Below are 141,756 nucleotides of genomic sequence, written 5' to 3'. Positions count from 1 at the left end.
CAGAAGTAGGAAAGGGTTAGGTCAGGAAGAAAAGCAGACTTTGTCTAATTTTTACACTGAGGCTTATAAGGCTGACCAGTGCCCTGATTAGTAGGCAACCCAAACGGCTTGAATTCATTGACTACAACATGGTGCTCTCAGCACCACAAATCTTTTATAATTCCACGATCATCCAAGAAGATGGAGTAATATGGAAAGTGTTCTAGTCTGCTTCCACCAACTGGCTTCAATATGGAACCCCAGCAATGTCCCCTCTTTTCTGTGGGCCCCCTTTCCCCCATCTGATCAAAGGAGTTGGTTACTGTAGATGACCTTTACTGTAATCCTTTTAGCCAAGTCCTGAGCTCTCCAAGGGGAAGCCTCTGGTGAAATCTTACCTCCAGAGCCTGGGCAGCTTGTGCACTACCTGGTTGCAGCTTAGACCCCCGGTGTTGGACAGTGCGCCATCTTCCCTAGACAGAGCCACTTCCTGGGCCCACATTCATGCCCATCTCCCCATCTGCTGACCACTGGATCCTCTTTGGCTCAGATGATGGCAACATTGGTTTTGGTGGGGGGTTTTTGTTTTTGTTTTTTGGTCTTTGGAAACAAAGTTTCTCTTTGTAGCCTTGGCTGTCCTGCACTCAATTGGTACACCAGGCTGGCCTGGAACTCACAACGATCCGCCTGCCTCAGCCTCCTGAATGCTGGGATTAAAGGAATGTGCAACCACGTTGTATCCACAGGCTTCTCTGCTCTCCAGAGCTTTCAAACTCAAGCCCATTTGGCAAATTTAATCCATTGGTGCTGAGGATGGCAGTCTGCCCTCAGCTCCACTGTGTGCCAGGCTTGACCTGCAGGCTGGAGCTCGCTTCCTGTCTACCCAGGGCTTAAGTGAGACCAGGCAGGAATCTTGGAGCCTACTGGATGTCCAGTGGCCTGGAGAGTGCCTGATGAGGCCAGCTGAGCATCTGCAGGATGTCCTTCTAAAGCCCCAAGTGAAACATGGGGGGAAGGCATGGGAAATCTTCTCCTCAGCACCCCAAGGGGAAATCTCTGTGCTTTATGGGTTGAGATACATTGCCTCTTAAAACCTTACCTAAGGCAAAGCTGGACCTTTTGGCTCTGATGGACCGTGATGGAGGAAATCTTTTTACAGGGCTGGTGAGATGGACAGGTGCTGCACTCAGACCTGGGGCTCAGGCAGGCAAGGCTGGTCCACGTGCTTAGTGAATGTGGCACCCTTCTCTTTCGAGTTTTTCCTTTACATGTTTAGCATGGTGTCTAGTATACTGTAGGTGCTTAATAAATATTAGCTGGCTCTTCTTCATGCTGTTGCCTTCCCATGCTCTATGTACACACATACACCACACACACAAACACACACCACACAAACATACACACCACTCACGCACACCCACACTCCTACACGCCTTTTCTAGCCAGGACCCAGGAAGCTTAGACCAAATGGGAATAGCAGAGCAGATTCAGAGTCTCCCTCATCCTCCTTTTCTTTCTACCTGTGATTCTTCCTTACTCCCCACCACCCCTCCAAACACCCCCAGAAGCCTTCTCATCCCCACCCCAAACACAGCAACTATATCAAACAACCACCAAGCACTTCCTTGGAGCCGAGCGCTAAGTGCCTCTCACAGACCAGCCCCTAACCTGGTAGCCAGGTCAGGCCATACTCAGCAGTTCCAACCAGCCTGAGCCAAGAAGATGGAGCCTTCTGGGAGCTCGTGTGCCCCCAAAGTCCACCCCCTTAGGAAGCCCCCGTTCCAAAGAACCTCAAGAATTGTTTCCTCTAAGCATGTATTCATGCCCAGTACTCTCGTACAAAGCACTTTTTCAAATTTTCACATTATTATCTTAACCCCACACTGATAGAGCAGTGGTTTTTTTGTTTTTGTTTTGCTTTGTTTTTTCCATTTTCTGAGACAGGGTTTCTCTTTGTAGCCTTGGTTGGTCTGTACTATCTTTGTAGACCAAGCTGGCCTCGAACTCACAGAGATCTGCCTATCTCTGCTTTCCGCATGCTGGGATTAAATCATGCACCTCCACGCCCAGCAAGAGCAGTATTGGGCTTGTAGCTCATTTGGTAGAGCATGTGCCAAGGGATGGCAGTACACACTCGGAAGCCAAGCACTTGAGATGTGGAAGCAGAAGGGTTAGGAGACCAAGGTCACCCTGAACATCACAGCAATTACAATGCCATCCTGGGCTACACAAGACCATGTCTCAATAAGCAAATAAGTAAGAATTAAGTCACACCAGAGCAGCTCTTTTGTTCCCTACTGCTTGTTAACTTTTCCAGTTATGTCATAGCAATTTGAGCAAACTGGAGTCGGAACCACAGTTTGCAGTCCTTTCCTCAATATACAGAGCTGCAGTTTGGAGACTTGACAGGAAATTATCCATCTTGGCAGATTTCAGTTGTTTTACCCAGCAGGACACTCCCTTTGCTCCAAGTATTAACATAATTTCACACAACATCCCCAACCAATGTTTCCATTGTAACCAATCATTCTTCCCTCAAAGTGACCCAGGGAAAATATAGACTCATACAAAGAAAGATATATTTAAAAACTGAGCTCAAAGGCCGGGCGTGGTGGCGCACGCCTTTAATCCCAGCACTCGGGAGGCAGAGGCCAGCCTGGTCTACAAAGTGAGTCCAGGACAGCCAAGGCTACACAGAGAAACCCTGTCTCGAAAAACCAAAAAAAAAAAAAAAAAAAAAAAAAAAAAAAAAAAAAGAACTGAGCTCAAGCCCCCATCTCTCCCTGCAATCCCAGAGACGGCAGCTATCAGGGACCAACAGACATGAGCCAAGCTGACTGTCCTTTGAGAGGCTCCACCCAGCAGTGGATCCAAACAGATGCTGAGACCCACAGCCAAACATTAAATGGAGATCTGGGAATCTTGTGGAAGAGTCAAGGGATGGATAGAGAGACCCGAGGTAGACAGGAACTGCACAAGAAGAACAGAGTCAACTAACCTAGGCCCATGGGGGCTCAGAGAGACTGAACCATCAACCTAAGTGCATGTGTGGACTGGACCTAGGCCCCCTACCCTTATATGCGGGTATATAAGTCTTCATTTGGTCCTTGTGAATAGCAATGTCATAATCATCCCCCCAAATTAAAAACTAGAAATAGGATATAACTGAGCAGTGCCTCTTCTAAGCATATTTCCCAAAGAACTGAGGGCAGAGTCTCAAGAGATGTCCTCACACGCATCCAAGGCTCTGCTACACAGAGAAACCCTGTCTTGAGAGCAAAAACAAAACAAACAAGAATGGTTTAAATTTCTACAACTGTAAAAGAGGAAGGCTGGAGAGTGTAGCTCAGTGTTAGAGCGCTTGCCTAGTGTGCAAGAGGCCCTGGTTTCAGCCTGGGTCTCTCTAATCCCCACCCACAAAACGTTCAGGTTGAATGGTCAGCCACTGTACACTTTTCCCATGGACTTGAACTACATACAGTTCTATAATGGCTTAAGAGCACAGACTCCACCTTCCGTGGGTCACTCTTACATCATGTCACACCCATGGCGAGACTGGGCTAGTCCATGGGACAAAGAGGCCCGACAGTCAAAGTGACCTGCTGTGGTGACTCTCAAACTCCTGGCTGACAGCCCCAGTAGACAATGGTAGCTTTGCCTCTCTAAGCTTTATGCAGAGGAAGATGAAGGCAGTCCATGCTGGAGAGAGGCGGGTGAAGAGGACAGGAGACTGGGTGTACTCACACAAGCTCGTAATCCCCTCACTTGGGCAGTGGAGTAAGGAGGGCCGGAAACTCAAAGTCATACTTGAAACATAGCAAGTTCAAGGCCAGCCTTAACTAATGAGACTCCTTCTCAAAAATTATATGTATAAGATATGTATATATATTATATATAATTACACATGTAATATACACATATATGGTGTCTACCTAGTGCCTTTGAGTTGTTGTTCCCAGTCTAGAAGGGGGAAGAAACTTAAGAGCAAGATCAGCTAAACGTTAGCCAAGAGAGGAAAATAAAATACTGTGGGGAAAGAGGACAGAGAGTGAAAAGAAGGGGTTCATGGGGGAAAAACAAGAAAAAACATCATCACAAAAATGTGGTCTGACACCAGATCTCAGTGGGTAAGATCCAAGAGGCTGGGACACGCTTTCTGCAGGGAGTGCTGAAGTTGGTGGAGCCCTTGGGAGTTAAGAGGCACCCAGCTCCTAGGTTAGAGTTGTGGAGAAAATTTATGACAACAATGATGACAGTCTGATTTGAATTTCAAATAAACACCATGTACATTTCTAGCATTATTATTTCCCAGATGCACTAAAGAGCAACTGCATACAAGAAACTAAACATAAGTGACTCCTGCATGTTCACTTGCTGGGTCCGGCCACCCTCCTCCTCTGGGGTGGGGGCAAACCGTTCCCACCCAGACACCAGCCTGAGCTCTGTGTCCCCTCTGACCTAGTTTTCTGGGTTGTCACCTTCAAGAGTCATTTGGCATTCTTGGCTCTGGGTGTAGAGGGACCTTGAGGAATGCCAGCAGGTTGTCAAGTGCCACTGTGCTGTTAATAGTCGGTCTCCACCCCATCCCCTAGACAGAGATGAAAGAGAAAACTCCACCTTTGTTCATTTTGTGCAAGGTTGACAGTGTCTTCCTTTTTTTTTTTTTTTTTCTTTCACATGGGCTTCTTTATCTTTTTGAGGTCAAATCTCCCCATACACACAAACCCTGGTGTTGATTAGCACCAGGAATCCATTCTTTTCATGGCTTCAGTAGAGACAGGGCTGGGGGGGGGGGGCGGGGACACCAGCTTAATCAGGTATTGAAAACTAGGATGCTTGTGGTGGCATTCCCTGAGGGGACCTTATCCTCAGGGTGGACCCAGAGCTGCCACAAGCTGGAGGTGTTTCATGTTTGTTTTGGCTGTTGTGTGTTTTTAAGGTGTTGGGGATTAAAGCCAGGGTCTCGTGTATGCTAGGCAGGTGCCCTACTACTGAGCTACACCCCCAATACCTGGCCCTCCCGCCCCCACCTCCACAAGCCAACTCTCTGGACCTCTGTAGCTTCCCCCCAGGCTGGACTGGACCGGGAAACTCTCAGGATAGCCACAGTAAGCACAGTTGTTGAAACTTTACCTGTAGCAGAACCTGGCAACCTACAAGCAAGTCGGAAGCTAGGGAGAGAGAAGGCAGTATTGAAGACCCTCCCTTCATCCATAAAACATGTCATGCAAAGTCATTTCATGCCCCGGTGTCTGTGCGCTGTTCCAGAAAGGTACACCTATTCATCTTTCTCAAAAATGTTTATGGGAAAAAGTGTTTATGGAGAGGAATTATCACCAGGAGAAAACTAAATCTCAGGTGAGATGCTGCCCTTTGTGGGATATCTGTTTCTGTGGAAACGTTGACAATGGGACTGGTGTTTGGGACATGTGGAATGCCTGAAAGTACCAGAGAAAGGTGGCTTTGGAAAAAAATAAAAATAAAACCCAGAGGTGGAGGAATTCTGTCACCTCAGTACCTATGTGCGTGACTACTCCTAAAATCGATTTTCTGAGATTAAAGGAAAGTGGGAGGGGGGGTTCTCGTTGATGCCTTCAAAGCTTCCAGGCTCAGGCCAGACAACACCGGACAGTCACAATAGCTAAAGCACATAACATCCCTCACACCAAAACCCACTTCAGCTGCCCTTAAGGGCTGAGCCTGTACGAGACTCTCAAAAACATCCTTCGAACCTTTTGCATTTTTTGTTGACTCTGTAAAACAGAACAGAAGTTCCCAAAGGAAACGTAACTAAAGTTCAGGAAATCCCACCTATGTCAGCTCTAGAAATTGTGCAATTAGGCAAGCATAATTTTTTTTGTAGTTGTTATATTTGAAAACAATTAGCGTACTCATTCACGTCAAGGAATTCCTGACTATGCACAGTGACTTCTAAGAAATCATAACCACGGAAGATTAAATTAGCAAAATCATCTTGAAAATGAACTACAAAAAAAATGAACTATAGAAATGCCCTCAAACCTATGCAAGAGAAAAATTAATTGAATTTGCAGCAGGTTGTGGGGCATTTCTGGGGTATAGCGTGTCTAAAACTTGGATGCCTTGGCTGCTACAAAGGTTTTTGAACAACACTGGACCAATGGGTCAGGACCCATCGGAAGTTGTAAGGAGAGCAGGTGCACACGGAAGGGGGTAATGAAGAAATGCTCTTGTGAGCAACTGAATTGATTTATTCATGCCACCCCAGAGACCGTTTAAGCTGGAAGGACCCTGATTATCACGGAGTCCCACTCAAAGGTAGGGTTGGCCTCTGGGTCTCCAGACACCAATCCTTTTTGTGTAAGTAGGATGAGACACCTGAGGCTCAGAAAAGATGAGGTCATTGCTTAGGTCATACTGCAAAGACAGTGTGTGGGGGTGGGGTGGGGGTGGGGGACAGATACAGGGTGCAGAACCTACAAGCTTAGGAATGAGACTCCAAGGTTCCTATGCCCCAGACTTCACCCTTCGCACTATATACACAAATATCTTCCTTTTTGCTTTCTCTGCTAAGGCACGGAGGCACCATCCCTTTGTTTTTAAGGATTATCTGAATTTCTCAAAGGTCACTTATTGCTTTTCAGAAACTATTTTGGGCTAGGTGAGCTATTTACACATGTGTGTTGCTAGCAAGTGTGCCCAGGTGTCCAATCCAGAGACCAGAGGAGAACACTGAGCATCTTCTTCTATTAATTTCATTTTACTTTTTTTTTTATTAAGGGTGTGTGTGTGTGTCTCACCAAGCCTGAAGCTCACTGCTTTTGCAAAGCTAGCTGGTTAGCTCCCAGAACCCTTGCTGTCTCCATCCTGTAGGACTAGGGTTTCAGGCAAGTGTGGTCATGTGTTGTATTTTACTTGGGCACTGGGGATTTGAACTCATGTCTTCTTGCTTGCATAGGTGACACTCTTGCCCACCAAGCTGTTTCCTCAGCCCTCTACTGCTTTGTTGTTATTAGAATCCAGCTTATATTCTTAGATGCCTATTGACCTTCAGGTGCTCTTGGTCCAGCAGACTGGATGTTTAACCTATTTCCTATGTAAATCACCCAAACCAAGAACTCTGCCTGTCAGGAGACAGATAACCCTCTGGATGACCCCACAGCAGCCCTAAGTGGCTTAGCACCCGGATGTGCCCTCTGCCGCCCCCTTGTGTCCACAAAGAAAGCATCATGGCCTGGGATTTGGGTGGGCCCACACACATGCCAGACACATAAGGGGGTTCTCTTGACTAGTTTTGCTGGGAAGCCTTCCTTATTTCTGGTGATGGTACGTGGGTGATAACCCTCTCCTCACTCCTACTCCTCCAATAATTGTCCCCAACAACTTTAGTGCCCGCTCCCAACTGATCAATTCAATTAGGAATCTATCAATTCCTAAGCAGTGAGCATCAGTTGAGGGTGATAGGGGATGGCGACACAATGGGATGTAAGTTGTAGTTCATGAAAAGACGTCAAAACGTCAAAAGACGTACAAATCCTGGAGTTGGAACACCAGCACTGCGTGAGCATACCGCAAAGACCCTTGCCTGCCTGTGATTCCAGCACTGGAGAGGTGGAGCCTGGAGGGTCAGAAGTTCAAGGTCCACCCTCAGCTCCACAGTAAATCTGAAGGCAGTCTGGACCACACAAGACCTTGTCTCAAAAACAACTGAGCTAATAGATTAATGGATACAGTTAAGCTTTGACTGTTCTGTACCAGGAACTTGAAGAATTCAGAGCTGGTGGGGAAGGTCGGTAGGCCCCTAGAGAGAATGAAGTTGGCTCCGTCTTTGGAAAGCAAGAAGTATTCTAAAAACAAGTGGCAATAAATAAATAAATAAATTATTCTAAAAGGAAACAAAATCCACAGATGTTAAAACTGAGATGAAGAAAATGGTTTACAGGATGCCGCTCAGTGGTAGAGCACTTGCCTAGCATGTGTAGGGCTCTGAGTTTATTCCCCAGGATGACAAAACCAAAACCAGCTTCAGCTAAAGTAACATCCCCAAGACAGAAGATAAAAAGAAGATGGCTTCCTTTCTTATTTTCCCTCTGCCTATTTGGACCCTTGTGTCAGTCCCCATTGTAGGGCTGTGCCCTACAGTTTGACTCTAATCCTCATACGCTCTTCCTCCTCCTCCTCCCCCTCCCCTTCCCCCCTCTCCCCCCTCTCTCTCCTCCTCCTCCTCCTGCCAACCATTAGGCTTTTTTTGTTGTTGTTGCAAGGGACAGAAATCCAACTTCAATTAGTGCAAAAGAAATGTATAGATTGAAATGACAGCAATAGACATGAGTAACACTGGCAGGTAAATGGCAGGGGAGAGGCAGAGGCCACAGAGGTATCCAGGAAGGGGATGTGAGAAAGGTGAATCTGAGAGAAGTGGGAAGTACAAGACATATTGGTATATTTCTCTTGCCTCAATAATGGCTGCCAAACTATGCTGGTTATAATCAGGTGATCTGGGAGCTTCTTAGCTTACGTTACTCAAGACTGTACAAGGCCAACAGCATCTATACTAACAAAGGGGAAGACTCCGCCCTAGGAGCAGTAACTGATAACGTGCTCAAGGGATTAGAGATGGGAGTCGGGGCTTGAACTTACTTACACTCTTGCTTCACAGCCTACATTTATCCCAGCCCAATGCCTCTTCTTCTACAACAGGTTCTTTTTAATAGTGTGAAGGGCTGGACTCAGTCCCCTGAGAGACAGTGCTGGGACATCAGAAAAGCAAAGCCATTAACCCTCTTCCATGAAACTCAAGAACCCATGAAAAACTGGGCGTGTGGGAGGGTGGGAGGAAACTGGCATCTATAATCCCAGAACTCCTGTGGGAAAATGAGCGGTGGAGACAGGAGAAAAGCCAGAAGTTCACCCACTACCTAGCCTGACGGTCCATGCCCAGTGAGAAACCCTGCCTCAACCAAGGAAGTAGAAAGCAGGAACCAACACCCACACCCTCGTGATGTGGATCCGTTGAGTGTGAGGAAGATTTTCCTGGCACTTCATGAGCCTACCAAAGCCTCTAGTGGGGTTTAAATGAGAATGGCTCCCACGGGTGCGTCCTTGTTAAGGGAGGTGTGTCACTAGAAGTGGGCTTGGAGTTTCAAAAGCCCAAGCCAGGCCCAGGTGTTCTCTCTCTCTCTCTGTGTCTCTCTATGTCTCTCTCCTTTTCTCTGAATCTCTCTCCCTCCCTCCCTCCCTCTCCCTCTCTCTTCCTCCTCCTTCTCTCCCTCCCTCCCTCCCTCTCCCTCTTCCTCTCCTCCTCCTCTTTCTTCTTTTTTCTCTCTCTCTGTCTCTCTCTCTCCCTCCCTTCCTCCCTCCCTCCCTCTCCCTCCTCCTCCTCCTTCTTCTTTCTCCTCTCTCTCTCTCTCTCTCTCTCTCTCTCTCTCCCTCCCTCCCTCCCTCCCTCCCTCCTCCTGGATCAGATGTGAGCTCTCACCTACTTCCCTACCATCATGCTTGCCTGCCTGCCACCACACTCCCCATTATGATGATAATAGACTAAGCACCTGAAACTATAAGCAAGCCCCCAGTTAAATACTTTTTGTAAGAGCTGCCTTAGCTGGTGGGGGTGGTGTGTGCCTTTAATCCCAGCTCTTGGGAGTCAGAACTCTGAGGCCAGTCTGGTCAACAGAGTGAGTTCCAGAATAGCTGGGACTACACAGAGAAATCTTGTCTCAGAAAAAAAACAAAAACAAACAAACAAACAAAAAAACCCAACCAACCAAATAAATAAATGAATTACCTTGGTCACGGTGTCTCTTTATTTTTTTTTAAAGATTTATTTATTATATATGTATACAGTATTCTGCCTACATGTGTGCCCGCAGGCCATAAGAGATCTCATTACAGATGGTTGTGAGCCACCATGTGGTTGCTGAGAATTGAACTCAGGACCTCTGGAAGTGTAGCCAGCACTCTTAACGGCTGAGCCATCTCTCCAGCCTCATGGTGTCTTTTTAAAGCAATAGAACCCTGACTGAGACACCATCCCAAAGCCACTTTGTTGTAGCACACCCAAGAAGAGTAAGATGGACAGGGAGTGGGCAGAGCAGAGGGAGCATGGTTTTGTTAAAAGGTGACAAGGAACCCGGCAGCAGTGGTGGTGCATGCCTTTAATCCTAGCACTCAGGAAGCAGAAGCAGGTGGATCTCTGTGGGTTCGAGGCCAGCCTGGTCTACAAAGCAAGTCCAGGACAGCCAGGGCTACACAGAGAAACCCTGTCTCACCAAAAAAAAAAAAAAAAAAAGTGACAAGGAACGCCCCAGAGTGGCTGCAAGGGAGGAATAAATCTGGAGCCCTGCCCAATGGGCTTTTATGGATCTTATGTTGGGAACTGGGTAGCGGCCAAGGCCAGCTCTATTAGGATTGGTTGTTTTGCACACCTCTTGTGTGATTCACTAAGGAGTCCACACATCCATACGTGCTCTCTCGGCCCAACCAGAGAGCTACGTGTCCATGAATGGGAGGGGCCACATGAGTTATGTGGCTAGTTTCAAATAGTCCATCATGGCATCTGTCTTTACTGACTGCGGGAAGCAAGCACCTGTCTCCAAAGAACTTGGGGCAGGATCTGCCATTGTTCATGCGAAAATGTAGGTCAAAATGTCAAGCTACATTGGGCCAACTTCCTTAGAGCGTTTTAGGCACCTCTGACCTACACTATGGGCTGAGGTAGATATATTTTATATAACAGCAAAAGCTGTCTGTGAGAAAACAAATTCCTGTGGTCAGTGCCTAATAATAACATAAAAAGGCTATATTCACCACAAAAATGTCTGCAAATGGGAGCACGTAGAAATAGGTGGAGTTTTACATATTAATAAAAGCCTGGGGCTTGAGAAGAAAGCGGTGCTTCAAGCTGTGCTTTGAGAACTCAGACTCAAAAGCACATGAGAGACATTCTGCCCAGGCCTCCAAAGAAGGCACTTAGGCCAGTGTTGGGTGACAGTTTCCTCTGAGACTGAAACATTCCATCCTGCAGTTGTTGGTTTGTATTTTGAGACAGGCTTTGGCTGTGTAGCCCTGGCTGTTCTAGACTCACTTTGTAGACCAGGCTGGTGATGAACTCATAGTTATCGCCTGCCTCTGCCACAGGGAAGCTTCTTCTCCTTTTCTTTTTTTTTAAAGATTTATTTATTAAGTATACAGTGTTGGCCGGGCACGCCTTTAATCCCAGCACTCGGGAGGCAGAGGCAGGCGGATCACTGTGAGTTCGAGGCCAGCCTGGTCTACAAAGTGAGTCCAGGACAGCCAAGGCTACACAGAGAAACCCTGTCTCGGAAAAAAAAAAAGTATACAGTGTTGTCTGCAAAGAGGGTATCAGGTTACATTATAGATGGTTGTGACCCACCATGTGGTTGTTAGGAATTGAACTCAGGAACTTTGGAAGAGCAGTCGGTGCTCTTAACGACTGAGCCATCTCTCCAGCTCCGCAAGGAAGTTTCTTAAGCAGGAAGGTAAACAGTTCAAAACAGCTTCAGGAAGTCCCTGAAACTGACCAGATTCACTGGGCCCCTCCCTGCCAGAGTAAGCAATAAAAGCTAAGAGTCCCCACTCAGTGAAGCTGAACTAGAAAGAAGACCCTCAGAGAAAAGCTGCCTGGGAGAAACAGACCAGCTAACTGAGCTGCCTGGGAGCGATGTAGACCAGAGCTACTTGGAAAGCACTGTCTCCAGTCTTCTGAGCTGCTGCAGGTTGTGCAGTGTGCTCCAGGTTGCCAGCTTTTGTGAGCTGTCAGGCCTGCTGGGGTGGGCCTTGGTGGTGCAGCTGTCTGTGAGTCATTTCTGCTCCTATAAGTAACAGCTCAGCCATATTCCTGTAAGTAACCCAGCAACACCCATGGGTTCACCACACCGGACTTGGATGGTATCCATACTTCGGTCTGTCATAGGTTCCCTGCCAGGGGTGAGTAGGCCTGTGTGCTGTGTCTCCCCTGGGAAAGTTTTGTTGCACAACATCTGAAGACCTCAGTCTGGTGGTGCACGCCTTTAATCCCAGCACTGGGGAGGCAGAGGCAGGCGGATCGCTGTGAATGCAAGGCCAGCCTGGTCTACCAAGCAAGTCCAGGACAGCCAAGGCTACACAGAGAGACCCTGTCTTGAAAAAACAACCAACCAAACAAAAAGACCTCAGATTGGCTACTGTCTGCAGCTTAGGACACTAGAGAATCCAAGTGGCTCTCTTGCAGAGGACCCCAGGTCAGTTCTCAGCACCCACATGGCATCTCAGAACTATCAGTTACTCCAGTTCCAGGGGCTCTGTCACCTTCTTCTGGACTCCTTGAGCACTGCACACACACACACACACACACACACACACACACACACACACACACGCAGACAAGATACAGACAAACAAACCTTTAAAACACATAATAAATAAGTAAGCAGATAAATAAATAAAAATAATAAAGCCTGTAAGGCTGATGATCTCAGCGTCATTCTTGGAGCCCCTGGGAAGGTGAAACGATGTAACAGATGCTACAAAGATGTACGCTCACCTCTACATACACATCATGGCAGGGACGCATGGCAGGCACGACATCTAAAGACCTCAATGTGGTGGTGCAGGCCTTTAATCTCAGCACTTAGGAGACAGAGGCAGGTGGACCAATGTGAGTTTGAGGCCAGCCTGGTCAACAAAATGAGTCCAGGCTAGCCAAGGCAACACAGAGAGACCCCTCTGTCTCGAAAAACAAAAAACAAAACAAACAAACAAAAACAAAATTAAAGCCTGAATCAGAGTCCCTCTACCCACCATGGTTGGAATGCTATATCAAAACAAGTAAACTAACAAAACCAGCAACTGCCTTCTCTAGATAGAAACAAGCGTCCACTCTGCAGCGTCTTGTACATTCCAGAAATTCTGGTCACCAAAGATAGCTCCTGTTCCCCACGCAGCCTCTCTGCAGTGCCCAGCCGCCCCACAGGACTCTTGGATGGAGATGCTGAGGGAGGGCACCCAGCTTCTCAGTGCACATTTGTTTAGAAGGCTGATGAACTCCACACCCTTCCAGCCCTCGGCATCAGACCATGTGGCTCAGGGCGTTCCCTTGGAATCCTAAAAAGTGGATTTCGGACCAGCCTCTGCTTACTCACAGCAGGCATCTTTCTCCAGGGCCTGAGCTGTTCTGCCTGGCTTGGCATTCAGCACCAAGCCCTAGGAAGAAGAAGGGAGGGTAAATTGGGCTGTCTCCACCCACCTCAACCCACCTCCAGCTGAGGGCCAGCAGACAGCCTTGTGAAATTTTCATTTGATCCGAGTGGGGTTTTTTCCCCATTCCATTTAGCAAAACCTTGGATGGTAGCATGGTTAAATATGCACACACACACACACACACACACACACACACACACACACACACAAATATATAAATAGCAAAAAGTGGTGGGATAAAATCATGCATGAAAAGTGACTTTTAGGGACTGGAGCGATGGCTCAGTGGTTAAGAGCACTGACTGCTCTTCCAGAGGTCATGAGTTCAATTCCCAACAACCACATGGTGGCTCATAACCATCTATAATATGATCTGATGTGCACTGTATACATAATAAATAAATAAAGAAATCTAAAAAAAAAGAAATCCTTTTAAAAAAAAGAAGTGACTTTTAAACACTGTCTTTAAATAATTATGGACAAAGAAAGAATATAGAAATTCTATCAGAAGAACTTTCGCAAGTGTGTGTGTGTGTGTGTGCATGTGTGTGTTGGTGTGCATGCATGTCTGTGTGGAAGTCAACATCTGGTATCCTTCCTCAATAGCTTTCAATCTGGATTTTATTTGTATTTTGCACATGCAAGTATATATGTGTGGGCATGGGCATGCCACAACATGAGTGTGGGGGTCAAGAGGGCAGTCTGTTAAGGTTAATTTGGTCCTTCCAATCATGTAGGTCTTGGGAATCGAACATGGGTCATTAGGTTAGTGGCAAACTTTCACTTCCCAAGTCACCTGCTCTAGTTAGGTTTCTGTTGTGGTGATAAGAATCACTAACCAGCCAGGGGTTCCAAAAAAAAAAAAAAAAAAAAAAAAAAAAAGAATCACTGGGCTGGAGAGATGGCTCACAGGTTAAGAACACTGGCTGCCCTTCCAAACGTCCTGAGTTCAATTCCCAGCAACCACATGGTGGCTCACAACTACCTATAACAAGATCTTCTGGCGTGCATGTGTACATGCAGGCAGAACATTGTATACGTAATAAATAAATACATCTTTTTAAAAAATCACTAACCAAAAACAACTTGGGGAGGAAAGGTTTATTTCATTTTACAAGTCTTGGGTTATAGTCCATCTACTGAGGAAGTCAGGGCAGGAACTCAGGACAGGAACTGACAGGCAGGCACCGAGGCAGAGGCCATGGAGGAGGCATGCTGTTCACTGGCTCACTCTCATGTTTGCTCAGCTTGTTTGCTTACACAATCCAGGACCCGCTGCCCCAGGCTGGGCCCTTGAACATCAATCGTTAATCAAGAAAATACTCCACAGACTTGTCTAAAGCTAACCTGGTGGAGGCATCTACTTAAATTAAGGCTCCATCTTCCCAGCTCTCCCTAGCTTGTGCCAAGTTGGCCAACGCTAACCTGCATGCCACATCTCAGCCCTTTGGTTTTGGAGGCTGGGTCTTTCACCATCTAAAATTCTTCGATACAGCTATAGTGGGAAGCCAGTGCTTCTAGAGACCCACCCCTCCCCCAGCACAGGGTCACAGGAGCCACCAACCGCTGCTCCCCAGGCTTCTACAGACATTTTTACCAGCTGAGCCATCTTTCTAGCCCCCCACAGGCAAGACTTTTGTTTTTATTTAGTGTTTTAAAATTTGTTTTAAAAAATTTTTTATTTATGTACATGAGTGCTTTGCCCGCATTGTATGTGTGGATACTGTGTACACTCGTGGTGCCTTCAGAGGCCAGAACAGGGTGTTGCATCCCCTGGGACTAAAATCACAGTTGGTTGTGAGACACTGCGTCGGTGGTGCTGGGAGTCAAACCCAAATCCTCTGCAGGAGCAACAGGCGCTCTTAACTGCCAACTAACTCTCCAGCCCCCACTCCCAGGCAGGTCTTAATGTTTTACCTTCCCAGGAACCCACACGTTTATAAGTGTGAGGAGAATCAGAGTAAACCCTTTAACTTAGAGTGCTTTCCTTGTACCCTAGCACGTGATGCCATTCGCAAGTAAATGCAGGTAAGTTTCATTGTGCTGTTTTCTATGTGCAATATCTTTATGACTCTTTTGTTTGTATGTTTTTATTTTGAGTTTCCCTTCCTTCTTTCCCCCACCCCCCCTTTTTTTTTTTTGAAACAGGGTTTCTCTGTGTAGCCTTGGCTACTGTCCTGGACTCACTTTGTAGACCAGGCTGGCCTTGAACTCACAGAGATCCACCTGCCTCTGCCTCCCAGAGTGCTGGGATTAAAGGCGTGTGCCATCACGCCTGGCCTTTTCTTGTGTGTGTGTGTGTGTGTGTGTGTGTGTGTGTGTGTGTGTGTGTGTGTTGTTTGTTTGTTTGAGACAGGGTTTCTCTGTGTAGACCAGGCTCACAGCAATCTACCTGCCTTTGCCTCCTGAGTGCTGAGATAAAGGCATGTGCCACTACACCTGGCATTAATTTATTTATTTATTTATTTATTTATTTATTTATTTATTTATTTATTTCTGACAGAGCTCAAGTTGCCCAGACTGTCCTCACCTTGCTGTATAGCTCAGACTAGCTTTGAACTCCTTGATCCTCCTAACCCTGTCTCTCTCAGGTGCTGAGATTACAGCTGTGTGCTACCATGCCTGGAGTCCTTTTTCAGTTGTTTCTGACAGGTGTGCTCAAGGAACCTTCCTTGGGTGGGCAGTGGGGAGGGTCTAGGATTGAGGCTATTCTTTCTGATGCTCAGCAGGAGGATGTGGGAGGGAGGGAGGAAGGGAAGAGGCTGCAGGGTTCTACAGGGCTAAAAGTTCTCTCCCACATGCAGAACATCTGGACTCTTGGTGGCATGGTTTATTGAGGCCCAAGGTGAGAGCTCATCTTTTTTTGTTTGTTTGTTTTTGTTTTTGTTTTTCGAGACAGGGTCTCTCTGTGTTAGCCTTGGCTGTCCTGGACTCGCTTTGTAGACCAGGCTGGTCTCGAACTCACGGCGAGGATTAAAGGCATGCGCCACCGCGCCCGGCTGAGAGCTCATCTTTAGAAGCCGGGATTTGCTGGCTCTCGGTGGGATTCAGTCCCACACACCATCACTCAGGGCCTAGCATTTGGCAGGCCCCGAGACAAGCCCTGAGGTGGATGGAAATGAATCCTGCGAAGCTCCTACTGCCTGTCCTCGGAACAGCTCTAGAGGACAGGAGGCCCACTGTCTGGGCCCCTGGTATCCCCGGCTAATCTATCTATGGCTGAGACCCCAACCAAAGCGGGGGTGGGGGGGTGGGGGGAAGAAAGAAAGAAAGAAAACTAATAGCCCCAGTCTCTATAGTTGGGGATGTTTGTCTCAGCTGCAGAACAAAACTGTTCTGTTCCTGATTGCCACTTACTTCTTAAGACACATTTACCAATGACAGCCTTCACTCCCTACTTGGAACGGCTGCCTGCTGTCAACCTCCATGCGTTGAAAGAGGACAGAAGCAATGTGTGCCTCTGCCTCCTCAGCCCCAGGGCTTCCTTGGACCGTTTTCTCTCTGCTTCCCTTGGGCCTGGACCCTTTATGGACACTTTCACTTTTTGGCCTATGGGTTCCACAGCTTCTTGGGCCTGGCCTCCATGCTGCCTGACCCACACCCATGAACCTACCCCCTCTGGCCAACTCCTGTTCCTTCCTGGCCTAACTTAACTTATACGTTTTCCTCCCTCCCTCCCTCCCTTTCTTCCTTCCTTCCTTCCTTTCTTTTTGTTTTTTGTTTTTTTGTTTTGTTTCAAGACAGGGTTTCCCTGTGTAGACCTGGCTGTCCTGGAGCTCGTTCTATAGACCAGGCTGGTCTCAACCACACACAGATCCATCTGCCTCTGCCTTCTGGGTGCATTTATAAGCCTTGGATGCCTGTGGTAGCCCTCAAGATTGCTGTCAGATTGATGTTTGGGCCTGAAAGCCCAAACTTGTTCTCAGTGGACTTAAAACCTCAGAGATGCCCCTGGCCCCTTTACCTTGAGGTAGGGTCTCAGGTCGGAAACTGGTCGGAAACTCACTACACAGACCAGGCTTGTCTCAAACTCACAGAGATCTGTCTACCTCTGCAGATTAAAGGCGTGCACCATGCCAGACCAATTGGCAACCTCGTGGTTTCTGCCACAGTCCTCAGGTGGCAGGCAGTTTGCTTATAAAGATGCCTCCCAGTCATTTGCTTCCCCAACTCTTCGGGGGAGTTAAGAACCTCGTTTTTGCACAAGAAACCTTCAACATATTTTGGACCACTGACTCTCAGGCTTTGGCCTACATCAAAATGACCTACAGGACATTAAGACTCCAGATTCTAATTCTGAGGGTCTGGAAACCTCTTCAGGAATGTGCTTTTCTAATCTGTCTCGGGTTGGGAAATGTACTGGTCCAAGGTCCTCAGTTTGGAAGCCATCATGTATTCCTATTCATTTGTTTTCAAACTTGGTTATATTCTGTACTCACTTAGGAAGTATAAAACGAAGACAGGCACACAGGCACACACAGGCACACACACACACAGAGACACAGGCACAGAGACAGACAGAGACAGAGACAGAGACAGAGACAGAGACAGAGAGAGACCCTATCCGAAGCTAGACGTGGTGATACAAACTTGCAATCTCAACATTCAGGAGCAGATAAAAGAAGAGGAAGCATTTAAGACGGTCCTTAGCTACATAGTAACTTTGAGGGTAGCCTTGGATACCTTATCTGAGGCAAACAAACCACACCTAAAATACCTGAAATAGCCGGTACAAATTCTGATCCAACGGATCAGATCTGGATGCTATAGGTAGTCGTTACCCAGTGCCAAAAAGCTCTGCTTTTGTCTGTATCCTCACTAGAGTCTGGCAAGGAGGACAGAGTCTTCCCTGTCCTTCAAAGTGGACCTGGAGTTGAAGTCAGAAGAAAAAAAAAAACACCCAGTAAAACCTGAATTTCAGACAAACAGCAAATCTTGGTGACCCTAAGAATACCCCAAATAGTCCACGGCAGTCCTTTGTTGCTGTTGTGTTTGTGTGTTTGTTTCTAAATTCCCTCCCCTCACTCTCTGACATCTCCCAAACACTGAATGAAAACCCTAGACTCGAGCGATGGCTCAGATGTTAAACGGCACACACTAATCTTGCAGGGGACCCAAGTTTGGTTCATAGCACCCATACTAGATGGCTCACAACTGCTCCAGGGGATCCGATGTCCTCTTTTGAGCAGTGAACATCTGCACACACATAAGTAAAAATAACTTGAAAGAAAGAAAGACAGGGGGCTGGAGAGATGGCTCAGTGGATAAGAGCACCTTCTGCTCGTCCAGAGGTCTTGAGTTCAATTCCCAGCAACCACATGGTGGCTCACAACCATCTATACTGAGATCTGATGCCTTCTTCTGGTGTGCGGGCACACACGCAGACAGAACACTGTATATGTAATAAATAAATCTTTAAAAAAGAAAGAAAGGAAGAAAGAAAGCCAATGGCCTGCCAGCTTCCGTTTTACAGACAGGAAAACTGAGGTCTAGTTGTCCCAGAGGGAATCAGAATAAGGATCAAGGTAAGGGCTCAGGAGCGTGGATCCCAGCTGGGAGCCTGGATCCCGGCTGGAACGCTGTCCTTCCATTGCACTTAGTGCCGGGCTGCCTAGTCTTCTATAGAGGGCTGCTGTCATTTAGTGGCCAGGAGGTGACTTCAAAGGGGTCAATGTGATTTATGTACTTTGTGCTGCACCTCAGTCTTCACTTCCACTGCGCCTCTCTTATGCTGTCCTGAGGCATGGTCCTTTACAGGGCTGTGCCATTAATGGTCATCTCAGGGAGAGAGTGGGCTGGAAGTGGCCGTGGCCAGAGACAGCTGCAAGCGGGAACCATAATTAGGTAACACGAGGACAAGCGGGATTTGGCACAGGCAAGCAACAGGCAAAGCATGTTGGGAGAGGCCCACTTAATTCACAGAGACACTTGGAATTAGTTTCAAATTCTCTGGGAAGAGATCAAGGCAGTGGCATAAACAGCTCAATTAAGCTGTCGGCTCAATGCTCAATGCACAGTAATGGTCAAAACACTGCCTTTAATCTAGATATAGGGGATTATCTTTAGCCTCATAATGAGATTCCTAAGATTAGCTGTACCTGATGTGGAAGAAGTGGCTGGCTCAATGATACCGCTAGGGAGAGGCTTGCACATCAGCAGGATCTGGGCTCCCGTGGGAGGGGCCACTTGGAAGCCACACCCTTCCTCGAGCCCCTCCCCATGCTGGGAAGGTAGGACTGAGCCACACTCTGCTGTCTCCATTTAAGAGACAGGGTCTGGGAGCAGAACTCCAGACACATCTGCTTCATGATCACAGCAAGTGAAAACAGTATGGCACTGGCATAAAAACAGACACAATTGGCCAGGGAACAGAACGGAGAGGCCAGAAATAAACCCACGCAATCTACAGTAGCTTTCAACAAGGGCATCAGGAATACAGTGTGGAGAAAGGACAGCTTCTTCTATAAATGGTGTTAGGAATACTGGCGATCTATGTGCGAAAGAATGAAATTAGACTCATCACACACACACACACACACACACACACACACACACACACTTCAAAATAGATTATTAAAGGTCTATAAAAGCTTAAGAGAAAAGGTCATTGATTTTGACCTTGGGAATGATGTCTTTGGATATCCCTCTAAAAAAGTGTTCCTCAACCTGTTTGTTGTGACCCCTTTGGTAAACCTCTGTCTCCAAAAATAGTTACATTAAGACTCATAACAGTAACAAAATTACAGTTATGAAGTAACAACAAAAGCACTTTATAGTTAGGGGTCACCACAACATGCGGAACTGTGTTAAAGGGTTGCAGCATTAGGAAGGTTGAGATGCACTACTCTAAAAGTTCAGATCATCAAAGCAAAAATAAGCCAAAGAGATGGCATCAAACTGAGCATCCAGCTGCTGCGCAGTAAAGGACATGACATGTAAAGGCGGTGCTGGAGAGATGTTCAGTCAGGAATGCCCACTGTGTGAGGAAGAGGACCCGAGTGCAGATCCCGGAACCCAAGTAGAAGCCAGGTGCCTGTTTAGGTTGCATGTGTAACTCCAGCTGGGGAAGTGGGGAGGGAAGGGACAGGTGGCTCACTAGCCAGCCACCCAGCCAGTCACCTGAGGTCCAGGTTTGGTGAGAGACCTTGTTTTACAAAATAAGGTATAAGGCTGAGCACGGTGGCAAAGGCCCTTAACCTAGCAGGTCTCTGAGGTCAAGGCCAGCTTAGTCTACACAGTGAGACTGTATTTAAAAAAAAAAAAGCCAGGTGTGGTGATACATGCCTTTAATCCCAGCACTTGGGAGGCAGAGGCAGGCGGATCGCTGTGAGTTCGAGGCCAGCCTGGTCTACAAAGTGAGTCCAGGACAGCCAAGGCTAACACAGAGAGACCCTGACTCAAAAAACCAAAAAAAGAGCCCTGTTGCCCTTGTAAAGAATTTGGGTTTGGTTTCCAGAACCTACGTGACAACTCCTAACAATTTCAATGCCAGTATCAGAGGATTTGATGGCCTCTTCTGCCTTCTGAGGGCACCAGGCATGCACATGGTGCACAGACTTGCATACAGGGTAACACCCATACGCATAAAAATTACCTTATTAGTAAATAAATAGATAAATAAAGTAGAAGTCATTTGCAAAAGATAACGATTGCTAGCCTCTGCTTCCACATGTACATACATACATGTATAACTGCACACATAGTACATATACACCAAATGCATGCATACACACACACACATACACACACATACATACACGAGCACATACACAAAGTGAAATGTTTGCAATCTATATGCCTGTTAAGAGAATAGTATCCAAAATAGACTCAGAGCTGACTCCGCTCAGTGGCAAAAACAAGTAACCCAATTAAAAAGGAACAAAAGGCTCAAATTGGTATGTCTTCAAAGACAGGCAAAAAAAATGGCCACTGTAAGTTTAAAAAAAAAAGTGCCTTAAGCTACTAATCAAGAAGGAAATGCAAATTAGAACCAAAGTGAGATGTCACTTCATACTGTTTGGATGGCTATAGTCAGAAAGAAAGATGTCGTAAGTATAGGTGAGGTTGTGAGGAAAGGGACTCTGAACTGCTGATAGAAATGAAATTGCAGGGGCTGGAGAGATGGCTCAGCGGTTGAGAGCACTGACTGCTCTTCCAGACGTCCTGAGTTCAATTCCCAGCAACTACATGGTGGCTCACAACCATCTATAATGTCATCTAGTGCTCACTGTATACATAATAAATAAATAAATCTTAAAAAAAAAAAAGAAATGAAATTGCTACAGTCATCACGGGAAAACACAGGGGTTCTTCCAAATATATTAAAAATAGAACAATCCTTTTCTGGTATGTACACACATAAAATGAAATCATCACTCTGCAAAGATACCTGTGTAGCTGGTCTACTTTTCTACTTTGTGGGTTCTTCTTCTTCCTACCCTTTATCCCCCTGGTTTCACCTCCCTGTCACTAGATTGGAGAGGAAGAAGGATAGAAGAAAGAGATCCTTGAATCTAATTTCTTTCTTTCTTTCTTTCTTTCTTTTTTTTGAGACAGGGTTTCTCTGTGTAGCCTTGGCTGTCTTGGACTCGCTTTGTAGACCAGGCTGGCCTCAAACTCACAGCGATCTGCCTGCCTCTGCCTCCCGAGTGCTGGGATTAAAGGCGTGCACCACCACGCCCGGCTTTTTTTTTTTTTTTTTTGGTTTCTTCTTTGAGAACGATTACTAAACCCCATGAACAACCACCAACCACCATCTATGCCTCTCAGGGCCCTTACGTTTATATACCCTCTGAAAAGTTCCCAGAAGTCCAAATGTCACACAATCAAAGAAACTATCCGCAGCTGGCAAAAACACGCCTCTGCTGGAGCACGAGGCAAACCATAGTTAGCTGCTGAGGACAGTCGAAGCAGCCCCGTATCCCCAGAGCTGGGATTAAAATGAAAACGTATTCTTATAATATTTACATGCGCGCGCGCGCACCCGTGGGTTTTTAAAGAAGCCAACATTCCAGAATTGTCACTACATCTCTGCACTCCGGTTCCAATTGCAGCAGTGTTCACAACAAGCCACGGTGTGGAAGTAGCCTGAGTGTAGGATGATAAGGAACAAACTGTGACACAGGGTGAGATATTCCACCTCAGGAGGTATCAGGAGTTCAAGGCCAACTTTGGCTCCATAGTAAGGTTAGAGTCTCGCTTGGACTACATGAGATGGTGTCTCAAAAAAAAAAAAAAAAAAAAAGAAACAAAGCAAAAGTTGTAACATGTGCCTATAACCTGAGCACCCAGGAGGCAGAGGCAGGAGGATTATCTAGGAGTTGGAGGCCTGCCTGGTCTACGTAGTAAGTTCTAGACCAGCCGCGGGTACTTATGGTCCATATGAGGGTACATATGCGGGGACACATGAAAACTTGTCTCAGAGAGGTGGGGGCAGGGAGCTCAGTCGGTAAAGTGCTTTCTGTGGAAACATTGAGGACTTGAGCAGTGGATTCTCATAATCTCACAAAGCCAGGCATGGCGGGGCATCCCTGAACCCTTAGTGCTGAGGAGGCAGAGACAGGGTGATCCCTGGGACATGCTGGCTAGACACTCCAGTTGGATTGGCTCCACTCTCAATGGGATGGCCTGGGTCAAAAAATAAAATAGAGAGCGATTGAAAAAGATACCCAGAGCCGGGAATGGTGGTGCACGCCTTTAATCCCCGCACTCGGAAGGCAGAGGCAGGTGGATCACTGTGAGTTCGAGGCCAGCCTGGTCTACAAAGTGAGTTCAGGACAGCCAAGGCTACACAGAGAACCCCTGTCTTGAAAAACCTAAAAAAAAAAAAATCTGTTTTTAAAAAAAGAAAAAAGAAAAAGATACCCATATGGACCTCCTGCCTCCACATACACCGCACATACAAGCACATGCATAGCCAACACGCATGTGCACATATAGGAACATGCACACAGCGGAGTACACAAAGAGATCTTGCCAGCTGTTATAACATAAAGTATGTGAGTCTGGAGAACATTATATAAATATAAATGTTACAAGATCTCACATTCATGTGAAAAAAATTTTAAGTAAAATACATGAAAACCGCAAGCAGGATGGAGGCAGTGGCGGGAGAATGAAGTCTGAGGGTACCTATAATTGCATATGATGAGTAAGTGCAGGAGATCTGATGTCTAGTATGAGCACTACAGTTAATCCTGGATGACAGCTAATAGAAGAGACAGTAGACGCTGTAGGGTGCAGGCCCATACTTGGGGGGCTGCTGTGTGACAAAACTTTCCCCAGGGAAGTGCAACACACGTCTACTCACTCCAGATAAGGGAACACATGCCAGACCAAAGTTTGGATACCACCAAAGCCCAGTTTGGTAAACCAGTAAGTTTTATTGCAGTTAGTTGCAGGACAGTGGCTGAGCGGTTACTTAAAAGAGCAGAAATGACTCAAAGACATGCTGTATCACCGAAGCCCACACCAGCATGAGTGACAGCTCGTAGCAGCCGGGAACCCAGAACACACTGCAGCACGTGTGCAGGCACCTCTGTACCACAGCACGTGTGCAGGCACCTCTGTAAGTTGGAGAGCATCCTTTCCAAGAGGCTCTGGTCTAAACCTCTTCCAGGCAGCCTGGCTGGCTTCTCGTTCTCCCAGACAGCTGATCTGGTGTCAGGGTCTTCTTTGCAGCTCAGCTTGCTTCCTTCTGAGAGAGACTCTCAGCTATTATTGCTTACTATGGGGAGGGAGATGCCTCGTAAGTCTAGTCATTTTCAGGGACTTCCTGAAGCTATTTTGAGTTGTATTGTATACCTTCCTGCTTTAGGAACTTCCTTGAAGGATGGACTGTTTCAAACTCGGAGGAAACTGTTAACATAGGAGGCAGGAGGATTACAAGTCCAAGGCCTGCCTGGGCAATTTAGTAAGCCTTGTAAAAACAAACAAACAAACAAACAAACAAAAAACCTTGTCTTAAATTTTAAATTGAAAATAGGACTAGGAATATAGCTCGGTGGGAGAGGGAAAATGAAGACATCATGTCATGTATCTTAAATATGTCTTCCTTATCCCCGCCCCAAGTTGCTGTGTTTCTACCTCTAGGCAAAGAACAGCCACTAGAAGACACAGAGAGACAAACAGAATCAAACTATAGCCCTTCTGCCTCTGCCTTTCACGGTCGAACTGCACACATTCACTCGTTCAGCCAATAGGAATTGTTTGCCTACCTGCCACATGTCAGACACTACTCTGGACACTGGCAATAGCGGTGAACATGAGGGCAAAGATCCTCTAACCATAGTCGGGTGAGATAAAAAGTAAACAAGAAAATTAAGTAAATAGGCACTGGGTGAAATGGGGTGAGCCACACTCAGACACAGAACAAATAAAACAAGGAGATCGTGCTCTCAGGGGAGGCCTCGCTGAGCAAGTGACATTTAAATAAAAACCCAAAGGACACTAGGGGTGAGCGTGTGGGGTCGGGGTGTGGGGTGCTGGGAAAACGGTCTAAGCAGAGGAAGGGTCCAGGAAGCAGAACAGCACCTGGCTGCTGTGGGGAGGAGCATCTGTGGTGAGGGCGGGACTTCCGGCAAGTGAGAGCTCTCAGGCCATGGTGAAGATTTTTGGCAGTTACTATTAGGAGAATGGGATTTGAGGGAATGAGGCCTTGCTGGAGGAAACATGTCACTGGCGGCAGGCTTGACAGTAAAAAAGAAAGAAAGAAAAACAACAACAACAACAACAACAACAAACTGGCCTCACGCCTGGTGGCTCACGCCTTTAATCCCAGCACTTTGGAGGCAGAGGCAGGCAGATTGCTGTGAGTTCAAGACCAGCCTGGTCTACACTGCGAGTCCAGGATAGTCAAGGCTATACAGAGAGACCCTGTCTCGAAAAACCAAACCAAACCAAAACCCACCCCCTCCTCCAAACAAAACAACCTGGCCTCTTTGTAGTTCGCTCTCTGCTTTGTGCTTGTGGCTGGAGCTGTAAGCTCTCACCTCCTCAGGGACTCTGATCCCTCTGGAATCCTAAGACAAAATAAGCAATTCTTTCTGTAAGTTTCCTTGGTCATGGTGTTCTACCCAGCAAAAAAGAAGTAACTAATCCATTGGAGTCATAGGCATCTTTTCCCTTGAAATAACTCTGTTCTCTTTTGTCCAATACTGCCCATCACCAGGCAAGGGCTGGCCAGCTTTTAACAAGTGGTTGGGGAGTCATGCAGAGCCCATTACCCAGCATTCTTCCGTTACACCGCGTTACACCACCATTACCCCAGCGTTACTTATTCATTCAGAAGAGATGGAGCACATTCTGTGTACTAGATATCATCCTGGCACCATTTTTTTTTCATATTTAAAAGAACGCATAGGCATATACAATGACGGAGTAAGAAGAGACACTGCTCTGCCTTCCTTACGGCTCACCCCATGAAGAGCCTCCTGTATGCAGCTCCTGAAATGATCTTTGTAAAATACAGGGAACAATTAAGTCATTTCTTTATTTAGCGAAGATCACGAGTGACCCCACCTCCCACTACCTAAGGATGAAACTCCATTTTTCTTAGTGTGGAGGCAGAGCTCTTTCTCCTGGACAGCCTGTGTTTGTACTTTTACCCATTTCTCGGCCCTCTCGACTGCTTGGATACTCACACTGCACCACCCACCATTGCTCCAGTGGCCCCGCCCCCCACCCAGTGCCCCGCCCCCACCCAGTGCCCCCACCCCCCACCCTCTCAGTGCCCCGCCCCCCCCCTCACCTATGCGCAGCTTCTCTGCTTTTGTAATGCCGAGCCCTCTGCATAAGTTCCCTTACCTCTTTTTGGTCTTGTTTTGTTTTGTTTGAGTAGTTCAGCTAGGTCTTGAATTCACTTTGTAGCCAAGGATGACCTTGAACTTTCCATCCTCCTGCCCTCACTTCCCAAGAGCCATTCCAGAAGGGCCCAGTGAGCTAAGACAGAGAGAAAGATGCTGGGTTCCCCATTGGCCAAGTGAAGTGTGAGGTTCTGGAGAGCCATTCACGGACACAATGATCACCTGTAGTGACACCTTTGTAACACTCATGCTCGAGCTAGGGAGAACAGTGCAAAATTATCTCAGGTCAGTGAGTTTGAAGCCAGCCTGAGCTACATGATGCCCTGTCTTAAAATAAAAATGCCACTTGTTATTCAAAGGTAACCTCAGGTATCTTTTCAGAGAACTCTCTCTCCCCCATAGTCTTCCCCAGAATCACAGCTCGCTTTTTTTCTTTCCTTTTTTTTCTTTTTTTGTATGCTGCTTTATTATGTGCTACAGCCAGTGTATATAAAATAGTTAAACCTTGTGAAACAGAAATCCATGAAAATTCTGAGAGGTAGATGTTAAGGACTGACAAGTAGAAGATTTATGTCATGGCACGTGTTACCGAGATGCTTTTGCATCGACTTCAAATTTAGTTATTTGGATTGTTCACTAAGAACACCTTGAGTCGGTGCCTTGAGTCGGTGCCATCATTTGGAAGCCGTCTACAAATGGCATTTTCTTTGTCCTGATACTAGAAGGAGGCACACATACACACACACACACACACACACACACACACACACACACACACAAAAGCAGCTGTTGTGTTTGGCCCTTTTGCCCTGGGTCTAATGGAAGAAGCTGAGACAGGGCAGAAAAATGAAACATTGCTATCTGTACTCCTCCCATGAGAAAACTGGGAGCTGGGTGTGATGGTGCAGGCCTTTAAACCCAGCACTGGGAAGGCAGAGGCGGGCAGATTGCTGTGAGTTGGAGGCCAGTCTGGTCTACAACGTAAGTCCAGGACAGCCAGGACTAAAAGAGAAACCGTCTCAAAAAACAAGCATACAAACAAACAAAATTGGGGCAGGGAGGGGGCACAAACACATCGTAAACACCAAACCAGCAGTTAGGTACTACGTAGAGTCCTCACCTAGCAAGTGTAAAGTCCTATGTTAGTTGGATCTGTGATACCTGAGGGGTGCGTGGTGGGGGGAGAGGGGGGTAAAGGGGGGAGGGACAGCATGCTTTATTACAGCGTTAGGCCTTACATAGGGTTAAGCTTGTGATATCGAAAGCATGGTAATCAATTGTGGCTATTGCTCTTAACTCAGTTTCTCCTCTGTAAAACCAGGTAGCTGTGACTGAAGAAAGAGTGTCCATCTTCTTGGTGTTCTGACGATTTCCTACAAGCATCTGATTTCTTGAAACACTGGGCATGAGGCTTCTCCACTGTCTTAAGATTTTCTGTTTCTTTTCAGAATTACTGTTTCTGACTCCATCTCTGAAGGTGTGTCTCTATATGTTCCCAAAGGAAAACACCCATAGATTTCTTGCTTGTATCAAGTAAATACCACTTTAGGCCAGCCACATCATCTGTAAACCAGGAATAACAGCAGATTGTAGGGATACTGGCTGGGGTTAATTATATACAGTGTTTAGGGGCCGGGCACTTACACAGGGACTCTGGAAGTTCCTGACATAATACTATAGCATTACAATAATTCTGGCTTGCAAATTATAGCCCAGAAGAAGCATTACAGGGGAAACATCTCTGACTCCGTGGCCAGCTGAAAGCAGAATGTAGAAAGTTAAGTTGTGAAATACAAAGTCTCTTCCTAAACCTTCAGAAAAGCAAAAATAATGTTTCCACGTGCAGCCCACATGCAGGGAACAGGGAACAGGCGGCCAGATCCTGGGGAGGGCTTTCTTGGCCCAGGTGGCCTGGCCTACTGCCAGGATCTGGCCTGCTTTCCTTCCTGAGCCTAGAAGCTGAAGGGAGGGGGCTGGAAGGAGGCGGGGCTAAAAATGAGGATGTCCTGGCCTTTCAGGTTTTGTTCTTCCTTAATTGGGGGCCTCTCTCCATGCAGGATGATTAAGTGCTTATGCAGCAGAGTGAAGATTTACAGGGTAATTTGAGACATTTAAGTCTAGGGATACCCAAAATAAACATCTTAGCTTCAACTTCTGGGGCCTCCTCCCTATGCTCCAGACACCAAATGTGCAGCTTTGTTGCATGTGCACAGTTTAGGACTATTTCCTAGGGACGCTAAATGAATAGGTCTCAGGTAAAAAGTAAGTGGTAATGCTGCCTCAGATTGTTAGGGTTTGGAAAATTCAAGTGGCCACGGGGAACGAGAGCAGCAGGTAGCTTGATCATGTGTGGCTGAGTAGGCAGAGCACAGCCTTCAGAGTCCTTGGGCCTGTCTTTCTCCTCTGTCTTTCTCACTAGGGCCTGAGTATGGTCACAGGGAGAGCTTGAAAGAGGCGACATGGTGGCCCACCAGATCCCAGTCTCAGGATGAGAGCCTGGCCTCCAACAGGTGACTACTCCTACAGAACACAGGACAAACCGTGTGCCAAACTCACGTGTAATGTACAGAAGGCAAGCAGGAATTACAGACACAGTGTTGCTATTTTTGCAAATCAGCATTTTAAAGGAATGTCTCAGCTCCCAGCACATCAGCGGGGTAGGGGGCTTGCTTAGTTAAATTCCAAATAGAACTAAGTTCTAGAAAGCAGGTACCTTATTTTCAGGCAAGATTTTGCTCATGAAAAGGATCATGTACCCCCTCTGAGAGCAGACTACTCCAAAAGCTCCCCACTTTGGCCTCAGTTTCCCAACGTTTGCATAACAACCTCATTGTTTTAAGACATAACATTGCGGTGTCACCAGACCCCAAGACTTGTATCCAAGTCCATCAATGTGATCTACCTCGAGGCCTCAGTTTCTCCATCTGTAAAACCATCTCCAGATTAAACCAAGCCTCGCCAAGCTCCGACTACCTTAAGCGTTAAATGTTTACATAGGTGGTTCCACTAGGTTGGCAGTGAACAGGGTTAAAGCCCCACTTCCTGCAAGGTGAAAAGGTAAGCAAACATTCCAACCTCCCCTTAGCCTTGCACCCGGATTGGTGCCCCGCTAGGTCCCAGCCGCCTATCGCGTCCTCATCCGTCATCTGGATTGCTAATACACTCATTAGCATAAAGAGCCTTTCGAAGACCCGGCGCCGGAAAAACTGAACCGGAGTCTCTGTCCCTTTAAAGAGAAGAGGGACTGGCACTCTCGTTCAGGGCATCTTCTCCGCACGGTACTGTCGGTCAACTAGAGGTCGTGCGTTAGTTCACCCCTCCGCAGGGGGTATCCATTCCTGGGGTGCACGGCGCGCGGGCCCCCGGGGGACTGCGCTGACAGTCTAAGCGCCGCAGTCTCGGCTGGAGAGAGGAAGGGCCAGCTGATCAGGACGCGGACGCCCTCGGGCACGACCCGGGGGTTGGCGCCCAGGCGGCCGCGGGAGGTGGCTCCTGCAGCAGGGGGGAGGTGCCCGCACGCGGGGGGCGGGGTCTGTGGAGGGGGCGGGGCCTGGGGGACGGGGCAGGGCCGCAGCGCAGGGCGGGCTCTGGCGGCCGGGTGTCACACACGCGGCGGCTCGGGAGGCGGCGGCAGAGGAGGTAGCGGCGGAGGCAGGCGCCGCCGGGACGGGCAGGAGCGCGCGGGCTCTGCCGGGCGCCGGCCGCCTCCCTCCTTGCTCGCTTGCTCTCCGACCCGTGGCCGGGCCGGGTTCGCCCTGGTGCACTCGAGAAACCTGCAGCTGGCCGCGGTTCGCACGGGGCAGGGGCGCGCTTCGCGGGAGGGCGCTCGGTGCGGGCGAGCGCGGCGGGGGGCGCCCGGCCTTGCGCTCTTGGCGACCGGGGTCCCTATGAGACGGGTCCGAGAGGGGCGCGAGATCCGAAGCTCGGGCGGCGCGCAGCGCGGGCAGAGGGCTGTGCAGCAGCAGCAGCAGCGGCCGGAGCCGGGCGGTGGCCGGCAGGAGGCGGCGGCTGCGAGAACTTGAACTTGGTGACGGGTGCCCCGCACGCCCCCCACCGGGGCCCGGGCGTTGCGGGACTGGGCGGCAGCGTTGCCCCCCGAATGGCCGCGGCGGCGGACCGGGCTCGCGCGCCGCGGCCCTAGGCGGCCTCTCGCCATGGCCAAGTGGCTGAACAAGTACTTCAGCTTGGGCAACAGCAAGACGAAGAGTCCGCCGCAGCCACCGAGGCCCGACTATCGCGAGCAGAGGCGCCGGGGCGAACGGCGCGAGCAGCCCCCGCAGGCCGTGCCGCAGGCCTGCTCCGCGTCCTCGGCGTCCTGCGGGTCCGCTGCCGCCTGCTTCTCGGCCTCGTCGGGCTCTCTGCCGGACGACAGCGGCAGCACGAGTGACCTCATCCGCGCCTACCGCGCGCAGAAGGAGCGCGACTTCGAGGACCCTTACAACGGGCCGGGCTCGTCGCTGCGCAAACTGCGCGCCATGTGCCGCCTGGATTACTGCGGTGGCGGCGGGGAGCCTGGCGGGGGCCAGCGAGCCTTCACGGCGGCGGCCGGAGCTGCGGGCTGCTGTTGCGCGGCGTCCGGGGCGGGCGCCGCCGCGTCCTCGTCCTCATCCTCGGGGTCCCCGCACCTCTACCGAAGCAGCAGCGAGCGGCGGCCCGCCACGCCGGCAGAGGTGCGCTACATCTCCCCTAAGCACCGGCTCATCAAAGTGGAGAGTGCGGGCGCTGCGGGGGACCCCCCTGGAGGCGTGTGTTCTGGCGGCCGCACCTGGAGCCCGACGACCTGCGGAGGCAAAAAACTGCTCAACAAGTGCGCCGCCGAGGAAAGCGGAGCCAGTCAGAAAGACAAGGTAAGACTTGTGTGCAAAGCTACTGGTGTGCATGGGAAACTGAGGCACCGCCGGGTTTCCCAGCTCTTCCATCAACTTTGCTCTGGCACGCTGGGGTCAAGGCTACCGTGCGCATTCTGCCAGATGGTTGGTTAGACTCCATCTCTTTGGCTTCTGCTCCCCTAACGCCCACTTACCGAGCCCAGAGCCTGAGCGAGTGCACCCCGCCTAACTTTACCCATAAGACAGACCCGGTCAGCCCTTCCGGCTCCCCTAGTAAAGTCAGCTGCGGTGGGCCTAAAAGAGCATTTACTCTTGTTTAACCAGGGGCCGTGTGGTGTTCTTCCCACCCCCCACCCCCCCCATGCAAACGGGAACTGAGGTCAAGGGTGGAAAGGGACTCTCTGGGTCATAGTTTTCCTGACTGGCCTTCTCTCAATATGTATATGTAAGTGCTTCTAAACGTCGCGGTCTGCGTGCCAGGTTTCCGAAGCCAAGCGGCCTTTTGTATTGGAGCGGTATTGGGAACCCCCACGCAGGCTTTTCCGGTCTAAATGTCCGTCCTCCCAGAGAACTCAGCGATCTGGCAGTTCCTTACCTTGTCTATCCAGCTCCGTAGGCTCTGCCCACTCCATCCTCTTTTTCTGATTCCATCCCTACAGTACTTTCTCGGGGATGGGAAGCCTTTGTGGCCCAATCTATCAGGCCATCTTGTTGTTCCTGCTTCCCAGCAAGGGAGTTAATTACAGCCAGGCCCCTCTGCTCCTTCCCTTCACACTCCGGAGGGAACCTCCCTTCCCCCATAAAATACTTGTTCTGTGTACTTCTAAGTGGGGGCAGTGTTTTGGTTAAATCTGAGGCCCAGTGAGCGATCTCGATCCTTAGTAAGGCAGGGTTGTCTGCCTGTCAGGCTCTCCCACATTTTTCTTGTAAGCTCGAACTTTTGCCCGGACTGATAGAGACTGGATATCCTAAAAGGGAGACATTTTCTACCTGTCAGCCAGTGCTTGGCAAAGCCTTTTTGTTTATGGGAGAGACGGGTACGGGATGCCTTCCTTGAGTTTTCCTGCCTTGTCGTCTTCCTGGGCTCATCCTCTCCCCTGCTGTGTCTGCTTAGGATGGTGTGTGCAGTCTAAAGAAACCTAGTTGCCACCCCCCACCCCCAAACGTGTGGGCACACACCTCGGGAGCTTGCACACCAGGCTTCCCAGGTACCCCAGATGCCACGTGAGCCGGAAGCCCTCGTGGTCCACACAGCCACCTAGGAGGCAGGCGAGAGGGGCGGTGTCCCTGAAGAGAGCTGAGCTTTTGGGCTTGTGGTTGTTGATGTTTTCAGAAAGACGCGAGGCTCCTGCAGCTTCCTTTGTGGCTCAAGCTCAGATTGGTGAGCAGCCTAGGAGGACCTGGAACTTTTGCATATGAAAGTTAGGAGAAAGCTTCCCGGAGAGGTTTGCTGCTCACAGCACTGGACTCAGCATCCCACTGTTGCCCAAGACCACCGCCCCCCCCAGGGGACAGACTTTCTTTGTCCTGCTAGAGGTTCATCTTGTTCTCTAAAGTCTCGTGTGTGTGTGTGTGTGTGTGTGTGTGTGTGTGTGTGTGTGTGTGTGTGTAAACTCTAGTAAACAATTTTCCCCCAATTAGAGTTAAGACTTTCAAATGCTCAGTGATCATATTTTGTAGCTGGAAGGTTTAAGTGTATAAGACTTGGCGCACACCTTTAGTCCCAACAACACCCGGGAGGCAGAGGCAGGAGGATCTCTGTAAGTTCGAGGCCAGCCTGGTCTACAAAGCGAGTTCCAGGACAGCCAGCACTACTCAGAGACCCTCCCTGACCCCCCCCCCCCCCCCCGAGACAGACAGACAGACACACACACACACACAGACACACGGGTCTCTAATTTTTCCCATGGGTCTTTGCTCTCCTCTCCCAGGTAGGTGCTGGAAGGTGAACCCTGCACAGTGCACGTCTGTGTCGAGTGCTGTGACAGAGGCCATCCTGTGATGGGGGCCTGATGTTGAATGGGGGCTCCATTGTTGAGCTGGAGCCAGTGCCCCGGTCATGCGGTGGTTGGAGAAATGTGTGGTGTTTTAGAGACCCGCAGGTCAGGTCTGTGTGGCTGGAATGGAGGGGTTAGAGTCGGGCAGGACCCTAGAGGGTGGCCCTTCAGGGCCTGGGCTCAAGGCCTAGTTGTGTGGTGGTTTGGGGTACTGGGTTTCCTCTCTCAGGTTGCCTCTTTGATCTATTAAGAGTAGTCTCTCTTGGGAGACAGGAAGCTACAGACTTTCCTTCTTTCAGGAGGGAAGGAGGCAGCAAGGGAAGGAGGTTGCAAGACAGCACACACAGGGCTGAGTGTCTTGGAAGGCTGGCTAAAACCCTGCCCCGACAAGGCTGAAAACAGGCTGACCTTAAAGCTCACTAGGTAGCCAAGAATGGGCTTGGCTTCCTTCTTCCTTGCTCCTCCCCTTCCTTTTTTCTTCTTTTTTTGGTTTTTAGAGGCAGGGGTTTTCTGTGTAGCCTTGGGTGTCCTAGAGCTCATTCTGTAGACCAGGCTGGCCTGTGCCTCCTGAGGGCTGGGAGTAAAGGAAAGGCCTGAGCTGGGTGTTGGGACTACAGGTGTGGACCACATCTAGTTTCATGCACTCGTGGAGACTGAGTGAAGTACTTTGCACATCCTCGGCCCTCTTCTGCAACTTCTTTAAAAAGCAAAAAAATTGCCTGCTGCAGTGTCGCACAGCCTGTAATCCCAGCACTGTGGGAGGCAGAGGCAGGTGGATCTCTGTGAGTTTGAGGCCAGCCTGGTCTACAAAGTGAGTCCAGGACAGCCAAGGCTACACAGGGAAACCCTGTCTCAAAAAAACCAAACCAGGGGTTGAAGAGATGGCTCAGTGGTTAAAAGCACTGACTGCTCTTCCAAAGGACCCGGGTTCAATTCCCAGCACCCACATGGCAGCTCTCAATTGTCTGTAACTCTGAGATCTGACACCCTCACCCAGACATACATGCAGGTAAAACACCAATGCTACATACAATAAAAATAAATAATAATAATAATAAAAAACCAAACCCCACACATTTGTTTTTGGCTCTCTTGACAGTTTCATACATATACACAAATGTGCACACACAGCACTCCATTCTTCGCTCCCCATCCCCCCCAACACTTGCTGCTTCTACCTTACCCTCCAATGTTTAGAAACCACCTACTGAGTCCAGTTAGTGCTCCTGTGTGGGTATCGGTAAACAACCAGGGGCCGCCACCACCTTCAACAGCTATTGATTATCAGTAGCTCCTCAAGTAGGGAGCCTTATGAGTCCCTCTCCTAGAATTACTGTCTGGCTTGACCTTGTACAGGTCTTGTGTAGGTAACTATAGTTAACTGTGAGGTCATGAGTACAGTGGCCATGCTTTGGCTAGAGGACAGTACTTCGTAGCACTCTTCCTCGCCCTCTTTCTCTTATAGTCCTCCAGTCCCTGAAACTTGTGATGCCCAACAGCTCTGGTGAGAGCCTGGAGAATTTGCGTTTTGACAGGTGTCTCAAGGGATTGCTCCTACTGGTCCTGGGTCCCACTTTAGATACAGGCAACATGCAGGTGCCCATCTCCAGTCCAGTATGTGACCAGTGCCTCCCTGGCTGGCAGTCAGGAGGCAGTCTGGTTTTCACATTGTTTCTAGGAGAAAGCATTTGGAAGGCCAGACCTACTGTGATCCGGCCCTGAACAGCCCTGGAGCTGTCTTCAGCCCCCACTAATGGTGTGGGGCAGCCTCCTCTTGTGGTCCTTAGAGAGTTGGCCTGTGCCAGTGTCCAGCTGTAACTCCAGAGTGGAGCTGGTGTCCATGCAGCCATCTTCCTGTGCAGCTCACACCGCCATTCAGCTTTGGGGTCCCATCCTTGCCCCTGAACTCTCCCGTCCTTTCCTCTTTTGCACACCTTGCCATCCACTTGTTCTCCCTGGGTGAGTGAGTGAGTGAGTGAGTCCTGGGGCACATCGCCTGGCAGCCTCCCACTCCCCCATGGCAACATCCGGTCTTCCCTTACGTTGTAGACTCTGGGAAAAGACACTTTTCACTGTTCTGGATTCTCCCCTAACTAGCGTAACTTCACTAACCAGCATTTTGTGCTCAGAGATGGGGTCTGAGAGGAGCTGAGTCTGGGAACAGGCAGAGGCTAAGGGTGTGATAACTTTTTGTCTGAGCTTCTGAAGGAAGTGGGTGTGAGTTTTCATCATATTCCCCCACAGTGTTGTTGTCGTAAGGACTCCGGGAGGTCTTTATCCAGGAAGTAGGCGTTCAAGGTGAACCTAGGGGCAGAAGTGGGATTGAAGCAGATTGGGATGACTGCAGCCCGTAAGGGAGGGGCCTGTACAGCGTCAGGCTGAGTGTGTGTACAATGTGCTCATGACCGGGAAATCTCATTGTAGGATGTGTTCTTGGAAGCCGGAGCTTATGCGCAGTGGGTCTTGCTTGGGAAACGAGAGGTGCCGATATAGGGGAGGCAGGGTGGGGTGATGCTATGGGGGGGTGGTAGCTTCAGTTTGGGTCTCCCAGGTCAGTTTTTGCATAGGGGAGTCCATGCAGGCTGGTGAGCCCCAGGGAAGGGAGATGCTTAGAACCTTAGTTAAGAGCATCTGGGGGGTGGACAGCCCAGATTTAGGGGGCCGTAGTGATATACTGTAGGTGAGAGGTGTTGAGTGCCTGAGCTCCTGGGAGGGAAGAAAAAATTGTGGTGGGTTGAAGTAGGCAGAGCTAATCTTCCTTCAGTCATGCTGTTGGAAGAAAAGATGACCCCTCCCCCCAAAAGCCAGCTACTTTGTGGGTCTCCTTGGATCTCTTTGGATGCAGCAAAACCGGTCTCATCCAATTATGTTTTCTGCTGGTCTTGTTTCCTTTGTCATAATTAAGTGGTGGTGTTACCAGTACACCTGAGAAAGTCAAGATGCGTCATGACATCAGTTTTCCCAGGTTTTAAATACATGCTAATGTGTACCAGCACTTGGTATATTGTTAGCATCTACAGAGTTGAGTAAGAACACGTTTTCCATAGCTACCAAATAAATATTAATAATAAAGTTTAACTTAACGAAACAACAAAACAAAAGGCATCTATGGGTTTCTGAGCTCTCTGCTAGGCAGGGAATGGAGAGGACAGTAAGTGTGGCCACAGAGGCTTGCACCAGGATACAGCAGGCTCTAGATCTGTGCTCTGCCGCTGTGGCCTTAACCAGAGCCACCAGCCACTTAGCTGGGGCCAGGGAAAGCCAGGCCTGTATTCCCAGCTGCTCTGGAAATTGAGGCAGAGAAGGATTATAAATTCAAAGCCTTACCCAGGTTACAGTGTGTTCAGGGCTAGCCTGGGCAAAGTCAGATGTAAAGACCGAGAGAGATGAGTCTGGAGAGATGGCTCTGTGGTTTAGAGTACTCGTTGCTCTCCAGAAATGTGGGTTCAATTCTCAGCACCCGAGCCGGGTGGTGGTGGCACACGCCTTTAATCCCAGCCAAGGCTACACAGAGAGACCCTGTCCCGAAAAACTAAAAACAAAACAAAAAAACAAAAATCAATTCTCAGCACCCACAGGAGCTCACACATACAGCTCACAACCATCTGTTACTCAGGGGTCCGATACCTTCTTTTGGCCTCTGGGCACCAAGCACATACATGGTGCCCAGATAGCATGCAGGCAAAACGTAGAAAATAAAAAGTATGAAAGAAAAGAAAAGTGAAGAGAGGGCTGAGGTGTTGCTTAGTGGCGTTTGCTTGTCTAGCACCAGTGTTGGGTGAAAAAACTTTTCCTGGGGAGAAGTAAAACTGCTTTTCTTCTGAGTCCTTGCAGCTCAGCTTCCTTCTGAGGGGAACTCTGGGCTTTTATTGTTTACTTGGGGGAGGGGGCGGCGGCTAGTGATTCTGAGTTTCAGGGACTTCCTGAAGCTGTTTTGAATGTTTACCTTTCTGTTCAAGGAGCTTTCTTGAAGAATGGAATGTTTTACACAACAGCCAGGCCCTGGATACAATCCCCAGTACTTTGGCCCTGAAATGGAAACAAAATTACTGACCATACCCAGACTAGTCTTTTCTTAATCATAAGCAATTGTGTAACTTTGTATGTAGTCATCTTTGTATTAGGTCTTATACATTAGCTAGACTCTATGTAAGGTACACTTTCCCTTTTTATTTCATTTATTAGGAGATAGGGTCTTACTATGTAGACCATGAACTCACACAGACCATCCTGTCTTTGGCTGGGTTCTAGATGTATGCCCACCATGCCTGGTCTACTATGTTATTTTATATAGGAGACTTAGGCATCCTTGTTTGGTGGTGTCCAAGGAAAGTTCTGGAAACAACATCCCATGGTTATCAAGAAATGAGCAAGGCCACTAGGTTCTCAAGCCTGAGACGGTATCAGAACCTAAGGAAAGGCTGAGGTGTGTACGAAGGGCTGGGCGGGCCTGGATGCTGGCAGGTGAAGAGGGTTGCTGGAAGGGCCGCTGGAGCAGACTCTTGAGGGCTGAGTGGGAATGCCTAACAGGAAGTGTGGGAATGCCTAACAGGAAGTGTGGGAATGCCTAGCAGGAAGTGTGGGAATGCCTAACAGGAAGTGTGGGAATGCCTAGCAGGAAGTGGGGAACAAGGTTGCCATGAAGAGTGTGGTGGGCCCCACTCTCAGGTGCAGGGGCCCCCACGGATGGCAGAACGCGTCTTAGGGACCTTGCTGCAGGGGAGTTGACCTGTCAATTGGTCTTCTTCACGTGAAATCACTAGTCAGGATCAGGAGGCCAGGGTCAAAGTGTCAGCCATTCCTATTTGATTAGCAGTCATCTTCTCCAGTCCTTAAAACGCCATTCTGGAAAAGGTTAGGACCAAAGTTGATGGCTGAGGACAGGTTCTCCATTCATGTCCTAACCCTTGAAAGTAGAGTGAGAGAAATGATGCATATCAAAGCTGTTCTCAGCATTAGTTCCCCAGAAGGCTTCATTGTAACCATTTCCGGGGTCACAAAGTCCTCACAGTCATGTTAGGTACTGGGTCCAGATATGTATCAGCTATTGCTCCATCACAGGTCACTCCAGCCTGTGGGTTTTATTTATTATTATTATTATTATTATTATTATTATTATTATTATTATTATTATTATTATTATTATTATTATGGTTTTTGCTTTGTTTTTTTGCTTTTTGGTTTTTTGAGATAGGGTTTCTCTGTGTAGCCTTGGCTGTCCTGGACTCACTTTGTAGACCAGGGTGGCCTCAAACTCAGAGCGATCAGCCTACCTCTGCCTCCCGAGTGCTGGGATTAAAGGCGAGCCTCTGGGTTTTAAACTAGAGGTCAGCCAACACCCCTTCCCCCCATCCCCCTTAGGGACAGAGCCAGGTAGTAAATGTTTTCAGGTTTGAAAGCTGGCTGGTCTCCATCACAGGGGGTCGATTCTGCCACTGTAGCTAAAAGCACCCTTAGAGAATATATTTTAGTGGGAATACTTGTGTTCTGATAAAACTTTTATTTTGAAAGCCAGGCAGCCTGGCCTGTGGGGTTATAGCTTTCTACCAACCACTGAGTATCATTTCCGGTCTTGATGGGGCTCACTGATGCCCCTGCTGGGTAGGGTGGTCCTGAGCTGTGCCTATCAGCTCTGTTTCATTGTGGCTTGGCCTGGCATTCTTCAGCACATGCTCACGTGGCAGGGCAGGGTTCCAAGAGAAGACGGAAGCCCTTGAGATTTGAATCCGGGACATCATTCCTTCTTCTGAATGCAGTTGACTGAAGCAAGACACGACAGAAGGCCAAGATTCAGGAAGAGAGGTGGAACTGTTGTGGGCGAGAGGGAGGGCAGGGATGCAGGCAAGATGCTCTCCAGGCTTTCAGTGCTGTTCATCTGCCGTAGGTACCGTCAGCCCATCGTATGGATGAAGACATAAGGTTCAGAGGAGTTAGTGACGAACCTCAGGCCATAGCTTCCAAGTATCAGGACAAGGCGCACAGGTGTGCGTTCTGGGTCCACCACCGTGTGCCTCCCGCTGATGGCCTCACCTTCCCAGCTTCACCGGCCAGAAGGTGGCCTTGCTGTAGGCTGTGGTGGCCGCCATGTTTCTCCTCCCTGCTTTTGGACGGTCCCCTCCGTACCTCCCTTTTTACCCACAGCTGGATTCTCTCTTCCCTGTCTGCTGCCGAGTTCCATAAAGGAGATGTTAATGCTGCACTTGAGTTATTTTTACATAGAAATTCTGTACACAGAGTAGGCGCATCCCAGAGGACAGCTGCACAAAACGTGTGTCTTGTAACTGTCATGTCTTCTCATTCGAATGCCAGACCTTTCCCTCCCCCAAAGGATTGGCTAGGCTGTGTGTGCTCTGCTTTAATTCTTTGATTAATTAATTTTTTCGAGACAGGGTTTCTCTGTGTAGCCTTTACAGTCCTGGACTCACTTTTGTAGCCTAGGCTGGCCTCGAACTCACAGCAATCTGCCTGCCTCTTCCTCCCAAATGCTGAGGTTAAAGGCGTGTGCCGCCACCACCACCACCCGGCATGTGCTCTGCTTTAAGATGAAAGCTGGTGCTGGTACCTCTGCCCATCTCTAGAAAGGAGATTGGGCAACTGCCTTCTCTAATTAGGCATTTTTGGGAACAAGACTGGATAGGACTTAACCTCAGGACTTGATGCCCGTTCTCTCCCTACTCCCAAAGCATTGCTGGGCCGTACCTTGGCTTTAAAAAGCAACTCTGAAGCAGAGCAGGTGTGGTTTCCTCTGGTCTTGCAGCCCAGCCCCGCCCTGCCCTGGTGAGTTTAACTTGTGTTGCAGAACCACTGAAGCAGAGATCAGCTTTGCTCCTTAAAACAAAACAAATCAACAACAACAAAACAAACCTCTGGACTTGGGGCTCAGGAGACCGCTCAGCAACCTGAGTTTGATCCCTGGAACCCACATGGTGAAAAGAGAGAATGAGCCTTTTTAGGTTGTTCTGTGACCTCCACGTGGGGGCCTACACGCGCGTGCGCGCACAGACACACACACACACACACACACACACACACAACTGAAGCCGGAGACTTGGGGCTTGTTACAGCTGAAAGCTGGGCTGCTGGCTGGTTGGTGGCATCCCATTGGTTTTGGGTGCATTGATAGCTACTGTAAAGCCAGTGGTAGTGGTGCATTCCTTTAATCCCAGCACTCTGGAGGCAGAGGCAGGCGGATCTCCTGTGAATTCAAAGCCACCCTGGTCTACAGAGTGATTTCAGGACAACCAAGGCTACACAGAGAAACTTTGTCTCGAAACAACAACAACAACAACAACAACAACAACAGACAAACAGAAAGGAAGAGAGAAAGAAAATAAGAAAGTTACTGTAGTTAACCAGAGTTTGCAGGTCACGCTAGCTAGTCCTATCAGTGCATGTATCCTGAGCCGGATGCTGTTCTGTGTACTTTATATGCAGTTCTTACTCCTCACTGCCCTCCCTTGATGGATATACTACTCTGAGTCCCATTTTATGTATTTATTTTGCTAGCACGAGGCAGAGATGAGATCTGAACCTGGCATTGAGGTATATGGCCTCAAGTTGCATAATCTCACCCTGGAGTTTTCCGGCCGTGTGGTTTGTTTCACTCTTCGCAGTCTCCCTGTAAGAGCGACTGGTACTACGTTTTTGTAATCATTCACCTTTTATACCTGGAACTCATCTGCCCCCAGCTCCGCTTTGGGGAAGGCACTGCGGTCTGCGTGTGGGAGCACTGGGAGGAAAGGGGCCAGCGCCCTCTGAGTCAGGCTGGCGAGGCGGCTGGGCAGGAAGGGTGACAGCCCGACTGAGTTCCACTTCTTCCTATGTTTTGATTCTGAAACGCTTTTGCTGAGACCATTGAGGCACATGGACAGAGGGCCTTCCGCAATGGAATTTTCCTTTGCTTCCTGTTTGGTATTTTCCAGTAATATTTCTATTAATGTTTCACTTTCAGATGTGCTGACTGACTTCCTGAGAAGTGTGAGCTTTCTCAGTGCTAAGCCAGGAAGGACTGACTTTTCCCTCTGGTCATTCGGTTCCTTTCTGTTCTCTCCAAGGGGAGCTCTGGGTTTCTCATCACACTGGGAGGCACAGAGCTTGGGGTGGGCCCAGGGGATGGACAAGGGCTTAGCCATGGCCCTGGGGACTAACTGATGGTCAGAAAGTGGTTTCCCGAGGCCCAGAAGGAAGGAGTGGCTTGATGTGTGTGTGTGTGTGTGTGTGTGTGTGTGTGGTGGGTGTGTGGGTGTGTGTGTGTGTGTGGTGGAGAGTGGAGGTCCTCTGAGTAGGATTTGCAGGCTAAACCCAAAGTCTCCAGCTGGAATAGAAGGGTCTCGTTTATGTCTTCTCGTTTTTTAAAAAATATATTTTATTAATTTACTCATATTACATCTCAATTATTATCCCATCCCTTGTATCCTCCTATTCCTCCCTCCCTCCCATTTTCCCCTTACTCTCCTCCCCTATGAGTGTGACTGAGGGGGATCTCCTCCCCCTGTATATGCTCATAGGGTATCAAGTCTCTTCTTGGTAGCCTGCTATCCTTCCTCTGAGTACCACCAGGCCTCCCCATCCAGGCGATGTGGTCAAATATGGCGCACCAGAGTTCGTGTGAAAGTCAGTCCCCACTCTCCACTCAACTGTGGAGAATGTCCTGTCCGTTGGCTAGATCTGGGTAGGGGTTATGTCTTCTCTTTTATTTGGTCAGCATCTCTTGCTTAGAGGTACTTCATGCTGGGTACTGTTCTGTGCAGGTGGTAGGAATGCATACCTCGCTCCCCCTGGGGGTGTGCAGGACAGAGAGCTATGTTTAGGTTGGCTGCCCTCTTTTTTAAAAGACAAGCTTTCTCTGTGTAGCCCTGGTTGTCCTGGACTCACTTTGTAGACCAGGCTGGCCTCGAATGCAGCAGAGATCCACCTGCCTCTGCCTCCTAGAGTGCTGGGATTACAGGTGTGCCCCACCACCATCCGACCTAAATATTTTATGCAGATGTGCAGAAGGGCCTTCCTGCAGGGCCAGATTCGCGGAGTGTGTGGCCTTGCAAGGTGGTGCAGCCGCTACCTGCCCCTTTGGTTGTGAGCTAGCTGTGCCTGTAGCCAGTTCTCAGAAGCAGGAATTGGGAAGAGTATTATGTATCCGTCTCTGTGGTAACTTCACCTATTACAACAGGGTTAAAGTTTGAAACAGAAAATATAAAGGAAACTAACACAGATGCCAACTCTAACTACATAGTTCAGAGAAAAACATGCTGTTATTAACCTATTACTCTCCTCTTCTTTTTCTTTCTTTCTCTCTCTCTCTCTCTCTCTCTCTCTCTCTCTCTCTCTCTCTCTCTCTCTCTCTCTCTCTCTCTCTCCAAGACAGGGTTTCTCTGTGTGGCTTTGGCTGTCCTGGAACTCACTCTAGACCAGGCTGGCTTTGAGCTCACCGAGACTCGCCTGCCTTTGCCTCCCAAGTGTTGGGATTAAAAAGGCGTGTGCCACCACGCCTGGCCCTGTTAATGTTCTTATGTCTCACCATCTTCAGTATATGTATCTATTTTTCCTGCCATAAAAATTATTTTTTAGCTGGGTGCAATGGCACACACCTGTAATCCCAGCACCCTAGGAGGCAGAGGCAGGTGGATCTCTGAGTTGGAGGCCAGCCTGGTCCACAGAGCAAGTTCACGACAGCCAGGGTTACACAGAGAAACCCTGACCTGACCTAAAAACCAAAAAACGAAAAAAATTCTTTCTTTCTGCCCAAAGACATGGGCTGTTGCCTATACTGTCTGAAACATGCGACAGCAGTGATTAATGTTTGTATTGTGTTGTTTGTGTCTTTTTGACTAGTGTTCACCAGCGTAGCAGTATTCTGAGGAACAGCTTTGTACCTAAAGTTCTTAGCCAAAGTTCCTGTGATGATTTCCCTGGCTTAATCGAAAGAGTTGCTGGATACGATGTGAATGTTTGGTACTTGGTTTCAGAGTGTGTTCTAGAAGGACATTTTCACTTGTAGGCCTGTTTACTCTTCTCGAGAGCTGAGGGATTTGGAAGCAGTTTGGTTTAGTTTGCGGTCTCTTGGATTTACTGGTGCGTGAGTTTTAGCTGTTACCTTTCTTAAAATGTTCACGTCCGTCTTCTGCCCATTCCCTCCTACTGCAGAACGATCTTCCTGTTGGCTTGTAAGAACTGGGCAGTAAGGACATCAGCCTACTGTTTGGGTTGTAAGTGTTTTTAAAATGTTGCAGTTAGGGTCTATGTCCTGCGACTGAGGTTGCTCACAGTGAGTTGTTTCTGTGGTCAAATGAGGCTCAATGCTCTCAGGGTATCTTTTCCTTACTCCAGAATTCACCAGTAGCCATCCATTGGTATGATGTTATCTTTTTTGGGTTTTGTTTTGTTTTTTCCAAGACAGGGTTTCTCTGTGTAACCTTGGCTGTCCTGGACTCCTTTTGTAGACCAGGCTGGCCTTGAACTCACAGGGGTCTGCCTGCCTCTGCCTCCCTGAGTGCTGTTTTGTTTTGCTTTTCAATGAATAGGTAGTGTGATTCTGTGTATCCTCTCTTCCTTGCTCCAGATCTGCCTCTGTTCCTTCAGGTGCCTTTTTAAACTAAAGTATCTTGGCTTTTCTTGCCCTGATTGTGTTTAATTCACAGGTGATTATAATGACAATGAAGCCTTTTTATAAAATGCCTTTTATCTGCAGAAACCCTTGCACTTATTACAGTTATGACTCTTGACACCAAAAAAAGAAACCAGGTATTAATTCTTAATCCTAGGATGCTAGACCTGGTGTGTGTGTGTGTGTGTGTGTGTGTGTGTGTGTGTGTAACTGTACCTTGGCTTCTAGAGCCTCGGAGCTAGACTGGCTGGGTGACTGGGACAGTCATGCACAGTGGTCCACTCTGCCTCTGAAACGTTACTTGAAGAAAATCTGCTTCGCTTTTGTAAAGAGAGACGAGGCATTCAGGTGTCTGCCTGGCTCAGGTTTTAGGTGCTGTCATTGTTCCAGCCTGGGCTGAGCCTCGGATAGTCACGCGATGAAGCCCAGAACCTGAGAGGGGGTGATGCTAGAAAGGCCCAGGGATGTCTGCAGTGCAGGACAGTTTGATGTTAGCGTGATGGTGCAGGTGAGTGACTTGCAAAGCAGCAAAGAGGCATTTGAGTACAAGATGGGTTGAGGCGGCAGGGAAGGAGATAGAAGACCTGTGGGTCGGTCCATTTGGATATGAAGGATGGGTGAGACTTTGGGAGGTGTGATAACTGCAGGCCTAGTGTCACTTGCACTTTTTTTTTTAACACTTTAACAGAATTTAACTCAAGTAGTATTCACAAATTGCTCCATTTTTTTTTCTGTCCCCTTCAACCCATCTTCACTCAGAGGCCCATTCTAGATGGCCTGGCCGGTTGTCTCATTCCTGGCTCTGCTAGGTCCTTGTACATCCTGCCGTGTCTGCCGTGGGGCCATGACTTTAATGAATTGATGCTGGAGGGCCAGATCAAGACCAGATGTGTTTGGAGGTGGGGGGATAAACCCAGGAAAGGACAGATGTTTGAACACTGACAGTTTCTATGGTTTGAAGAGGCCAAGGGATATTTATATAGTTCAGTGCACTCACATTAGGCCAGCCTGGTAGCCATTAGGGCCAGCTGGAGCACAGGTTTTTAAAATTGACTTGCTCAGCTCATACCTCAGGGAACTAAGCAATAATTCTTCTTGTGTGTTCGTATGTGCGTGCACGTGTACTCGTGTGTGAATATGCACACATGAGTGTACCTTTGCTCACATGTGTGCGCACACCCATTTTTGAGAGTGTGTGTATATGCTTGCATGTGTGTGTGGGTGTCATATGTTGTGTTTTGTTGATTATTTTCTTTCTCCTTTCTACCACTTTCTCCTTTTCTTCTTCTTTCTTCTTTTTCCTCTTCTTTTGAAACAAGGTCTTGTTATGTTGCCTTAGCCGACCTTGAACAGACTATGTTGATCAGGTTGGCCTTAAATATGCTCCGACTTAGCTGGGGTGGTACGCCTTTAATCCCAGCACTTGGAAGGCAGAGGCCAGCGGATCTCTGTGAGTTTGAGGCCAGCCTGGTCTACAAAGTGAGTACAGGACAGCCAAGACTACACAAAGAAAGCCTGTCTCCAAAAAAACAAAACAAAAACATGCTCTGACTTACAGGTGTGTACTCTGCCTGCTTTCTTCTTTTGTCATTGTTGGTTTTTTGTTCATTTTTGTTTTTCGAGACAGGTTTCCTCTGTTACACAGAGCTCTCGCTGTCCTGGACTCATTTTGTAGACTAGGCTGGCCTCAAACTCACAGAGACCAGTCTTCTTTTGCTTCCTGAGTGCTGGGGATTAAAGGCATGCGCCATCACACCCGGCTTCCCTGTCTGGTTTCTAAGCAGTGATTTCTGATGGCAAAGCCTGCCTGTATATCAGTAATTTAAAGTATTCCATGGTGATTGATTGTGTGGCATGCAACCAAGGCAGAAGACCGAACACCGGGGATCTCTTAGTTTAATTATGTCCCCATCCACCCCTGGAAACTTCATTGACAAGTTCATTTGTCACTCACCACCCAGACCAGCTAGCCACCTTGAGACAGTTTGGATTGAATTTTTTCTTCGTAATTTATTTTTATTTTATGCATGTGGGTGTTTCGCCTGCATGAATGTATATGCCCCATATGTGTGCCTGGTGCCTTTGGAGGCCAGAAAAGGGTGTGGGATCCCCTGGAACTGGAGTCACAGATGGTTATGAGTCTCGTGTACCGAGAACTGTCCTGTGAAGAGCAGCAAGTACTCTTAACACTGAGTTGTTTCTCCTGTCTCTGGAATTCTGGAACCCCCTCACCCCCCCACCCCTGGACTTGTGATTGTATCTCCTGGAGCTCCGTCAGTGGTTTCCTTTTCCTACTGTGGCACACAGCACATCTTGGTAAAACTGAGGTCACATGCACAGAACCAGTCTGACCTTGCTTCTTCCATTCCATATCCCATGGCTGTGTGATGGTATCTCCTCAGAGCAAGCTACAACACTGTCTTACAAGGCCAGATTCCCACCCGGGGCACCAAGAGCCAAGGACAGGACCCTTTGGGATGTCAGTGGCGGCCTTTGATGAAGCCTAAACTCAGGAGCTTGCTATAAAGAAGAAGAGACAGGTCAGAGCAGTAGGTGGGCCAAGGTAAGTGCTAAGAAGTTCTCTGAAAAGACAGTGATTGGATGAGGAGCAGAGTCTTACTCAGGAGTGAATCCAGGAAGATTCAAAGAAAGAAGGGAGCAGGCGGGAATAGATTTCACAGGAATGACAAGACTTCAGCACTTAGCTGTCAGCAAGTGGTGTTAGGGGCTGGACATTCTTGCTTCTTGTCTTGAGGGCTAGCCAGCAAGGCCGTACCATGGGGGTTCAAAACTGTTGATCTAAACACTGCAGGACTCCAGTGGCAGTCCACTGATTGTGGCATGAAGCCAGCATTGGCATCGAGAACAGAAGGCCTGCTCTTGGAAGCTTTGTAACTTGGAATAAGTAATTAGCTTTTCCAGGCCTGCAGTGTCCTGTCTGTCACACGGAGTTAATGAGAATGGTGTTTCCTGACCACTCAAACTGTGTATTATTACTCTTGCCATGTTTGATTGGTCTTTGAGGGGTTATATAGGGATCCCCACTTTATAGATGGCAAAATGGGATAATATTCAGGGGAAGTGTGCCAGTCACTATAAGGGAGGAAGAAAGCTGTTGCTTTCTGTGGTAGAGCTCAGGGTCTGGTCTGTGGGAAGAGCCTTATGTCTTCTGTCATGTCACTTTGATAATGCCTGTCCTGGCCCTTAGCCCAGCTTTTGACAGGCACTCAGGCCTCTGGCTGTCCTCAGAAAGGACCCTGTCCGTTTCCTTCTCTGCCTGTGGTTGCAGAAGGAGACCATTTCCCGGGGACCAGCCCGAGTATAGAGCTCTGTGTGTGTGCCCTCTCCTTCCCCCTTTCTGAGGAGGAAACTGAAGCATTCAAGGGATGCAGCTTGTAATAGGCAGAGCTGGACCTGGGGTTTGAGACCTCGTGTCTGCCCTCAAGCCCCCCTTTGTCTGCACAGATGTGGAGGTGAGGGGTGTTTGTGTTGAGGGAGGACAGCTCTGTATCACCTGGTGGCCTCAGAACTGAGGCCAGCCACAGCCATTTTAGTCCTTACGTGGTGGGTCGTGTAAGACACTGGAACAAGGAAGCAACTGGGTCAGGTCTGGGCTCTCAGAAAGCCTGTGTGACTGCAGCCTGGGGGAATGGGCAGCCCTGGGGGACTGGGCCTCAGCTGAGCCGGGAGCTGGGGACCTCAGTTAAGCAAATGTCAGGTGTGTTAGGCAGGGGCAGCAAGGATCTGACCAAAGTCTGCATCCTTAAGCCTGGCCATTCAGGCAGCTCTCGGAACACACACTGGTCAGTGGAAGGGAATTGACCAAGCACTTGTCAAGGTATAGGCTTTTCCGCATCACTGTTGTCAATAGTTCAAATGGCCTCTGTGGGCGTCTGTAAGTTACTTCAGCTTCCAGAACAGCTGTCCACATTCTGTCAGGGTTCCAAGGTCTAGGTAGGGGTGAAGTGTGTGTATCATACCTTGATGCGAGCCTGTGACCGAAGCCCAACAGACCTGACTGCTCACCTCTGAGGGAACTCAAAGCGAGGAAGGGCATAGTAACTGACTGGCTCGTCCACGTGGGGCTCAGGGGCTGACGGACAGCCATGTGTGTTGGAGGATGGACAGAGCTGGTTGGTGAGATTCAGCTGTCTCATTGGACATCACATGGAGTTGGAGGCATTCCCAATGGTGACTGCTAGAAGGCGGTCACAGGGAAGCCACCTTGTGGTCCTTGATATACTCTGAAGAGGAGAACAAAGGGAACAGGGAGCATAGGGTTCTGAGCTCACGGTGACGTGTGGCCTGTGGACAGTGTCCTTCCAGGGGACAAGACCTTTGAGAAACAGTATATACTCAGACCCCCTTGGGTCACCAAAGGGACACAGAAGCCTCTAGAGATGCTGTCTGGTCTCAGGCGGAACCCTGAGGAGTCCCAAGCCAGTTCTTTTCCACTTTTGCAGTTTTGTCACTGTCCACTCGGCTCAGCGAGGAAGACTTGAAAGATTAAGAACTGCACGGCTTCCCCGTCGGCTTCCACAGGGCCTGGAGGCGTTTGAAACCCATCTGTGGTGCGATTGTGAAGTGACAGGGTGGTGGGAGTCAGTGTCAGCACTTGCCAGTCACCCACAGGACAGCTGAGAGTGCTGTGACAGCTTGGATCACATCACCAGAACTTGGGCCTGAAGTGCAGACACGGGTGTGTGGCTGGCTCTTGTCACCTTGCCCTTGCCCCCATGCCAGGGTCTGACTTCTGGCCCCTGCAGGGTAAGGCGGCTGTGGGGCTGATTCTGAAACAGGAAACTCCATCTAGGCAGGCCTTTTGTTTGGAGGCATCTCCAAAGGTTTTAGTCACGAAGCCTCTGGTGGCAGCAGAAACTGCTGATGGCGACAGCTCCGGTGGCTGCTGATGAAGTAGTTGGGTCAGTTTGTAACCCGCAGATGTAGCCTTCCCAGCTTTTCATTCTTTACTTATCCTCCCTCATCTCCTCAGTAGGATTGCTTCAAAGCTCAGCAGCCTTTGGTCCCACTGGTACTCCAGCCTTCTGGTACCACAAAGGTAAGGACACTGCGGTTTAAGGACACTGAAACAGAATATCAGGCTCACACGTTCTTGTGCCTTTCCCCAGCAGACTTTTCTTTGAAAAAAAAAAAAAGACTCACAACAGGAACCAGAGCTTCTTTGGTAGAGAGACCTGCCTTCTTATGAAGATCTATACATTTGAATTTCAAAGGCTCATGTGACTAGGACGTGGAAGGCAACCTCAGATTCAGTCGAGAGGCTGGAGACCCCGAGTAAGCTTGCCACTCACCAGGGTCTGTCCAGTGATGTCCAAACACCGACTGGCATATGTGAGTGGACTCAAAATCACGAGTTTGCCTTAGAGATTACGATGCAGCAGCTGTGTGCCTTGCAGATTGTCATGTGTCATGCCCGTGATTTAAAAAACACCCCTGCAGGACCGTATGGAGCTTGATCCCCCAGACCCTGTGCCGTGTAGTGGCATGTGCTTGGAATCCCAGCACCAGGGAGGCAGAGGTGTGCAGATCCATGGGGCTCCTTGGCCAGTCAGCCTAGTTTGTTTGACAAGCTCCTGGCAGTATGAGATCCTGTCTCATAAAGCAAGGTGGACGGCAAGGGAGGAAGGATACCAGGGATTGACCTTTGGCCTTCACCCACACTCCTGCACACATATATGGACAACATACACACATAGTATTAAAAAAAAAAGCTCCGGGTTCATTCTGTAGCAAGGCATAAACTGGGGTGTGGTGGTGCACAAAGGTTTTAAATTCTAGGCCAGCCCGGCATACACAAGACCTTGTCTGAAACAAACAAAAAGGTGGTTGGTTTGTTTTTGATCAAAAAGAACGACCAGAAACAACAAGGGAGCATGGTGGCACAGCTGAGCAGAACTGTGCCAGGCTGAGGAATTTAAGACTAAAAGGAAGAGAGTTACAGTGACTTAGTTACAGGTCACTAAACAGCACTTGGAAAAGAACAAAACATTGGGGACTCCCGAAGCATCCCACCATGGGAAACTGCTAATGCGAGGCACATGCCTGTCGTGAACAGGAGCGGTCCACAGATGCTAAATTGAGTGACTCCTGGGGGACTGTGGAGAGATGAGCTCCAGATAAAATGCTTAAGTAAGATATAAAAAAGCCCCGTTTGTATTCCCCTCCCCCTCCCCCTGCACTGGTAGAAAAAGAGCTGGAAGGAACTAGACCCAAAAAGTTTTTTTTTGTTTAGTTTTTTGAGACAGGGTTTCTCTGTGTAGCCTTGACCTGGACTCACTTTGTACACCATGCTGACCTCAAACTCACAGAGATCTGCCTACCTCTGCCTCCGCCTCCCGAGTGCTGGGATTAAAGGCGTGCGCCTCCATGCCGGGCTCTAGACCAAAATGTTAACAGAGGTTGGTTGTAACAGGAAGGTTCAAAGGAAGGTTCAAAAACCAATGCAGATTACCTAATCACAAAAGCAAAGCAAAACAAAACAAAAAAAACTTAACGAGAGATAAACTAGAAAAGAAAACTGTGTTGTCTCAAGCTCCCCGCTAAGGGAGTGAGGAGGTAAGGAAGTGTAGGCAGCCCCCAGCTGAAGTGTGTGCTGGGGCCATCTGAATGAGTTGATAAACTTCAAAGCAGGTCTGTGTCATTGTGTTGGAATGCTGGCGATCACAGGAAGTGGTGACAAACCCCTTTGTTATATAAGCTCACCAGGCTTGCTCATCCGTGCTAGTGCTAGCTCTCCGTGCTGGAGGCAGACGGACATCTGTCTGTATCAGTGGCCTCAGCCTGTGCTTAGCACTGCAAAGGGAACTGCACTGTCAGGCCGGGAAGCTCACACCCTCTCTTGCTGAACTCCCTCAGGCGCAGTGGGCCAGGAGGGGAGGGCTCGGCTGGCTGTGTTCCTGACCCAGGAAGGGGTGGAGATTATCTTGGCTACCTGCCAAAAAAAAAGAGCCTGCTTTTTGATCTCTTCTGTTTCTCAAGTCCTGTCTGTTTGTCCTGCTGTGACATCTGTGATAGTGCTGTGGAATGTTGCTGGTCCAGAGACAGGGGACAGTTTTCCTCTGAGCAGGAGGCGGGCAGAAGCTATGGCAGGTGCCTCTGTTTCCCTGTGCTCCAGATGTGTCAGGTAGATAAGGAACCAGAGCCTCACAGAGAGAAGCCGGTTCAGCTTGGGTTCCCAGGGCGAGCTGTGCTCCGTCCATCACATGAGTTTCCTGCATTGCGCCATCGTGGTCCATATGGATGTGAAAGGCAGGTACCATCCATTTTTCTTCTAAGGGAGGTGTCTTGAAGGTCACGGGCCAAGCCCAAGGCCTGCCAAGCTTCTCTATCTTTATTGTCATTCCTATATTAGCTGGACCCTAGGGATTAGTCCCCTTGAGAACACTTTTTCACAGCTGCCACACAACCTGGAACACCGAAGCCACTTTGAATGAGTTGAACTTTGAACTTCCCCGGGCCAGGTGACTTGGCAGGTCCCATCCTGTCTGGACCGCTGTGCCTGCATTTGTAAAATGGCCTGGTGTTATCCTTGTGCACAGGTCCCAAAGCCTTCGGCCATCTCCCAACCACAGGCTCCCGTGGAACACAGTTGGTTTTGTAGGAATCACAAACTACAAGTCAGCAAGGGTTTTTTACTATCACACTGAGAAGCATCAGATGACCATTGCCCTCAGTTAGTGAGACACAAAAAGTAAAGTTGCGCAACTTTGTAAGGAAACCACATTTCTCACTGTGATTTCCAGTCCTCCTGTGTGGAAGGCTCATGCCTTGCTCTTTGAAGGCCTCAGTGTTGTTTGCCTGTGTTGGTTTCTCATTTGTATAACACAGGGCTCAGCAAACTTTCTGTACAAGGCTAAAGATGAAGGGTTTTAGGGTTTTTTTGGCAACCCTGTTTCTACTATAGCTACTCAACTCAGCTCTGCCCTAGCCGTGCAAAAAAGGTCGTGGACGGTATGCAGATGTAGGTGTGGCTGGGCTCCAGTGACACTGTTGACATAAACAGAGACTTGCTCATCACAGGTTGCAGTATTAGTTACCTCTTCGTAATCAAAGCCCATATTGACTGTTTCTTGCTGGGTTTTATCCAAGCCCATTTTGACCTTCTGAGTGCATGGAGAACTCCACCTACCACACCCCCTTAGTTCCTTGCAAGTCATCTCTGGCCCAGGCATGCAGAAGGTCTTTGATCTCTCCTGAGTTGCACCTAAGTTACCCACATTCTCATGTCAAAAATATGTTTTTGTTTTGTTTTTTAAACTACCGTCTTTTGGTCTTTTAGCAGCTCTGGTGTCCTGGGTAAGATCTCTCATCAAATAGTCTTGGTTCATTGTAAAGGGTTAAGAGGTGGACATAGCACCATGCACAGTAGCACACGCCTGTAATCCCAGCACTCAGGGAGGCAGAGGCAGGTAGATCTCTGAGTTTGAAGACAGACTGGTTAATAAAGCCAGCCAGCATGGAGGCCAGCCTGGTCTGCAGAGTGAGTCCAGGGCAGCCAAGGATACACAACAGACTGTATCTCGGAAAACCAAAAAACCAAAAACCAAAACCAAAACCAAAGCAAGTCCAGGACACCTAAGGCTACACAGAGAAACCCTGTCTCAAAAAACAAAAACCCTACAAAAAGAAGAATCGGATATATCGACAGGTTTCTTATTGTTACGGCTTTGTTCAATGGTGTCACAAGAAAAGCCCTACACCTGACTGATAGCTCTTGTTGCTTTTGTTAAAAAAAATAATAATAATTCACTATCAGTATCTACAAGTGTGGCTGGGTGTGCTCATGCATGGCAGGCACCTTACCTATTGAGCCATCTTGCTGATCACCTGATGGTTTTTCCAGTCAGAACTTCTGTCTTCTGAAAGTGACGCTAGATAATTCATTGCTTAATATTCTCCGTGACTTCTGTTGCGTCCAGCTGCCTAGTTTGACGTCTAGCTCCCCTTTGCCGCTTAGAGAGGCTTCTGTTGCCTCATTGCTTCTGGGCCCGCCAGCTGGAAACCTCTGGCCTAGAGTTGCGGTGTTATCTACATGCCTGTAGGTCACACTCATCCCCATAAGCCTGCCCTGTCCACTCAGCTGCCATGCCACCAGGCAGCTTCCCAACTCCTTTTCTTTCCCTGCGCACATGTATGCATCCCTGTAGGAGGGAGGAGTCATCCCTCCTGTGCCCTTTGTCACTCACTGTTGGGTTTCTGGAAAGAGACAGTGAGAGCGCCACATGTCATACAAGCTGAGCCCACAGCGGGCCTAGGGTTGCTTGTCAGTTAAGTCCCTTCCGACTCAGTGTGCTCTATAATAATGACAGTCTCCAGACTTCCTGTAACTCCAACATGGGAAAACACCTAAAAACCCAGGGTCCTGTGGAGGAGCCAAGACACGCCCCATTGTAGGCATCTGTGGTTCAACAGGCTGAGTAGCTGCCTTGAGCTGCCTGCTTTTCTGGTATGGCACAGAGACTTTTGGGTGAGTGTGTCAGGTAGGCATTTGGGGGGGGGGGGACAGCAGTACCACAAATGGGGCAGAAGTGTTGAGCTAAGGGCTTGGCTGGAATCTGATCAGGGTACCAGGTGGGTGGGGCGGAGAGGCCCTTCAGCTGGTTTAGCGTAGTGCCCAGCGTATCAGAGGGCCTCAACAAATATTTTATGAATGAACTAGGCCAAGTAGAGCTTTGTGTGTGTGTTGGGGGAGGGGAGGAGTGCTTTGTTGTGGTCAGATTGAAGGGCTGCAAATGTCACAGTAAGGAGTTAATTGAGCCTTTGCCACATAGGCAGTGGGGACTCCAGGACGGGGTTGTGCAGGGAGGGACCTCACAGTGCAACGTGTGTCACTCTCTTAGCCCATTATTTGTCCTTTCCGGTGTGACTGGGATGCCAGATAATGAGGTGTTGGGCTACATAAAGTGCTTCCTTGTGCTGGAGAGAGGCTGGGCCAGTCTTGAAGCCAGCTGGCCACCAGCCTCCTCCCTGTAATTGATGTGCAGTGGCGGGTTGGAGTGGGCCGCCAGGCAGGGCCAGGGCTTGCCCGCCTCTGCTGATTACCCCTCAGCCTGCTGGCTCCAGCCCAGGGGATGTGGCCCTGACTCGAGGCCTGCTTCTGAGTTTTCCTTGCTGTCCCTGTGCTGTGGAGGGTTGAAGTGCTGGCTGTTCCCAGGACTGGCCGACACAGTTGGTTGTTCCTGCAGCACGGCGGCGAGGGCAGGCACCACTGACCCTCGGTTTCTTTTCCTCCAGAACCCATTCTCCAGCTTGGGCCCAGGCTTAGTAACCTTAGGCTTTTCCCAACTAAACATATTGTTTTGCTGTTTTCAAGCCCCAGCATCTTAAGTATGAGGGGCAGTCACCGGGGAGGAAGTTAGCTGCTCATCTGCTGCGGTGCTGATGTAGAGGGCAGGGTCAGGCCCTGTGGACCAGGCAGAGAGAAGATAGCAGCAGGGTAGCTGGGTGGTGGCAAGGGAGACGGAGTGTTAGATGGACATCAGATTCTGGGAGGGAAGTCCAGGGAAGGAATCAGGGTGGCCACTCCTTGGGGAAGAAGTGGGGTGGGTTTTAGTCTGATCCTGGGAAGTGGCTGGAGGTGGAATAAAGCATGCTGGGTACAAGGCACAGCTTGCCACAATCCTGAAAGCTGCCAAAGGAAGGTTGTGTCAGGGGCCTGCTTGAGGGGAGCATATGAACGGCCTCTGGAGCTGGTCAGCCATGTGGTAATAAATGGGTGTGAGTGGCCTCTGTCCCTGCAGAGACTCAAGGAAAACCCAGGGTGTATGTGTGGAGGGAGGGGAGGGGAGGGGAGGGGAGAGGGGGGCGGCAATTTGAGAAGCGCTAACAGGAATTCAACTACTAGGCTAGGTCCAGCAGGCCAGTGCTGGGCCAGCCTAGCATTGGGCCCCTGTTGTTCTTCCTGCTGCCCTGCTGTTTTCCTGGCTAAGCCTTCCAAGAGGCTTCACAAGTGAATTCTGAGGGATGCTGACAGAATGGCAGGACGGAGTGGCTCTCCTGTGGAGGCAGGGAGCACTGGCCCCAGGTGGGCACTTTACACTTTGCCCTCAGCCACCAGTTCCGCTCTGTCTCAGCTCTGTCTCAGCGGCCTCAGAAGGCAAAGAGAAGGGTCTCCTCCCCTTCCCTTTTATTTCATGGATAAAGAACTGATGGTTCCAGTCACCCCAAAGTCAGGGAAAACTCCAGGTGAGGCTGTGAGTGTTGCGCTGCTGCTGGCCCAGTAGGTTACTCACACAGCCCTGCCCTCAATAATTAAAGGGCACGTGCACCCTTTGGAGGTAAGGCTTGTAATTAAAGGACAACTGAAGACTGGATGATGGCTGGATTCTGCCCCCTCCCCTTTTAATGCAAGGTCTCCTGTAACACCAGCCTGCCTGCAACTTGATAGGTAGCTAAGGATGACCTTGAACACCCGATCCTTCTGCCTCCACCCCTCGATTACAGTCTTGCATCTGTAGGCCTGGTTTATGCGGAACCTAGGGCTAGCTATAAACCGTGCCAGGCATACACTCCACCACCGAGCCACAGCCACAGCCCCATGACTGGATTTCCTCAAACTTACTAAGCCTGCCTGGCACTGTGCTAAGAACGCTCCTTCAGTCTTGTGACAACCTTTGTGGGCAGGTAACTTCCTTTTCCTCAGGAGACCCAAGGACGACGCTTTAAGGAACTTGCTGGGCAACTTTGCCCAGACAGACCTGTGTCTGGTTCTTCCGCAGGGCCTGAGCCCTTGGCCCTGCTGCTCCAGTGTCTTTGAGAGCCAGGCGCCTGCACACTGCCCCTCGTCAGCCCTGCTGCTCCGAGTATGCTTCATAATTAGAGCAGACGGCAGCTCTGCTCGTGACATCCCTGTGAGATTAATATTCAGAAACTCAGGGAGGGAGGAAGCTGAAGAAGAAAAGGCAGAGACTGAGATGGTCTGAACCAGAAGAGCTCAAGACCCGTTTAAAAGCAGCACATGGAAGCTGACTTTTTGTCTGCCTTTGGCCATTTAAAGGCTCACACTGTAGGCATCGCTGTGCTTTGTGAGCTTGGTCCCGCCCAGCCATGAAGCCTTAATCGAGGACAGCACATACCACGTCCCTCCCATAAAAGCACGGCACTGCATCTGCCACTTGGCTTTGCGGGAGCTTCCCCTGCCTTGGGCTGTCAGGCAGTTGCTTTAGTCTGCCTTTCAGGGCCCATGCCTCCCATTATGGTGGCCTTTTCCTCTCTGTTGCTTCACCAAAGAACAGCCCTGCCCCGAATTATTGAATTTTGGCCTCTCCACCTGTGCCCATTGCAGACCTGTCCTCCTGGCTGCCTAGTGTCTCCTGTTTTCACTTCTGTCCCTCAGTAGCCCTGGCTCCCCTCACACTCCCACAGCCGGGTGTGGATCAGGCCTGGGAACCTTGCTGGCGACTGCAGACCTGTGCTGTGCCTTGGCAGTTGTATTGCTCTTTCCTAGCCACTGGACTCACAGCATGGGCCGCTTCTGGCCACAGTAGCTCGAGAGAACCAACTGGCAAGAAGTCAAAGAAAAGTTCTCTACAAAGAAAGAGGGCTGCACGAGTCTCCGGCCAGAGGACTTATTTCAGGTCTGCAAAAAGCAAACAAAGGGCGGTTGGAGACTGTACTTTCGCACCTATGTTTTTTAGGATGCTCAGGCAAAAGCAGATGCTCTCCCCCTTGGTACCAAGCCTCCCTGAAGCCGCCTCCCTGCTAAGAACAGGACAATATTTTCTACTTGCCTGTTCTCTCTTCTAAGGTTGGCTGTGGACCTGACCCACGTAATGCCTTTGCTTTGGCTCTTTGCCACCGTTATCTGTCTAAAACCTTTAAAAAAAGAAGCAGACACGGTGGTACGCACTTTGGTGATCTGGGAGGTGGAGAGCCAGAGTGTACTTAGAGCTCGCTGCCTACCCACCCGTGAGCCCCAGGCCAGTGAGAGAGGGCTTTAAAAAAAGTCCCATGTTTTTTAGGAGCAGTACTTGAGATGACCTCTGGTCTGCACTCACACACACACACACACACACACACACACACACACACACACACACGCCAACATATACATGTACCCACATAAATATGTACACACACATACACAAAATAAGGTAAAAATGAGCCCTAAAAGGCCTGGTATGCAGGGTCTTAGAACTTATAATAAACCCTCAGGCATCACAAACTGGTCTCTCTATTTCTATCCACACACCCATCCCCATATATTTGCCTTCATTCTGCTAGAGGGAGCAGCCCGAGCCATCTCCTCCAGGAAGGCCTGGACCACTCCAGCACAGCCCAGCATTGACGTTCAGCATCAGGTCCAGCAGTGGCTCTTGACCTCCATTAGCGTAGCACAGCCTGCAGGTTGGTCCCATGTCCCCTCTGCATCCCATCTTGCACCTCTATGTGCAGGTGACGAGCCTGGCTCTAGAGGTTACATCTAATTCTTGTGAGGTTACTTGGCACACGTGGTCTCATTTCCTCCTCTCAGTGGGCTGTCACCTGAGACTTGCCTAGATTAGCCACATTCCAGCTGATGGCTCATGCAGGGCCTGAAGTGGCCTTACCTCATCTGGCCCTGTATCTTTGTGCCTCTTTCAGCCTGATTGCCCATTCCCCTCTTAGAGCTAGTCACAGTCACAGCCTCTGAGGAAGTGGCTTTCCCTGCAGCTAGGGTCTGTGTACACCGCAGCGGAGTGGCCTGTGCATTTTTGAGAAGTATAGCAAGGCTTGCTAATGGTCACACTGTGCGCACTCCAGACCTGAAGTGTGGCCTGAGTCCAATGCCGTGATCCGATCCCCAATACAGCTGGCTGAGGGGTTTGTGGAGCACAGAGCCTGCGCGGCCAGACTCGCATCAAGAACTGCCCAGAGGCTGCCTTATCCTTGGGATGGTGCGCAGCCACTCCCCAGAGAAGAGAAGGACACGGTGGCCAGGACTTGGGAGGGAGCTAAAGCCTCTAGGAGGTGGCATTGCTTAAGTCGATATAAGCTGCGTCTGGGTGACCCATTTGCTCCACTTTTAAACTGGTGTGTGGTTAAAAAGGTTGAAAGCTAGCCTGGCATCAACAGGAAATATGATTGCAGGGGGCCTTGCAGTGACTCCATGAGATCTGCCCAATAGTCAGTGGGCAGAGCCAGTCGGGAAAGGAGAGGGCAATAAAACCCAGGAATCATGCATGGGTCCATTCCCATGCAAGGTAAAAGTGTGCAGCCGGGAGCCATGACCTCCTTTCTTTCCATTTTTTTATTCCTTGCAGTTGGAGGCAGCACAGACCAGCTAAGGACAGCAGTGCCCACCCTGTATAAAGTTATACAAGTGACTTGCTCTTGGCCTTAGCGTTTCCCAAAGCACTGTTTTATAAAGGCCCATTTTATCTGTTCTCTTCTGATGGCGCCGCCGTGGTGCATCAGGGAAGGGCCGGGCTTGTTAAAGAGGTCAGACTGTGGCAGGGACAGTGTTGGAGTTTGGAGGCTTGCAAGAACAGATAGCAGCAGTATTTGACCCAGGACCTAAGAATGCTTTTCTTCACCCCAGTGCTGTCTGTCCACTTGCAAGGAAAGAAGTCTGGGATGGAGCCCTTCCTGAACTGTGCTGTCCTGGGCGCCAACCATCCCGCCAGCCGTGCCTGATAAGCTGTGTTCTTCACGGTTGCCAGTCTAACTCAGAAACTTCCATCTCCTCACTTCCTCAGCCTCCCATCCTGCCCAGCCCTGCCTTTGTTCTGCCTTGAGCAGCGGGTCCCCCTCCAAGTCCTATCTGTCCTTTCTCACCCCTCCATCTCACTTCCCAGGCATCTCCCTGATGAGTGGCCTTGGTCTCTGGACCTCCCATGCCTAGGTAGGTCACAGGTTGGCAGGGTCTGGCTAATAAATTACCCAGTGGGGTGGCAGTGGGGACAGTGTACCCTGTGTCAAAGGGCACAGTAGTCTGAGGCAAGAAGGAGTCTAGGGGTCAGGCAGGCCTGTTACTTTTCTCTACGACCCTGAGTGTGTTTCTGAGCCCATTTCCTTTCTTAAATAATTCAGTTTTTCGTGGTCTCTATGTCAGGCCTTGCGCTAGATGCAGAGATCATAAAGATGAATGCACTCTGCCCTTGAAGATTCGCTTTAAGGAGTCTTAATGAGCATAGTAAGGTGACTCAGTGGGTGTTTGGGGCCAAGCACATAGCACTCAGACACAGAAATGACTTAAGAGCTGTTCAGTGCTGTGCACATGAAAAGCATTGCCTCCTGATCTTGCTGGGCCACTGTTTTTGTGGTATTACAAGGTTTGCCTTGTTGACACTCAAGCCTGGAGGTCCCCTCAAGTATGGTGCCCATGTGCACACCCTGTCCTCTGGCCACCAGCCTCTGGCTAGGGGCTAAGACAAGGCTTACATGTCTGAGACTATAGAGTTGGGGGACACCAGGCAGCCAGCCCAGCCCAGGCTGCAGAGAGATGAGGCTTCTGGGAGCTGTATAGAGTTTTCCAAGTGTAGTTTATTTGATTAAAAAAAAAAAAAAACAACAAAACAAGTACAGCTTGTCAGGAGTTAGTGACAGTTGAGCCAGACTTAAAAAAAAAAAAAGCCTGTTAGCATGTGACAGAATGTGAAAAATCACTTCTATCTGAGGCACCTTGTGTCGCTGTTGTTTGTGAACTGGTGTCTGTCCCCTGGCTAACCTGTGAACCCCTGGGGGCCCAGCATGGGCCCCACCCTGGCCAGGCAGTGTGGTGCAACAGATGGAGCGGTGGGCTCGCTTCTGTGTGTGATGCTGGAGGGGCGCCTCGGGAAAACGGCATTAAGTGGGGCACTGAGTCTGGAACGATGGCAGCCCCAGTCAAGCCCTTGCTGTTGCCCAGCACTGAAGGTCGAGAGAGGCTGAGGGATCTTCTCAAGGTGTGGCGCAGCTAGGATTTGAACTCAGAGGTTGTGTCTTCAGTACTCTGCCGATGGGACCAGGTCGATGTTGAACGTGAAGTAAATAAGAACAGGCACCATCCCAGGGGAATGCAGTGTGGACAGAGAGCCATGGGAAGAAGCTGGAGGCCGGCCATGAGTAGGGCGGTGCAGCAAGAGGCGCGGCCTGGGAAGAGGAGACTTCCAGTGGCGCTGGTCCCTAAGCAGTTAGTACATGATACAACCTAACAGAGTCCTGGGAGCCGGCCGTTCCCTGTTCAGCAGGCTCTTGGCCTCTTTGTTGGAGCCCATTGGCAGATGTCATGGGGCATAGGATTTGTTTGCAGGACAGAGCTTGGCCTGGCAGGGACCGTGTGCAAGTGCTGTTTCCCTGTCCCTGAGCTGGTGTGGTTCACTCTTTACTCTTGACCCTCTCTGGGTCTGTTCTGCCATCCTGGAATCAGTGGACTCAGGCCCTATGGCCATGGCAGAGTCCCCGCAGGAATAGGATGCCAGGGTTTTCCTACTGGAACTCCTTGCTCTGCAGACATTGAGGTCATCACTCTAGAGACTGCCCAACCTCGGCCAAACTCTTACAGCATTGCCAAGGCCCTGGGGGTTCCTGGTGCTGAGTCCTGCGTGGGCAGAGCTCTGGGAAGGCAGCACGTTTTGGCAAGTCTCTGGTGGTGTCATTGGAGAAGAGCTTCCTATGGCTGTGTGCTCATTAGGACTGCAGAGACCCAGTTTTTACAGCCTCCTTTTGTTCCTCCCAGATACTAATAAACAGTTACCAACTTTGGCTAAATGCTGCTTCTGGAAAGAAAGTCGGCTGTTTGGGAGAATTCCTTCCGTTCCCATGGTACTTCTAGATCCTCAAGAGGGGAGTGGCTCCTGTATTGGGGAGGGGTGGGGCAAACATGGCTGGTGTTTTTCTGGGGTCCTCAGCTCCCTGGGGTGGAGGGATATGGCCAGGAAGTCTCTCGGTGTTCCCAGCTCTACCCATCTCTATCTGCTCTGTGTGAGGTGAAGGTCCGGGCTGCCATTCCACAAGTCCAGATCCCCTCCCTCTTGACTCACTGTGGGACCTTGAGCAAATCACGCCCCCTGGGTTTGTGAAATCGTGGGATTAGTAGTGAGGTGTTTGCACACGTCTGTTATTACTGGGGAATCTCAGTCTTGGGTGTTTATGCCAAAGCTCCCAGAGAGCTTTCAGGAAACACGGGCCCCCGGTCCTGCCTGGTAACTTGAGTCTTACTATCTGGTGGATGCTTTAGATCGTAGTGATGCTGTGATGGACCAATGTGAGACTGGACCAGGGGATGTCAGACCTGGTGATGCTCTTGTTCATCTTTTGTGTGTCCTGTTGAGTTACTTCAGTGACTGGTGGGAACCTTACACTTTACCCCACAGAAAGCCCAAAGCTTTACCATTTGGCTCTTCAGAGAAAATGTGTGATTCCTTCTCAGGTCTATCCCTCCTGGAGGGAGACATTGAGCCATCATTGGGTTTCTCTGTGCCATGGCCATCTCCAAATCCCAGGACACAGGAAGTCAGAGAGTTTTGGTGCCTCTCTCTCAGCACCCAACCCTTCTGGTACTGCTGGAGCACTCCCTGAAGCTAGTCTTTAGAGACACTGGGCCTCGGCCTATGCCCTTCACCTCCCCTTAACCTGGAACAGTGATCCTGTCCCCAGAGCCATGCCCTGCCGCGCTGTGGAGCTCTCAGGAGCAGCGTAGAGCTTCCAGTGTCAAGACAGTGAGTGATCTAGGTGTTAACGTATGCCAGTCGGTCCTAGCCACTCTCTGCTTGGAGTCCTCCGTGGCAGAGAGCTCACTGCTTCCCAGAGGATCCTGTTCTGTGTGGAGCTGCTCTCAGGTTATCCGGAAATTGAGTCGAAGCATTTCCCATAACTTCCGTGTACTACTGCTCATTCTGTCCTTTCTGACCCCACAGAACGCCTTGTGTCCTCATGTAGGGATTAGCAATTTATCCGGCAACCCCCACACATCCAGTCCTCTCCAGAACACATTCCTTGCTTCCTCCTCCACTGACGCCCGTGAGACAGAGTCCAGGCGCCATGCTATTGTGATAGCTCCTGACGAAAGAGCGGGGTCCAGAGTGGAAAGTGCTTCTTCCGGGGACCCTCCCCCGTTCTGTGCAGGGAATTGAGGGCCATGCTCCCTTGGAGGTAGAAGACTCCCAAGTGAGCACAGCCTGAGATCAGGTCAGCTTAGGGGTACGGCATGTCTGTTAGGCCACATGTGTGCAGTGTCACTTTAATAAAGGTGTCTCAGGTAGCCGAGGCCCTGGGCGTGGCACGCATGTTGCAGCTCTCATCCACCAAAGGGCCTGCTACCAGAGGAGAGGCGAGTGCTTGACCGCCTCCTGTAGCAGATGGGGAGTGTGGCCATGAGAGAGCTTCCTGGGCCTTGGTTTTATGACATCATTGGGAACAAGGTTAATATTTAATGGCAAAGGGCGAGCCCTGTTATTACCGGAGTTCATTCAGCAGCAGCAGAACTTGTTCTTCCTGTTCGTGCCTTGGTGCCGGGAGTTCGTGAATGGCGATCCAGTTTTCTCTCTAAAGCCTGAACCGCCGCTTCCTCCCTGCGTGCAGGAGGTGGTCCAGGAGGGGCATCAGGACTCCACTTCCCGCTTCACTCAGCAAGCAAGCAAGCCCACCCAAGCCAGTCTACAGGGTCGGAGGCTCAGGCTGTGACTGGGCATTTTGAGCCATCTGTTGGTCTCATTGCCCACTGGTTGGAGGGTGGCTGACAAAAGTGTCACAGAGAGATTTGTCACTAAGCCACTGTGTTGTCTGAGCCCCTCCAAAATGGCTGATGTGTCTACAAGAAGAGCTGTGGATATTCCAAGGTCACCGGTGTCACTCCCAGTCAGTGCCCATCAGGGTGTTGGAGCTCACTTGTCTCTTTGGAGAGTGTTTGGAGAGTGCCGCTTTGAGTCATTGCTTGGCTCTCTCAGGCCCCTTTCTGCCTCAGAACTCCCACTGGGCGGGCCCTTTTGAGTCTTAACAGTCTCAACTACAAATATGAACACTCAGCCTTTTTAACCAAGCTGAGTTCAACTGAGTACCAAGAAAAACGAGTTGGCTCTGCCTTAACACTGTTCCCATGCCTTGGTAGCTCTAACAAGGACATTTCCTCCTTACTAAAAAGCATGGAACACCAAAAGCTAGCGTGGCCATGTGGCGGTGGCACTCACCTGTAATCCCAGCGCTCAGGGAGGCAGAGGCGGGCGGATCTCTGTGAGTTCGAGTCCAGCCTGGTCTATAAATCGAGTCCAGGACAGCTAAGAGGTACACAGAGAAACCCTGTCTTGAAAACCAAACAAACAAAAACAAGCTGGTGTGTTGCTGGGTACCTGGCACTACATAAGAATGTCTTTCCAGCAAGTTGGGGAGCCAGGCATGCTCTAAGTGAGTGTGTAAGGAGTGAACGACACCTGTTGCAGTGCAACTCACCATGTCTCTTATGCCTGCGGCTTGACCTGATCGAGGTGGCCAGGGAATAAAGGAGGAAAAGACAACTGCCTAGAAGAGCTGGGATTAACCCAGGGCAGTCTGGATTTGCAGGAGCAGCACCAGCCAACTCCACAGCAACCGGGAACCTTTTCTTCAGGGCAGCGGGGGGGGGGGGGGGGGGGGGGGGAGAGGATGGGGGGGTGGAGAGGTTAGCTAATCCCTGTTGGAGGTCCTTCCAGTGAGCAGTTTCCAGCTGCAGTCCTGGGGGAGGAAGAAGCACACACCGCCACCATTAGTGCTTGAGCCAAAGGAGGGCTAGGGTGTTCTGCTTCGCCTGACGGTACAGGGAAGGACCTGAGGCATTGGGGTGTTTGGTGTGGCTGTGTGTGTCATACATTGCATATCAAGAGGACTTGGTCCTCTGTACAAATTCACCCAGGGTTCCCTTGCCTCCTCACACAGGGAGGGAGGCAAGTTCTCAGCTTCCTTGTTTAGTTCCCTCCTGTTGAGAGGATGTTTTTACGTGCAAAGGGTTGGGGGTCAGGGGAGGGGGTGGTCCAAGGGCCTCTTGCACTGACCGCCATGAGAACAGTGCTTGCATTCATTGCCTGCCACTAAGGATGACGCCTGCTGTGCTGCTCTGGGTGGGGCCTTGTGGTTCCCAGGCAGGATGAGCCTGGTGTAGGGATGGAGGGAGGTGAGAGCTAGCAGCCAGCAGCCTGTTAGCACAGGCCTCAAGAGGAAGCCCTGCTTCCCCAGGTGTGGCCCTGGCAGGTGGCAGGTGTGTGGAGTCAAGTCACTAGGGCGGCTGTCTGAGGAAGAGAGACTTCCAGTACTGGCTGACTGAGGGAGTGTCAGGTGGCCCAGGGTTGGCACATCTCAGCCAAGTTGGCAAAGCTTCCTCCACTTCCTGTCAAACCTTCCTTTGGAGATTTCCTGTTGCTGGGAAGAAGTGGGTGGCATGGGAGGGCTGGGACTGAGGTATGGCCCCGGCTCTGAGGTTAGGATGATAAACTCAGGTGATATCTGCAAGCCCAGAGCCAAGCGCCTGACCTGTGCTGGGCACCCGCCCCCTCCTCCTCCTCGGCAGTACCTCCATGGCCACTTCACCCTGAGCCGGCTCTCATACTTGGGGTGCAGCAGGCTCCCTCAGGATCTGGTCTGAGGTTGCTTTGTCCTGGTGCTAGTGGTTTGGACTTTCCAGGACCCGAACCCTGTGAGTCATGCCTGGCCTCAGCAGAGAGGAAGCAGGTGGTAGATCAGGGACATCTTAGGATAACTGCCTCATCATCAAGGGGCTGTCCCTTCCCCAGCTCCCAATTTACCTAGCCAGCACTGCTTTGCTTTTTTCTTTTTTAAAAGATTTACTTATTTATTATGTATACAGATCTTGTTATGGATGGCTGTGAGCCAACATGTGGTTGCTGGGAATTGAACTCATGACCTTTGGAAGAACAGTCAGTGAGTGCTCTTAACCTCTGAGCCATCTCTCCAGCCCCACCCCCCTTTTTAAATTATAAGTCTGGTCTTTAGTTCAGCATAGCTTTGTCTCTGTTTAAGGATGAACTGTTTACTGTGGCTGGTGAATTATAGCCTGTTTGGAAGCAGATTTTACCATGTGCATTAATAAATAAGAGCTGTTCTGGGCCTAGAGCTCTTGTCTGAGCAGTGACCACTGTGGTGGTATTTTCTAGAGAAGTTCTCAGCGCAGGGGGAGGGGGCAGCAGATGGGGAGAGGATTGGTACAGGCCAGGACCTTAGGCGGTCACCTCCTAATCCACACAGGTGATTGATTGTATTGCTTCCTAAAGGCTTAGTGTTCTTAGTGAAACCATGGAAACAAAAAGTTAGGGAGGTTTATTTTGATTTGTGTCTTGGCTTTGTTTGTTTTTAAATGGCATCTGTCCCACAGATGGGGAAACTGAGGCACTAAGCATGTAACTTAGCAAATACTGACAAGCTGGGGAGAAAAGAACATTAAAGAAATCTGGGCTGGAGCCAGGCGTGGTGGTGCACCCCTTTAATCCCAGCACTCAGGGAGGCAGAGGCAGGCCATGAGTTCGAGGCCAGTCTGGTCTACAGGGTGAGTTCCAGGACAGCCAGGGATCCACAGAGAAATCTTGTCTTGAAAAACAAGAACAAACAAATTTGAGCCTTAGGTGCTCCATGAAAACTTCTGGGTGTGGAAGCCAATTAGAACGAGCAACATAGTTTGCAGGCCAACACCTCCCAAAATAACGTAAGTCCCATCGTTCAAAAAATTATTGAAAAAAAATTTTATTATTGAAAACTGGGATGTAGCTGAGAGATACAGTATACACATACAACTTTGGAGGCCCTGGGGTCAGTCCCTCTTACTAGAAGAAAAGAATTTTCAAATTGGTGCCAGCAAGACATTAAACCAAGTACAGGGCCAGTGTGACTGCACAAGCCACACATGTCATGAAGCTGGCCCTGGGGACCATAGATGTCAAAGTCCCTTATAAATGAAATCCTATAGTACTTAACTCAAGAAATGAAGTATGTTGCTCAGGGCCTTTTAGACACCCAAGATGATCCCCAGCGAGCATTCTCTCTGCTCCCTGCAGACCTTCAGCTTGAGGTTAGAAAGCAGCCAGAGGGGAAGCTGTCAAGGCGACAACCTGGGTGCCCTGGAGGGAGGGGGTGGGACAGGGCGGCTCCATTTTCTTGGCCTGCAGCACCTACCCTTGTGCGGTCGCCGGGTCTGTCCTTGTGATTTTGTCCAGGTGTCTATTTGAAGGGTGAAAAAGGGACATGAGAATTTGTAGGGGAAGCTGCCTGCTCCTCGGAGGGTGGCTTCTGGGGAGCCCTGACTCCCTGTTCTGGGCAGTCTATACAGAATTTGCTCAGAGTCCCAGAGAAAGATTGACCACGGATATTGGTCTGCCCCTCTCAAAGTGAAGGGACAGAGGTGGCAGCCCTGGGGATGCGCCTGCTGCTCCTCTGCTTCAGTTGGGATGACCTGACCTGAAAGGCTTTCTTGACTCCTGTCAGCTTCTCTTCAGGGGGCCTTCCGGGTTTTCCATCTCTGCCTGAGGGTTCTTTCTGTTGTTGCTTTCTGAGACTGTGGCCAGCTACCCAGCTGACCCTGCAGTCCAGTTTTCCTAGCTGCTTTCCCTTTTCACATTTCCCTGATGAAAGGTCTGTGTCTGGGGAAGTTGACACAGGCCTGTGGCCTGTAAGGGAAGAGGGTAGCATCCTTTATCCTCCAGTGTCCTTGCTGTGCCAGTACAGCGTGCTGGGCATTTGATTGTGTTGTCTTGTGGTTCATTGACCCTGTGTCCTCCATACACAAGAGGAAGGTGTCGTCCTCAAGAGTTAGGCTCGCTCAGGCTCAGAGAATGTATGCAACGTGCCCAGAGCCCAGAGCTGGCAGAACCCTGGAAACACTGACTCAGTCTAGCACTGCTTGCAATCTCTGTTGTGCCCCTGTCTCTTGCTCAGCATGCCTTCCTGGAACCGTGCTACCCACCAGGAACTGTGCTATGGTGAAATAAGGGGCATTCTTCAGAACCGCCCTCTCCTAGGTGAAGCAGGAAAAGACAGACAAGCTTATTAAAGGTTTTGGACCAAGGCTTGTAGGCCCTTCTGTGTACTTACTCGTGTGCCTGGCACAAGTGCCTCTCTCTCCTCCTGCCTTAGTGATGTGAGTTCTCCTAGGTGAGGCAAACTTATAGATGCCATCCTTCTTAGGGCCTGGAAGCATCCCGAGAACAGGCTTTCTTCAGTGTTGCCAGCACAGAGCGTGTTCCTGTGGTGCCAGTCAGTATATAGTGACTAGGATAGAACAGCAAGCAGCTCAGGCCCTGTGCAATGTGGCCACATTGTGCTACTAAGTGCCAACGCATGTGAGATGTAGCATTCGGGGTTTGAGGACAGTTCGTTAACCTATAACTAACTGCACACGGAGGAGTTTTTCCTGCATTGGTTGCTGGGCATGACAAGAAGACAGAATTACTTTAAAAAAAAAAAAAAAAGGAAATCAACATTCATTGAGCATTCACTATTAAGCTGAACCTAATTGGGGATCACGAATGGAGGTGGTAGTTGTGGCTGATGCTGTGTGTCCTCAATAAAAAAGAAAGTGTCTTTTGAGGGAGGGCAGCTCTTTATTGCTGCTTGTGCCTAACGATGCCCTGGTCTGCCTCAGGGGTTGGAGAGGAGCTGTGCATGAATCATCCTAATGGGCTCCGTTCGGAGAGAAATGACCCTTCACTTAGTACAGTTTTCTGCTGCTTACTGAGATGCACCTTGTGCCCAGGAGCTGCACCAGGCCAGCAGCCCCGCTCCCCTCCCCCGATAGCTTCAGCACAGAGGGGGCCACCAGAGGGACCGGCTTTGCTTGGTGACTTCTCCCATGGGGCATGGAGGCTGGTTTCTGAAGGTCCTACCTTGCTCAGGACAGGCCTTTGGCTCCCAGGCACTGCTGTTTTTGCTTTGCATGCCTTCCCTGTGAGCACACTGGGAGTTAGGACTTTCTGGGGCCTGATTTCACCACGAGAAAGCCTCACTGGCATTCCTGATCTTTCCTTGTGAGGAGAGTGGTGTTTAGATGGGCTATGCCTATCAGGAACAGGAAAATACCCTGAAGACTGGGTAGTGTCCGCTGTATTTTGGAAGTGGACACATCAATACCCACACTGTCTGGTAGCTTGGCCCAGCATGACGGAGGCCACTAGGAGATTCCTTTGGCTGTGTCTCTTGTCCTTGAGGTCCTTTCTGCTTTTGTCATCTTCACTTGAGAGTTCTGTTTGCCTCCCTCTGACTGCGTTAGAAGCCTCTCACTGCTCCTAGTCAGTATGGGCCTGCTCAGGTGTTGAGGTGGCCTTGGCTCATTGTGTTTTTATGGAAGAAGTCTAAGGTAGAGGGCAGCCATGCAGCCCTGCATGCTTTTCTTTCCTGACTTAGCTCTTTTGGGCAGAAAGAGACAACCCTGCTTTTGATTTTGTGGACCTGAAGGGTGGTCTGGAAGGTTGGCCCAGCGTGATGGAGGCTGCTATAGAGAACATGGGAGCCATAGTCAGACACAACCCACAGCCCCAGCCTGGCCCGGTGCCCACCTCCCACAGAAAGTTCTCTATGACTTTAGGTGGTGCTCCTTACAGTGAAGGAGGGCAGCTCTTCCTGAAAGGTGGCTGTGCTGAAATTTCTTTGAAAATTTTATTGATGATTTAAAAAAAAAAAAACGAACTATAGGAATTGCAGAAATGGTGCGGCCCCCATGGACCTTGGTTAGTTCATCCCCTCCCATCTTCAGCGGATGCCTGGGCTCTAGTCTGGATGTCTGAGTTCACAGAGATGCTGGCAGGCCTGTCCCTGACAGGTGACAGTAAGTTTCCAGGGTAAACAGGGTTGGACCAGGCTATGTTTCAGTCTCCTACTTAGGTTAACAGCCTGGGTGGAGGGTGTAATGCAGAGAGAGAGTAGAGTGGGTGCATGAGAGAGGAGGAGGGCTGTGAGTGGGCCTGACAGGAGCCAGCAGAGGCTGCTTTGGAATGTCTTTTTCCTGACAAGCTGGAACCTGGAGGTGTCTAGGCAGGCAGCTGTGGCTATGCCAGAGGCAGGATGAGAAAGTGGGGGAGTGGGTGTTGCATCTGTTCCCCTCACCTCCTCCCGTTGGACAGGTAAGGACAGTCAGTGAAGGGATAACATGGTAGAATGCCAACTAAAAGGTTAGACATAGGCTTTGCGGGAGAACACAGTATAAAAATGGTAGCATCCCCACTATAACTTGGTGACGGAATCACTGAGTCCTGGACCCCTTCCTGCCGGAGTTTGGGGGAGATGAGCACTCAGCAGGTACCCTTCCATGAGTTTGAGGGTGGGGGGTGGGTGGGCGGGGGCTTAGGCTTGGAGTGTTTGAGACTGAATCAAATACTGACAGGAAGAAAGCCCATTCTAAGTCCAGCTGAGGAGTGCCCTCCTGCCTTCTCTTCCAGAAGCCTCGGCTGATTGCATGAATGCAGCTAATTAATCTTTCTCAAATTAATTTCCTTACTGTGTCAGAAGTGATTTATTGGCGTGCCTATATGGGGGAGAGGGGGGTGGTCTGTGCTGGTCAAACCCCCAGAGGACAGGGAGAGGCAAGTAAGGGCACATCTGTGTAAGGTGTCTATCACAGCTGGATCTGTGGACACCTGAGCCTTGTACACTGGCTGGACATGGGGCGCACACTGTCCAGACAAGGGTGGCCTTGAACTTCTGGGGGGTTGCTACAGTTAAAAGGGGGTGCAGTGGTGGGGAAGACAGGGTAATTCCTCAAGGCTTTCCTTTTGGGGGTTACTTAGAACTATGGCACTATACTTAGAACTATAACCATCATTTCCTGTGTGTAATTACTGGGGCTTTGAGCAAGGGGGGCTGAGGGGCTCCCAAGTCTTTGTTTTAACCTTCAGTTTTTGGCTTCTCTTGGGCAGAGGCCCTGTCTTGAGGTTTTTACACCACAGTGTTTATGGGTCCTGGGCACGCCGGAAGGTTCCCCCTGCATTGGAACCTGTTCTTCACAAATGCTGATGCATCCCAGAACCATCTTACTTGCTTGCTCCTTGCAATGCCTCTGTGAAGCCAAGAAGCAAAAACCACTCCGCCCCAGCTCCCAGGGGAGCTCAGAGTGCAGAGAAGTAAAGCAGGTTGTTTAGAGATACCCAGAGCTGGTTAGCAGAGCCTGTTTCAGAGTGCAGCTTGTCTGAGCTGGCGCTGCTCAACCATACCCTCTCTCTCTGTGCAGTGCCACCTCCCCTCTCTCGATGGCCCCCCAGCAGGTGCTTTTTAGCCCCACTGCCCTGGTGAAAGCTCCAAGAACAAGCCCATTCATTTAATCAGCCCTTAAAGCTGGGCTGCTTGTGCCTCGGGGTGCCTAGAGTTGCGTGTTCAAGTCAAGAGACACACCAAGAGGTCTACTGATCCATTTAGTAGCTGACTTGGCACCAGAGCCTCTAACTGGACAACACCAGTAGCAGGAGTTTGCTTTCCCAGACAGTGTGTGTGCATTGCGGCGCCGTTTCCCCCTCATCCCCCTAGCTATAGGAAGCCCTATCTACACCCCCACACCCCTGTTTCTTTAACACCATCTCTTTGTTGGTATGGCAACAGAGCCTCCATCCAGTGGATGCCAGGCCTGCCAGGTCCTTTGTCACAGTGGGCCCAAAGCTGTCTAGGGCTCCTAAGGGGACAGTCACAGACCCTTCTCACTGCAGTGAGAATGCAACGCTTCTTCATGTTTGTGCTGACCTTCAGGCAGCCCTTTTGAGCCCCAAGTGACAGAAAGGGTCATGGTATCTGAACTCAAAGCTAGCAAGCAAGAGAAAGAGCCCAAGGCCATAATTCCTGTGGTGCCCCACCCCCACCATCGGTCAGTGAACAATGGACCCTATCACATTGTACCACCCATCTTTAGCCAGGGCAATTACTGTGGAGCCAGCTCCTGATGGCCAGCCACCTGCCACCTTGTTAGGTGTGTAATGGATCTGGGGTTCACCATGTAGCTATAACATTCTTTGTGGGTTGTGTAAACATGGAGCATCTCCCCATGGCCTCAAACTGTTAATGAAGCTAAGGTTTGTGCTAGTGACGAGTCAGTGAGAAATGATCTGACTGGGACTGTGGAGGAAACTCAATGTCTTCACTGGAAGTCAACAGAAACATGGCATGACATGACAGTTCTGGGCTCTCGTGGGGTGCCACTGCCGCCCTTCCAGGGATGGGAAAGAGCATAGAGATCTCTACCCTGCAAGCCCACTGCTGAACTGAAGCCTCTGTACCCCCAGTTCCTGGAAGCATCAGGTACCTACCGGGAAGTGACTGGCAGGTGGGCGTTGCCTGTTGAGCAGTGGGCGTGAGATGCTGCATGTCTCTCTTCGTAGGAGGTGGCAGCTGCTCTCTCCTTCTCTCTTTGTTGGCAGATTGGAGTTGTGTGTGTGTGTGTGTGTGTGTGTGTGTGTGTTTTCAGAGCCTGAACAGTGAGCCGTGTGCCCTCTCCTGGTCTGTGAACCGAGTAGGGAGGGGACAGGCTACGGGGCTTGCCTGGTGAACCCTCTACTCCTGCACAGGCCACGTCGCTCAGTAACCAGCTCTCCAGATTGCAGAGGATGCCCTGTCTTCTGCATCTAAAGTGGATTCTCAGACAATGGACGGAGGCACGCTAGGTCAGCTCTCACTCCCACTGACCCTCAGGGGTCAGCAGGAGAGCCACAGTTGCTTACTGTCATGAGCAGGGCTGGGAAACCTGCGGGAAAAGTGAATTCCACAACAGTCACTGGAGCTTTGCCTTCAGACCAGCGGCAGGGAGGGCTGGCTGCTTTTTTGATCCCTGATAAGAATCACCTGGGTTGCTTGTTAAATACACAGACTGTTGGGGCTAGGAGTCTGTTGTCTGAGCAATCATTCCAGGCCGCTTCTGTCTTCAGACAGGTTTGGGGAAGCAGTCTGTCTGCTGTTCCAAAAATAGCCTCTGGTATTAGCAAGTTTGGGTTTGCATGTCACACACTGTAATAGGTCTTCCTTGTTTGTAGCTTTGACTCTCTCCCCACACCTACCAGTCCAGGAACTAGCTCTACGCTGACTTTCCTCCAGCTGATCAGTTCAGGTCTCTGCTTTGTTTCTCTTAAACAGGTATGTTGTGCTTGGCATCCCATCTCGACCCCTTCCTTTCAGAGTAAGCAGCTCATGGAGAGCGCCGTTGGCACTGTGGATATGAACTTGCAGGATATACTCCACGGGGTGGGATGAGACGGCGTGCTTAGCCGTTCCCCTGTTGATGACTATAGAAGTTGCGTGGGGTTTCTCGTTGTGGCCTTTTATAAGGGGACGCCGTAGCGCATGCGCAGAGGGAGGATCTAAGACTATGTCACATCTTGGCAGCTAGTGATGACATATCCCGCTGTCTAGGTCCCTAGTGCAGGTGCCCTGGGCAGTGGAGTTGCCTGATTGGTAGCAGGGACCAGTGGCCTCGCTTGCCAGAGGACTGCATGTGCAGTCAGGTGGCCTGCAGAGACGCTGTGGCTGGTCCTCAGGGCTGACCTGCTAACGAGTGAGGGGTTGGGGGGCATTCTAAAGCAAAGCAATCCTGTCACCCAGCCTCTGTGGCCAGGGGCTTAGGGCTGCTCACAAGGGACCCTGCTGCCCCTCTGCTCCACTTCCTAACTAACACCTGGAAGTAAAATTTTACTTCTAAGATGTGATCTGCCTAAGGTACGTTTCGGCTGCTCGGCTCAGTGTTTGCCAAGTTTCATGTTGCTTAAACCTTCGTTTTCCTCCCCTCCACTAGCCTCACTTTGAAGTTCAAAAGCAAATTGATTAAATATACATTTTAGGAACTTTCCGATTTGCTTCTTAAACTAACAGAATTCTAAACTTTTTTTTTTTTTCCAAACGGAAGGATTTCCAGCTGTCAGCAGGTATAACTGGAACCACATGTCATCAGAGGCGGGGAGGAGGGGTGTCTTGGTTTTAGGATTTGTAAATTCTTATTGAAAAGGAAGTAAGCAGGGCAGGCAGCTGGGGCGTATGACAGCCAGCCTGAGCGCAGATCTCACTTTAATTAGAAGATATAGATAGTGCCTGCTTTATCGCAGGCCTCCCAGGACTCTTACCCAAGGCGAACAAAGATGTGGCTTATATATGTTTGCAGATGACAAGAGCACTTCCGAGAGGGGCTGGAATGCTGATTGCTGAATTACCTTGGAGACGACAGTCAGGCCAGGCCACCTTACCACCCGTGGTCCTTAGCAAAAAAACCCACGTAATTTTGTTTTCTTGGGAAACACTTCTTCCTCTTTTCACAGCCAACCGGAGGATTTTTTTTTCAACCTTGCAAAGACAATGAGGGATTGTGGGGCGGGAACATCCTTGTTGGGTGTCACCTGCAGCAGCTGTGTACTCATTGTTCTCCCTTGGGAGGTGTGGTCCCTTGAGCTCAAAGCTCCGCCCACAAGACCCGAATCTGAACTGCTCCTCCTGACTTGCTTCCCATTCTGCAAATGGTAGAGTGCAGATATCAAATGAAAGACAAAGCAAGCCCAGCTCTCCCCAGCCCCCTTCTTTTCTGGCGTGGTGTCACTTGAGCTTCCCCAGTCTCCCGAAAGGCACTGATTACTCTGTCATCATCTAGAGGGGCCTCTGGGACCAGAGCCTGACCTGACTTCATCTCCCCTGGTGCTGGGTGCTGGAGGCTGGGCCTTCCCTGGTGGATGTGCTCTCGTTTAGTGACGGGGACAATTGCTCGCTGTCCCTCTGCGGGCATCACATTCCGGGCAGCAGGCAGCCACTTGTGCCTCCTGCCAGGGCTGCTGCCATGGCTGCCCCTTGCCAGGCAGACACAGGGTCTTTTCCCTTTGCCTGGTTTACAGGCCTTGCAGATGCCTTACATTCCAGGAGCCCAGTGAGAAGAGCGGCTCCTGTGGTTTCTAATTAAACCCACAATTTAAATAACAATCCAACAAGAGGGGGGGGTGACGGCGCTGACCTCCTCCCTCCCTGGGGCAGCAGCTGGGAGATTGAGGACTTCTTTGCCCAGTGCTAGCACCTGGCCCAGAGGGTGCGGGGACAGGCTCTTTGAAGTTTGGGATGAGGCTGAGGAGGGAGGGAAGGCTCCTGGCCTTTTCTTCTCTGCTGAAGACTTGGGAGCCGTGAAGGGAGCCGTGAGTGCTGTGTTCACTTGGAACTTGTCACCTTTCACCAGGAAACATGGAGCATCGCCTGTAGAGCAGAATTCCAGATATGTGCACTCCCCAGAGACCTCGCCCAGCCCGATGCCTGCCCCGTGACTCATTCTTCCTCTTGTTCGTCAAAGGGCTGGCAGGGCTCTGGCCTGCCGCCAAGTGAGGGCACCAGGCTAGGCCTTGTGAGTGAGGATCTGAGGGCACTGCCGCCCACCCTGGACCTCAGTGGCTCATCTGCTGGCCTTTGGGCTCCAGGGCCACCATTTGTTTCGTTTTGACCCTGGTATCTGTGCCTCGCTGAGTTTGGTGTTTTTATTTGGCCTGTCTGTGGACATACTCATCGTTTATAGTGTGTTGATCTCACCAAATTGTTGCGTGATGACCCACAGCATGATTGTGTTCCAGATTTGGAGAAAAACGAGATGCTGAGTGCAGCTCTCTTCAGCTGAGGTCTTGCGCCTCTGCCAGCACCAGAGGCCTGCCAGCATTCCTAAGCTTTCTTTGATCTCCCAACTTTTTCCTCTCCACATTGCTGTTCAGTTAAACCTAGTAGCACATTCCCCAAGACTCCTCCTCCTGGTCCCCATCTCTGCCCTTCCAGTTCCCCCAGGGTGGCCTCACGGTTCTGGCTCCCCTTCCCCTCCTTGCTAAGCTGGTCCAGGAGCAGTTTCTGTTGGCCTGAGCAATGCCTGGCTGTGAACAGTGGTGAAACAAAGCCAAAGATGGCCTCACACTCTCTTCCTCCCTACAGGTGACCATAGCTGACGACTACTCAGATCCCTTCGATGCCAAGAATGATGTCAAGAGCAAAGCGGGGAAGGGGGAGAGTGCCGGCTACATGGAGCCCTATGAGGCCCAGAGGATCATGACAGGTGAGTAGAGTGCTGGCTGGTCTTGCTTTGTTGCCATTGCTGAACAGAGTGCCCGGGATCGGGCAGTTTATAAGGAGTATGGAACTTAAAGAGCTGTGCTTTGGTGGTTCTACCGGGAGGTACATTTAGGATCAGGCGGACACACTGCTCCACCATGCCACATCATCGTGTGGCAGAAAACAGAGCAAACAAAGTCAACAGTAGAGCCAAGAGAGAGAAGGCCTTGGCTGTTCTCAGTGACTAGGCCAACCCTACAGAGTAGGAACCCACCTCCCCAACCGCACTCCCACCCACCCCCAACCCCGCCCCCTTGGTCCACAAGATAGCATTAGTCTATTCATGAAGGCTCCATCTTTATTACACAAACACCTCCTATTAAACCCTACCTCCCAACATGGAGCAGCTAGTGAACCCCACACCCAGGGCTTCCAGCTCAACACGAAGAACAGAGCGGGGTCTGCTGGACACCTTGACACCTTCGCTGGAAGCATGTTGTTCACAGTGATAGTTGAGGGTCAGTGAGCTGTTTTACGCCTATACTAAAAAACAAATGTACTCACTGTTTATGTGTGCACGTGTGTGTACTGTATGCAAAAACACATGCCACATGTATGTGTGGAAGATACAGGTAGTTATAAAACCTTACGTGGAGCTAATCACCAGTCAGGTCAGAAGTGGAAGCAGACCAGTTCATGTCACTCATTGACTAGTAGAAGAGGGTGCCTTGTTTTCACAGGAAGAGATTCCGTGGTTGCTAGAGCAAGGGGCCTCTCTGCGAAGTGCGCGTCCTCTTCCTCGCTTGGAGAGCATGACTCACTTTACCCACATTTTTTATTTTTACTTAAAAGGGGACAATTTTGGCTGGAGAGATGGCTCAGAGGTTAAAGGTGCTCCATGGTCTTTCAAAGGTCCTGAATTCAATTCCCAGCAACCACGTGGTGGCTCACAACCATTTACAATGAGATCTGGTGCCCTCTTTTGGCCTGCAGGTGTACATGGTTGTGAGGATCTTGTCAAGGCTTCTTGTAACTCTGGACTTCTGTTGTGGACCATCACCATGGTGATTGATGTATAGGTGTAGCCCTGTGTAAGCTGCCGCTGTCTAAGTGCTCCAGGAAAGGATTCAGCTTGCTGGGCAGACCCAAAACCTGGTAGTGCTGCAGGTGGCCATGGAGCAGGGTGACCCAGGAAATGTAACTGTTTAGACTGGATCTCTAGCCCAGATGGGTCTTAAACTGTGTAGCTAAGGATGACTTTGAACTTAGGACCCACCACAGTCAGTTTATGTGACACTGGGACTTTGCCAGCCCATCAAATTAAGCGTTGAAAGTGACCCTGTTGGGTGTACTATTTCAGTTTCTGTGCTGTGTGTACGGGGCCTAGTACCAGGGTAGTGCCCTGTGCCTTGAAGGAGCCCAGGCTGGAACTAAGCACATCTGGAGTAGACACCTGCCATCCAAGCAACCTCTGGGATTCAGAACTTTAAATCAGGTAGTAACAGCACAGGGCTGCTTTGAGCTGTTCAGTAGTGGTGACTGTTGTGTGCCTCTGTTTTTCCCTGTGTCAGTGACAGTGGAAGTTGTCAAATTCTCTAGTCCTCATTTGCAGTAGTTGAGGGAGGGTGCGCACAGCTGTTTGGTCCTGAGGCAGCTTTGCCTGTCAGAACTATCTAGCACTTTCTCCTAGGGGCTGGGTACTGTGGCTTAGTTTTCAGTTTCTAGACAGCATTGCCAGCTCAGGCTTCACTGATGGTGTCTGCCCCTCTGTGGCCCTGGCTCCGGGTAGCTGGTCATGGGGCAGTGTTGTGAACAGACAACTGGTCTCAGCCCTGGGGCTTCATCCAACTGCCTCAGTACAGTGTCTCCATAGGTTCTGTGTAGGTCTAGACCGAGATTGGTGCTCAGCTCCCTGGCCTCTGTGCCTCAGTGCCTTCTAACTGTCTGAGCCTTATTTACCACCCTACCCAAGCTGCTTCCAGAACTGTCTGCTTAAACTTTCAGCCAATCAGAGGATGCAGCTCAATGGTGACAGCATTTGCCTATCCCAGGGAAGAGAGTGTGAAAGGGTTGGGTTTGTAGCTCAGGTGTGGGGGACTATTTGACCAATACCTTCACAGGACCTTTTGGCAGGAGAGGAGGAGGCTTTGAGGTGATGTGTTGACAGTTGGCATCCACTCTTCAGAGGACTTCCCATCACACTCCCAGGCTGCGCTCATTCAGCCCTGTTGGAGCCTATGAGGAGGTACAAGCACTAGTGAAGGGAACAGCAGCAGCACCAGGATCCTGTCCTGGAGTCCTTGCATGGTTGCTAACAGTGCATAATTCAGAAGCCCCCGACCCCCACCCTCCACCCCTAGAGCTCTTCCCAGGAGGGCTGAGGAAGTAAGGGAAGAAGATTGCTGTGACTTGTTAAGGTTTATGCAGCAGAAGCATCAAGGCCAAGGAATGCCTCAGAAATCACACCCTGGGGGCTGGAGTAGTGGCTCAGTGGTTAAGAGCACTGCCTGCTCTTCCAAAGGACTCCGGTTCAATTCCCAGCACCCACATGGCAGCTCACAACTGTAACTCTAAGATCTGACATCCTTACATCAATGCACATAAATTAAAAGTAAATAAAAATATTTAAAAAAAGAAAAGAAAAAAATCACACCATGGGGGTTAGGGGATTGAGAGGCTGCCTTAGAGCAGAGACAAGAGAGAGAACAAGAAAGTGAGAGAGCAGGTCATGGCGGAGGGGGCCCTTTAAAGGGTATGTGTGTCCCGTTTGGCTGCTGGCACTGAGTCACTGGAGACAGGCTAGGAGAGCGCCTGGTTTCTTTTTTTGTTTTGTTTTGTTTTTGTTTTTTCGAGACAGGGTCTCTCTGCCTTAGCTGTCCTGGACTCGCTTTGTAGACCAGGCTGGCCTCGAACTCACAGCGATCCACCTGCCTCTGCCTCTCGAGTGCTGGGATTAAAGGCATGCACCACCACCGCTCGGCTAAGCGCCTGGTTTCTAACATTTCTAACCTTTGCCTTCAGCGTCCTTTACAGAAGCGCTTGGTGTCAGCTCATTGGATGACTCACTTCAGTGTTAATTGAAAGCATTTTCACATACTTTTCATATGTAAGCAATTACACATTAAAAACTCCTTAGCCTGTTGTTATTACTAAATGACCTTTATGGCATAGTAAGAGAAATTAAGAGAGAGCCTTCCACACAGCCCCGCTGCCCTGATGTGACTGACTTCATCCTTTTGAAACTCTGTTTGTGGTAGTTGTGCTGCCCAGAGGCCAGACAGGGATGTCCTTGGTGTTGTCTCCTCTTGTGTCAGTGTGCTTTTCCAGAAATAGTAGCGAATGTATTGAGAATGGTATTTTTCATGAGAAAAGCAGGAAACAGTGGGGGCTTCTAATCTTGGTTCCTCCTTGGTCTGCTGTGTGGCCCTGGACAGGTTGCTTTCCTCATTTGTAAATCTGGATTCTGCTTTGTATGAGCAGGTGTCAGAAGGACCCAAATAAGGTAGCCAATCTGGCTTGGCTGTAAATCTCTAGGGTGCTATTGGGGACTGCCCCAGAGTCCTGAATCTCCTGACCTTCCCCCTGCAGCACCCCAGGTCTTTAGCTGGTGGCAGGCGGGTGGGCAGGCAGGCAGGCAGCACTCTGGCCCTGCTGTTGACTCTGTTCTCGGTTTCTGGCCTGGAGACCAGTAAATGTTTCTGAGAGAAGGGCCTTGGCCTTGGCCTTGCCTGAGGGTCCCATCTATGTTCCCTGTCATCTTTGCTGTTAGGGACAGCTGGTCTGGTTTCAGGAGAGCTCAGTGTCTTCCTGTGTGGAGGTCAGGCCCCTCTCTCTGCTCCCAAGCTACACAGTGCTGTAGACTCTGTTCCCACCATGTCTTCATTTGCCTCTCATTGTCACCTGCTCTGCCCTGTACAGTTCTACTTCCCAAAGTGTCCCTGGCCCCACTCACATACCTCTGTCCCCAGCTGCCCCCCCCCAGTCCCCAGGAGGGGGTTCATGCTTAAGCCTGCCCCAGTGGTCACAGTGTCCCCACAATGGTGTGACAGAATGAAGAACAGTCCTTTGGGCTTAGCATTCCTTCTGCCCGAGGCCCAGATGGGCACGCACTGGCCAAGGTCACACTACAGCAAGCACCAGAACAGAACAGGTCTCCTGACTGACTTGCAGCCCAGGGCTCCTGGGATTTGTTTTGAAACGCTTGAAGCCTGTCCTGGCCTCCTCCCATCTGGCAGGCAAGAGAGCTCTGTCGGGGATGGTGCCCGAGTTCCTGGCTGGTGTCTCCTTTACTGGAATAACTTACCTACCGGACAGGAAGGAGATAATCAAGTGTAAATTGATTCTGTATTAGTCAGCGATGACTTCCCTGTTCTTGAGAAAGAGTAGCGCTCACACGCCCAGCCCAGTACCACTCACCTCTCCAGCTACAGGGTGGGTAGAACTGTGGGATGCTGGGTTGCCATGGTGACAGGGCCCTCCAGAGTTGTTTCCTCTGCTCTCTCCTACACCAGCCTCTCCCCTGGTACCCCTGACCCTGAGTGCCTCCAGGTTTTTCAGGAAAGATCAGCAAGATCAGAACAGAGCTGGACGCCTGCCCCTGCATCTTTAGTATAAAGCAAGCCAAACATGACATTGAAGAGAGAACCTGGTCTTGGACTGGGTGGGCCACACAGAAAGTGGTGCTAGAGGGAAGCTACGGTCTCGGCAAGGACTCTCCTGCTGTGCCGGATATTTCACCCCTTTTTTTCTCCTCTTGACCTTGTCTCAACCCTTAGCATTATTGAGCATTTTCTGACTTTTCACTTAAATCTCATCCTCTTCAAGGGTGGAGCTATCTGTGTTCCCTGCTGGAGCCTCAGTACCACTCAGTACACTCAGTGCAGTGTGTGATGTGAAGTAGGTGCTGGTACATTTTGGTTGAATGAATAAGTGTGCTAATTTACCTAAGGGACCCAGGGCTGGTCTACAGAGTGCTGGGTGCCCCTCAAGGCCTGAGAGACCTGTCTTCTGAGGAGTGCCAAGTCTCCAAGTCTGAGTTTCTGACCTTGCTAAATGCTGGGGGTAGGAAGTGAGCAGAGCAGAGCCCCTTGGTGCCTCCTGGCCAGTTCTGTGTCTTCCTGGCCGACTGTCAGAAGCTCTGGTTTCACCTCTTCTCCCTTGCTTTCCATCCCCGGGCTGAAGGCTTGGAGGAAGGGCCTGGGCTGCTCGAAACCCATGTTCATTTCTCACCTGGATTTCCTAAATAGGCACTGATTAAACAAATCAGTGTTGGAATGCAAGCCTATATGGAGACTAAATGGAAAAACAGGAACAAACAAAAGTTCACGTGGACAACTTCTCCCATTTGGTAAAGACTTACTTGTCCTTAAGCACAGGGCTTCAGTGGCAGCATGATGCCTGGCTTAGCCGATGGGGATGTCAAATGCTGCTGTGTGCTGGCACTGTTCTGAGTCTTGGGGCTCATGGAGCTTGGAGTCAGTTCAGGACCAAGGAGGGCAGTGGGTCACTGTCACCTGGCCACGGTTTCCGGGGCCTGGAACCTGGAGCCTTTCTTAATCAAGAGCAGAGTGGAGACTTATCCTCTTCTCAGACAGGCTCAGGAACTCGGGTCCATTGCAGCCCAGTTCCTGCTATCCTGGCCACACCCTGCAGGGGCGAGACGCGTTTCGGAAGTTGTTTAGGATAATGCGTCTGCTTGGGTATGGGACAGGTTAGAGCAACAAGGAACAGTGGCTGGCAGACAGGTTCTGTGGCTCTGTGGCCAGGACAGTCAGTTATATAGGTCAGAGAGTTGAGGCAGGGACCTGGCAGTGGCTGCGCAAGCCGCTGGAGGGTAGCTGGGGAGAGCTTGCCAGCCATCGCAGGGCAGTGCATAAGGGACAGGAAAAGCCAGGTGGCCTTCCCTGGCGCCCTCAGTGAGCAGGAGGACGCTCGTGTCAGTGACCTGTTAGGGATATCCTGGCTCCGGAGGAGGAGGGAAGGAGGGAAGCACCTGGCAGGAGTCATTAAATTCAGATGTGGACACCTTTGGGGCTAGAGACACAAGATTCTGTTGGTGTACCGGAGAAGGAACTGGGGTCAGGTCACAGCAGGTCCCAAAGTACCCCAGAAGCCTAGTCCTGGTTTGAGGAGAGAGGGTGGTCTGCAGGGCTTAAGGAGAACACCACTGTCTGCTTCTGCTCCTCTGAAGCTGGAAGGAGTGTTCAGTGGCTGCCTTGAACCCTATCGTTTCACTAATTAATTCTTGCCCCCACCCCCAAGTAGGGCTCAAGTGGCTTTCTGGAAACTAAGAGGTGTCAAGTCTGTATTTAAACTGTAGCTAGGAACCTCTGTAGGTATCTGGGAAGAAGCTGGGAGGAGTGTTTCTTTCCATCTTATTGATGAGAAAGCTAGGTCATGGGAACGCTGCCTCTTGTGGAGGGTTCTCTTCCCTGTTGACACGAGTGGAGGTCGGACACTGAGGACAGTACGTTACACCGGCCCTGCGCGTGCCTCTGGCTCCGGCTCTCTCCCTCTGGTGTGTTTCACTGTGGCATACTGCCTCTGGTCCTTTTCCGAATCAGGCATCCTGAGCAGGAACACATAAATGATGCTTTGCTTTGGCTGTATTTTTTTGTGGGGGTGAGTGGGCGGGGGGGCTCTCTGACACCTTGTCACCCCTCAGGGATTTGGGTGTTGAGGAGCCTCCCCACAGCCTGGTTGCATTGCAAGTGGGTTGTGGGTGTTTGTTTGAAATACACGCATATGACACTATAAGTGAGCCTGTTCGTGCCACACACACGCAGGTCAGAAGGCAACTTTGAAGTCAGTTCTCACCTTCTACCTCTATGTGGGTCCTGAGGATAAGTTGACAGCCTTGAATAGCAAGAGCTGTATCTGCTCAGTCATCTCACCATGCCCCTGCCCCCACCCCCGCCCCCACTGCAGGTTCTAATGGCACATAATCCTCCCCACCCCCACCCCGCTGCCCCAAGCACGCCCTTTCCAGTTTTGTGTGCTCATGCACATGGGAATGCATGCAAAGGCCTAAGGTTGATGATGGGCACTATCCTGAAATCACTCTTCCATATTATTCCACATTATTTGACTGAGGCAGGATCTCAGTCAAACCCAGTTTACCACTGCCATGGCTAGTCTCCAAAAGTGGCCGTTTTTGCTAGTCGGCTTGCTCTGGGGAAATACCGTCACCCGTTTCTGAGGCTGGAATTACAGGCAGGCCACCGTGCTTACTCAGCACGTACGTGGGTTCTGGGGATCTGAATGTCAGCTCTCACACTTGACGCAGCAAGCCCTTTAACTAACCTTGAGCCTTCTCCCCACCCCTCACTGAAGGTAAGATCTGAGGTGGGTGGAGCTGAGAGTGCTACTCTCACACACTGCCAGCACGAGGGGGAGGGTCTGAGACACTGTCTAAGCTTTCCTGTGACAAAGTAGATTGTTCTGGAAGGAGGCCTTGAAGTCTCCCAGCCGCGTCACCCCTCTGCTAGTGTCTACTTGAACTTCCCTGGCCGAGGCTCGTAGCTCTGGAGGGCTGTCCATCCTGCCAGGCTTTAAGTGTATGTACATAGGGGTTGGGACACACGCCCTCATGTCCCCATCCCCCTAGTTACATGTCCCCTTCATGAAGCCACCCTACCTAGTACTTCAACCCTTGGTGAGCCCTACCCTGTCCCCCTAGCCATGGGCCTGGGGTGTCCTCATCTTCCTCACGTGAACTGTCTTACACCATGTGGCCTTCACAAGCACCTCCCGTTTGTGGCCCAGCACATGGGGGTCTGGGGGAGAATTTGCTGCCTTGGGAGATACACAGATATTTTACTTACTGCGTTCTGACCTGGACCTTTACTCTGGACGTGAATTTTGGGGGGTGGCATTTACTGGCTCAGTCAGTTCAGGCTGGCTGTCCCTTGAAGCCCTCCACCTGTCAAACTGCAGCTTTCCCTAGATTCCCACGGTCTTTCAGGCCCCACGACAGCAGCTGTCCTAGTTTCTGCTCACTGAGCTCACCTGACAGCTCCATTCCTCTGCCTCCTTGAGGCCAAGTTTTACTTGTGAGAGGCAGGAGTAGAGGCTGTGTGGCTGCAGGAGCTCCAGACAGTCCTCAGGGAGTTTTGTCCCAGGGGCTGTGCAGAAGTGAGTCAGGGAGGCCATGGTGAGCTGAGGAAAGCAGGTGGTCCTGGGGGTGGCAGTGCTGGGGCTTGGCAGCTGTGAGGTCAGCCTCAGTGGGCCCTTGGTGCCAGGCCCTTTCCTCCCCAGTTTGGGGTGGGGGGGGGTGGCGGGGAAAGCAGAACAGGAGCCGATAGCTTCTTCCGAGAGTCTGCTGGAATGCTTGAGGTGTGACCTGGGCGCTGCTATTGGGGCAGTGTCACAGTAAAGTGAGATAGAGGAAGGGTTGCCTTTCTGCAGCTCCTGGCCTGCCCTTCACAGGAGAGCTGAGAAGGTTTTGAGACACATCTTCCTGCTCTAGGAACTGCAGCCTAGGCTTGCAAGATGGAGCCTCCCTGGGAACCAGGCACCAGTCCATTAGTGGGTGGCTGACCTGGAGCTGTATCCAGTATGCTTATTATAGACTTCCGCCTCATTTGAATGGGGCCTGACGGGATCCATTCTGCTTGTTGGTGGGTGCTGGCAGACTCTTTCCTCTGATGACTGGTGAGAAATGTTGGACTCAGAGGCAAGTGATGTGCTGGCTACAGTTGGAAGGGTCACCAGAGGGTCTGTCCTGCAAAGCAACCCAGAATCCCTGTGTTTGTCCTGTGCAGTGTCTGTCTACCGAGGACAGTTGCCTAGGCCTTGGTTCTAGGCCTTGGGTCACCACTCCTGTCCTCTAGAACTTGAGGCTGAGGGGGAGACAGGTGGCTTTCTATTCCTTCCATGTCTCCTCCCTGCTCCTGTCTGCAGGGCCACAGAAGTGTGCAGGCGAGGCTCTGGGAGTCAGCAGGCTGGGCCCAGTGTGCAGGCCCAGGGATAGGTAGTTTCCACTAGAAGCAGGACTGCAGAGGACCCATCTCAGGCGCCTGTCAGCCTAGCCCACCTGCGTGGACAGAAGCCATAGCGCAGAGCAGCCAGGCTCCCCAGCCCCCGGAGCCCGCAAGCTGGTGCTCTCAGGGAGAGGAGAGTCATAGTCGTGTCTGGAAAGAGCCCTGGCTTTGACACTAGACTCAGGGCTGTAATTACTGTCTTTAATTACTCGACGTTGCTGTGCCAGGGAGATGGGCTTGGCAATCACCTCTCCTGACAGGGTGGCTCCGGCTCCCTGTGTAAGCGCTGACAGGAACACATGCTCACCTGAGGTTTTGCTGTTACAAAAGGGGCCATTCAGAGCTGCCCTCCCCCAGGCTCCTGCCTTCCTTGCTAGGAGAAGGCGCGGCCCACCTAGAAGCCAAGCAAGTGCTTTCCTCCTCCTCCTCCTCCTCCTCCTCCTCCTCCTCCTCCTCCTCCTCCTCCTTCTCCTCCTCCTCCTCCTCCTCCTCCTTCTCTGCTGCTGCTATAGCCAGCTGACACACCTCTGAGCTGACTCAGTCTCAGAAACTTAAAGAAAAGAGGGCAGAAAGCCCCTCCAAGTTTCCATGCTGAGCACCACATATACAGAGTGATGTCTCCTCTATCAAGGTGGGAGCTTGAAGGCTCAGAGAGGCTAAAGGATTTCCCGGAAGTCACACAGGAAAACAAGGCTGGCACCCAGCCCTCGGCCATAAACAAGGCTACTGTGGGCCAGACTGGGTGTATGGCTTCTGAGCACTGGCCTTCTTGTGGCAGATAAAGCCCCTGGGCCCTAAGCTGCTGGGGGCTGGGTACCACATACTTTTTTAGAGCTGTGATGGGGAGCACAGAGACTTTATACCAGGGAAGTCTGCACACGGCAAAGAGGCATTCTGTGGCTGGCCGTCCGGTCCTCTGTCCATCACTCCAGGTTGTATTGAGGGGCAAGCCACCTTAAGGCCCTGTCCCTCAAAGACCCCTATTGGCACCCAAGAATCAACACTGTAATGCGTGACTCTGGTTCTGAGGTCAGGATTCCATGTTTAGAGGGTCTCTTGAAGCGTCTCGGGCTCGGCATGGTCTGTCAGCAGCTTCAGAGTTCTCCTCCGTGACTTCGTCCTGTTTCTGTCTGCTGCAGGTGGGTGGGTGTGTCTCCTTGCCATCCCCATGCAAGTCCGGAGGACCTAGTCGGGCTGGGAGAACAATGGAAGCCACCTACTGAAGTGTAGAGGTGCCAGCCGTGCGTGGGCCTCACAGAGCTGTGCTTCTGACAACTTGCCAGCCTGGGAAGAGAGCAGAAGGCAGGAGGGCCAATCCTTCCCCCTTCTCCTGGTCACACTTGGACGGTGCACTGCTTATAGTGGGGTCTCAGTTATCCCTGCCTTTCCAGTCAGAGCTCTGACCCTGAGGGGACTTCAGTACTAGGAGGCTCCTGCTGGCCGTAGTAGCAGTAGATGCACTGAAGGCATGCAGATCCTACTGAGCTCAGAAACGCCCACCAAGCTCAGGAACACCCAACACAGGCCTTCTTCCTCCTGCTGGCTCTTGGTCTCCATCCAGGGTGCGGGGCTGATGTCAGACTCAAGCAACATGTGATGCTTGCCACCCGCAGCTTCCCCTCAGCACCGCAGGAACCAGTTTGCGAACAGAAGACATACCAGCTTCCAAGTAGGGCTTAGTTTAGCCATGCCTGCTTTTAAAAAAAAAATCCCCCTTTGAGACTGAATTTTATTACTTAGCCCTTGGCTGGCCCGGAACTCAGAGATGGTCTGCCTTTGCCTCCCCAGCGTTGGCATTAAAGACACATGCCCCACCCAAGCCGCTTTCAAAATATTTCTTTATTGTACTTAATTGCACACATGCGCACAGCACCAGAAGAGGCGAAAGGTGAAGCCTTTGGAGTCTGGCTGCCCTGCGCTATCTCCCACCGCTGGTGGGGAGAGCTCTCGGGAAGGAGGGAGTGAGGTCTGAGTAGGCGGCCTCCGGTTGCTAGCTTGAGCTTCTAGGTTCTTCTCACAGTCCGCTAATGAGTTTCCCAGGTCTGGCTGATCTCACAGATCATGTTACTCATTTGCTGGAAGCCTTTGCTTTGTCCCAGGGATCCACAGACTTCCAGGTCTTCCTCCAGCCGTGCCCTCCCATCCTCGGGGCTCCTCCGGCGGCTCAGCACAGTGCCTAGCACTTACTGCAGTGTGATGACTCTGCCTCCACACCATGCTTTGAAGTCTGTTGGATTGCCACAGAGTAACGAATTGAACTGTGTGATCCCTTTTTCTGCCCTGGGTGGGGGAGGGGGGCATGAGCATCCCAAAACTGTCTGGGGACCATCCAAGCATGTGCTCTTCTGGGCTTGAAAACAGGCCATGCCGACACAGTTTGTCTGGCTCTGAGGGATGTCCTGAGTCTTCCTCTGGGGCGTCTGTGGTGGAGCCTGCTGTGGTGAGGAGCCCTGGGCCAGCAGCAGGATCAGGGGCTGACTGTTGTTAGGGCCCCTGGTTCCCAGGGGCTGACTGTTGTCAGGGCCCCTGGTTCCCGCTGCCTGGAGTTGTAACAGTCTGCACTGTGCTCCCTTTATGAGAGCAGATAAACCAAGCAACTGCTTTATAGACCAAGCAGCTCCATCACAACAGAAAAGTCGCTGGGGCTACTACCTGCTTCATTGTCCCCAGTGGTGCTGTGAGCCTGGCTCCTCTCTGTCTTCATCCTGTTCCAAATCCTGTTCCTCTAGCAGGGATTTCTGTTTGGGACTCGGACCCCAAGGCGTATTGGTCTTTCCCCCATTGCTTTTGTCCAGTTGTTGGATGCTACCGTCTACCTGAACACCTGTTGTTGGATAGTGCGGCTGCCTGGCCTGGGGATGGAGGGCTGGACTGCAGGGGCGCTGAGGATGGTGGCTCTGGACTGCAGAGGTTGAAAGCCACAGAGAGGATTTGGGGTGGGGTGGCAACTCTTAAAACCTGGGTGCTGTTCACTCAGGGATACCGTACTTTGTGGCAGCGAAGGACTGGAATAAATGAGGTGCACACAGGAAGAAGAGGTCAAGCTCGGCCCTAGGTTTGGTTTCCTGGATGTGGGGCCCTGCAAAAGATGCTGTGTGGTCACCCAAATTCTAGGACAGAGGGAATATGAAAGACTTTGGAGTGATCAGAATTTGAGTCAAACCCCAGAAGATGAGCAGGTAAAAAGATCTTCTGGGTAGCGGAGGAGTGAACCAGCATGATGACGTGACAGCCTCAGGGTTTGTCAGCGCCTTCGTAGACCCTGAACTGATGTCAGAGCTGGGCCTTGAAGGGCATCCAGATGTGAGAGTTGTTTGAGGAAGAAGAAAACTGGTAAATTTGTAGGAGTGACAACAGTCTAGCAATAGCCAGAGGTAGAGAGAGCCACCCCACGGAGCCAGTGTGGCTATCGTGTCACAGGTTTGTGAGGACATGTGGCTGCCAGCATGCCCAGTGACCAGAACTTCCCAATCCCGTTTGTAGGAGTTTGGGCATTCCCCTGAGGTAGTCTGAAATCGCTGAACCTTCACCTTTCTGCCACACCCCTCTCCCCCAGCTCCTTCAGCCAATCTTTCCCCTGCATTGCATTGTTAAGCTCACTGGGGTCCTGCTGATGTCAGGTGGGTGCCGAGCCTTAGGCGCGGTTATCATAAAGCCTCCACTCACAAGCTGCCCAGGACCCGTGCAAACCTAGTCTAGGACTAAAAGTTGCATCTACTGTCGGTCACATGGCATGACGCTAGAAGGGGACAGGACTCTCAGTGCTGGTTCTGGAGCCAAAGGACCCTCCCAAGAGGGTCAGGGATGGCACTTGGAGGAGTCTATGTTGGCTTTGGAAGCCTTGGAGTGTTGAAAAGAGGAGCTGAGAGAAGTCACTGTCCGTGGATGGGGGCGGGTGCTGCCCTTGACTTAGAGTGGGGCCTGAATCTCTGTTCAGGGGCTAGGGAGCCAGCCATGTCCTGGAGACAAGGGTTGTGGATTCACGTGCAAGTGTGCACTGGCTTAACATTTCTTTTCAACCAACTGCCGCTTTATACAAGTGCTGCCTTTGAAGTTAGTTACACAGGCCCGTGCAGTCTGGTCATGGATTCTGCATGCTTGGAATTTGGGACCTTCTGTGTATGAGTTGGGAAAACTTTTAGGACCGCTGTTCATAGAACTGACCCTCTTGTGTGAGCAGACTTCAGCCTGAGCCCAGCTGAGCCTACAAAAGTCAGAAAGCTTCCCTTGGGAGGCGCTGTCCCCTGGACGTTCAGATGTCCACTCAGGCCTCATGGACAGGTGGCTGCTCTGTCTTGTTCTCACCTGTGGCCCCTAGCTAGCACTGGGCACACAGCATGGCAGCTTGGGCATTTTTCAAAACAGCCATTTTGTGTTGTCTGGCTTGGAGACCATCTCCAAGCAGCGTGAGGGTAGAACTGTTTTTTCGTTTTGGTTTGTTTTGGTTGCTTGGTTGGTTGGTTTTTCGAGACAGGGTTTCTTTGTGTAGCCTTGGCTGTCCTGGACTCACTCTGTTGACCAGACTGGCCTTGAACTCGCAGTGATCCACCCGCCTCTGCCTCCCAAGTGCTGGGATTAAAGGCGTGCGCCACCACGCCCGGCTGGTAGCTCAGTTTTAAACAGCAGGAGCTTCCTGCGGAACCTGTAAGAGGAATTAGTTACAAATTAAAAGCCCAGGAAGCCGAACTATGGTGCTGCTGGGTGGGAACCACCTGGATGCTGAAAGACTTCTGCCTGAAAGGATAGTTTGAGTCTTGGAAGGTAGAGTGGGGCACGCTCAAAGACCCTCATGGCAGTGACCCCGCCTGTGGGGTAGGTAGGAGTGTTGGGGCACTGGCCAGTGTAGTCAGCCTGTGATGTGGGCCTCTTGCATGGGTCTGTGAGGTTTCTAGACAGCCCTCCCCCCTTCCTTGGCTCCCTGCTTCTCATGTGATGCCTTCTTTTATTAATGGGTTTGATATTGTCCAGTAGTGATAACAGCAAACTAGACAAGAGTCTCCCCCAGTGGACAACGGACTCCCCCAGCAAGGTCTCTGTGGCTCTGTCATGCCCCAAGCTTGGCGCATGCTGTGACCGCTGCCTTTTTGCTAGCTGGCAGGCGCCCAGCCAGCTCTCTGATGGGACTAGAGTTAAGATTTGAAAAAACAGAGGTGTTTCTTAGTCAGGGGCAGGGGGCAGATGGTTGAGCTATTGGGTCTGGTGGCAGTAGGCATCCATGATAAAAAGCACTCTGCACCCAGGAATTTAAAGATGCCTGGTGACAGAGGTATATGTGTGTGTGGGGGGGGGGTCACCTCTTTGTCTCTGCAGCAGGAGGAAGATGAGCCAGAGCCTTTGGTCATGTGGCCTGTGGCCTGTGGCCGGTGCCTCCTTGTCAGGGGGATGTGAGTGAAATCTGAAGTGTGAGTCTGTGAGTGTCTGTGAGGTGGCAGATGTACTGTGACAGCTGCCGCCCTCCCCTCAGGCGTTGGCCAGCCCTCACCTCCCCCAGTGCTGAGTGAGGAAGCTTGTCTGGCAGCAGTACTCAGCTGTCATAGCACATCAGTGGCTGTAGTTCCCAGCTCAGGGAAACATGCCAGACGCCAGCAGATGATGTACTTAACGAAGCACTCAGGAAGAGAGGCTTGGCTCCAGACAGCAGGTTTGAGGTGCAGCGCCAAGGTGCTCCTTTCCTGTGAGCTTGGTGGCTCCCCTGGTGCAGAACTATCAGGCTTTCGAACTCTCGGAACCAGATTGTTTCTTCTCAGAACCTTGTTAGGAGCAAGCAGAATTGCCTTTTGTGCGGAGGTGGATATGGAAAATGGTGAATTGTGGGTTTGAAGTTGACTTTGTTCAATATAAAATGGCATGCCTCCGTCCTATGGACTTGAACCAACCCGGCTGGCTGTGAGTCATGTATACCAGATGTCAGTTAAGAATGAGGTTGTGGGACTCTGTCCGTGAGTGTATATCCCTCCCTAATGTGTAACATCTGCACAGAGGTTTATGGTTTACAAGACTCTTTTATATCCTTTGTCTGGTTTTATTTTATAACAGCCCCATGAAGTCGATATTAATTTTCTCCCCGCTCCACAACTGAGCCTACAAGACTCTGCCAGGGAAGGTCCCTTGAGCCATGGGCTGGTATATTGTAGAGCCAGGGGTTGAACCCAGCTCCAGAGTGTGCCCATGGATATGTAGAGCTGCAGAGAGAAAGACAGACAGACAGACAGAGAGAGAGACAGACATAGACAGACAGACAGACACACACACACAGAGACTGACAGAGAGAGAGAGAGACAGAAAGACAGACAGATCCTGAGAGAGAGACTCCTTGGTTGTTTGATTTGTATTTGCATCTGTTCTGTCATGAGCCAGGGTTGAAGGTTGAGTGAGAGGTGGGATGGAGTGGGGTGCTCGCCCAGCATACACAAGGCCTTCCTCGGCTTAGATCCCAGAGCAGTACATCCCCAGTGAGGATGCAGGGAATAGAAGAGCGTAGTGCCTACATGCCTCTTATGCCTTATTTCTTACTTGCTGAGGCCTGGTGATGTCATCTATCTGTGAGCTACTGGAAGCCCAGAAAGGTTGGAGGGCTTCTGGGGTCACCAGCTAGAAGGGGGCTGGCCAAGAGGCCAATCCACGTGCTAGGGTGCCTTCTACCAATGCCACAGTCATATAAGTGTACACACAAAGAGAATAAGCAGTTTATAGAAGGATCATTCGGTAAATGAGCATGCCTCGAGGTTAGCAGGCCGTAGGTTTGGTCACTTTGAAGATAAGGAAAGCTGCCCGAGGGAAGAGTGCTGTCTGGTCTGCGGGCGGAGCTGGCCAGGCTCCTGACCTCCAGCCTGCATTTGTGCGTTATCCCTTCAGCCCATCCTCCACCCACTAGTCCTCGGCCTCAGACAAGCCTTCCTGTGAGGTTCCTGTAAGTTTTGGGGTGCTCTGAGAGTTGACCCTAGTTCTCCATCCTCAGGAAGCTGGGAGAGAAGCTGAGGTTGCAGAGTACAAGGGACCCCATAACTGGCGCCCCAGGCTCACAGCTGAAACGCCTTGCTTCTCAGTGTTGAGTCCACATGCAGCCACACAGTTATTTTTAGGTGAGAACTTCCTAGTCTGGGTTCCATCCCACTCTGAGCGTATGTTTTCTGTCTGGCAATGGTGCTGGAGCTGCCTTATTTTTAGCATAGCTTGTTTCTCTCCCTGGCTCTCCTTTCCTTCTTATTTAGCCCGCACACGCTCATAGGCGCTCTTCCCCACCCGACCCTTCCCTCCCACTCACCAGGTCACAGGACTCAATCCATGAGGCAAGTGCTAAGTTTCTGACTTATCGAGAAGAAAGGAGAGGCGGTGGCTTCAGCCAGTCTCGAGGACCTGCTTGTAGCACACATACTGCTTCTCTTTTTATTAAAGTCTCTTCACCTGTCACTCACGCCCTCCTGTCTCTAGCTCTGGTGTGAGACATTTACATGTATGTACTGATTAGGTTTCCATACAGTGCCTGCGGGAGAAGCTGGAGCGCGTGAGCCTGTGTGTACATGTGTGTACAGATGATGCTCCTGGGCCCTAATTCTATCTGTGATGGTCACGGCATTTGATTCTGGCCAGGGACATGCCACAGATGACACTTGCCATCTGACCACAGTTCATTTTCTTTGTCTGTATTGTGGGGCTGGGTGTGGTGGCACATGCCTTTAATCCTAGCACTTGGGAGGCAGAGGCAGGTGGGTTTCGAGGCCAGTCTGGTCTTTAAAGTGAGTCCAGGACAGCCAAGGATACACAGAGAAAAGAGTATAGAAGTAATCACTGGGACAGAGCTGTTGGTCCAAAGCCTGTCCCAGCAGAACATGGTAGCCAACAAGTACTCCACAGTACTCTGGTGAAAGCAGATGCGGGAAATTCCTACTCCCATATACAAGCCCAAGCATCTTTTCCTATCTCTGCCTCGGAGCTAAGGTAAAACTAACGGTACCTATCTCAGTATAGACAGGAGCAGATGTTGGCAGGATCAATAACGAGGGCTGCTGCAGCAACAAGCTAGGGCAGGAGGATTGCGCATTTTAAGCCAGTAGGGCTGCACGGTAGGACCCAGTCCTTGAGAAGTGTAGGCCAAAGTATCTGCTGTGTGCCTAGTGTAAACGAGTCAGTGTTCATAGAGTGGGACGAAAGTGAGGGAATGTGTCTTCTGGGGCATGGATGGCTAATAGTTTTTGTATGTTCTTTTTGTGTGGTGGAGTATGTGTGCCTGTGCAGCAGGGAGAGGCCACAGGTGGACACCGGCTATCTCCACCTCACTCCTTGGAGACGGCGAAGCTTGGCCTTGAGATTCAGGGTTGTCAGCAAGCTCTGGGGTCCGTCTAGCTGCCCCCTAATGCTATTACAAGCAGAGTTTTCAGCATAGCAATTGCTCTTTGCCATCTCCCCAGCCCAATAATCTGTATCTTCTCTTTTAATTATTATTATTAAATTTTTAATTTATATTAAATTAAATTATTAAATTAAATTAAATTATTAACTTATTAAATAATTATTAAAATTATTATTTATTTGCATGTGTGTATGTGCACTTGGGTTTGTGCAGGGGTGTGTGTGTGTATACACATCCGTGTGCACATACGTAGGTCAGAGGACAACTCTCTTACCTCATGGCAACTCTAGCCGTGAAACGTGGAGATAATTCTCTTTCCTGCTGAGCCATCTCACTGGCCCCGCTCACACACTTCTTTCCCCCCGCCCCCAAGACAGGTTTATCTTGGCTGTCCTAGACTCACTTTGTAGACCAGGCTGGCCTCGAACTCACAGTGATCCACCTGCCTCTACCTCCCGAGTGCTGGGATTAAAGGCGTGCACCACCACACCCGGCTCACCCTCATCCTCACTTGCTTACAGCAGGCATCTGTACACATCCATATGTGCAAGCACATTCTTTTCTGAGTAAATGCTGGCTGGTCACAGATCTTGTCTGGGGTCATTAGTTCCTGCAGATGGCTCTATCAGGTGACTGGAGTGTGGTGCTTTCCGTCATTGTGTTCGTGGTGAACATCCGAGTCCATTTTTTTCTGCCTGTGGGTCTTGGTATTTTTAGAAATAAACTCTGGGCCATGTGGTGTTGAATTCTTGTTAAACCTACCAAGCTTACCTCTGAAAAGGCCATCTTCAGTTTATGTTCCCTCCAGCAATCTGTTAGTACTATTTCTTTTCTAGAGTAGACAAGTAATTTAAAAATAAATTTTTTTCAGTGCTAAATTCTGAGTTTGTAGCAGATTTGTTTGTTTATGTTGTTCCTTCAGCTAGTATTTTTTTGAGCATCTTGCAGAGCAAGATTCCATGTTAGGAATCGCGGGGGTGTCAGATGGATTAGACTTGAACCCAGCCCTTGGAAGCAGAAGGAGCCAGGAGCTGAGCTTGCTTCTCCGCATTGCTAGAAGGTGGTAGTGGTCTCCAGCCCTGCCCCCCAAACACACACACACACACACACACACACACCACACACCATACCCCCCCCCACACCACACACCATACCCCCCCACACCCCACCACAGCCCACACACCATGGGTAGAACAGAGAATCCACTGCCTTTGTTGGATTTATCTTTGAGTTCCTCACTGTCTCTAGCACACCCCGTTCAGTTCTCCCTGTCCAAAACTAAGCAAAAACTTGAACTTGACCCTGGGGTCAGGTCATTTCAGGCTGGGTCACTGCAAGCAGCAAATTAAAAGTGGAGAGAAGGCTGTCTCTGCTTATAGTCTCCTAGGGCCTCTACTCTTGGGTTCCAGAAATAGGTGCTACTTTTCAGTGTTGAGTCTCCACAGGATACCTTTTCAGGACTCCAAGGAGGGGCTGCTGTTGGTTTCTTCTGCTTCATTTCTGCCAGATGCTTTCCCCAAATAGCTCTTCAGATGGCTATGTGCGTCGAGTGGTCTGTGCGAGCTGCTGGTGGAAGGTGGGTCCACTGGAAGCTAACCTGGGCAATGGCAGTGGTCAGGTTCCTGGCTCTCCAGTCCACCTTCCCGTCCCACCACCCTCCCACCCCCTCACTGGGACTGTTGTGCTGTGACACTTGAGAAATACAAGAGGTGACAACAGAACTGGAAGAGCTGAGGGAAGAGGCAGTAAACCCCCCTCACTCAGAAACTGACCTCACCCGGGACTTTGGCAAGTCTTTTCCATTCTGATTTCCACAGTTCCCCACTAAGTTTGCATGGCAGCTTTGCCTGCCAGGACCCTGCTGTGGTTGGCTGTAGTAACCCAGCGGTACAGAGGGTGTTCTGAGCTCAGGAGCGCTCTGTGGAACAAGGGACTCGGTGCAGCCTGTTCTTCTGCTAAGTTCTTTTGGGTTGGACCTTGGCTGGCCGTCCTTCATGAGCTTGGTTAGGATCCTGACTGGGTAGGCTGGTGAGGAAGTGCTATGTGAGCCTCCTGGGTACCCGGAGAAACCAGGTTGAGGGACTCCACAAAGTGACAAAGGCCCTGAGATCATCTGTTCAACCCTCTTGCCTCACCTGAGAGGAACCGCAGCTTCAAGGACTGGCAAGCAGAGGGCCAGGCTGGTCCTGGGCCAGCAGCCTCACTGCCTCTGTCCAGAAGGCTAGGATTGTCTGTCAGTCCCGGGAGGGATTAATTCCTCTTTCATGAGGAAGGTTAGGTAGAGATCTTGCCAGGTCTCACCAGGTCGCTTCCAGTGGACAGCTGCACTGGGCATGGGGCATGATGCCAGCAACGTTCGCTCAGCTTGAGGTAGTGGCCCTGTAAGGGACCCAAGGACAGTTGGGGTTTGACCAGTGTGCCTGGGAAGCCTGGCAGGGTGCCTCAGTTGGGTGACTGGGACCAGCAGCCAGAAGAAGATCTGGCAGCCCTGGGAAGGAGGCCTCTGTGCCTGCTGTCAGCTTGTAGTTGCCAGCTCAGGGCCACAGGACTGGGGATCAGCACTCAGGCTGACTGCCTATGTGGCTTCCAGAATACGGTGGCTGGCTGGTAGACAGATCTGCCTCAGGATACTGCCTTCACTTTCCTCAAAGGCTGATCCTAATGATGCATGCAGGCACCCGTCTATGGCCTTGCCAGATAGTTCTCAGGGTTAGGCAGGACTCCTTGAGATAGCCCCAGTAATCCTAATGGATCGACTGTCTGCCAGAGGCAGGAAGGTAGCATGTCGGGTCATTCAGCTTGGCTGAACCTGGTCCTTTCAGGACTTGTGGCCCTTGGTGACTTTGGTTCATGTTCTTTTTGTGCCCAATGGAATGGTGGGGGTGGGGCACTGACTCTGGCTGAAAGGGTGGCATAGATGACCAAGTATTGGGAACATGAGCTCTGGGGCTAGGCTGCCGCTGCCTACCCCTCACTCTATGGCCATGGTAAAACGGGCAGGTCTGTGAACTCCTGACAACCTCCTAGTTGTCAGAATGTGCTGTGATATGGGACCTAGCACCCAGTACTCAGAGTGGCCTTACTGTAGACTTCTAGTCAGGTCAGGATGGTTCCATGGCTTTCCCAGAGCTGGCTCTGAGCCTCCTTGAGGACATGTGAGGGCCTGCTCCATAAGGGCGAGGGCTGTAGCTCTGACTGGTCTGGTGTTAAAGCACATCCCCCATGACATTACCACATTAGAGAGTGGCCCTAGGTCCCTCCAGAAGCCAGACTTCATTGTGCTCAGCAGACTGGAAGATTGCCCCAGAGGGGTGCAGGCCCTCCGCGCTAGGACAATCTTGATGGGCTTATGTCTGGGTCTGCTGGCAGAGACGGATGAGGCCCTGCTGGGCCCTGGCCTCTTTCTGCAGTATGGAGAGCCCAGCGATGTGCAGCTCATCCTCTCAGGGTTGGCCTGAGGATACTTGTAACCCCACCAACTTGACCTTGGGCTGTGTGTCTTTATTGCCTCTGTATCTGTCTGAGCCCCTATTTCTGCAGTATGGGATTGAGTAGGCAAAATGCTTGGGACTGCAAAGTGTTGAGATTTGGGGGTGTTTTCTGCATTTGGGGATATTTTCATGTATTGAGACCATGGCATGAAGATAAAAATTGCATAGGTTATACATGCCTGAGGCCTGTGTAGAATAATGTCAGCACGCAAAAAATTTGGGGCTTTGAATTTTAGGATTTGGACATGTATTACTCTTCTCTGTGTCTTGGGATAAGAAACACTTTGCTCCCAGCTCCCAGGGTAATGCCTGGCATCATCATCATCATAATGTACTAGAAGCAAAAAAAAATGTATTAAGTTAAATCAGTGGTATATGGTAGTATCTTGGCAGTTACCATCCCCACACTAATCTGTGCATGCACAAGCACGTACGTACGCGCGCGCGCGCGCACACACACACACACACACACACACACACACACACCTTTAAAAAAAAAAGTGTTCTAATACAGTGGCCCCTTTAAAAGGAAAGCCGTCTCTCACCTCCCCTCTCCCCAGTGACTCTACCATAGGCCTCAACACATAAAGGTGGAGAGCAACGGACACAGCAGAAATGACACAGAACACCTGTGAGCTCTGTGGTGAGGCTCGTGTGGCCTGCTAAGCCCCAGGGGAGGCATGTCGGTAGGCAGGGTCTGGTACTTGAGGCCCTTGAGAGGGCTCACTCTGTCCCTGGACAAAGAGCCACCGGAACAGGGCCAGACTGGACCTCCTCCTGCCTTCAGACTGGGTTGTTCTGTCTCCCTGGGATGAACACCAGAGAACATGTACAGGCTTGCTGACTGCATTGAGGTCACTGCTCTGTCCACACCCCTGCTTTGCACAGCCTAGCCTCTTCTGGTATGTCTCCGCACACCTATGAGTGATGCCTAAAGAAGCCTGATTAGTTGTCAGCTTCCTGGCTCTGTACAACTCTGGAAATGAACTAGACGGAGGAGGAGGAAGACCTGAGTCTAGGGTCAGGTTGTCTCCGGGCTGGCCTGCCCTATCTGACTCGCACCCCCAAAAGACTCAGGCTGCTCGCCTACAGCCTCCAAGGAGCACTTGAGCTCAAAGCGGCTGGGCAAGCGCCTCAGTTAGGGGGAGGGTCCGTCTCTGGCAGGTGTTACACAGTTCAGGTGAGGAGGAAGTCTTCTAGTCGTTTGATGTGGTGCCCTGGCACCAGGCTGGGTTTCAGCCATGTGTCTAATTAGGAGCAGCCGCCTGCCACTCCCCATTGAGCTCCCTTGGTTGAGGTACTGAGTGTGCTTTTAACACCTCCGAGGCCTGGCCTGCTTCCTGGAGATTAGAACAAGCCAAGCCAATAAGAAGGATGTCAGAAGGCATCTGGGAGAGGCAGGAAGAGCCCTGGTCCAGGAGTATGGGGTCTTCAGGCCTCTTCCCTGCTTCTCTGGGCCTCAGAGTCCCCAAGTGTGCACTGCGATGATTAGACATACCAAAACCTCCCTGTGTGCACCTCGAGTAACTCGCTCGCTCACGGCAGTGCTGGGGTGGGAGGAGGGGGAGGGGGTCAGACCGCCAGAGTAGCTGGTGAAAATGGCAAGTTGTGCGGTCAGAAGTAGAAACAGGTTCAGAGGTTGGTATTGAAGCACGTCCTGAAAGTTTACGTGGTAGGACTGGACTGGCCTGTCCAGTGGCGGCAAGTGGACTGCTGAAGCTGTGGAGCCAAGGGCCGTCCCGGAGACGAGGTCTTGGGGCAGACCTCCAAGGAACCCCGCATAACTTTAACAGCCTTGTTCCTAGAGCGCTTTCTTTGCACCAGGTACCGTGTGGTTTGTGTAGGTTTATTATGTTCATGACATCGTTCCGAGTTAGTGTGGTTGTCTCCCACCCAGAAGTGAGGCAGCTTGTCCCAAGGCAAGCGAGTGCTGAAACAAGGCCTCTGTCAGTCCAGGCAGTCTCACTGCAGTTCTGTGTGCCAGCCCAAGTGGTCGCCCTCTCCCCAAGGGCTCCGTGTGGGGTAGCTTGGTCTATAGCAGCTGCCTCATTCTGGTAATGCAGCCTTTCCTAACCTTACCTGAGACTCAGTGTCATCCACCTACAGCCCCAGCACCTCAGGTGCCATGTCCCCGATGGGCGTGGTGAGGGTGTAGTGATGTGATCTGCTTGTACCCGTTTCTGGCAGAGGAAAGGTTTCTTTGGCTGAGATGGGTAGTAAGTGGAGGCCTCTCAGAACCACGGCCCCAGTGAGCTTTGCCATCCTATGACTTGAGAATTGTTGTGGATTCTCAGAAAGGCTTGGATGGAGAAGTTAAGAGGCGAGAGCTGCCGTCAGGACTGCTATTGGCAGGGAGGCTGCAACCTGGGCCTCGCCACCCAGCCCACCTGTCCAGAGGCTCCAAGACAGCTAATCTCGCAGTTGCTGGAGCCACAGGAGCCACTCCGCCTTCCCACAGCCTCACCTACCTTGGCGTACCTGGAGACTTTCTAGGTGTCTTCCCCCCGCCCCCGCCCCCCAGCTGGCCTTTTCTATCCTGAGCCCATTTTCTATCCCACAGCACTGTGCATGAGCTCAGCTCTAAATTCTTAAGACTTCCACAGACTGTCCCCGCCCGCAGCTGCTGCTTTGTTGTTTGCTTGTGGTGGCATCCAGTCTCACTAGGACCCAGGCTTTGCCTCTGTGGATCGGGCCTCTGGCCCTCCCATGCTGGGGGACACTGAGGACAGGTGGGTGCTGGGCTGCTGGGGAGGGGAGCTCAGCTGTGGAGCTGCTCAATATTTTGAAGAAAAGAGATTCCTGGAGGGCAGGGAAAGGTAACAAGGAGAAGTATTTTAGACCGGGTATGATGGCACGTGCTCTTAACCCCAGCACTAGGAAGGCAGAGGCAAGTGGGTCTTGGAGATCCAGGACTTCCAGAGCTACATAGTAAGACTTTGTTCCCCACAAATGAACAAAAGAATTGTTTTATTCTAGTCTTCTAACTGGAAGTTGTTATAAAGTATATTGTATAGTGGTTGTCTTTGTTTAAAAAGTTTTAATTTGTTCACTTTACATCCCAGTTGTAGCCCCCTCCCTCATCACCTCCCGATCCCAACCTCCCTCCATCCCTCCCTCTCACCCTCTCCCTCCCTCCTCTAATCCTCAGAAAGGGGAGTCCCCTAACATCTGACCTCAGCCTGTCAGGTTTCATCCCGACTGCCTCTGTCCTCTCCCTCTGTGGTCTGGCCACCTAGACAGAGGTGTACTTGAGAAATATTAAGAAGTGGGACAGCTGGAGAGGTGGCTCGGCAGCTAAAGAGCACGTGCTGCCTTTGAAGAGGACCCGGGTTTAGTTCCCGGCACCCACATCGGCGCTCACGACTGCCTGGAACTCCAGCTCTGGTGGCTCCAGCACCATCTTCTGACGTCCACAGGCAAATGCAACACACGCACAGGTGCGCGTGCGCATGCGCGCGCACACACACACACACACACACACACACACACACACACACACAGAGAGAGAGAGAGAGAGAGAGAGAGAGAGAGAGAACTCACCTTTTTAGAAAAAATATGTTTTAGAGATATTGGGCTGTCAAAGTGGGAGATCTGCCTGCTCTGCCTCCCCAGCGCTGGCACTGAAGGTGTGCTCAACCACCACCTAGGTATGTAGCTTTTTTGGGGGGGGGGGCAGTAGGAAGTAGAGTTGGTGTGTACAAGGCAGAGGGTAGGTTGTTTCTTGTCAGCTCCAGATCTGTTCCCTGGTTCCATGGCATGTAGGGTGTGTTTGTTTGTTTGTTTGTTTTGGTTTGTTTGTTTTCCCCTGGTTCTTCTTAAGCCTTTCTACTCCAGAGGTCAAGAGAAATTCCTGCACTGTCAATTTAATGTTTCTGCTTGCAGCCTACAAGGCATGAAATCACAGCCTGCCACCCAGAGTTGACAGTCATTTTCCTTGGAAGAATTGATGCTGATGTCTAGATAACTTGTGGCTCAGAACATATGGGCACCGACTCCCCTATTAGACCCTCCTGGGGACTGTCACCCATGGGCACTGCTAATAAGAGGGGTGTGCTACGGTCATTAGGCAGGAAACAAAGTGTCCTGCCAGGTGGCCTGGCCTGGTGACCCTTGACTTGCAGGCACTTTGGCAGCCTCTCAGGAGAGGGACTGTTCCTCATTGCCCCATTCCCAGGGCCTGGGGCTGGTGGCTGTTTCTAAGACGACAGCCCAGATTCGGAGAGCTGTAGTCTGCTTGACGCAGCAGTATTTGCTTTCTTTCCCATGTCCCCGTCTTAATTACATCTTTTTCTTTACTAGCATCTTTATTCGTTATTCACAACAACTTTGAAAACTAATTAAGCAATGGTCTCTTTCTGCTCCACAGTAGCTATTTATCTTCCTTTGTAGGGTTTTCAGCTCTTTATTCCTGGGTGTCTGTACTTGGGACATTGCTCTCATCTCAGTTCGGATGTTATAAGCTAAATGTGCCATGCTCGCCTTGAGCAGTTCCCAAGCAGGGAGCAGAATTCCCTTTGCAAGGTGTTCACCTTGCCAGGAATTGTTTAGAAGTCCTGTTACACTCTTTGGCTCTCAACACACAACGTGTCCGTGTTTCACTTTCTAGCTTAACATAATTTCATGTACGTGTTCCCATGTAGCTACATTATTTTCCTGTTTATCACGTTAATGACTGCTTAATATTCCATCCAGTTACCGTGTGATGATTGACTTGGCTGCTCCCTCGTGTGGAGCCCTAATGAAAGTTTGGATCCATCCGTAACACAGGAAGAAGCTGGCTTTAGTGACCCCAGTGGCATCCTGTGACAGCCTCACCTGCCACTGTGAACCCAGCATTGGTAAGGAGTAGGTGCTTCCGGACAGTCCTGCGTGAGAAGTGCCCCTGAGCAAGGCCCTCTCACTGCGCTGCTGGTCTGTTCTCAGGACACTCTCCTTTCCGCTGGTGTTTAGTAGTGTGTCTGTTTCTTCTGAGTATTGCTTGACAGGAAATCACAAGCAGGTGGCATCTCCAGACATTTCATCACTAGAATCTCGGACTTTAAAGAAATTAATGTGAATTTGGGGTACAGTGTGGTTTCTGCCTGTCGGTTCTTGTTCATCCTCCCCCCCCCCCCCATTTACTTGGTTGCCTGTGGTGGTTTCTGGAGGGAGGAGCAAGGTGCTGTCCATGGAAGGGCATCTGTTAGCTGCTTCATGCCCTTAGAGCTGTGGTCGCGACTCCTTCGGGGGTCAAATGACCTTTACATAGGAGTTGCCTAAGACCATTGGAAAACACGGATATTTATATTACAATTCACAACAGTAGCCAAAGCAGTTAGAAAGTAGCAACAAAAGAGTTTTATGGTTAGAGGTCACCACAACTGTATTAAAAGGTTGCAGCTTTAGGAAGGTTGAGGACCACTGCCTTAGTGACAGTTCACGGGGTGGTGCGAAAGTGAGGGAAAGGGTGGGATTCCCAAGTCAGTCATATCAGCTGTAGCCCAGTGTCCCCAGGCTCTGTGTCCTCCTCAGAACCAATAGGGAGACGTCAAGGACCCCTGCAGAGCAGGGAGTAGCCCAGGTAGTTGAGTTCAGGAAGTGATTTACAAAGTTACATGCAGTGCTTTGCATTTGGTGCCCTTCCCACCTGAAAAGGGGAAACACAATGCTCCAAACTTAACAGTCCCACAGAACCCAATAAAATCTACATTTTACCAGAGTGTGGGGACGTTTCGGGAGATAACGCGGCTTGCAACACCACAGTCAGAAGAGTTTGTTTGTTTGTTTCCTGTTCATTCTCTCCCTTTCTATAGAAGAAAAAGTCTCAGTACTTTGTGCCTGCATCCCCTCTAACACTTGCAGTCCCCCCTTTTCACAGGAGAACACCAACCTTGGGTTCCCTCTGCACCTGGGTTTGTTTCTTATTCAGTCTTTGTGTGCTTAGCTGCAGTTTTTTGTTGTTGTTTTTTGTTTTTTGTTTGTTTGTTTGTTTGTTTTGCAAGATAATGGCTTCTAGGATATTTACCAAAACTTCCTTTTAAAAGTAAATTTAACAACAAATGCTATGACGGCACTGGAAAGAGCCAAAGCTGTGAAGTCAGGATGGGACTTGGTGAAGGCTGGGAAGTACCAGCATAAGGATTAATGCTGTACTCGAGGGCTGTACACAGCAGCAGTCAGGGCACAGGAGGAGGGGCGTGGCCATCTTGGTGAGGAGGTCTTAGCTTGTAAAGCAGAGACCAGGGGTGGCTCTTGCTTGGGAAGGCGCCACTATTCACATGAGTTGAAGCAGCTGCAGTCAGGCCTGTGGCCTTGGCCGTGCTTATACATCCGACCTCTGGTTTAGCATACTATGAAACACATCCTGCCTCCACCCTCGCCCTTTTGTAGCTGGCCTTACGGCAGCCACTCCCTCCTTGAATCTGGGACCACAGCACAAAGGGACAGTAAATATCCATGTCATGAACGATTACTCAGCCTTGAGGACAAATGATGTTCCTGCTACATGGCGCCTCCCCTTTAAAAACACAATGCCACGTGTAGTAAAGAAGCCACGGAGGACAAATGCTGATTCTCTGTGGGAAGTAGCCAGCCAGAGAGTAGTCAGGCTCAAAGAGAGAGGTGGGATAGACTTTTCTAGGTGCTAGGGGGCTGGGGGTGAAGAGCAGTGCTGAATGGGTACAGAGTTTTAGTTTAAGAAGATGAGAAAGTTTTAGAGACAGAAGGTTGTCATGCCTGCCCAAGGGTCCATGTGCTTAACGCCACTGAACGCCCAGCAAATAATGGCTACCATGGAGAGTGGTTACATACCTGTATGTATGTAACACATACCTATATCACATGCCTATAATCCTAGCCCCGGGGAGGCATGAGTTCAAGGTGAGTCTGGAACACATAGAAGTTCCATGGGCTACAATGTGAGATCCTCAAAAGGGAAAGCAAGCAAACAAACTGTGGGCGTGTCTGCACGAGAAGGGGCCTCGGCTCAGCCTGGTGACACCACGGGGGACGTCATCCCCTTGTGCTTCCACTTGTCAGAGCTGTCAGTTCAAATGCTGCCTCTTCCCTATTGTTCTGCCTCTCCCAGTCCCCTGTGCCCAGCCTCTCATGCCCGCAAGTCAGTGTCATGATAAGGTAGGTGTGTTGTTCCTGGAATAGCAGCCGCTGTCAGGGATGACTAATTAGGTCATTCCTGTCACCAGTCTTAGAAGTCAGCTCCTGGTCCCACACCTCCAGGTCTGTGGTGTGTTTGGTTATGTCGGGTGGGGGAGGGGGAGGCAGTGCAGGGAGGCATCACTCAGCTCCACAGGGTTGGCATGTAGGCTGGCCAGGTCCTCTCCAGGGGAGCCTTTGCTTGTTGGCTCTTTAAATTAACCTCTGAGTTGGGTGAGAACAGGAGGGTCACCTGGCCCAGCGTGGCTCTGTGCAAGTGGGGTTGAAAGGTGGTAGTGGTGACATGGTCAGAGCCAGACACACTGGCCATTTCCTGCTCACCACTGGCCGAGTCCTTGAAGTCAGATAAGGCAGTGAGAGAACAAGGTGCTTTGATGTGGCTGGTAGCTTAACAGTTGTGGCAAGCAGGGCCCTCGCTCAGAGTCAAAAAGACATGCTCAGCACAGGATAGCCAAGAGTAGAGAGGGGTTGTCTGCTGGTTCCACCTCTCTGACTGGCAGCTCTGACCTCAGATCTGTCCCTAGTGAGGCCTGCACATCCATGACCTGTCTCTTTCCTTCCTTCCTTTTTCCCTGCAGAATTCCAGAGGCAAGAGAGTGTCCGCTCCCAACACAAAGGCATCCAGTTGTACGATACCCCGTATGAGCCCGAAGGCCAGAGCGTGGACTCAGACTCAGAGAGCACTGTGAGCCTGCGGCTGCGCGAGAGCAAGCTGCCCCAGGACGATGACAGGCCCGCCGATGAGTATGACCAGCCGTGGGAATGGAACCGGGTCACCATCCCTGCCCTGGCAGGTAGGAGCAGGGTTCTGCTGAAGAGCACTTGGGTCCATGGGAAGTCAAGGCCACTGGAATAGTGCCTGGTCAGGGGTTGTTTGGAGGGATTTGATGCATTCAAGAGCCCAAGCCTGAGTCGACACCATGGCAGGTGTTGGAGGATCCCCTTACACTGTCTCCTCACACAGCACCTCAAGGCTGTTGTTGCTTTTGAAGCTATGGTCTAGTCTGACACCTCACTCCTCACCATGGCGGTCTCTGACCAGCAGTGTTGCCATTGCCAGTGTGAGTTACTCAGAAACCTAGCATCTTGGGCCAGTGGGATGGCTAATGACCAAAGGTGCTTGCCGCCAAGCCTGCTGACCTCAGCTCAGTCCCGGCTGGAAGAAGAGAATTCTTGCAAGTTGTCCTCTGATCTCCACATATATGCCTCAGTGTGCATGTCACACAGACACAGACACACACACACACACACACACACACACACACACACACACACACACACACACACACGGCAGGCAGGCAGGCATCATTGTCTTGGGCCTTAGTCCAGGTGTACACAGTTGGAATGCGTTCTGTCAGATCCCACATGGTTTGTGTTGACGTTCAAGCAAGGAGCACTTGCCGTCTGTCCGGAACCGCCGTTCATTCCTGGAGATGGTTTTAGTACTCTGAACGTGTAGACGCTCACAGAGGCTTCAGATTGACCTAGCTTGCAATAAGTTTCAGGACTCACAAGTATTATCCAGTCTGCTCTCGGTTCTTGTTACTGATTTATTGTCTCTGGTGTCACTGTCACACAAATTCTTGCCTGCCTGTCTCCCGTCAAGTCTCTTTACATGTTCCGTTCTAGAGCAGGTGCTGGCTGTGCCTGTCCCAAGCAGCTTTGAGCTCCCTTCTCATTTCCTGGGATGAAGGAGGAGGCAGCTGCATCAGTCCAGGACTGGAGGATGCTGTGAGCACCAGCCTTCAGTCTGTTTCCTCTCTCTAGGCAGCAGTGGATGGAGGAAAGCAGACCTCTGTCGGGCAGTGGAGTACTTTGCAGCAGGCCCCCCTCAGGCAATGGGGGTGCTTTGCAGCAGACCCCCTCTCAGGCAGTGGGGTGCTTTGCAGCAGGCCCCCTCTTGGGCAGTGGGGTTCTTTGCAGCAGACCCCCTCTTGGGCAGTGGGGTACTTTGCAGTAGGCCCCTCTCAGGCAGTGGGGAGCTTTGCAGCAGGCTCCCTCTTGGGCAGTGGGGTGCTTTGCAGCAGGCCCCTCTCGGGCAGTGGGGTGCTTTGCAGCAGGACCTTCTGGGCAGTGGGGTGCTTTGCAGCAGGACCCTCTCAGGTAGTGGGGGTGCTTTGCAGCAGATCCCCTCTCAGGCAATGGGGTGCTTTGCAGCAGACCCCCTCTCAGGCAGTGGGGTGCTTTGCAGCAGATCCCCTCTCAGGCAGTGGGGGTGCTTTGTAGCAGGACCCTCTCGGGCAGTGGGGTGCTTTGCAGCAGGACCCTCTCGGACAGTGGGGTGCTTTGCAGCAGGACCCTCTTGGACAGTGGGGTGCTTTGCAGCAGGACCCTCTCGGGCAGTGGGGTGCTTTGCAGCAGGACCCTCTCGGGCAGTGGGGTGCTTTGCAACAACTTGACTGGATTGTTGAAATTGTGGTTCCGTTGCTGACCCTGACGTGTGGCTGCTTGGAATAAAGGGCACTGTTCCCTACTGAGTGGCTGTTACATGTTGCCATGTGTGTGCACACAGGGAGTGTGTGTATAGGTGTGGGTGACAATGTGCAGGTGTGTGCGCTTATGTGTCACTGAGTCCCTGGAGTAGTCAGAGACTGGCAGTGCTGCTAGGGCCTGTCCTTACTGTGGTGTCTTCTAGAGACAGTCCCAGTTTGTCTCAGGTCTCACTAGGCAACAGCTGTGTAAGATGAAGTTTGCTGAGCAAAACTGCCCCTTCCTGTCTTCACCACTGTATTTTTGTGACTCTGCATGCTCAGCCTGATTGGAGAAACCTGGCTGGTGACCCTTCTCCGTGCTTTCAAATTCCCGAAAGGCTTGTGACTGGACGACACAGAGGCAGGCAGGCACGCACGCACGCACGCACGCACGCACGCACGCACGCACGCACGCACGCACGCACACACACACACACACACACACACACCCCACACTGCACCACACACCCTGACCAAGACCCAGAAGATGGTAAGCATTCCGGTAGAATCTGACTGTGGAGATAGACTCCGCAGCCTTGGAGGCTGCTGTAGCTCTGGTGAGGAAGGTGGGGGGCAGAAACTCAATCTGCAGTAGGAACGTGGCTTGTAGACAGTTCTGGGCACGTGCCCATCCCCCTGGGACCCCAGCATGTCAATGAGAGTAGGCAGAGAGACTGCTTGTCCCAGTCTGCAGCAGGATGCCACCCTGCTCTGAGCTGGTGACAAGAGGCCCTTTTTATCCAAGACCCCAGCCCTGCGTGCCGTGTGTGTGTGTGTGTGTGTGTGTGTGTGTGTGTGTGTGTGTGTGTGTCCCTGCATCTGTGTGTCCATGTCCCTGTCTCACTGGGAACTTAAGCACAGGAAGATTCCGTGGTCGCACTCTGCAGCTGTGTAGAGGCCATTGCAAGAGGATGGGGTAGCCCCAGCTTCCAGAGGCACAGCAGTCTTCCCTCACTCAGAAGTCCGCAGTGCACATTTCATTAAGGATAAGGACTGGGGGGGGGCGGTTAGAGGGGGCTATATGGTCCCCCACTTCCTTAGCGAGCCTGTGGCGCTCCTTTCTTTTCGGGTGTTTTGAGGTAGTGAAGGTTACAAGATGAACAGGTCCTGCCCAGAAGGTGGCCTGTGACGAGAGACAAGGATTGGGGGCGAGGAAGCACTCAGATTGGATGGCAGATGCCTGCTGCTGTCACATCTCTGAAGGGACTGTACCTGTCCCAGGGATCTCAGCAGCCCGGCTGAAGCCTTGGTCAGCTTGCCACACCTCCCGAGGTCTGGAAGATGTGGGCTCGTTGCTAGTCTCAGCCATGTTCCTTCTGCCTCGCTGCATATTCACGGTCACCCTCTGCATGGGTCTCTTCCTCCTCCTAGGCATGGGGACACAGGGGCCCCTGCCTGGTCAGTAGCAAAGCCAAGTCTAACTGCAGAGCCCCCACAATGTCACATACCTGCACCTGCTGCAGCCCCAGCCAGCCTCCCATGCCAGCCTCAGGTACTAGGACAGCCTCCTGTTTCCACCTTTTAACACCAGGAGGGCCCTGCAGGCTATACAGTCTCACTCCCTACCCTGGAGAAACTGAGGCAGAGGGGAAGAGAACCATAAAAGACCCTGTGGTAGAGCCAGTCAGACCATCTGTGCATGTGGGAGATCTGTGCCCTTTCAGTTCCAAGAGAAGAGAAGTCAGCAGTTGGGTCTGAGAATTAATCGAGGCCCTTGGTAGCCTGGAGTCTGGCAGAGGGAGCCAGGTAGTGGGCAAGCCTACGAAGGCATCCTGCTGGGCCTTTTGAGAGACTGTTATTTTGTCTGTGACTCACCATCCCAAGATCCTCTCTCCCTTCAAGGTACTTTGCAGACAGTGTCCTGCGCTCTGCCAAAGGCAAACGTGGAAAACAGACACATGACTCAGATGGGCATATCACTCAGCAATTACGTGGGGCCCTTGTCTGTCTGTGCCCCATACCCACTCCTTGGCACGTTGATCTGCCTTTGAACGTTTAGGACAGTGTGTCTCATCTGTTAAGACCCATGGGCAGGAGTCAGATGGTCCATGTTTACTTGCCAGCCCAGCCGCTCATCTCCCTGCGTTTTCCTATCTGAAGAGTGTTGATTGTCATAGGTCTTGCAGCATGGGCTTCTTGAACAGCCCACTGTGAAAAACAGGATCACTTCATCCAGAGATTTTCCTGGATCTCTGGATGGAAAGACATCGCCAGCCTTAAAGGGTTGTGTCTGTGAGGTTTTATTACTGGCGTTCTGAAAGGGCTTGCTAAATTAAATAAAGTTTAATTTAATATAAAAACAGTGCTGTGAAGAGGCGCTTAGCAGCCCTGGAGGCCTCGTTTACAGAGCTCGTTTCTGATTATGCCTGGCAACGGGAAACAGGGCGGGTGGCCCGCAAAGCAGTTCTGCCGTAGGCACCGTTGCCCTCCTCTCCAGTGTCTGCTGCCACGCCCCAGCCCTCCTGAGGCTCAGGCCAGCAGTCCACATGAGAGTAAGCGGGCCCTCTGCCCTTCCCTGGTTTAGAAGTGATATGCTTGGTCTTAGAATGGGGGTTTTGAACTTGTGTTGCAAGTAAGTCATTGACAGAAAGTGTCACAGCACCGGGTGCCATTTCTGAATGAGTGTGGCAAGGTGTGAGAACTCACAAGTTCTCTGAGGGACTCCATGTGGAGAACCTTATTTACCAGTAACATACTGTACATCAGGTGAGGGGTTGAGGGAGCCAGGGAGAGTGTCACAGCTCATCTCAGATGACACCAGTGTCGGCCTTTGCAGAAAACCTCCCCTAACATGACAGTTCCCCTCATCCTCCCAGATTGGGGCTGGGCCTCCTCTCATGTTCCATGGGTGGCCTGTTCCGGAACAGCCAGATACACACTTGTCACTGTCATCTCATGGGCTGTTAGTGCTGTGCCCATAAGTAGCCCCCCCTCCCCAAAGTTTTGACACCTTCTCAACATTATCAAGGGCATTTGAAAGACCAAAGACTGGAAAAAGTAGAATTTTACCTATGGCTGTTTTCATCTGAGCCAGGGAACTCTGACATGGTAATTGGGGAAGAAGGAATGGACAGGATGCTAGCTTTTATTGAGTAGCAATTACGAACCTGGCTTAAATTAACCCTATAAAGCCCTGCCATGTGGGGCTTGCTTCACTGTGATAACATACATGACAACACTGAAGTTCAGAGAGTAAGTGACTCAGCTGCAGACACGTAGCAGTGAACTTGGGTCCGTCTGAATGAAAAGCGCTGACCTTCACCACTGTTGCGTTGGCCTCACTGGTGTGGGGTAGCTTGGGAGGTTCCTGGGGTAGAGGCAATTGCTTCACATGCTCTTTGGTCTTAGCACTGGTCACCGCCAGCCCCCCACCCCCACCCCCACCGGGTGCAGATTCCCTGCAGTTCGTACTGTGGTGCAGAGTGGGCAGCGCTCACTCACGCTTGCTGCTCCTGGTACCTTCTCCCAGGCTCAGAGTCTGCAGAGGGGACCCACAGGGAGTCTCAGACCTAGCCACGGCTCCCCCCACACTCCAGCCACAGGCTGCCTCACAGCAGCCCCACCCCACCCCCAAAACGCTTTCTGTCTCCTTCATGGCCTCCCAGAATGCCTTGGGCCTGTGAGGAAATTAACAATTGTGTTTGTAAAGCGAGCTTTCTGCTGTGTAATGAGTAACAGCCATAATTAATGTTTAACATGCGCGTGAACAGCAGGTCTGCCGAGGGAAGAGGGGTTCCGTGCGAGCTGTGAGATCGCTCTCTTCTTTGGTTAAATGTTACTGAGGGACAGGTTTCTCTGGTCGGTTTTTCTGTCTGACATTTTAATGAGTTCGTTTAGTAATCTTTTGAAAATGAAAACAAAAGTGTCAGCGTGTCATAGCTTTGGGTCCTCTACTATGTGCTGATAGACGTGTCCCCGCCAGTGCCTTCTTTTCCTGTGTGGAATTCAGTGCGTGGCCTTGCCCTCCTTCCTGGGAGGTCAGAGATCTCGCCAGGGCGTTGCAGATTGTAAGCTGTGTGAGGTGAAAGCCTGCCCTGCACACAGCTGGGTCCCCACCCGGCTCTGAGCCTGATGCCCAGTGAGTGCTGGGGCGTTTGTGGAGTTAGTGAGTCAGGCCTGGTCACACAGGTCCCACGCGCTCTCCCAGGCTAGGCACAGCCAGTGTGCCTGAGGGTCCTTAGTGTTCTCATCCCTCTGTGTGCTGGACCTCTGTCTCCTAGCCACGTGAAGCCAGAGGAGTCCGCAGTGCGAGGGCACTTGTGGCTGCTGGCCTGGCCTCCTCCCTTCCCGCCTGTGTCTGAATTCCCTCTAAGAAACTGAGGAGGGAGCCACTGCCCAGAGCTGTGTGAGAACTGTGTCTTGTGGCCAACACTGGCCTGTCTTGCCCGTCTCCCCTGCCCCCCCCCCCATTGTCTACAGTGGGCAACAGTGGACTGACATACACAGTGGTCAGGAGCTTCAGCTTGTGGGTTGACTTCCTCAAGTGCCCAGCCTGTGCAGCAGCTCCTTGGACTTGTAGGCGGAGAATAATCACTTTCCCCTGGCTCTAGAAGTCTTGTGGGTGTCTTCAGATGAAGAGGTTATAAATCACACTGGGCCTTAGCCTTGAGCGGTTCCCAGTGACAGGTGAGGCACAGCCCTGAGCTCAGGAAGGAGTCAGGCGCTGGAACCACAGGTCTGCAGTCACAGCTGCCACTTGCTATCAGTGACAAGGTGTCTGTTTTCTCATCTGCAGGAGGAAGGTGACCCTAGGCACTAAGGTTGGGGCTGCTGAGTGCCCGGTGGGTGGTGGCTGATGTTACTGCTGTGGGCTTTAGTGTCTGTTGCACTGTAAGGGGATCTGTGCTGAACTTGCTAAGACTCAGACAGAGGAGACCCTAGTTCCAGCCCCATGGCTGTCATCTGCAGAATGAGTTGTGGTGGGAGAGATGGCTGCTCTCACCTTGGTGCTTTATTAGTCATATCCGCTGGCCTTCCGCAGCCAGCACTCAGCTCTGGTGTCCATGTTTGTTTTGGGGGAATGGTCACAAATCAAAGGACAAAAATGAGTACCTTCTGCCACCAAGTAGTCACCTTCTCAGGCCGGCCATAGCTGTATGATTGGTGTCCTGGAACCTTTGAGGCTCAAGGTCTCCCTCTGAGGCTTTCGGAGTCAACAGCCCCTACGCTCTCATCTGTCTTCACATAGCCTGTGAGGGTGGCAGTCATGCCCCAGGGCCTGCGTGTGTTCTCAAGGTGAGGTCAGGGGCCTCTTTAAGATCCTGGAAACTCAACTCTGTGAGGTTCCCTCTTTACATCCTTCCTCGTGGGAGGGCCTCGGGGTACACTGCAGAGTGGAAGGGGCCTTTCCCTTATGAGTCTCCCGGCTCTTGGGTGTTGGCATGTGTTGGTAGGGTCAGTTACAGTCAGTGGTTTAAAGTATGCAGGTTTGGAACACTGCAGCAGCAAAGGTCTGCTACCATAGAAGTGAAATTTTAGTCACACACAAGTGCTCAGTGCATTGGTGCAAATGTTCATAGCCCTGGGGTCATAGTCCTCCCTGCCTCTGAAACCAGTCTGCCCTCCCCATACCATGCTGACACCCACCTGGCTCTCAGTGGCTTTCGGGATTGTATGCAGAGCTCTGCACGAAAGTGGCGCCTGGACACCTGACTCACCCTCGGTTTCTTTCAGAGTAGGAGGAAATGAGTGAACAGGCCACAGACCCAGAACAGTCCAGCTCCTCCTGTGCATCCCCTGAGGGTTGCAAAGAGGCTGGTCCTCAGTTCTGGCTTATCTACTGAGAGTCCCCTGTCAGTTCCACAACCTTCTCTTCAGCTCACTGCATCTGCTAGGGGGCTGCTCGACCCTGTGCTGCAGGTTAGAGAACCAGAGGCTGCAGGCTAGCCAGAAATAAGGAGCAGGGGTGGGAGAGCAGTGCCAGCCTCACCTGGGAAACCGTAGGCTGGAGGAGGCCCCAAGGCTGCCAGAAGCCCAGCCAGGAGCCTGGTGTGGAAGCCTGCCTCATTAGCTGGGCCAAGTTCTGCACGGCCAGTCTCACAGATTAGAGGAAAATGTGCTCCCCAGATCTTCTGTAGTGTCCACCCATGTGTGGGAAGTACTAAACACGAGAATGAAACTATTTACAAGAGGATCCTAAAATAACTTGATTGGGACTGGCGAGGGGGTTTGGTGAGTAAGGAAGGGCACCGCCTCCAGGCCTGAAAGCCTGACCTCGGTCCCCGGAACCCCCCTGCGCACAGCCAGCAGAGAAAGTCCAGCTTGATTGCTTTTTCTCAAGGGATGAACGGATGTGTGACAGCCCTGGAGAGGTAGGCGGAGACTTACTCACGCAACAGGTATTGGTCATCACCTATAAACCAAGTCCTGTTCTGGGCACTGGGCATTTAATAGTAAACGATACAGAGTAAGAGCTGGGCGTGGTGGCGCAGACCTTTAATCTCAGCACCTGGGAGGCAGATCTCTGAGTTCAAGGACAGCTTGGTCTGCAAAGCAAGTCCAGGACAGCCAAGGCTACACAGAAGAGACCCTGTCTTGGGAAAAAAAAAATAGCAAGATGACCTGTCATCTTGAAACTTCAGTTCTGATACAGGTAACATTTTATCTTTGTAGCTAAATGAAACATCACACACGCCCCTTGTGAACGTGACCAGGATCTGCCACTGAGAGAGGACCTGCCTGAGCCATTTGTACAGCCCTTCGCTCCTTAGGTAGTCATCAGCTCTGCTCAGCAGATGAGGCAGCTGAGTTTAGAGAAGCTTTCAAATACTCCATCGTCCATCGTCTGTCTCGATGAGTGATGGCCAGGGAGGATGGAAGCCAGGTGTCGCTGGCTCTCGGGTTGGGCGGCAGAACTCCCTTGCTCTGTCTGTGGGCCATTCCCTGAAGCCAGCTGCAAGGCCAAAAGAGACTGGGCTGAGACCATCTGGCTCTGTGGAGATTGTTGCATCCTTTCCTGTAATGCAGGCAGATGCTGGAGTTGTAGACAAAGCACTTGAGGGTTGGGGGAAGCTGAAGGAATTCTATCTGGGGGTCTCTAGGGCAAGGCTGCTCCAGGAGGTACAGCTTCAGGCTGGACTTTGTGGAGTAACTAGAGTTTTCCTGGCGTAATGAAGAAAGACATTCCAAAGGCTGGACTAAGATAAAGGCAGGTGGCAGGTGATGGGTTTAGGGGCCAGCCAGCCTCAGTGAGTAGAGGATGAGGCGAAGGAGGAGGTCCGGCTGCCTCCAACCCACCAAGGACCTTGAGCACTAGGCTGAGGAGTTTTTTTGAACCCAGGCCGCCAGGGCGGCAGTCAAGGACTCTGCTGTGCACGCTCCTGCCTATGGCCTGCTCTGGGCAGGAAGGAAATTACACTGAAGGATCATACTGGTTCTGTGTGAGCTGCAGCCACCCATGGCATTTTCTAATGCAGGACTATAGAGTAAGTGGAGCAAACACAGGACTAGAGACTGGAGAGGGTGGAAGGAAACCCTTCCCAGGGGCTGCCCCGTAGGACACTCACGGGCCAGGAGGAGTGGACAGATAGACGATCTTGGAGCAGCAGACACATTACCAAGAGCTAGAACCATGGAGAGAGGCCAGCTCCCATAGGAAGTTGTGGGTGGCGTTCATGCCAGTCCTGGGAGGCCTGGATGTGCCATTCAGATGGGGCAGCTGGTTAGGTGAGGGAGACCACAGCTGCTGCCCACCCAGACCTCAGCTTGTGAGGAGGGGAGACAGTTTGGGGTAAGCCTGGCCCTGTGGACTCAAGAGTCCTGGGCTCGGGCTGGAGAGATGGCTCAGAGGTTAAGCACACTGACTGCTCTTCCTGAGGTCCTGAGTTCAATTCCCAGCAACCACATGGTGGCCCACGACCATCTATAATGTGATCTGATGCCCTCTTCTGGCCTGCAGGTGTACATGAAGACAGCACTGTATACATAATAATAAATAAATAAATCTTAAAAAAAAAAAAAAGTCCTGGGCTCAACCTAGGGCCTTACCCCTACCTTGAAAGCATACTTCCTCACACTTACCTGTGCTCCGTGGCAGGAGTATTACGGAGTTCAGTGCTGATGGAGTACCTTTGCTGGATCTTCCGTTAGTAGAAGGGACCAAATTTCAGTATATATGGGTTTTAGGTTTCCAGTACAGAGAGGGGACCATAAGCTTCCGAGACAATCCGGGAGACAGCCTAGTTAAGTAACTGGGAGCATTGAGCAGTGAGCCCTGTCCCCTGGCCACAACTCTCGGGTAGACATTTAGGGCCAAGCTAAAGTGCAGACTTGCTGGCCCTGAAGACACTGTCCTTCCACCATCCTGGGAGTAGAAGTCAGAGATGCTAGGTGCCTCGTTCTGCACAGCTGAGTTGCGCCCCCTCCCCCAGGAATCCTGCTCGCTCTTTAATTGCCTATCGGTGGGACTCATTAAGTTCTGCCATTTGAACAACGCACGGGGGCAGCATATTTTCCTCTGAACGCAGATATGCTTTTGAGGACTTGCGTCTTTATCTCTTGCAGAAAAATCGCTAAATTAAAAGAATTGCCATTTTAAATTGCAGATTAAAGAGAAACTTAATTAGAAGCGATGGAAGCAGTTGTATTTGGAGCTTTTGTTCTGGTGTCCCTGTGTCCCCCCACCCCCGGCTGTCGAATCACTGCACTTGGAGTTTGTATATTTGTGTTTTAGGTGAAGTGATTTGCCTAATTAAGCCTGTCATTCATCACCACCTGCTCTTACTAAAATATATGGCTGTGGTATTAAGCACGCTAGAGAATGTATAAATTAATTCAGTAAGGAATTATAGTGTCAACCAGGACGTTCCCAGGTTTTATCCAATTTATCTGGTAGGAAACCTGATATTTTTTCCCAGTAAAGTGAAATATCAGCTCATTAAGTGTTTCACTTAGTCTTGCACTAAGCACCTGTTACCTTGCAGGTCCTGTGTGAGGTGTGGGACAAGCAGTACCCATGACAGAACCCATTCTCCAGAGGCTCGTGGGAGCCAGGCAAGGACACTGGTGATCCGGATGCCATGGCTGAGGGAGTTCTGAGAGGGCTTCCTGGGTGAACTGGCCTCTGAAGGGTGATAGAGTTGGGTGACCTGAGCCTAATCAGGCAGCTGCCTGTCAGAGGGTCTCTCTACCTAAGGGCTTGAGTTCAGGGCTGGAGAGAGGGCTCAGTGGGTAAGAGCACTGGCTGCTCTTCTGGAAGACTGGAGCTTGGGTCTAGGTGGTACACAACTGCTTATAGCAGCATTCCTGGGCCCAACACCCACTTCTGTGTTCTGTAGGGGTCTGTAAGCATGTGGTGGTGCACACACATCTTAATCCCTCTACAGCAGTGCCTCTCAAGCTTCCTAATGATGTGACCCTTTAATACAGCTCCTCATGGTGTGCTGACCCCCAGCCAGAAAGTTATTTCATTGCTAATTCATAACTGTAATTTTGCTACTGTTATGATTCTCGATGTAAATATATGTGTTTCTGATGGTCTTAGGGGACCAGCCCCGCCGCTCTGTAGCCTCCTGGGTCTATAGTCTGTGTGGGAGGACCTGTCCCATCATGCAGCTGTCTGTTGTGTGTTCACTTGTGTCTACCCATGCACGACGAAGAGCAGATTGAGAAAGCAGTGTGTCACCACGTGGAGCTCAGTGGGGTGTGACAAGGAAGAAGGAGACAGATGTGACCAGTGTGGCCCTGGGTGGGAGTGGAAGGGTCACCTGAAAGCATTTGCACCCTGTGAGAAACCCTACCCCTGTCCCAACCATTCAGAGGACAGAGGGTCTGTACTCCTACTGTGCTGTGGGCCTTGCTAAAAAACTGCGGGGAGAGTCTCCTGGGTCAGGACTGGGTTCGGTAACCCAGATTCGGCGAGCCCCTCAAACATGTAGGCTGGCTTTGACAGCTTCTGTGTGTCCTGTCTTGGGAAACTGTCTTACCTTATTTTATATTATAATAAAATGCTCAAGTCTAGGTAGTTTCTAAAGAAGAGCAGGTTATTTGGGATTGTGGTTCCAAGTGCTGGCAACTCCCGGGACCTGATGCTGAAAGAGTAATTTGGCAGCTGTGGAGGAGAACTGGGGGCCCTGAGGGCAGCCCTCTTGCTCATGGTAGCTGACTGTTGCCCCACTGTGTGCGCCCCAGTGTCAACTCGGGCTGGACCTCCCGGTGACAGTGCCTCTCCCTCTCCCCTCCTCTCCTCTCACAGCTCAGTTCAACGGCAGCGAGAAGCGACAGTCTTCCCCATCGCCCTCGCGGGACCGACGGCGCCAGCTCCGCGCTCCTGGAGGAGGCTTCAAGCCCATCAAACACGGGAGCCCTGAGTTCTGTGGGATCCTGGGAGAGAGGGTGGATCCTACCGTCCCACTGGAGAAACAAATGTAAGTTCACTGGTGCGATGCGGAGGTCACCCCGCTTCCTCTAGCCACTGTGCCCCACACTGTTGATCGCCGGTCCCTCATGACAGAGGCTCTCGGGAAGTCAAGGTCCCTGACTCCCGGCCAGGCCTGGTCTCCACACACCATGCTGCCACCCTGACCCTCAGTGGCCGGCAGAAGGGCTGCAGATTTCCTCAGCAGTCACTTTCCCTCCTTTTCCCTTCTAGTTGCTAAGTCTAAACTAAACCTGCTCTCTGTGTAAATTAGATTTCTTCTCTAGCTGCTGTGTGGCTTCTGTGCTACGCCTGCTCGCTATCGGCCAGCGTAGGCCTTTCTTTACACTCTTGGCTTGGGTTTCCCCAGTACTTTCCTCCAGAGATTTCCTACTGCTTGTCACAGTCCGAGGCCCACCCGTGCCATCCTGCCCCTCCTCCGAGCACTGTGCCAGGACTGTCCCATTCACAGCCCTTCCTCTTGACCATGGTGGCAGCTCCCTGTGCCTCCAGGTCCCTGTCGTCTCAGAAACCCCCTGTGACTCCATTACTCTAGGATGAAGCTCCAGCTCCCTTGGTTTTCTTACCACGTCAATACTCTGATAAGAGTGAGGGTCTCCGGATGTATCATCTGCTTAGCAAGTGAACGTACAGTTAAAGGACTGCCCTTGCTGTCCAGACGGGGAAATTGAGGCCCAACCTCATAACCTAGACCCCACTCCACTCTCGCTCTGCTGTCACCTCCTCTTGGACCTCTCTTATGCCCAGCACGTACCTAGTGCAGAGTGGGTCTTTATAAAGTAAGGGATGCTGGCACAGTAGATCTTCATAAGGCAAGAGATGGCTGATGCTGGCAAGGCTGCCAGGGCCTTTTCTTTAGTATGTGGCGAGTTCTTACCAGTCTTGAGCCAGGTGATACAAGTTCTTAAGCATTGTCCTTCTCCAGGGCTTCCCTGTCAGTTCATGCTCAGAAGGTACCTCCCGCCCCACCCACCAGTCATCGCCTCATCACAGCCTTCGTATTCCTGTGGGGCACTTGGCTATCCAGAATGCCTCTTGTATCTCTTTGTTGACCGTCCGTGTCAGCCCCATGAGCTCAGTGGATAGTGAGTAAATACTGGAGAAACCAGTTGCAATTGGACGGGATGAGCAGCAGTGTGTCCATGGCCCCATCTCCACGGGCTCCAGAGTGGCCCTCCACCCCACAGTACCACCCAAGACAGCCTCCTGCTGACAGGCTGCCTGCTGGCCTCCCGGCTCCTGGGCCAGTGCCCTTCACCCCTCTTTCTGACCCTCCACTCCAGACCCCGCCTTTCTTTCAACATGAAGTAGCCAGGAAAGGACTCACAGCCGCTCCTGTTTACCACCAGGGACTACCCTTAACAAGGCCCTGGAGACCCTTGTCTCTCTTCTAGCCCCTGTGTTCAGCGAGGGCAGACAGCGGGCGGCACTTCCCTAGGGACCGTTCAGTTGCAACCGGCTGGCAATTGTGTTCCTAATCAAATGCTTTTGTTAGCTTGTGCTGAGGGTGTGTCACCCTCCTGAGCCTGGTCTCACCAGATCCGTTGTCACTTTACTTGTGAAGCCAACTTTGTTCTCCCCATGGCTGCTTTGGGCCCTGGCATCTCTGGAAATGTTCTCACCGTGGCAGCCTAAGCACCTCCAGCCCATGGTTCTGTTTCTGGGTAACAGTTTATACCATGCCCGGCCCCCGTGCCCCGGTACACAGTCACTTCTGCTGCAGTGATCCTCACATGGGCCCAGCACAGACACAAAGGAGCTTTGGGAATACCCCCTCCTGTCAGTGAAGGCCTTTGCTGTCCCATTGAGATCTTGTCTCCAGTGTTCCCAGTCACAGAAACATGGCTTCCGTCTCATCCTGTGGCCAGGAGGCGCTGCATGCCATCTTTGTCACACGGTCCCTCTTCTTCCTCTCTGCCTCATGTAGTATCCAGAAACGTGATCCTGTGATTCTCTTGGGGTCAGGATAGAGGGCTGTCAGCCTCGCCCATGTGCAGCGTCCTGTGGCCATGGTCTAGGAGTCCCTTTGCTCCATGGAGAGGAGTGCCCTGGCCCGCCTCGGGAACCCCCCACCCCCTCGGGCCATGCTGCCTGCTCCTGTCCCCACCACCCCCACCCCTGCTACCTCTCTCCTCCTTAGGTCTGCACTAAGGCATCCCTCTCCCCGCAGGCTTTCCTGGTCATCATGCCTAAAATAGCCCCACTTTCATCTCCTTAGCACCTGTCACCACGGGGCAGGCTTGATGACCACAGAGTATGTGGCTAAGTTGGACTGCCTGCATGGAATGAATGTGAGCCTTCCATGAGGAAGGGTAGGGTGGGGGTCCTGGTCACTCTTTTCTATTAGAATCTGACAAGATGCAGGCATCAGCAGGCAAAGCAGCTGTTGAACCTCCTCACAGGAGGCCAGAGCCAGCAGCTGCCCTCTGAGGGCACCGAGCCTCCTCAGAGGTCACTCCCTGGGGTCCCTGTCCCCACTGGCTCTGACTGCTCTTGTCCTCTCCCCAGATGGTATCATGGCGCCATCAGCAGAAGCGATGCTGAGAACCTGCTGCGACTGTGTAAGGAGTGTAGCTACCTTGTCCGCAACAGCCAGACCAGCAAACATGACTACTCCCTCTCCCTGAAGTGAGTACAGTGCCTTCTGCCTGCCCCAGCCCAGTGGAGGTTCCAAGAAACTCCCGCTCTGGCCACTTCAGGCCTTGGTTTTTAATTTAGTCCCATTCTGGGAACACGGGGAGGCTGTGGTGGCTGCCACAGCTGCTTTCCCAGGGAGGGAAGACTTACCCTGGGAAGTGCAGCCCTGTGCAGCGAGCCCAGGCTTGTCCCTGGCTCTTAGCACGCCTTGCCCATCTGCAGCTTCACACCAGTGCATTGGTGAGGAGTATGTTGTCCTGCTCTGTAGACTGGTAATGGGAGGCTCACAGGGAGCAGGTGAGGGATGAGCGGCTGTCTGACCCTCTGTGGTGCCGGGTAGCTCTTGGGAGAACCCTTTCCTGTTTCCCGTTAGTCTTCCGGGCAGATCTGCTTTTCATATGCTCCACAGAGTTTGGGAGGGGATGCTGTGAACTGGAAAGACCCACCCCACCCCCACCCGCCACTGGTCAGGTTCTTCTGACCCATGAGCTGCTAAAGTGAACGGGCTTAACATTTTTTAAGAAAGAGGTTTGGGGCTTTTCCCTTTCTGTTTGAGTATTCAATTGTTCAATGCTGTTGCCAGACAAGACCCAAAAGACCTTCTAGAACCCATTGTATAAATAGGAGCATTGAAGCTCAGAGGAAGGGGGTTCTCCAAGGGTACAGAATCAGTACATAATTGGGTGTGAACGCAAGTCCTGCGTCTACACACAGGATAGGAGTGGGGCCCTCTACCTTACCTCCTCGGTTCTGTGGTCACTGCCAGAGGCTAATGGTGAGAGTGGGCTTGGTGGCACTTCTTTCAGGAAGGCTTGCACCCATGCTGACAGGGTGGACTTCCTGACACATGGCCAGCTTTCTCCCCTTAGTCCCGGACAGCCTGCTGCCAGTCACGGGCACTGGGTGCTGGCTTACTGCTCCTGGAACCTCTGTTGTCTGGGCCCCAGAAGGCCTGGTTAGATGCTCAGTAGAAGAAGTGACAGAAGCCCCGTATGCCAGGGCAGGTGCCAACCTTCAGGTTTGTTACGTGGAGACACGCCTACCCATAAACTAGGCAGATTGTGGGTGCTGGGACTGTGTGGAAACTTGAGCACAGCTGTGCCTATGGAAGACAGTGTAGTGAGAACCTATGATGGATGTGCCAGGGCCACCAGGACAGTTTTGAAGGACTCTGCAGCTAGTTGCTGAAAAAATGACCCCGGCGAATCCAGCACCATCTGTGTTTCCACCCCTTGAGCAGTGGCTCCTCATTACCTGCTATGCATAGAAACCGAGTCGGGGGTGTTTCAGAGGTCAGAGGCTGGGGCCCTTTGTCCCCACTGTGTCATTCACTGGGCTGGGGCCCTCTGGGAGTAGTCCCTTGGCCCTGCTTGTCCTTTAGGTGGTCTGGATACTGTGGTGGCCAGTAGGAGTCCACCTCCCTCCCTTGGTTGGTGGCCTTCGCAGTTCTGAGCCTCCCTGTTTTCATCTGTGCACTGGGGTGATGATGATCTGTTCCTAAGCAACCGGCATCCAGACGAATCAGAGCCTTGTCCATGTGGCCTGTTGTAGTTCCCACCCTGTCCCTGCTTGCGGCCGGGAGCCTTAAAGATTGCTTGTAGTCCAGTTAAGACCTGGCCAGGCGTGGTGGCACACTCCTTTAATCTCTGCACTCGGGAGGCAGAGGCAAATGAATCTCCTGAGTTTGCGGCCAGCCTGGTTTATGAAGCAGGTTGAGATTATATCATGAGACTTTGTGGTCTAAGATTATAGAAGGTGTTGTGTCCTGCCACTCACTGCTCAATATACAGCATGGCAAGTCCTTCCTTCCCTGTGTACAACATCAGCATGTGACCAACAGAAGTCAGACTTCGACAGTCACTAGAAACGCCACTGTCTCTGACTCCCCATGTGTCCCTGTCCATGGAGTCAGGCCCCCCCTCCCCCTTAGTGCTTGGTGTGTATTCTCTGGCTAGAATAACTGCACTTTGGCAGCCGGTGGCATCTCGCACACTACACAAGAGAACTTGGCACAGGCGCCCTGGGGTCTGTGTTGTTGCACCTGTCCTGTCGGATCTAGTCACACAGGAGTGCTGTGTAGTGTCTACTCCTGTAGCAGAAGGAGCTGGAGCTGGAGGGTTGATTTGTGCTCGTCTAGAGTAAATAGGGTACCACCCCTGATGGTCAGAGGGACGTGCCCCCCTAGGCAGCCTTTCCTTGCAGAAAGGAGATCTGGGGAGAGGTGTTTCTCAGAACAGCCCTGGCACTATGGGTACTGCTGCCTGGGACAAGCACCATCTTTGCCAGCCTGTGTGTGGTATGTGGTCTCTCACATCCTCAGGCCTGCTGCCAGTGGCTGGGAGAGGGGGGTGGGGGAGGGGCAGATGGCAACCCCACACATAGCACAGGTTGCAAGCTGACCTCGGAATTCCAGCTGTGCTGCTGCTCAGCCTCTGGCCATCTTCACGTGGGCTTCGGATCCTTCTGTGAGTCAGGTCTGCCCGTAGGGCAGGGCCCTCTACCTATACTCGGTCCTACCCTTGGAAGAATTTTATGAGCACCCTCTGTACCTGGCACTGGGCTCTGTAGAGGGAGAGCCGAGGCAGGCAGCCAGGCCCAGCTCCAAGGGCTCACAGCCCTGCCCATTCTGTCTGCCTTATGCTTACAGAGCAGCACAAAGGGCTGTGGGTACCCAGAAGTGACTTGTAAAGGATGATTACCACCTCCAAGGGCCAGAGGCTGCAGGGCAGAAGCTGCACGTGACCCTTAAAAGCTATCGGTTCCTAGGCAACGAGGGCATCAGTAAAGGGTGTGAGGTGGTGAAGAGTCTCACAGGACCTCTGTGCCTCTTAGAGGAGCCTTTCAGATTCTCAGTGACAAGGCCACTGCCATCAGGCCCTGCTCAGAGTTCTGTCCCCTCATCCATCAACAGATGGGTGTCTGTGGCCTGCACATCTGTGCTGGCATGGCCTCATGCAGAGGCTAGGGCAGAGTTCCAGGTCTTCGTCAGAGGTCTAAATGGCCTGCCAGGGGGTCTCTGTAAGGCTGAGGTTGGAGCTGTGGCACACGCACATGCACACATACTCACACGCATGCACGCAGTCAGAAGGCCAAAGGGAGTCAGCTGTAGGAGTGAATTTGAAGGATTTATCTAAGTGAGGAAACGACCCCATTGGAGACTCACAGTGGACTGTCCTTGGGAGTATATTTGACCACTCTGACAACAGTGGCAGTGACTTGCTTGATTTGACCACACTGTCCCCGCCACTCCTGTGCCTGTGGTCACCCAAGTCAACGTGTATACACCCCCATCCTCATCACACCTCAGAGATCCTTCAAATGGCTTTTACCCTTCTCCAGTCTCCCCTGCTGCCACCGTCAGTGTGACATGTGCTAGGCAGCCTCACTCATCCTGGCTGTACTGGGTACACTCTCTCCAGCCAGGCAAGCTGACTGACACCCTCTCTTTTCCCTGGAAAGGCTGGTAGACGTAGGGAAAGGAGTGAAGAGCGAAGGGCAGTCAGTCTCCCTAATAGGCTTCTTCAAGTGCTTTGGGCTGTGAAGGGCTCTTGAGCTTTGGTTCTGTAAGTTTCTATAAAAGAATCTGGACAAAGTAGAGAAAACAGGACAACAGGACTTCAAAGACAGCAAGGGGACGTTCTGGGGACGGGGTGAGTCCTAATGGGGGTGGTGGTGAGGATCATTCCTGTGGGGCCTGGGATGGGTCCACATAATCACACTTCTGAAGCCTTAGCAGGAAGCTGATAAAGACCCAGACCCATCTCTTCCCACTGCACTGGGCAAGTGGCCCCTTAGGCCCTTCACAAAACAAGCCTTTGCCTTCCTCCTCCTTTTGGTTTTTCGAGATGGTTTCTCTGTGTAGCCTTGGCTGTCCTGGACTCGCTATGTAGACCAAGTTGGCCTTGAACTCACAGCCATCCTCCTGCCTCTGTTTCTCAGAGTGCTGATATTAAGGGTGTCTACCACCCACGCCTGGCCAGGCCTTGAGTTTTCAAGTCCCCAGAGATCAATTGTCTACTTGCAGGGATTGGCCTGTTTCCGTCATGTCCCCTCCACCGGCCTGATCGTTAGAGGCCTTCCTCAGCCTGCATGCTTTGTCCCACTGGGGCCCAGTTACTTGCCGAGTTCTAGTCCTGCAGGGCCTCACAGCCTGGCAAGGAAGAGAAGAGACCCAGGAATTACACTAAGAGTGTTCGGAGCCAACGGGTCAGAAAGTGCCCTGAGCCACACATGAGGCAAGGGACCAGAGAGGGATTTGAAGGACAATAGGTCTTAAAGGGTGGGCAGTAGAGGGGGAACAGGCACAGCTCCTGCTAAGAACAGCAGATCCCACACTGAGCTGTGACCAGGAGTGATAACAGCCCCAGTCACGGGACGTTATCTCATAGAGGATCGAGGAGTCCCCGGCATGGTATCGCGGGGTACAGTGATGCTCTGAGCACAGCTCTAGAATCATCCGTGAACCTGAGATGTGGTGAGTGTTGCCAAAGGGAAAGGCCACAGCATTAGCCTCCTTCTGTCCCACATGGCATGTGCATGTCACCCCAGTCTGCACAGTTGGCCCTGGCAAGGGACCTACTGTGAAAGGGTTGGGGGCAGGGTGTTCTAGAAGCTTGGATGTAGAGGGGAACCCTGGCTGCTCAATCAGGGGCACCTTGGGTGGAACTTGGGTTCAATCTTTGACCGCCATCTGATGCAGGTAGTTGCCACCTGAGCCTCGCCTGGATAAGAACTAGGCTGGGCAGGTGAGGCCCTTGGGCACACAGTAGGTATTGAGGACATGCTGAGCTCTGTTCCTCCCAGTTTTTCTAGACTATCCTAGAAGCAGCAGATGTTAGCGTCATTCGCGTCAGTGTCCTTATGATGAGCAGGCGTAGGGCATAGCACTCGTGTGGCAGACAAATGATACCAGTAAGGTGAGGGTCTGAGGGTTAGTCACTACACTTGCTTCCAGCTTTGTGGCCCTGCAGTTAGGCCACAGGGCCTTTGCTTGAGTCCCAGGACGGAGGAGGACACACTCCATCCTGCGGTATGGAGTGGGCAGTTTATGAAGAAAGGCCTCCGATTGCGTGGGGACATCCCTTTGCATCAGCTGGAGTGCTGGGTTGTGTCGGCTGCTAGACAGCCAGTATCAACCAGCAGATGCCCCCCAACCCACCCAACCCCTGGGCTGTAGGGAGGACAGGTGGGTGTCCTGGGCCAGGAAGAGCTTGGGGGTGCATTTCAGTTAGAGTGTTTTTCTTTCTCCCCTCATTGATTTGTACGGGGAAGGAGAGAGTTTTCAAACAGTAGGCATGTCCGCGTCCAGCCAGGCGGGCGAGTGATTAATCTTAGTTTGTTGCTGCTGACAGCCAGGAGCAAGAAATAATAAATGTTTGCAGGGAGAGGAGGGAGGGGAGTGAGGAGAAGCTGGGCTCTGCATCCAACAGTGGGGAGCACAGGGCTGGGCCTGCAGTGGTGTAGGGCCTGCCTGGTTTGTACAAGGCCCAGGCTTCATCCCCTGGGCCCTCAAACAAGCCCAAAAAGGAACCATAGGAAGCGCCAAAAGCTTCACTGCTCTGAGGCCACGAGCTCCTCAGTAGCTGCTGAACCCCCTTCATGGCCCCCTGGAGTGACTTCAGCCCAGCTCTCCATCCCCCCTGGTCCCCAGCAGGCCTCTGAGAGCATGCGGAGGCCCCCTTAAGGGCAAACCTTCAAGGGAGGCACAGTCACTCTTGTCTGGGGGCCCCATACAACCCGGCTCTGACCACAGGGCCCTGGGCTTTGTGTCTGTGCCCTACAGTCTTCTGGGCTGCTAAGTTGGACGTCAGCTGGAGGAAGAGGAATGCTGGGAGACAACGCTGGTGGCCCTGCCTGGGGAGGGAGAGGAGCTCTGTCCTCGGTGAATGAAGAGGGTTAGAACAGTTGAGGGCAGACAGGAGTGAGGCGCAGCAGGCCTCCCCTGGGAGGGGAGGAAGTGCCACCTGACAGTGCATGATGTCCAGCGCCCTCCCCAGGGTAGAAGCGGCCCTATGCAGTCCAGGTACTGGCTCGGGGCTCTTGCCCCAGCTCCCCAAGTACCTGCGGCATAGAATGTCCGAGCCTCAGTTTTCTCTCAGCTGTGACATATTTCATGGGCATTTTAGTGAGGAGACAGTGACTAGGAGGAGTCTCACGCATACACAACCTTGAGCAGGAGCTTTGCTGTTTATTGCTTGGCGGTCTTCCTTGTAAGCGTTGGAAAAGCCACAGGTTCTAGGGAGAGAGGGCTCTGCCTGTACCCACATTCTGTTAACAGTGGCGGCAGAGTTTGTGTGGGGGCTGGAGAGAAGACTCTGGTGACGAGTTTGATTCCAAGCTGACCAGGCATCCACGTGGCAGCTCACAGCCTTCGCTAACTCTACTTCGAGCGGATCTGATGCCCTCTTCTGAGCTCCAGGCACGCACACGGTGCACGAGTGGACACGCAGGCAATCCCCCCATGCACATAAAAACAGACAAATCTTGAAAAGAAAGGAAAAAGTTTGTGTGACTGTAACTAGAACATGCCCTCCACCCCGTGACTGGGAACTTGACTTCTACAGAACTAGGGTCGAATTCAGGCTGCCCTCTTCTAGATTGTGCCAGCTTAGAGACATCCCCTGACCTCCACCACCTGTACTCCCTGGGGGCTGAAGTGGACAGCTGTCAGAGGTCAGGGGCCTGGGCTGGCTTTCTCTTTCCTGTCCTCCCCACTGCCCTGTGTGCCCTACCGATCTCCCATCATACCCTTACCCTCTGTGAACCACAGGGCCCTCCTTATGCAGCCTGCCTGCCTGCCTGGTCAGGAACACTGATGGTCCCATGAGCGATCTTGAGGTGTAGACAGCAGGAAGAGATGCTTTAGATGGAACCAAGGCTCAGAGACAGGAAGTCGTTCTTCACCCTGACCCTGAACCTCAGGCAGCGTTTGAGATAGGTGGGCTTGGGCAAGGGTTGGGAATGGGGGGGGGCTTCCTCTCCTTTCGGGGCTGCTGAAGGAAAAGAAGATGGTTGCACTCAGTTAGCGTGCTTTGTGTTTTCTCCTTCTCAGAGGTTAAAGAAAGTGTGATAATTAAGAAGTTCAACTGCGGGCAGAGGGACCCTCGGCACTGTTTCAAAGCGAGCTGGGGGAGAGCGGTGACTTTGAAGTGTGCAGGTGGCCTGCAGAGTGAGAGGACGCCTTGACAGTTGTGATTCAGCAGTGAGATGTGCCTGCCTGCCAGCCAGCCAGCCACTCGCCAGGTCCCAGAGCCTGTGTGTCAGCCATTTGGGGGCCGGGGCGGGGGGGGGGGAGGTAGTATAAATAAAGTCCAAGCAAGTTCAGAAGGCGTGGGTTCAAATCCCACATTCTCCCCAGGTAGATAGGAATCCCATAGTAGTCCTGGCTCTTCTTTTGGGAAGAGATTCAGGCGGAGACCTCAGCTTGAGTTCCTCACAAAGCAGGTGCGACATAACAGCTCTGCATTACTGAAATGCCACCATGAGATATGACAGTGAGGACACCAGAAGGGGGTGGGCACTTAAGAAAGTGTAGCTCAGCTGGGTGTGCTGGCGCCTGTAATCCCAGTACTTTGGGAGACAGGGGCAGGCGGATCTCTGTGAGTTCGAGGCCAGCCTGATGTACAAAGTGAATCCAGGACAGGCAAGCCTACACAGAGAGACCGTGTCTCAAAAAAAACTAAAGAAAGATCTCCCTCTGTGACACACTGTGATGAGAAAAGCAGGCACTATGCTTTTGTTCTTGCAGCTAGCAGAGGTCATGTGGTACCACAGCTGTGCGAGCCGCTCAGAGTCTAATGCAGCCTGACATTCCTTCTGCCCTGTGGGGTCCATCTGAGCAGAAGGCACCCCCGTTCCTTACACCAGGACTTCACCAGATGTTGCTGGCAGGACGCAGGTCAGGCGTCCTCTGGCACCTTTCCCCAGGCAGTCGTGACGTGTCAAAAGCCTGAAGACATAAAAGCTCTGGGAATTAAGGCAGAACCTGAAAATAGGGCTCCTCTGCCTCTTAACCCATGGGGGCTTCTGCTTTCTTCTCTGAGTCCAGTTTCAAACCACCAGTGATGAAATGCAGCCTTCACTGTTCCCTTTTTATGGTGGAGGATGCCAAGGTTCAGAGAAGCCAGGAACCTGTTCTAGGCCACATAGCTAGGGGAGGGCAAGGTGGACTCCCTGACCCCTCTTAGCTGTTCCCTCCAACGAAATATGGAGGTACTGCGTGGGAAGTGGGGGTATCTAGAAGCTGGAGTCCGTTCACAGGCTGGGGTACCTCCTTAGCTTTTCAGGAGTGCTTCTGCTCGTGGATGTGTGCTAGGTCAGGAGAGAAGAGCTGGGGGGGGGGGCAGAGGGAGAGAGGGGAGGGGAGCCGCACCAGCTCGGGGAAGGACAAGGGCTGTCGGTGGATGGGTGACAAAGCAGGAAGGGAAAGGAAAGGCAGAATTGAGGGCTGTGCCCAGCTTCCTGAGAATCTAGGGGATCAAGGTTGTTGAAAATGTCCCTCCCAGGCCAGGCATGGTGGCGCATGCCTTTAATCTCAGCACTTGGGAGGCAAAGGCAGGAGGATTGCTGTGAGTTCTAGGCCAGCCTGGTCTGCAAAGCGAGTCCAGGACAGCCAAGGCTAACACGGAGAAACCCTGTCTCCAAAAAAAAAAAAAGTTTCTCCCAGATGCAGCTCTCTGTCCTCACCCCCACTTGTGAAGGTCTTGGGGTCAGTATGTGCTGTGCTGACTCTGCCTCACACTGCCAGTCCACACCGTTTGTACCAGGAGGTGATGCTTGTCGCCGTTCCCAGCTGGCTCCATCCAGATACAGTGTTGCCCTTTGTTCCTCCCAGGTCCTCTCCAGCATCTGAAGCACCCCGATTACATTTCCAGCAGGCTTTTAATTATCTCCTATCAGCCTGCTTCATCTGCCCGTGTGCCTCAGCCACCAGGGGAGGCATTCCAACCGCCCATCCGTCACCAGGAAGCTTCTGTGGCCTGGACACTTTCCTTTGGAGGTGCCGGCTGATCTCTCCAAACCAGAACGTTTTTTGTTTTTTGTTTTTTCTAATCACCCTCACACCAGCTTGTTAATGTAATGTACTGAATGAAATCTTGCCAGAGCCATCCAGGAAATGGTTGCTTGGGGCCTTCAGGGGGATCCTGTGCAGTGCTGAGGAGGAGAGGCCATGAGTGCAGCTGCAGATTGTGTCTGCGTGAGGAGGAAGAGCAGGCATCTACTGCTGGTACCGGGCTTCCCACCTCTGTGCCCCCAAGGCCTTGCATAAGGATACAGGGCTTTATGGAACTGTGCTCAGCTGTGGCATTGAGATGCTGCACAGAGGCAGGGGTTCGCTGCAGTCTTGGTGCCCACCTTGAGAGGGGTGTGGTGGAGGATTTTGTTTCTCTTCCACTATGGTAAACAATTCAAGGCTCCCAATGCAAACCCCATCAGCCCTGACTGTAGAGGCATCTGGTGGATCTCAAAAACCTCCAGGGCATATACAGGATTTAACTGTTCCCTAGACCTCCTGGCAGGTAAAGCAGAGTCAGGAGGTGAGAGATGTAGATGCTGCCAGCAACTTGTCATAGTCTTGTCCCACCTCCCTGCTCTGCAAGGTTATGACCCTTCTGGGCCTACAAGTGCTGTCTTTCCTTCTCCTGCTTTCATCATCAATGTTCTTGGTGTTTGAGGCAGATTTATGAAATCAGATGTCAGGTTTTACAGCCCTCATCTTGGCTCCCATAGCTCTAATGCTAAAGCTGTAAAGGCACCGTTTGGCTTTGTATGGGGGTATGAGTGAGAAGGGGGCCCCTGGCATGCATGTACATCCTGGCACTTCCCCTCCAACTGCTTAGATCCAGGTTGGTACCCCCAGTGGGTAATCCTCGCCCCTACCCCCCAAAACATTTGTCACTTTAATCATGCTTTTTAAGATTACTTCACCCAAGAGGTTTATCAGCAACAGTTGGGTTTGGCAAAGCTGGCTTATTAGAAGTGCTTTAAATAGAATATCTTTTTTTCCCCCTTCCCCCTTTGAAAGTTTTCCTTTTGGAAATCCACATGCGGTTGACAGCCTCCAGGTGTGGGGTTCATCCTGCGACATTCTCAGCCGGATGCTTAAGGTAGAGCATACAGGCAGGGAGGCAGACGAATTCTGATGGGGCACTAACAGGCTTCTTGCGTGTGGATGGGGGCCTTATAAGATGTACGAAGTTTGTATAGCCTCCTGTTGCCGTGACCACAGCATCTGAAAGAAAGAACTTCAGAGACTGATGGCAACTTTTTTCTCATAATTTCCATCCACAGCAGAGAGAGCAGAGCAGCTCAGTGGTGGGAGAACGTGCTGGAGGCTGCTCACATCGTTGTTGATTAGGAAACAGCAAGCTAGAGCTAAGGCAGGTGTAATCTTCAAAGACTTTCTCCTAGTGACCTCCCTCCCTAGCTCAGGCTCCGCCCTCCAAAACAGCACCATCTGCTGGACAACAAGCCTTCAACCCCTGAGACCTTAACAGATCTGAAAGGAGAAAACAGAGGAAGTTAGCCATCCTGCCCAGTGATCTCTGTGAGTTTGAGGCCAACCTGGTCTACAGAGTGAGTCCAGGGAAGGCAAGGATTATCCACCTGTAGCTGCGCCAGCCACCAGCCGTTATAGCCCTGCATCCTCTGCCTAATTCTCCGCCACATCTTTGTCATCAAAGGGCAAGTGATGTGTAAGACACATCCTTCCACAAAGTGAGGTGTCTGCCCTGTGCCCTGAACAGGCGGTGACCAGTGTCCTCTGAGGCAGGTAGAATGGCACCAGGAGCAGTGATTACGAGCTTGGGATGGTGACTCTCACGCCTGGACCATGTGTTCTGCATCCACAGAGCAGCATGCCCCTTACAAGTTCCGGTTTCCGGGCTGTGGAGATCATCGTTCCTGTCCAAGATAGTTCCAAGCCCAAAACACCATCCAGGGTTGATCTTTGTGGGAATCACGGTTTTAGCAGGCAGGCAGGCAGTTCTGATGGTGAGCAACTGTAACTAATTACTTGCAGCCATGCTTGAAAAAAAAAACATAATTAATGTGGCCAAACCCTAGCCAAATAATAAAATGGAGGCTTTGTTGTGTATCAAAGCAGAAATCAATTTCATTAGGGAGCACAGAGCTGGAGATTTAATTTTGAGAATGCTCTCTACCTTGTGGAAAGAGGCTGTCAGGATGCTGCCAGATTGAACGTCCAACATGAGCAGTTTTGCCCTCCAAAGCCAAGACAACTGAGAAAAGACGGTGACCTTCTGGAATTGTCGAATGTTCTGAGTGTGGCCTAAGGTGTGGCTTTTGCGCGTTAGCAGTTGTGAACATGTGTCCTTTCGTTTGGGTTAGAAGGTGAGAACTTTCTGTAGTTGATGGCTAATGGGGGTGGGGCAGGGGAAGTCAAGTGGGATCCTGTCCTTTGAGAAGTGGGAGAAGTGGGAGCTGGAAGAGGTGCACTTGGGAAGTCAGCAGGCCGCCCCACCCCCACCCCCGTTAATGGTGGAGTGCATTTGCAGATGGCAGGACCAGGAGCATAGCTGGACAAACCCACCAGAGACACCAGGCAGGCCAGTTGGGTTGCAAACACAGAAGTGACCCCAGGGAAGGAGGGCGTTGTACTCCCATAAGGCTATGCAGGAGCTGCCTTCTGTGCTCCTCTGCCCTTCCCAGGCAGATAGCATGCCTACGGCCTGCCAGAGCCAGAGCTTGGAGCAGGAGCTACCACCAGCAAGCTACAGTAGGTGTATTCCAGCTCAGAGCGGAGACTGGAAGGTGGGGTATTCGCTGGCGCCTGAGAGCTCACTGGTGCTGCTGCAGGAGCAGTAAGAGCATTCCCTCCTCAAGTGGGACTGGAAAGGTGGTCCTCAGGATCCCCTGAAAAACGCTGAAGGCAGGTGCTGGCCCCAAAGAGGCCCAGGGAGCCGCAAGCCTGGGAAGTGTCTTCAAGGACACACCCGAAGAAACAGTTTATGACACCTACCTCTGGCCCTCCGGTCCTGGGCTTTCAGGTACCTGTGAGGATGGAAGGCTTTTCCCCTCTCTGTATGTAAATAGGCATGATTTGATAGGCATTAGGTATCTTAGTTAGTGTTGGTGGGGCCTCCCTCCATGGTCCCCTGTCTCGGTGTATAGAGTGGGAGACTGAGGCCTGGGAGAGGGAAGCAGGCTAGGACCCTGAGCTCTCAACACTGGGCTCAAAAGGACTGCTGGCCAGGAGGTCTCTGGAGACCGTCACTGTTGTTCACGTGTCTGAGCTATTGGCAATCTACTACGTGCCCTAGAACTTGCAGACGGGAGAAAAGCCATCCTGAGGTTAGAGGACTATTGAGCCCACCCTAACCCAGACTCCAGACAGTGTGGGAAAATGGCTGCTTCCTCTCCCACCCTCCTGTTCCTTACTTGACCTCATAGGGCTGGGTCACTATGGTCACTATGGTCCTTACCACTGACGGCCTGAACAGATCACAGTGAGAGTAGAGGGACTGAGCCCTGCCACTCGCTGGGAGCCTCCTCTCTCGGAAGCTCTGAGTCCTGTTGTACTCCCAGCCAGCGCTCAGTGCCTACTAAGGTCATGGAATAAACTGGGGGGTTTTCTTTTGTTTTATTTTTTAGTTTTTCCAGATAGGGTTTCTTTTGTAGTCCTGGCTGTAGATCAGGCTGGCCTCACACTCAACAGTGATCCGCCTGCCTCTGCCTCCCAAGTGCTGGGATTAAAGGCCTGCGCCACCACACCCAGCTAAACTGTTTTTAATAGAACTCCCCTCTTTAGCTTTTTGAAACAGCATCTCAGGTCACTTGGCTTAACTCTAAACTCACTAAATAGCCCAGGCTAACTTCAAACTCTTGATCCTCCTGCCTCTGCCTCCTAGACATTGGGATTCCAGGGTTTCCCACCACACTTGGCTCCTCCTCCTGTGCTCTTGTGGCTCCCTCACACAACAATGTGGATTTGTTTTGTTTTTGCAGTCTGGGAGTGGAGGGAGCTGAGCTTGGGCCTCAAGCATGCTAAGCAAGTGTTCCACTCTTCTATTCACCTTTTCTTTTTTCTTTTTGGAGACAGGGTTTCTCTGTGTAGCCTTGGCTGTCCTGGACTCACTTTGTAGACCAGGCTGGCCTCAAACTCACAGAGATCCACCTGTCTCTGCTTCCCAGAGTGCTGGGGTTACAGGCATGTGCTACCGCACCTGGCTGCACTTTATATTTCCAAACAGGCTCTTAGAGTTACGTAGGGTCACCTTAACCTCACTCTAACCCAGGCTGTCCTTGAACTTGGAGTTTTCCTGTCTCATCCTGCCAAACAGCTGAAATTACAGGCCTGAGCCACCAGCTGGGTGGAAACTGTGCTTTCAGGTGTCTTAAAACACCACTTGCTGTTGGGAAGTGATCCTCAGGACGGTAAACACCCTGCCAGTGTCACCTCCTCTGCTCACTGATACTCAGTGACAACACTGGGACCAACACCTCAGGCCTCCCAACTAACCGGAGAGGCTGCAGGCAGAGGGCAGCTTGGCTGTCACTGGTTTGAGGTTAGCAGTTTGGCCGTGAACAGCAGAGCAGATGGATAGCATCTGTGTGGCAGCTTCTGACCAGCAGGGAAAGTGAGGCCAGTCTTGGGGGCCCAGCCCTGGGCCTTGCATCTGCACCAGAAAAGACCTTTGCTGCTCTTCACCTGCCAGCTCAGACCCCAAGAACTCAGGACAGCCTTTACAGCAGGTTCTGAGAGGGGCAGCGTGGGCCTCAGACCCAGGGCAGGCTGGCTGGCCTTGGGCCCTGGCTTGTATCCATCCTTGTCTCCCAGGCCCAGGAGTGTTCTCCCTCCTGTGAGATACAGTCCCTGAAATTTGGTTATGGGAATAGGAGGGCCAGGTGCCAGGGTTGGTTCTTGGAAGGAGTCTAGAAGCCTTAGGACCCAAGCCTTGTTGGCAGGTCCTGTGTTATGTCTTGAGCCTTTACCAAGGAGCCAGCTGGCCTTCAGTCACATTTGTTTATCCTGGAAATGTGTGCGCAGACAGCTAGGTGTGATTTCTGTGCTGGTGACTAAGGAGGAAGTTGGGGTGATAGGCCCAGTTGAGAGCCTCAATCTTCTAAGGAGAATGTGGGCCGGGAGAGACCTGTCTGTCCATCCTATTTGGCCCAGGCTCGTGGCTCCTGCTTTGTGTTGTGTCTGTGTCTCCAAGCCCAGAAAGCCACGTGGATGGTGCTGGACAACAGTGCCTGTTCTCCCCTCCCCCACCCATGCAGCCACGACTCTCGCTGGCCTGAGAGCAGCAGTGGAATGACCGCCATCTCAGGAGCCCGAAGCCCAGGGACATCAGTGGGAGCGGAGACCGAGCCAGGATGTGTGGCTTGAGTCTGCTTGGGCCGGTGCCAGCTGTCACTGCCAGCCCTCCTGCCGGTTTCACATGTTCACAGATGAGTCAGAGGGTGGGTGGGGAGCACTGACCCAAGGGGGAGACACCATCAAACCACATTACCTGCCCTGTACGGAGCTCCGCTCACTCCAGCCCACGTCTTGTCATTGACAGCTGGCTGTTAGGATGGCACCTCATGTGGGTTTTTCCAACCTCAGAAAATTGCCCTTAATGGTCTCATCTTGCCCCACCTCCTCTTCGTGTGTGAGATCAAGCCTTTTACTTCTCTGTCCACCTGCCTGTTTGTCCCTCTGAAGATGGCCCTGCACTAATGCACTGAGATTTACGGAAGGCCTTCACCCGGGCTGTCATTTAGAACTTGAGGTATGCTGGGCACCTCCGGAAGCCTGATCCCTGCCGGTTTCTTTACTGAAAGTATAATTATTTGACTATAAATCAAGCTGTCTGACCAAGCAGCGCTTATATTTAGACATTTTTCCACCTCTGGCTTATCACTGTCAAGGCTCCCTGGAGGTGGTGGGGTGCAGGTGTCCACCCTGTGCTCTGTCAGCCTGTTCTGTTCACCTACTTCTTTGGACTCCTGGGGCATCTCTGCTGGAAGGGGCCTTGGGGCCCCAGCTTGTGGGTTTGGAGGGCACAGTCCACAGTGAAGGTCACCTGTTCATGCTCCAGGGTCATTGCCCTGTGACCCAGCAAATTGCTTCTCCCTCCCTTCAACATCTGTTTTTCACATCTGTGCAGCGGACATCTGGATTTACTGCCAGTCCCCTACCTTCGTCATAAATCACCGGAACAGTCAAGAGCTTCTCAGGTGATCAGACCCAGGGCAGCACTGCCTACTGTTGTGACCACACCTGTGATTCCCCGCACTAGGGATAGGGGCTGGGATGTATCAAGTCAAGGCTAGCCTGTGCTACGTAACAGGATCCTATCTTTAAAAAAAAATAAAATTAAAGGGTACTGCTATGATTTTTTAGAGGTGTGCATAGAGAAATCACCTAGAGATCACTGTGGCTCTCCATGGAGTAGAGCTCAGTCAAGGTGTCACCAGGAGAGGTGTGACAACTTACTCCTTCAGTCTCACTTAGGCAGATAGCCTAAGAAACTTGTTTCCTCACCTGTACGTTCCGGCTAGGGAGGCCTGTCTTCTGGTTGCTGTGGTGAGTATAGAAACCTCTGCAGGGCAGCCATACAGTGGCTGACTGGTGACACTGTCCTCTCAAGTCACCTGATGGATCGGCTAGAGCACCTGCTTCCCAAGTTGAAGGAGGGTTTCCCTAGAGACGTGGTCCCAGCACGGTGTCCGTCAGGGTCAGGGCAGGTGGGGATATCTGGGAGAATCATGAATTCAAAGCCAGCCTGGGCTACATAGCAAGACCTTGTCTGGAGAGGTGAGAGGGGTGTAGAGGTCTGAGGCATAAAGCTGGTGGCTTTGGGGGGTGGGGCGGGGGCAGCTGAGAGGCAGGGTTATGGCAAGGACTGCCTCTTTTGCAGCTTCTGTGTGGCCATGGAGGGCCATCTTCCAAGACAGTCTCCCTCCCACGGTCATAGAGACTTGCCATTAGAGCAGGGCCTCGCTCCCCTTCAGTTTAGCACACATGTCCTGTTTGTCATGGGCACATGGTGTGTCCTGCATGAACACAGAACCTGCCCTCTCAGGCCTTGAAGCACAGTCCTCCCTCTGTCGTGGAGAACAGGACTCTGCACCCCCACCCCCCACCTTCCACCCCTCCAGCTGTTGAGTGTGTTGTAAATCATGGCCTCACTCTTGGCTCCTTCACTAATCTGCCCCCAAATCTGGGTTCTATGGTCAGATTTAGATGTTCGTAAATGGCCCTAACAAGATAGGCATGCAAACCCTCAGGGTCCCAGCATGGGAGTGCCCCGCCTGAGGCTTAACCTGCAACCTCTGAAAAGACAGTTTAGCAGAAAATGGTCTTAATTTGTGGTTCATGCATGCAAGCCCTTGCGAAGGCCGGTGGCTAGCTCAGGGGTCCCATAGGGGAGTTCTGAACTCCAGGGAAGGAGTCTGACCCACCGTAGAAAATCTCATGGCTCGAAAGGCATCGCTCTTATAGAGAATTGTTCTTCTGAGAGTTTCCTCTTCCCCACAGGAGCCTTTCTGGGCTCCCTCTCCAGCTTACTCTTTGGAGCTTACAGCTGGGGAGGCCTCAGAGGACCGCAATTCCCTGCTCTAGGCAGACCCTGGCTGCAGGCTAGGCAGGCGCTATGAGCCCAGAACAGGGAGTGTGTTCAGCTGGGAAGCCACACAGTAAGCAGATAGGGTCTCACAAAGCACAGGAGTTCCCTCTCCTGGGACAGGGCAAGTTCTAAGACCCACCTGGATCCATTCAGTTGGGGTGCTTCTCAGAGAAGGTGAAGTCACAGTAGTAGCTACAGGTCCTGAGTGCCAGGCTGAGAGGGGAGCCCAGGCTACTGAGTCCAAGACACATGCATTAAAGCTGGATATGGTCGAAGACACCTATTGCCGGCACTTGAGAGGTGGCAGGGGGATCAGGAGCCCAAGGCCATCCGTGACTACACAGCAAGCTTGAAGCCAGCCTGGGCTATGTCCCTGGAGGAAGAGAGAAAGGAAGGGGTTAGACCCCCATCTTTCTCCAAGAAATAAGGTGCATGGTTTTCTGAGCCTAAGTTTCCCCATCTGCAAGTGGTGCTAGTCATATCAGCTGGTATCCTGAGTTCTGAACTGCTTCTGGGGGCCATGGATGGTCCAGAGCTGACAGATATGAAACGCTTGGCTCGAGAGAGCAGCTCCCTGTCACCTTTCTGGCCAAGGCAAAGCCGGACTCCTCCTGTGCTGATCCATGCTAGTCCCACAGGGCTATTTCCTCCTTCCTCCCACATAAATATTATATGCAAGTGTTTTTAAGTCATTTCATCATGAAAAGAAGCGATTTAACATAACTATTACCCAAGATCCTTCATGAAATATGCATCAAGCAATTAGGTCTAAAAGCAAGAGGTGAGGCCTCGCACCCTGGCTCAGTGGCGGGCAGCTGTGGGCTGAGTGATGTTTTATTAAAGCTCATGATTAGGAGGCGAGGTGGGGCCTGTTATTAAGGCCAGCACACACCAGGCCTGCTTGCTAATCCTGGGGACAGTGACAAGGAGGTGCTTTTTGTGATGGTAATGAGCGATGTAAGTGCCCTGACAGCCTGCGCACTCCGCCTCCCTGGGCCTTACAAGAGAGGTCACCCACCAGAGAGACACCCCTAATTGTGACTTGGCTCTCACAAGATGTCCTATCAAAGGAGACAGCCAACAAAGGAACAGTTGGCAGGAGCCTGTCCGAGCTCCCTGGGAGGGGTGCTGTCCTGGGACCACAGCGACACCCTTGCTGCTGCACCATGTCTTGAGGAGCATAGGAGCACAGAGCTCTGGTGGCCTCTGCATCTCCCTGGCCGGGTGCTTCAGTGTATCCCAGGGGTGACAGTACAGTAGCCACAGGCGACACACCCTTGTGTGGCGCGCCGGTCTGCTACCTACAGAGATTTGAATTCTTCCTTCTGGTTCTAGTTAGATTGCTGTTGCTGCGATAATACCAGGCTGGGTGTTTTGGCACGTACCTTTGATCCCACCACTAGGAAGGCAAAGGCAGGCAGCTCTCTGTGAGTTCAAGGCCACCCTGATCTACATAAGAAGCTCAGAGCCAGCCAGGACTGCACAGTGAGAGTCTCACAAAAGAAGCAAAAAGAAGCCCAAACCAAAGGCGGCTTGGGAGAAGAAGGGCCTGTTGACTTGAGGGAGTGTTGAGGAAGTAGTCTGAGAGTCGTACCACATCCACAGTGAAGAGCAGAGGACAATAAACAGTCCAGATGTTACACCCTGCCCCCACCCCCGGCCAACCTGATCTAAACAGTTCTCCAGTTGAAACTTACCTGCTGATTCCAGGTTATATCAAAAAGACAATAAAAATGAGCCAGCATACCTGAGGGTCTCTGTTCATGTAGTAGTGCCAGTGGCCAAAGCACCCCAGGTAGCACTTCTAAGTCTCTTATGACCGGCTGGGCTGGGATCCCACACCATACATGCATGCACATGGGGTGTCACGTGACCTTTGAAATGACTAAAGACCTAAGAACCTCTTGGGGTAGGATTGCCACCCTGTCTTCATGGCTGGGGCTTCAGGCTAGTCCCAGTTCCTGGGACAGTTTTGTGTGTGGCCCCCCAAGTCTGTCCCTCTGGTCTCTGGCTTGCCCTTGCCAGGTGCCTGCCTAGTGCCTCCTTGCCTCTCCTGCTACCTTGCCTGGCTTCGTGTGGAGCACTAAGGGTCTGGAACGTGTTCTGGGAGAAGGCTGGGCCTTGCTGTGACTGCCGTGGTGGCCTTGAGTGCCCTGTGTGCATAGGAAATCCAGCCTGGTGCCTTCCTCCACCTGTGCCTGTTAGAGCCATTCCCACCCTTGCTGCCTCCTGGATGGCACAAGACTCTAGTGTGGAAATCTGTTAACCTTTAACCTTGAGAATCCCTCACCCAGACCCCCTTGAAGTGTGGTGGGAGCTGTTGCGTCAGCCTCCAGGAGCTGTGGCTGCCTCTGTCTTACAAACCCTCCGCTTTGCTCCCTCCGATGGGACTGTGGAGCGCGGTCGGTTTCCTTGGCACCCCTCTTCCTCCCAGGCTCAGCAAGCTTCCTGGGCGTCTTCTGGGTGTCACCTCACTGCAGCTTCAGGTCCCTTTCAGAATGGCTGGTGTTTGCAGGCTCTACATCATGCTGAGAGCATGAGTCCTTGGCACACTGGGCTTTTTGTTTTCTGTGTGATATGTTGGCCTTGCCAGGTGCCTGAGTAAGCGTTCCCCACCCCCCGCCTCCTCCCCCATCCCAGGGTGCAGTGACCCTTCACTGCAGAGCAGAGCTTGCCACAGGCTCTGTAATTAGAACATCACAGCCTTAAAACTCTTGATTTAAATTTCAGTTCTTCACAAGAATTATTCTCTCTCGAAATGTAATTGCTCTCTGAACGATTTCCTTTAAGCCCGGGGTGACATCTCTAAATGCACCATTGTGCGCAGATGCATTGCCAGGCGCATGCACATCATTAGACGTTTCTTCTCTCCATTTGGAGAGCATAGCAGGTTTGGGGGGCCCCATTCCACCCAGAGATAGATAAAGTTTAAGACCTCCATTGGACTGTAGAGACCAGAAAAGCAACTGAGGCTCAGGAAGACCATAGCCCTCAGAGTCCACATGAGACTCTTGGCTTACCTAGATAGCCCTGGCTGCTGGATCCCTAGGGCTGTTCACAAGTTACCCAGGATGGGCCCTGAGATGGTGGCACACTCCCAATCAGAAACCTTAGGTTTATTTTATTTTGTTTTGTTTTATTATTTTTCATACATTGGTATTTGCTTGTACATTTATGTGTGTGAGTGTATTGGATTCCCTGGAATCTCCATTTACAGACAGTTGTGAGCTGCCATGTGGGTGCTGGAAATTGAACCCAGGTCCTGTGGACGATCAGCCAGTGGGATCTCTCCAGTCCTGAAACCTTAGGTTTCTAAAAAATGAAACACACTGGGTAAAATTGCACAGTGCCACAAGAATGGGTACAGGTCAGGTTTGGGTAAATGAACAGGAAGTGGCAACCTGCACCAAGGCAAGGTGATGGAGCCGTGCGTGAGCCAGAGTGTGACTGGAGGGTTAGGGACCTCAAATGGAAGAGGTCTTCCGGGACATGCCATGCTAAGAGTTGAAACACTTGGCCTTCATCATCCATGACCTGTACTCACCTGGCATGCTGCTAGGGTGCCCGCTGGGATGGACCAGGACTCAGGAGTTCCCAGCAGTCAGGGTCTGCCATTGTTTTTCCTTCAGTTTCTCAAAAGCTGTTCTTCCTGAACAGAGCTGAAGCCAGGTAGAGTGGGCACAGAGATCTGGCCCTGCTCTTGCACAGGCTCTTGGGGAAACTGAGTGTGGGGGTGGGGTGGGCATGGTTATCACAACCTAGACAGTTGAGTGCAGATGAAGCCAGAATTCTCTTTAGGGCAGTCAAGTAAAGGAAGAGACTCCGCCCTTGAGCTTCTGGGTGGCTGCTGGTGGAAAGCATTTTCTGCCCACATTCCATTGGCTATAGCTCGTCATGTGGCTAACTGTACTCGAGAGAAGCTGGGAAATGTAGTTCCTGGCTGGGTTGCCCCTTCCCTCAGACGTAGTTACCCTCTATCTAAAAGAACAGCTTGTCTGCCATTGCTACATACCACACTGGCCAAGGCCACCTGTCAGTGGGGGGCATCTCACATAAACCTGCAAGGTTTAAACAGGTCCCTGCATCAGTGCAGGAAGAAGAGCTAGTTACCCTCTCAAAATGCTCAAAAGTTTTCAGATGGAAAGTCTTTATATACATTGCTTTAGCTCTGGACCCCAGTCAGATGCTGGAGTGGAAGGCAGCCTCAGGTGTGGCTGCGACCCCTTGTCCTAGACAGCTGGGAAACTTTGCACCCTTCCCTAGTGCCCAGAGCTAGCTCCTGGGGAGTATGTGTGCATGTTGGAGCAGAAGCAAGTGCAAGCAGCACCTTCACAGCACCTCCTCTCTCCTCAAGCACTGTGCGCGTCCTCTGACCTCTGTGTTTTGTTCACAGGAGCAACCAGGGCTTTATGCACATGAAACTGGCCAAGACCAAAGAGAAGTATGTTCTGGGTCAGAACAGCCCCCCTTTTGACAGTGTCCCGGAAGTCATCCACTACTACACCACCAGGAAGCTGCCCATCAAAGGGGCCGAGCACTTGTCCCTCCTCTACCCAGTGGCTGTGCGGACTCTGTGAAAAGACCAGCCTCACCCTGCTCTGTGACCAAGACTATCACTTGGAGGAGCTGGCAGGGCACCGACCAGCTCTCTGTGTTGCTGGCGGTGTCCAGTGTGTGTCGTGTGTATGGTACTAGCACACCACTGCATGTCTTAGAATGCTGTTGCCACTTAACAGGGTTGGAGAAGGCCTGGATGAAGAGGGACAGCCGGCTGCCACAGCGCCCCAGCCTCTGCCCCACCCCCCTCCTTGAGTTTCTGTGAATTAAACTATTTGCAATCCAAAGAGATGCCTTCCAGGGTGAACAAAGGTGGAGCTGCTCCGGTGGTGGGCGGGGCCCAGCGGTGGGTGGGGCGGAGCCCTGGCCTGCATCTCTTTGTTCTCCAGTTGTCAAGAGCTCACCTGTGTGTGGGGGACAAGGTTTTCCCATTGGTGCTGGGAGCCCAAGAGGCCCTGGGAGAGCCGCCCCCTCTGGTGCATGTGTGAGTCTCTGGGAGTGCATATCGAGTGTACACTGACGAGACTATGCCATAAACCAGAGTAAGCCCCCATCTACCATTAGATGTACACTCTGTAATCGTTAGATGTCAAGGAACCATTGTGCAGTCGAAGAGGATGCAATTATTTATGAATAGGGTGTGTAAATAAAATAGTCATTTAATATATAGTATTAGCCCTTTTTTTAAATGCCTGCCTGCTGGTCTAATTCCCAAGCGAGATGCGTGTCCTGGACTCGTTGGCTGGTTTAGCAGACCCTGCGGAGGAGAGTGAAGAGCTCCAGTCAGGTCTTGGCAACATTCCAGGCACCTGAGTGGTCACCATGTGAACTAGATCTAGGCGGAAGGCACAGTGTGGCCAGAGGGATGAGCCAACCTGTGTGAACGTGCAGCCTGACCCTGGATTCAGACTCTCCTCCTATGTATGCATGACAGCCGATGGCAAATCCAAATTAGCCCCTCTGGTACACAGTGCCCTCGGGTCTACAGAGGGTTTTCTCCCCTAATCAGTTGGTCGGTCACGCTGCACTGGAAGGTGTTTAACGTGGGAGAAAGAGAGGCTCAGAGGGGGCAAGTAGCCTCCCAAGGTCACAGCCCAGGAGCAACCCAGCAGGCTCCACAGCCGGTGCTGCCATGGGCTCTGAATGGCCTCACTGTCACCTTGTTTAGGTGATATGTCAAGGGACATGGAACCCTCTTGGTCACCACATGGATAAAAGCCGCTGTGCGCACGCACACATACAGACCTGGTGTGTCGGTTGCCTCTCTCACAGTGACAAGTCAGACAACCAGAGAGTTTATCTTCCCACAGTCTAGGGTTCAGTCGGAGTGTGAGGCCTTAGGAAGCAGATACGTGAATGCCCCTACTCACCTGGCCTCTTGTATTTATCCTGGGACCTGAGTCCATGGAACAGTGCAACTATTATTATTATTATTATTATTATTTCATCTCTTATTTTTGAAATTATAATTGCATTATGTCCCCTTCTCTTTCTTTCCTTCAAACCCTCCCATATACCCTACTTTGCTCTTTTTCAAATTCATGGCCATTTTCTTGGTGGGTCCTAAGCCTCTCAGGATGCACCCTCCCAGGCAGTCCCAAAGGCGAGCCTCCTAGGATATTATAAGTTCAGTCAAGTTGGTGATAAATGTTGACCACACCTGGCTCTGTTGTGCCCATGGGCAGTGGGAAAGGCATGGCTTCCTTTGGCTGGCCAAGGTTCCAGCGCCTCTCCCAAATTCATGTCCTAGCCACATGGGTGGTCTGAGTGGACTGGAAGGTTGTACACCTTTGTCCCCAGAACATATGGGCAGAGCACAGAGGATGACAGTTTTGACTGTCTCCAGCGATGGATTCAGGCTCAGTATGCAGAGGCAGAGGCCTGAGGCAGGTCTAGACTTGCCAGAGCTGCCTGTCAGGTTGGGGCAGAACAGGACAGAACTAAAAGCCTCTTTTGGGTAGCTGCCAATGGCTGCTTGAGGCCAAGCCATTTCTTTGCCTTCTTGGGTCATCTTCATAGCCACCTTGCCACGCTGCAGTGGCCCCAGCCCTACCTCTTGGTGGTCATGCTGCCTGAAGTCACCCTTTCCCCCCATTTTCATCCCCCCCCCCCACTTTCAGGGGGAGTGCCTAAAGTGACCTGTGTCCCCTCATCGGAGGATGAAGAGGAAAAGGAGCAAGCTGCTGCCAGGGCCTGCACGCTGGAGGCCTGCTGGAGGCGGGGGAGGCAGGCCTGGGGTCCCAGTGGCTGCTTTACACTGGCAAGCTCAGATTTGGGTCTCCAGGGCATTTTCTGAAGTGTGCTGAGCCACAGGGAGGCTTGTCCCAGGGCAGTGTTAGAAAGGGCGGGAGGGGTTCTACATCCTCTGCCTATGCTCCTTTAAATGACTTTTCCCCCCCTCCTCCCTCCCTCCCACTACTGCCTTCATCTTCCTGAAGTCTCTCCCAGACCCAGCCTACAGGATGGGAGATGCTAAAAGGAATTTTTCCTCTTAATTTATGAGCCCCTCCCTCTTCCTCTAGCTGTGGCTGGTTTCCTCTGTCAGCATGTATTCATGTTTTCTTGGACATCTAACAATCGAAAGGGCTTTTCCATTTCAGAAACCCTTGCACTCCGGGTATTGGCGTTGACTTGGTTTTTGTTTTGGCCTTTTTTTTTTTTTAAATCTGCTGCCAATTAATGGTGGTGGGGTGAGCAGGAGTTTTTTGAGGAGGAAAAAGGCTGCTACTACACAGCCTCTTGCTCTCAGCTTTTTGTCTGAGAGCACACCCTCTAGCCATCAACAGGCCCCTGGCTGCTCAGAGCCACAGGGCTGTTTGTCTGTCTGTCTGTCTTTTTTTTTTTTTTTTTTTTTTTTTTTTTTTTCTGGCTT

The 141,756-nt window shown here is 51.3% G+C and overlaps 1 protein-coding gene across 1 annotated transcript; it reads left to right on the top strand.

The window, feature by feature from the left end:
• Positions 1-29,971: 29,971 nt before the first annotated feature.
• Positions 29,972-139,551, top strand: SHB (SH2 domain containing adaptor protein B). Its single transcript, XM_084778222.1, has 6 exons — positions 29,972-30,805; positions 74,180-74,300; positions 102,849-103,064; positions 114,934-115,105; positions 117,625-117,744; positions 138,721-139,551. Exons 1-6 carry the CDS (start codon positions 30,113-30,115, stop codon positions 138,902-138,904), a joined length of 1,506 nt encoding a protein of 501 aa, XP_084634348.1. The 5' UTR covers positions 29,972-30,112; the 3' UTR covers positions 138,905-139,551.
• Positions 139,552-141,756: the final 2,205 nt, after the last annotated feature.

Source organism: Acomys minous, assembly GCF_964271855.1.
Source record: "Acomys minous genome assembly, chromosome: 1".
Lineage (NCBI taxonomy): Eukaryota > Metazoa > Chordata > Mammalia > Rodentia > Muridae > Acomys > Acomys minous.
The sequence above is the reverse complement of the archived record's forward strand: the minus strand, read 5'-3'. Positions and strand labels throughout refer to the sequence as shown.

Coding starts and splice junctions, on each gene's coding strand:
- SHB (XM_084778222.1), top strand. CDS start 30,113: ATGGCCAAGTGGCTGAACAAGTACTTCAGCTTGGGCAACAGCAAGACG. Junction 103,065..114,933: donor CACCATCCCTGCCCTGGCAG/GTAGGAGCAGGG, acceptor CTCCTCTCACAG/CTCAGTTCAACGGCAGCGAG. Junction 115,106..117,624: donor GTCCCACTGGAGAAACAAAT/GTAAGTTCACTG, acceptor TCCTCTCCCCAG/ATGGTATCATGGCGCCATCA.